We start from the raw sequence: 144,179 nt of genomic DNA, 5'->3' as shown, positions 1-144,179 counted from the left end.
TTAGCCTTTAGAAGTAAGTATTCGAGGAAGAGTATTGAGTAACGTGTCGCTGAGGTGTTTTTTACGCCCGTAATACAACACCATTTTTTTATGTATTCATAATATTTTCTTAGACTGTCATGATGACAGGTTACAAATTCAGAATTTAATACAACTTTTGAATATACAGTAGTATTTTTATATATTTTTCACATGTGATTCAGGCATATATCGTTTCAAAATACAAACACTAGGGTTTATGATTTAAATGTATATTTAAGCAAGGTGACAAAATGTTTTACTTTATTTGCTGCATTCAAGAAATAAAACAAAAAATACAGCCATTCAATTTCACAGAAGGCAAAAACAGAGACTGTTGTGCTTGTCGCTAGTCAATATAGAGAAACATATGGCATATTATTGAGTTTATGCACTCTATCTTACTTGATATCTGTCTATTGGCTTTCTGAAAATATGACCACATTAGTATTTCTTCATTTGTGAAATGTATTGCTGATACTCGAAGTCCGAATGTTGAAAGAAATGTTTATTTGAAAAGATTTCAGTTTATCATTGATCAGAAATAAACATTTCTTTCAACATTCGGACCTCGATCTTCTGATATGGAAATAATAAACCTACTATATAATTAGACTTAAAAATGATGTAACTAATTATTATGTTATGACACTGAATCACCTTTATGATTTACAACAATATTGTCTACAGTGCCTTCAGAAAGTATTCATACCCCTTGACATGTTTTGTTGTGTTACAGCCTGAATTCAAAATGCAATAAATATATATTTTTTCACCCATCTACACACAACACCCCATAATTACAAAGTGAAAACATGTTTTTCAAAATGTGTGCCCATTTATTTAAATTTAAAGACAGAAATATTTTATTTACATAAGTATTCACACCCCTGAGTCAATACTTTGTAGAAGCACCTATGGCATCAATTCTTATTTTGTATTTTTTTGTATGTAATGTTTATTTAACTAGATTACAGCTGTGAGTCTTCCTGGGTAAGTCTCTAAGAGCTTTCCACACCAGGATTGTGAAACATTTCCCATTATTCTCTTTAAATTGTTCAAGCTCTGCCAATTTTTTGGTTGAATAATTGCTCGACAACCATTTTCAGGTTTTGCTATAGATTTTCAAGTAGATTTATCAAAACTGTAACATTCAGGAACATTAACTATCTTCTTGGTTAGCAACTCCAATGTAGATATGGCCATGTGTTTTAGGTTATTGTCCGACTGAACCAAATTTTCCTCTAGGATTTTGCCTGTGCTTAGCTCCATTCGGTTTCTTTTTTATCCTGAAAAACTCCCCAGTCCTTAACGATTACAAGCATACCCATAACATATCTTCTTGGTTAGCAACTCCAATGTAGATATGGCCATGTGTTTTAGGTTATTGTCCGACTGAACCAAATTTTCCTCTAGGATTTTGCCTGTGCTTAGCTCCATTCGGTTTCTTTTTTATGCTGAAAAACTCCCCAGTCCTTAACGATTACAAGCATACCCATAACATGATGTAGCCACTACAATGCTTGAAAATATGGAGAGTAACTTTACCATGCTCAAAGGAATTCAATGTCTGCTTTGTAAAAGTGTACCTATCTACCAATAGGTGCCCTTCTTTGCGAGGCATTGGAAAAACCTCCCTGGTCTTTGTGGTTGAATCTGTATTTGTAATTCCCTGCTCGACTGAGGGACCTTACAGATAATTCTATGAGTGGGGTACAGAGATGGTCATTCAAAGATCATGTTAAACCCTATTATTTATTATTTATTATAGTCCATGCAACTTATTGGGCCGGTTTCACAGACAAGACTTCTTCCTCGTCCCAGACTAAAATGCCTGTTTGAGCTGTCTTAACTCAAAGCGACTTGCACAGACTTATCTTAAAATAGTCGTAGATTTAGCCTGTTCTGGATTAAACAAAGCCAATTGTAAAAGGGAGGATTAGAGCTGCTCTAGGACTAAATTTAAGCTTAAATTAATCCTTCAAAGAGGCAGGTTTAACTTCTGCTTCGTACTGTTTGTGAGGGACCATGGACTATTTGGAATATCTAATGAATACCAACATGCACCACAGAGGCCAGCCAGACCAGTACTTGTGGATACGAGTAATCCATTAAATTACTTTGATGAAATAGCTTTTCAAGACCAATTTCATATGTACAAAGAAAATGCATTAGAGATAATATCTTTGCTTCAGCCTAGACTTTCCTCTCTGTCTCAAAGAGGAAGGCCTTTACCCAATTCTCTCCAAGTTCTGATCACTTTGAGGTTTTTGGCATCTGGAATCTTTCATTGTGAAACTGTTGATTTGTGTGGTGCCAGTGAAGCAACTGTGTGTCTAATAGTTCACAAAGTCTGCAGGGCCATTTGTGAACTGAGGAGTCTTTACATCAAGTTTCTTGGTGCTGCTGGCCAAGCCAACTATGAAGTGCAATTCTATGACTATGGACACTTCCCAGGAGGGATTGGCTGTATAGAGAGGATGTCATGTTCCCATCAAGTGTCCTACAACTCCTGATGCTGAGGAGTACAAGAACTGTAAGAACTGGTTTTCCATCAATGTTCAGGGTGTATGCACTTCTAGTTTAGAGTTTTCAAACATTGTTGCCCGTTGGAAAGGTTCAAGGATTTTTCTCAACTCTTCATAATGTGCTCAGTTTCAGAGAGGACAACATAGTGGACTACTATTTGGTGACAGTGGATATGATCAGAGTAACTTTGTATTCACTCCATACATAAATCCCACAACAGCTGAGCAGCAAAGATACAACCAAGCTCATATCTACACGGGAGAGATGGCCGAGCATATGCTTGGAGTATGGAAAAATCGATTCCACTGTTTAAGCAATACACTTAATTTCAAGCCAAGAAGATGCTGCAAGGTGATCATTGCTACAGCTGTGCTGCACAACTACCTGAAGTAGCATTGCTGTCCCGATCCTCCAATGGAAGATCAGCATCAAGCAGATGTGCCCATAGCTGAGGCAGGCAATGACCAATGAGGACTTGCACACAGAGTTGCTTTCACATTGCAGCACTTCAACTAGGAGGTGCATGTAAATATGGGATGTATTCATTATGAGTTATTTCTGCTTTGATAATGTTTGTTCTTTACAAAATTCAAATAGTTTGCAGCAAAATGAAGTGACTAAACCAAGGCTGGTTTAAAATGTAGTTTGTGGTGATTAAAATAGTCTCACTCATGAATATCCAAATGACAAAACATGTATTTTTTATATATCATATTGTTCACCAAGGCTGGTAATCACAATTGTCTCATTACTATATATTTTCTGGATCATACCTCTCTCTTCCAACTTCATATCCAATTCAACCTGTAGAATTTTCATTTTCATTTCATGTTCTTCCTTCAAACATTTCATTTTATGCTCATGAAATTCTCTGGCTAACTTTTCATGCATGGTCATCTTTTTAGTTCTCTGCTGAAAGGTGGTGGCAGCATCTTCTCTCAGGGATGCTATAGCAGATGTGGAGGGAACACACTCACTGTGTACTGACTCTTCCAACCTGTTCAGGTTTTTTTTTCTTTTGCTCAGTAGCAGTAGTATGGTTTTTACTTTCAACAACTGGATGGTTTGACAAAATTCGTTTTAGTAGCGTTTTCTCATACTCACAGTTTTTTGTTGTTTATGAGCACCATTAGACCAACAGCATGTGCTCATACTTAACCTAATCAGGCTTAACCCAGATGTTCTCATTTAGGCTTACTTACCTTACTCCAGGACTCCATAGTCTCTGACTAACTAAGCCAAATTTAAGCCAGGTTCATGAAAGCTACTTAAATGTCCCAGTTTAACTAGTACACATTAAGGCCTACTCCTAGCTTAATCTAAGCCCTGTCTGTGAAACCGGCCCATTATGTGAATTTTTAATACTGAACGTATTTACTCTTTTGTATAACAAACGATTTGAATATTTATTGACTCAAGACATTTCAGCTTTACGTTTTTTATTTTATTTGAGAAAAACAATTGAAAAACATTTCCACTTTGACATGGTGGGGTATTGTGTGTAGACCAGTGACCAGAAATCTAAATGTAATCCATTTTAAATTCAGGCAGTAATACAACAACATGTGGGGAAAGTAAAGTGGTGTGATTCGTGTGAATACCTTCTGAAGGCACTGCCTTGCACTGTATGTTTATGTATCTGTAAGGATGTTAGGGCGTTATAATATGCTGTATGTGTCCAAATAAAGTGTCTAAATAAAGCTAAAAGCATGGTAGCCCCTATAACTATTTCATCCCCCACTGTCTTCCCATATATGTTTCAGCTCCCACATGAGCAATGAAGTCCTTGCTATGGATGATTCATAGCTCCAGTCCAAGCCAACCCATGCATGCACATTTAGAGTTAGAGTCAATGTCTCCCAAAGCCACAGTGCTGAATTTATGGTTCCAGTTGGTACTCGGGACAAGAGACACACAGGCAATTGAGCAAATCAACTTGGCTGGCACTGCTTGGATACAGGCCAGAGGGATGTCTAAATCAAGGTGTAAATCAAAAGACAACCAGAAGAGGGGCTCATCACAGGAAATTAGCATCAAATTAGTAGTGTATCTATCTCATTAATTGAGCAATTGATTCTGATGTTTTCTTCAGAGATCCTGATCATTGTAGAGATTTCTACAGTATAGTATAGATAGGCTTTTACTCTGCAGTAACTAGCAACACAAAACATTATTAACTGCAAGTAGGCCTACTGTGGGAGGCCACTAATAGTATGGAGATGTGTTACACATGTGCATACTGTGTTGTTGTTTCCTGTTTCTATGCCTGTGGATTTCCCTGTGTGCCTTATTCAGAAGGAGAATGCCTCCTTTCATAGCTAACTGCAATGTTAGCAACAACCCTGTGTGCATGTGGCAGGTTGCCATTTATATATTTACCAGTGTTACTGTTGTATCCAAGTTCATATGGTCATAATTCAGGAGGTATGGCTCCAGTACAATGGACAGCTGTTAAATGTTGGGTGACCTGGTTTGACTCCAGCCTGCAGCTAAATCAAACTGCTGCAACTTCTCATGAGTAGGCCTATAACCACAAGACTGGATACCAGCTAGTAGCCTCGATGAGAACCAGGCTCCAAGGGAGGAGTGACAACAATGTGATTTGGAGGTATGGCTACACGAGACTAACCAGCTAGTTATAGCGTTTGATCACTGTCTTGTCAACACGTGGACTGAACCAGGATCATGGCACTTGAATTTCTGAATTGCCTTAAATCAAAGCAACCCAGAACCTCCACCAGTGACTCATCAGTAGAGAAAACAAAGCCAGTTAGCCTGAACATGTTGATTCTGGGAGAGCTGAGGTGATCTGTTTTTTACATCCCACTATTCCTGTTAATTTCACATGACTTGTTTTTTGAGAGAGTGGCATCAGTCTTTTTTTTAAACAGGTGGTTAAGTGTGAAATATATTAATTCATCACGACCTTATTTGGTCAGCTTTTCCTAGCTCACGGCAGTCTATTAGCCTTGGATGACAAGATTGTGTGTTCACGTATCTAATTAAGAAACGATTGCTATATTGTGGTGTTTTCAAGCTGTTGACTATTCCATAGCTAAAGAAATGAGTGCCACTGTACAGTATAAGTGGGTTTTTCTATTTAAATGTGTATATCTGATAGGCATAAATAAACTATCCCCTACTATCCCCTACGGAGTCAGAACTAAAGAATAACGTATATTTAAAGTCCTCCAGCGGTCTTCAAACTTTTACTGTTGAAAAGCGATATCCCAAGTATAAATACAGTAAAGTACACTAAAGCGTAAAAAAAATATATGTTTTGAGCAAAATTGTGTTTTTTTAGACACTGCTGCCAACTTCAAGGAGTAGGGTATTCAAGGAGTTGGTCTGATGGGAGTCTGTGATGTCATCGGCCTCCCTTCTTGCTTGAGGAGCAATAGAGAACAAAAAATTCAAAATTCTCTAAAATGATGTTGGAAGCGACTTAGGGTGGAGAAATGAAAATGCAATTCTCTGGCAACAGCTCTGGTGAACATTCCTTCAGTCATTATGCCAGTTGCATGCTCCTTCAAAACTTCAGATATCTGTGTCATTGCGTTGTGTGACAAAACTTCACACACATGCTGTTTAATCAGCTTCTTGATATGCCACACCTGTCAGGTGGATGGATTACCTTGGCAAAGGAGAAATGCTCACTCACAGGGATGTAAACAAATGTGTGCACAACATTTGAGAGAAATAATATTTTGTGCATATGAAACATTTCTGTGATCTTTTATTTCAGGTCATGAAACATGGGACCAACACTTTACATGTTGCATACATTTTTTTGTTCAGTATATATAAAACAGAAAAATCTCATTTTTGACTGCACTGGGCCTTTAAGTAAATCAGGTGTTAAATGAGGTGAAAAGGAGACTGGAGTGCCACTTTAACTACCCTCTGTGAAATGAAAAAGGCCAATGTGTTTTGGTTGCAGGAGGGAGGCCAAGGAAAACTGCTGACTTTTGGGAAGTGACAAGCGAGTGCCTGGGAGTGCCAGTGTTATGGGGCGGAATAGCCATCATACCCATCATTACATTATTTCATCCTCATATAGGTCTCAGCTGATCCCCTCTGATGAGGACACCTTAATCCTACAGGAAACCCACTTCTTATGTGACAGTCGTCTCCAGACTTCATTGAGTTTCCTCCGGAGAAGCTCATTATAAGTCTTCCTCCTACAGCGTGCCAAGGACTTTTGCTCGATAAAATGGGGCGCAATTTTTTTTAAAGCCTCTTTAAGCCGTGGAAAATCTCCTGTAAAATGGGAGAGTTAACAGGCTTCTGTAGTTATCCTCCTCCCATCTACTACTGTTACCCGTAGAGCCTTTCTGACAGAGAGCAAAGCATCTGGAACTTAATAACCAGGAGACACTATACAGTCTGGGTGTTCAGGGTTGTCCTGTCCCCCCTGACTAAAGAACACACTGTTCCTCCACTTAGAGAAAGACACTAAGTTTACACCTTTACAGTTAACACTAACTGATCTACAATAATACACACATTAAAGCAGATAACTCTGGAGCATCATCCATTCATTTGTCATTATTAAATTGGTTTCTAAAGGTGTCAAATGCCGCAGAACATTCCTTTTAAGAACAAAGATTTTATAATGATTTATAATGATATTCTGCCTGGCATTTCCTGAACTGCGACACACCCATATATTTTCTATTATTTTTAATAAACCACAAGCAATCAAGTCCTTAAAACATCATCTGAACACAATTACATTTTGTCATATAGACTTGTAAATTAGTTTCAATTCCCTAATATCATTAAAACCAACCAGATTAATTAGTCATTATCCATCTGCTTCAAATAAAGAATTGGCAAATGGGCTAGGCCTATTTCAGGCCTAACCTGAATCTCCATTCTTGTTCCATTGTTGGCCAATGTCTGAGCTAAAACACATTTTCTGATGTCTCTTATTCACAGTGTCAAAGCTCAGGAGAAGACCCAGATGCAGACCGTTACAAAGTAACACACATTTATAACAAAAACAGGGGGGCAGGTAAACGACAGGTCAAGGGCAGGCAGAGGTCAGTAATCCAGAGCAGAGTCTGAAAGGTACAGAACAGCAGGCAGGCTCAGGGTCAGGGCAGGCAGAGGTCAGTAATCCAGGGAGGTGTGACAAGGCACAGAACGGCAGGCAGGGTCAGGGCAGGCAGAATGGTCAAAACCGGGAAAACAGGAACTAGAGAAAAGACAGGCACAAGGGAAAACCGCTGGTAGGCTTGACGAAACGAATAAACGGCAACAGAAAAACAGAGAACACAGGTATAAATACACTGGGGATAATGGGGAAGATGGTTGACACCTGGAGGGGGGTGGAGACAAGTACAAGGATAGGTGAAACAGATCAGGGTGTGACACAGAGGTGTTCTTTAAGAAATATGTACAATATTAAGGTATTGTTCTTTTCACATTACCAACTTTAAAATGTCCATATTCATTCCGTATTTGATATTCACCTATTCATTGCATAGTTGAACACCTCTCAACCAAACAGTGAACCAATCCAAATATGGTGTCCTTTGTCCAGGCTGTGTTTATATAGAAACCACAAGATGGAAAATAGAGAAGCCAGACAGACCTGGTCCGAGCAGGGCTGATTTCCAGAGGGTTCACAAACAGCTACTATGAAATAGGCTCACTGCCTCAGACATGACGTGTTGTATAGAGAACCCGGCCATAGAGAAGACTTCCAATCTCCTTTGACGAGCTGCCTTGGCGGACTAGAGGAATTTGATGGATGATCGTGAAATGACATAACGTTATATGATGTCTGTCAGGTCACAGGTTTATACTGTTTACACAGCACAGCCAGGAACTCACTTTTGTGAGATCAAACAAAATACTGTAGAGGCTGTGGACAACTTCTGGGATTGATAGGGGAGCAGTTGTCACTAAGAGTTTGCTTTCGGTATATACAATGACTTGACTTTTTCCACATTTTGTTAGGTAACATCCTTATTCTAAAATTGATAAAATTGTTCTTTTTTTCTCAACAATCTACACACAATACCCCATAATGACAAGGCAAAAACAGGATTTTAGAAATGTTTGCAAAACTGAAATATCACATTTACATAAATATTCAGACCCTTTACTCAGCACTTTGTTGAAGCAACTTTGGCAGCGAGTACAGCCTCGAGTCTTCTTGGGTATGACGCTACAAGCTTGGCACACCTATATTTGAGGAGTATCTCCCATTCTTCTCTGAAGATCCTCTCAAGCTCTGTCAGATTGGAAGGGGAGCATTGCTCCACACCTATTTACAGGTCTCTCCAGAGATGCTTGATCGGGTTCAAGTCCGGGGTTCGGCTGGGCCACTCAAGGACATTTAGAGACTTGTCCCGAAGCTACTCCTGCGTTGTCTTGGCTGTGTGCTTAGGGTCGTTGTCCTATTGGAAGGTGAACATTCACCCAAGTCCGAAGTCCTGAGCGCTCTGGAGCAGGTTTTCATCAAGGATCTCTCTGTACTTTAACCCGTTCATCTTTCCCTCGATCCTGACTAGTCTCCCAGTTCCTGCCTTTGAACAACATCCCCACAGCATGATGCTGCCACCACCATGCTTCACCGTAGGGATGGTGCCAGGTTTCTTCCAGAAGTGACGCTTTGCATTCAGGCCAAAGACTTCAATCTTGGTTTCATCAGACCAGAGAATCTTGTTTCTCATGGACTGAGAGTTTTTAGGTGCCTTTTGGCAAACTCCAAGCGGGCTGTCATGTGCCTTTTACTGAGGAGTGGCTTCCGTCTTGCCAATCTACCATGAAGGCCTGATTGGCGGAGTACTGCGGAGATGGTTTTCCTTCTGGAAGGATCTCCCATTTCCACAGCGGAACTCTGGAGCTCTGTCAGAGCGACCATCGAGTTCTTGGTCACCTCCCTGACAAAGGCCCTTCTCCCTCGATTGCTCAGTTTGACCGGGCAGCCAGCTCTAGGAAGAGTCTGGGGTTCCAATCTTCTTCCATTTAAAAATTATTGATCCCACTGTTTTCTTGGGCACTTTCAATGCTGCAAAAAAGTTTTGGTACCCTTCCCCAGATCTGTACACAATCCTGTCTTGGAGCTTTATGGACAATTCCTTCGACCTCATGGCTTGGTTTTTGCTCTGACATGCACTGTCAACTGTGAGACCTTATATAGACAGGTGTGTTCCTTTCCAAATCATGTCCAATCAATTGAATTTACCACAGGTGGACTCCAATCAAGTTGTAGAAACATCTCAAGGATGATCAATGGAAACATGATGCACCTGAGCGCAATTTCGAGTCTCATAGCAAATGGTCTGAATACTTGTGTAAATACAGTATTTTTGTTTTATATTTGTAATACATTTCCAAAAATGTCTAAAAACCTTTTTTCGCTTAGTCATTATTGCGTATTGTGTGTAGATTGATGAGGGGGGACAAATATGTCAATCCATTTTAGAATAAGGCTTTAATTAACGTAACAAAATGTGGGAAAATGAAAGGGGTCTGAATACTTTCTGAATGCACTGAATGCCTAAGGAACTTGTCCAAAGTGTTTGAAATACAACTCAGTGATCAGGCCAAGGACAAGTTATGGAGTTTATATGCACAGGACTTGTGGTTTACTTCCCTCTTCATCTTGCCTCTCCAGGGCTAGTTCAACTATCGTTGTACTAAGTGATTTAGCAGAAGGAAGCTGGTTGTCTACAGTGCTAGTCGGAGAGAGATGTATGCCTCTAAAGTTTTCAATCACATGTTCAAATCAAAGTCTCCACAACTGTCCAACCAACTAAGTAGAATGGTTTTCTGCATTGCCATATTTTTTCTACATTTGACACTTTAGTCATTTAGCAGACACTTATAGTCGTGAGTAAATAGATTTTCATATTTTCATTTTTATTTTTCCCCCATGGGAATTGAACCCACAACCCTGGCGTTGCAAGCTCCATGCTCTACCGAGTGATTGCCATTCTGTGGTTTTCTCTGGGGAGCTTAAGTGAAGAAATACTTGCAGTGATTTGTGACAAATGCTTGTACTCGTCTCGAGGGAGGATGTTCAGATTGGCCATGGTAGAAAAGTTGAAGAGTTCACTGGCTCCTATCATAACACGTAAGGCCCAGTACATCACTGGGGCCAAGCTTCCTTCCATCCAAGACCTATATACTAGGCGATGTCAGAGGAAGGCCCAAAAAATTGTCAAAGACTCCAGTCATCTAAGTCATAGACTGTTCTCTCTGCTACTGCACGGTAAGTGGTACTGGAGCGCCAAGTCTAGGACCAAAAAGCTCCTTAACAGCTTCTACCCCTAAGCTATAAGACTGCTGAACAATTAATCAAATGGCCATCCGGATGATTTACATTGACACCCCCCCCCCCTTCGTTTTTTACACTGCTGCTACTCGCTGTTTATTATCTATGCATAGTCACTTTACCCTTACCTACCTCGACTAGCCTGTACCCCTGTACATTGACTCGGTACTGGGCATTCTATGTTCTATTTTCTATGTTTTGTATTTCTTTGTTTTGGCCGGGTATGGTTCTCAATCAGGGACAGCTGTCATTCGTTGTCTCTGATTGGGAATCTTACTTAGGTAGCCTTTTTCCCTTTGTTATTTGTGGGAAGTTAACTTTGTTTGTGGCACTTAGCCCTGTAAGCTTCACGGTTGTTTCTTTCATTTGTTGTTTTGTTGGTGACATTTTAAAATAAAATTAAAATATACTCTCACCACGCTGCGTGGTGGACTACTTCCAACGACACCCGTGACAGGTACCCCCTGTATATAGCCTCGTTATTGTTATTTTATTGTGTTACTCTTCATTTTATTTTAAACTTTAGTTTATTTTGTAAATATTTTCTTAACTCTATTTCTTGAACTGCATTGTTGTTGTATTCGGCGCATGTGACAAATAACATTTCATTTGATTTGACATGATCTAGAAAAACCCATCTTCTTTGAAGAGCACTGTTAAAGTTTGCTAAACAGTGCTCAGATCTAAAGTGCCCACTGTCCACCCGCCTCAGTTGCTTACCCATCCAGCTATGTGTTTGGTGCATCCTAAAGAGGACACATGCTCTTCATATGTGCAGTCCTGTCCACACAGACGGTTAAAGATATGTGGACTGAAGCGAGCCAGGAGTACCGTACACAAGGTTTGTGTGTGAATTTATAGCCACTGCTGTGTTGTGCTTCTGATGGTGAAAAACAGATGACATTACCCCCAATAGAGAAAGAAAGGATGTCACGGAATTGTAAGTTAATGGAGCACATCCCTACCGTTTGTGTAAATCAAGATGAATTGCCTGACACCAGGCAGGATACAACCCCATCCACTTTGCTAAAGCACAGCCCCCATACCAATAGATGGCTAACAACAGTCCGTCAACTTATTACCCTGAGACAAGGCTGAATATATCCCATGTACCCACCGCACAAGCCCGAGGGGCCGCAAGACCGGACAGGAAGATCACGTCAGTGACTCAACCCATTCAAGTTGAGTATAGCGCAAAAAAGCTTAGCATGACGTGCACCCCCCTCCTGGGGGCGGCACGGAAGAGCACTAGTAGGCCAGTGACTCAGCCCCCGTAATAGGGTCTTTGTTTCTTGGGACCTAGAACTAGCATCTCTGTTTTGTCTGAGTTTAAAAGTAAAACATTTGTTGCCAGGCTTCCAGGGTAAGCAATTTTGGGGCTTCACCATGTTTCATCAAAATGTACATCTGTGTGTCGTCTGCATAATAATGAAAGTTGATATTGTGTTTCCGAATGACATCCCCAAAAGGTATACTATATAATGAAAACAAGTGGTCCTAAAACAGAATCTTGAGGAATACTGAAATGTACTAATTATTTGTCAGAGGGCAAACCACCCATAGAGACAAACTGATATCTTTCCGACAGATAAGATCTAAACCAGGCAAGAACATGTCCGTGTAGACCAATTAAGGTTTCCAATTTCTCCAAAAGAATGTGGTGATCGATGGTGTCTAAAGCGGCACTAAGGTCTAGGAGAACGAGAATGAGAACAGATGCATAGCCTTGGTCTGACGCCATTAAACGGTTGTTTACCACCTTCACGAGTACAGTCCCTATCAGTCTAAAGAGACAGTAAATATGAATGAATGACCCTTCAACACTAGTGAACATAGACATGCACTGTGCAAGCATAGACATTTGTCCAAACCAAACACTGAGAATCGCTAAGAGGCAAAATCATTCCAGTTCCATCATAACCTGTTCAGTCAGCCAAATGTACATCACTTACTACTGTACAAAATACAATTACATACTATTCAGCACTCTCAATAATATTTGTCTGCTGACATGATGTTGCCAGCATTGTGTATATTGCTCGGGCATATATAACCTATTATACTCAGTGATTGAAAGAGCCAGGTTGAATTGCATCATGACTGCCTAGTCAACCTAGAACCTAGAAAAGCTAAACTCCACAACATGGTTTCTCTAATGGCTGAACTGACTAACCTGTTGCATCTGTTCCTTAATCTATCTTGTAGTTCCTGACAGAATAATAACCACCTCACATGCAACCAAATATGATTGTAGAGAGCCGTTGTTTATGCCTTGCATTCGAGCGTGACCCTCTTTACGAGTAGAATAGCATCCAGATTTGAAAATTACTTGCACAGGAGGCCCGTCCGTGTGTTTGCAAATGTTGGAGACATTACACCTCACCGCATCAGCCAGTCAGATAGGATGGCTCATGTTATGCCTCAGAGGTCTCGAGTAGAGAAATGTGCGTGTTTAAATCAACACAGAGAAAAGCAATAACCTTGTTTTTACTTTCTCTAGCTATAATCACATGACTTGCATCACATTTTGACAATGTGTTATTCTGTTTATCTCTGGGCTCTGCCACACATGCTTTGTAGCGATGGTACCCGGGCCTTCCTGCGGTGGGGAGATTTGCATTGCATTCGGGGGAAATGCCCAGTGAGATACCCCTTTCCCACTGATTCCCTCATGCATTCAACATCACTAGCTACTGCCTGGATCCTGTCCCAGGTCAAACTTAATCGAGGCCAGGGAACAAAGCGGTGGAATATTGATGTGATATTCTTTTAATCGCTCCTCAAGGTAAACGAATGCCGGGAGTGGAATGGGGCAATCAGGACTTCATTCCCCCATCACTCTGCTATCTCCTTTTGAGCGCACTCATTTCACCACTATCCCCCTTTAAGTGCACTCATTTCACCACCAAGGTCTTGCTCACATCGGCAACAGAGAGTGTGATCACACAGTCATATGGAACAGCTGGTGCTCTCATGCATGCTTTAGTGTTGCTTGCCTCGAAGTGAGCATAAAATGCATTTAGCTCGTCTGGTAGGCTCATGTCACTTGGGAGTTTGCGGCTGGGTTTGTCTTTGTAGTCAGTAATAGTTTGCCATGCCTGTAAGGGGTGCGTAACTGGTGGCAGGGAAGTCAGATGGAGGAGAGCAGAACTAGGTAATAGCCGGAGCAGTTTAATAGTCATATCAACGGCATAAGAAATACAAAATATGGGTACAATAACCCGACGCGCACCAGTCAAACAAATGTGCACAAGCACTTACAACAAACAATACCGCACAAAGACATGGGGGGGAACAAGAGGGTTAAATACACAACACTTAATGAGGGAATGAAAAGCAGGTGTGTGGGAAAACAAGACAAAACAAATGGAAAATCAAATATGGATCGGCGATGGCTAGAAGACCAGCGACGTCGACTGCCGGACACTGCCCCAACAAGGAAAGGCACCGACTTTGGCAACAATCAGGATCGTAGTGTTTCACTGCGATGGGGGAAGATCGGTCAGGAAATCGATCGACGGGTCGACAAAGACCGTAGTGGAATGGGTAAGGGGTGTATCTTACCTCTGGGCAGGTGCCTACGAGCCTAACACTGGGTGCACACCGAGCAGAAGGAAACATAAACCCTCACGTCCTAAGCCAAAGTGGGCCACCAGTACTTCCCATTCAGACAGCGCACCGACCTACCGATGCCTGGATGACCAGAGGAGGGTGACGTGTGGGCCCGATAGATCAGCCGGTCACGGACAACAGACGGAATGTACAGACGCCCAGCGGGACACTGGAGTGGAGCGGGCTCTGCACGCAACGCCTGCTCAATGTCCGCGTCCAGCTCCCACACTACAGGCGCCACCAGGCAGGAGGCCGGGAGTATGGGGGTGGGATCCATGGGCTGCTCCTCTGTGTCATAGCACTTACAACAAACAATACCGTGCAAAGACATGGGGGGAACAGAGGGTTAAATACACAACAAGACCAAACAAATGGAAAATGAATCGGCGATGGCTAGAAGACCGGTGACGTCGAACGCCGAACACCGCCCATTCTTTTAGTATTGTCTCCTAGGAAAACACATAAACACACACACACACTTTCTTTCTCTCTCTCTCTCTCTCTCTCTCTCTCTCTCTCTCTCTCTCTCTCTCTCTCTCTCTTTCACACACACACACACACACACACACACACACACACACACACACACACACACACACACACACACACACACACACACACACACACACACCACACAAACACACACACACACACCACACAAACACATACACATACACACACACACACACACAAACACCACACACACACACAGGCACATGGCACAGGAAAGCAAACCAACAAAATCCCTCTTAACAGTAACTATTCTCTAAGACAACACAGCTGGTGATGAAGCCACCTCTTTTCAGACAAAAACCCTCTTAACAGTAACTATTCTCTAAGACAACACAACTGGTGATGAAGCCACCTCTTTTCAGACAAAAACCCTCTTAACAGTAACTATTCTCTAAGACAACACAACTGGTGATGAAGCCACCTCTTTTCAGACAAAAACCCTCTTAACAGTAACTATTCTCTAAGACAACACAGCTGGTGATGAAGCCACCTCTTTTCAGACAAAAACCCTCTTAACAGTAACTATTCTCTAAGACAACACAACTGGTGATGAAGCCACCTCTTTTCAGACAAAAACCCTCTTAACAGTAACTATTCTCTAAGACAACACAGCTGGTGATGAAGCCACCTCTTTTCAGACAAACACCTTTTAGTTCAGGGTCAAGGATGTGTTTACTGATAGACTATAATGCTCTATGTTTACAGATTCACTCTGCAAGGTTATACTGTACACATAGTTATACTGTACATAAAATACACTGTCAAAATATTTTCTGATTGCTTGACCAGCCATTATAGATACATTCTTAAGGTTATGACTTGACTAGCAATAATGGATAAATTCTTAAACTTTTGATTTGACTAGCCATAATAGATACATTCTTAAAGTTTTGATTTGACTAGCCATGATAGATACATTATTAAGGTTATGATTTGACTAGCCATAATAGATACTGTACATTCCTAAGGTGATAACTTGACTAGCCATAATAGATACATTATTAAGGTTATGACTTGGCTAGCCATTATAGATACGGTACATTCTTAAGGTTATGATTTGACTAGCCATAATAGATACATTCTTAAGGTCCTGTCTCAGCCTCCAGTATTTATGCTGCTGTAGTTTATGTGTTGGGGAGGCTAGGGTCAGTCTGTTATATCTGGAGTATTTCTCCTGTCTTACCCGGTGTCCTGTGTGAATTTAATTACGCTCTCTCTTATTCTCTCTTTCTTTCTCTCTCTCAGAAGACCTGAGCCCTAGGACCATGCCTCAGGACTACCTGGCATGATGACTCCTTGCTGTCCCCAGTCCACCTGGCCGTGCTGCTGCTCCAGTTTCAACTGTTCTGCCTGCGGCTATGGAACCCTGACCTGTTCACCGGACGTGCTACCGGTCCCCAGACCTGCTGTTTTCAACTCTCTAGAGACAGCAGGAGCGGTAGAGATACTCTCAATGATCGGCTATGAAAAGCCAACTGACTCCTGAGGTGCTGACCTGAGGTGCTGACCTGTTGCACCCTCGACAACTACTGTGATTATTATTATTTGACCATGCTAGACATTTATGAACATTTGAACATCTTGGCCATGTTCTGTTATAATTTCCACCTGGCACAGACAGAAGAGGACTGGCCACCCCTCATAGCCTGGTTCCTCTCTAGGTTTCTTCTTAGGTTTTGGCCTTTCTAGGGAGGTTTTCCTAGCCACCGTGCTTCTACACCTGCATTGCTTGCTGTTTGGGGTTTTCGGCTGGGTTTCTGTTCAGCACTTTGAGATATCAGCTGATCTAAGAAGGGCTATATAAATACATTTGATTTGATTTGACTTGGCTAGCCGTAATAGATACATTCTTAAGGTTATGTGCTAACATAAAGTATCCGGCAAAAACAAGCCGGTCTGAAAATGTTTCCCATAAAAGACTGTTCTTCTAACCTCAATTCCAGGTAACGTAAGTGATTTATAAACACATTTAATTTAGCTATTTACTTCCTGCTACAGCTGCTAGGGAAGGAGGCTTTGACATACCACTTGCTGACACAACTTGCCCTATCCATTTGTATTGTAATAAAGAACACATTGACTGTCTACATGTCTACATTCGTCAATAAGTGAAATGCTAGTTTTTTAATAATAGAAATAGACACAGTAAAATGTGCTATACAAAACTAATTTATGCTACATAAACACAGTGCATATTGAACATATACAAACACATTTCTCCTACTAATCGTGGATAAGATTCTTATGTTAATCATGTTCCTATTAAACAACCTGGAATTGAATCTACCCACTTCGCCAGACAGCAGGTCCCTTCAGTATAGAGGGATTTCCTAACGTGCTCCAAGTGGATTGAGAGAAAGGAAGAACAATTAAGTCCCAACTTAAGGCCTTAGCTCTCTCTGTATCGATCTGTATGTAGTAATAAAGCCAGCACTAAATCAATGTCTACTCCATAGCACTATGCCACACGACTGTCTGTCTGTCTGCATAGGTGTAGTCTGTTGTACAGGCAGTTGTCTGTTAGGCTACACACTAAGTATTTATTACCCAGTATTCATATCTCACAGTCTAGGCTGTACACATCTAGACTCCTCATATCCACAAGGAGACTTTTCCATGCTAGATCTGCTTACCTCAGTCAATAGAAAAATACAGTGAGATGAGTATGCCAGAACATAATCACAAATCATTTGTAGACTGCAAATTGACCGCAAGAAGCCCAAATATATATAATATTTGACTAAAACATAATTATTTCAAACCTTGCTTGCATTTGTATACGATCACGTACACTCAGTGTTAAAAACATTAGGAACACATGCTCTTTCCATGACATAGACTTACCAGGTGAATCCAGGTGAAAGCTATGATCCCTTACATGTCACCTGCTAAATCCACTTCAATCAATCTAGATGAAGGGAAGGAGACAGGTTAAATAAGGATTTTGAAGCCTTGAGACAACTGAGACATGGATTGTATATGTGTGACATTCAGAAGGGTGAATGGGTAAGACAAAATATTGAAGTGCCTTTGAACGGGGTATGGTAGTAGGTGCCAGGCACACAGGTTTGAGTGTGCCAAAAATTGCAACGCTGCTGAGTTTTTCCCGCTCAATAGTTTCCCGTGTGTATCAAGAATGATCCACCACCCAAAGGACAACCAGCCAGCCAGACACAACTGTGGGAAGCATTGGAGTCAACATGGGCCAGCATCTCTGTGGAATGCTTTGTGGACACTGTGGAGTCCATGCCCCAACAAATGAATTATGTTCTGAGGGCAAAAGGGGGTGCAACTTAATATTAGGAAAGTGTTCTTAATGTTTTGTGCACAGTGTATATCCCAAATAAATATATATATATAAAGATAAAATCAATGCAAGTTGGGAAAGCCTGGTATACAGCCTATTTACCAAGTCAGTTAGTTAGAGTTACAGGTTAGCATTTACCACATAATCTCAAACTGTACTGAGCATTGCAGTATAGTCTCTGTCAAGGTCATCTGTCAAAAGTATATAAAGCTACAGTATATAAAGCTGGTGTGATAGTATATGAAGCTTGTACTACAGTATATGAAGATGGCACACCAGTATAAGAAGCTGGCAATACAGTATATGCAGCTGGTACTACAGTATATGAAGGTGGCACTACAGTATGTGAAGCTGGTACTACATTATGTGAAGCTGGTACTACAATATATGATTCTGGCACTACAGTATGTCAAGCTGGTTCGACAGTATATGAAGCTGGTACTACAGTATGTGAAGCTGGTACTACAGTATATGATGCATGTACTACACTATATGAATCTGGCATTATAGTATATGAAGCTGGCACTACGGTATGTGAGGCTTGTACTACAGTATATGGCCTCACACTAATGTATATCAAGCTGGACCTACAGTATGTTGTACTACAGTATATCAAATCAAATGTTATTTGTCATACACATGGTTAGCAGATGTTAATGCAAGTGTAGCAAAATTCTTGTGCTTCTAGTTCCGACAATGCAGTAATAACCAACGAGAAATCTAACATAACAATTTCACAACAGCTACCTTATACCCACAAGTGTAAAGGGATGAGGAATATGTACATAAAGATATATGAATGAGTGATGGTACAGAATGGCAAAGGCAAGATGCAGTAGGTGGTATAGAGTACAGTATATACATATGAGATGAGTAATGTAGCGTATGTAAACATTATATTAATTAAGTGGCATTGTTTAAAGTGGCTAGTGATACATTTTTTACATGTATGGCAGCAGCCACTCAAAGTTAGTGGTGGCTGTTTAACAGTCTGATGGCCTTGAGATAGAGGCTGTTTTTCAGTCTCTCGGTCCCTGCTTTGATGCACCTGTACTGACCTCGCCTTCTGGATGATAGCGAGGTGAACAGGCAGTGGCTCGGGTGGTTGTTGTCCTTGATGATCTTTATGGTCTTCCTGTGACGGGTGGTGTAGGTGTCCTGGAGGGCAGGTAGTTTGCCCCCGGTGATGCGTTGTACAGACCTCACTACCCTCTGGAGAGCCTTACGGTTGTGGGCGGAGCAGCTGCCGTACCAGGCCGTGATACAGCCCGACAGGATGCTCTCGATTGTGCATCTGTAAAAGTTTGTGAGTGTTTTTGGTGACAAGTCGAATTTCTTTAGCCTCCTGAGGTTGAAGAGGCGCTGCTGTGCCTTCTTCACCACGCTGTCTGTGTGAGTGGACCAATTCAGTTTGTCTGTGATGTGTATGCCGAGGAACTTAAAACTTACTACCCTCTCCACTACTGTTCCATCGATGTGGATAGGGGGGTGTTCCCTCTGCTGTTTCCTGAAGTCCACAATCATCTCCTTAGTTTTGTTGACGTTGAGTGTGAGGTTATTTTCCTGACACCACACCGCCCTCACCTCCTCCCTGTAGGCCGTCTCGTCGTTGTTGGTGATCAAGCCTACCACTGTAGTGTCGTCTGCAAACTTGATGATTGAGTTGGAGGCGTGCATGGCCACGCAGTCATGGGTGAACAGGGAGTACAGGAGAGGGCTCAGAACGCACCCTTGTGGGGCCTCAGTGTTGAGGATCAGCGGGGTGGAGATGTTGTTACCACCACCTGGGGCCAGCCCATCAGGAAGTCCAGGACCCAGTTGCACAGGGCGGGATCGAGACCCAGGGTCTCGAGCAAGATGACGAGTTTGGTGGGTACTATGGTGTTAAATGCTGAGCTGTAGTCGATGAACAGCATTCTCACATAAGTATTCCTCTTGTCCAAATGGGTTAGGGCCGTATGCAGTGTGGTTGCGATTGCGTCGTCTGTGGACCTATTGGGGCGGTAAGCAAATTGGAGTGAGTCTAGGGTGTCAGGTAGGGTGGAGGTGATATGGTCCTTGACTAGTCTCTCAAAGCACTTCATGATGACGGAAGTGAGTCCTACACGGCGGTAGTCGTTTAGCTCAGTTACCTTAGCTTTCTTGGGAACAGGAACAATGGTGGCCCTCTTGAAGCATGTGGGGACAGCAGACTGGGATAAGGATTGATTGAATATGTCCATAAACACACCAGCCAGCTGGTCTGCGCATGCTCTGAGGATGCGGCTGGGGATGCCGTCTGGACCTGCAGCCTTTCGAGGGTTAACACGTTTAAATGTTTTACTCACATCGGCTGCAGTGAAGGAGAGTCTGCAGGATTTGGTAGCGGGCTGTGTCAATGGCACTGTAGTGTCCTCAAAGCGAGCAAAGAAGTTGTTTAGTCTGTCTGGGAGCAAGACATCCTGGTCCGCGACGGGGCTGGTTTTCTTTTTGTAATCCGTGATTGACTGTAGACCCTGCCACATACCTCTTCTGTCTGAGCCGTTGAATTGCGATTCTACTTTGTCTCTATACTGACGCTTAGCTTGTTTGATTGCCTTGCGGAGGGAATAGCTACACTGTTTGTATTTCGTTCATGTTTCCGGTCACCTTGCCCTGGTTAAAAGCAATGGTTTGGGCTTTCAGTTTCGCGCGAATGCTTCCATCAATCCACGGTTTCTGGTTGGGGAATGTTTTAATAGATGCTGTTGGTACGACATCGCCAATGCACTTGCTAATGAACTCGCTCACCGAATCAGCGTATTCGTCAATGTTGTTGTTTGACGCAATGTGGAGCATATCCCAATCCACGTGATCGAAGCAATCTTGAAGCGTGGAATCAGATTGGTCGGACCAGCGTTGAACAGACCTGAGAGCGGAAGCTTCCTGTTTTAGTTTCTGTCAAAAGGCTGGGAGCAACAAAATGGAGTCGTGGTCAGCTTTTCCGAAAGGAGGGCGGGGGAGGGCCTTATATGCGTCGCGGAAGTTAGAATAACAATGATCCAGGGTTTTACCAGCCCTGGTAGCACAATCGATATGCTGATAGAATTTAGGGCGTCTTGTTTTCAGATTAGCCTTGTTAAAATCCCCAGCTACAATGAATGCAGCCTCAGGTGGCATATGAAGGTGGCACTACAGTATGTGAAGCTGGAACTATGGTATATAAAATCAAATCAAGCTTTATTTATACAGCAAATTTCAGACATGTACTGTCACTGGAAAAATCTAATACTACAGTATGTGAAGCAGGCACTACAGTACTTGAATCTGGTACTCCAGTATATGACGCAATAGAGACACTTTCTCCTTGCCTGAAGAGTATCGTTCCCTCCCTCTCTTGCTAGCGAGGGGAGATTACATTGGTTCTGCCGTGCTCCCCTGGTGATAGCTCCCCTGGTGACAGGGCCATTCACACGCTCTGCCGGAGCGCTCAACACTGGATCTGTGACGGTGCAGCCAGCCTACCATGAAGGACTTTGATCTTCTATTACTGACACAGCCTGGGATAGTTCCTCAAGTTACTGTTTCTGTACTCTCCCAGTCCTCTCTATGGTGCTTTGCTCCCCTAGAGTGCTTTGCTCCCCTAGAATGACAGTACTTTTTAGAATGACAGTACAATGTAGAGTGACAATACTCTGTAGAATGACAATACCCTATAGAATGACAGTACTCAGTAGAATGACAATACACTATAGAATGACAATACACTGTAGAATGACAATACTCTGTAGAATGACAATACACTGTAGAATGACAATACACTGTAAAATGACAATACTCTGTAGAATGACAATACTCTGTAGAATGACAATACTCTGTAGAATGGCAATACCCTATAGAATGACAGTACTCTGTAGAATGACAATACACTGTAGAATGACAATACACTGTAAAATGACAATACTCTGTAGAATGACAATACAATGTAGAGTGACAATACTCTGTGGAATGACAATACCCTGTAGAATGATAATACTCCGCAAGATGACTATTACTATTAAACCTAGTTGAAGAATTGTATCCCTTTTTCCCGTTACTGTTCTGTGACCCTAGGCAAGTGGTAAATAACACTCAACACGATCTCAAGTGAACTTTGTACTATAGCAGCAAACTGTCCCTTTCTCTCTCTCTCCCATTCTCTCTCTCTCCCATTCTCTCTTTCTCTCTCTCTCTCCCTCTCTCTCTCCCTCTCTCTCCCTCTCTCTCTCTCTCTCCCCCCTCTCTCTTCACCTAGGTCAGTTTTAGATCATGCTGTATATCACTGGACACTCGTCCTACAGCGGCCTCACAGATGCCCACAGAACAGACTGGGCCAACCCTGAGTGGAGTCAAGCATAGAGAAATTACATGGAAGCTTAAGCTCACTCATTTCACCACTATCTCCCTTTAAGTTCACTGATTTCACCACATTTCCTTCCTCTTTGGCTAATGCATAACTTTGTAAGATGTGCATTATTACCTTTATCTTTTCAAAGACTGTCACTGAACTATTTTCCCCCTCCAACCCCAAATAGACCTTGGCAGTCAACCTTGAGAGTTCATTTGGAGATAGGATCTGGACTCCACTGACCCTGCTCTCAACTGGACCATGGAACCGTGTCAACCTGTCAAACCTCTGTCCATTTGACAGGGTATTTTTGATCAAATCTCTGACATTTTCTTTTTTTTATCATCTGTGAACAAATGTGACTGTCTGTATCGATGAAATGAGGAAGTGAAACCTGCACTGCTGATTATCAAACATTTCAACCTCACTGTGGAATCCTGGGTGCTTATTCACAGTATCAGTCTCGCTCTGCAGGTATATATCCAACTAGCTTTAAGTCAACAGTGCCTTGATCTGCTTCCACCACTACTTCCAAGGCTAAACTGTTTTACAGATGAGCAAGACAAAACTGCCTATTTTCTCAGTAGATATATTTTGTCCGTTGGAGCAGTGTCAGCATTTTCCACTGACAGCCAATCCTCAGAGGTCAAGTTCTTTTGTGTGTTTAGACATCCCCCTCCAGCGGAAGGGGTCAAGCCCCCTAAAGCCCATCAGGCCAACAGCGTGATGCACCTCTGGCAGATCAGTGTGCAGATGGTTAGTAGTCCAGCCATGGAATTTGCCTCGTCTCACTCAACTGTCTTAATTTACGACATAATGCATGCACATTTAAAACTACTTAGAGCTTGATAATAAAAACTCTACGGATAAAGCAGCACCGGGTAGGTCTGCAAGGCACTACGAGCCAGACTGTCCTCTGTAAACCTGCCATAATACGTTCCCAGCACAATATATAAATTGATAAAATGCCTCATTGTCACCAAGTAAAACAACTGCACTGCCAATACTTGAACACAACACAAGATCTTTTCACATGTATCTAACAATTGTAGAAACAACACGACAATGTATTGGTGGAAGATGAAAATAATATATTCCCTGCCATGCACTTCTCTTACAAAAAAAAACATGTCAAATGTGTGGTTTCACATGTTAAAAACTTTCACACGTAAAAATTTGATTTGCAGTTTGACATGTGAAACTTTCTCATGTGAAAATCTTACATTCACATGTGGAATTCAAAGTTCACATGTGAAAATCTAATTTGTAGTTTCACATGTAAGAAACATTCATATATGAAAATCTAACTTTCACATGTGGGATTGCAAGTTTAACCTGTAGTGGTGAAATAGTGTTATTCTCCTCACATCTGAAAAGGTGGTGTTAACATGTGTACAGTAGTAGCAATGTTTCCACATATAGAATTGCAAATTCTGTAATGCCATTCTGTTACAAGGTCATTTAGCCTACCTGCGTATAATAATTAAAGTGTGTTAAAAATTATAATTTCTTAGTTCCGATCTATCCATTCAGTGTTACTGCCCTTAAAAAATAAAACATAAGTCAAATTTACATTTTCACATGTGAAATAGCGGTTTTCACATGTTGAGTTTAAATTTCACATGTAAAACTATATTTCACATGTATTACATTTTGAGTTCACATGTTAACACCACGTTGTCACATGTGAGGAGAATAATATGTTTTCACCTGATGTGAATTGCAGTTAAAAATCGAATATGCGGTTTCACATGTGAAGAACAAGTGAAAATCTCACTTTTATAAGTAAACATGTGAACATCAATCACATGAATATCAATAACATGTGAAAATCAAATTAGCAGGCTCACGTGTAAGAAAACTCAAAATGTGAAAATCTCACTTTCACATGTGAATGTGAAAAAGTTTCATAAGTGAAAAACTTCCACATGTATTGTTCTTCACTTGTGAATTTGCAATTTGAAATTTGAAAATCTAACTTTCCATGTGAAACTTCTCATGTCTGTTTTTCCCACCTGAGATTTTTCGTGTGAATTGTTCACATGTGAAACGTCACACTTACATGTATTTTTTATGTGAACTTTTCATGTGTTTGGTGTTAACACGTGTCTGAAAAACACGTTTTTTCACGTTGTCACAAAAACTCTCTCTCCAGCGCTCAAGGTTGTCAGGCTGCTCATTATTACGCACACCTGTCACCATCGTTATGAGCCTCATGAGACTAACCTGGACTCAATCACCTGCCGGATTACCTTCCCTATATATATCACTCCCTTTGGTTCTTTCCCAAGGCGTTATTGTTTCTGTTCCGTTGTTTCATGTCTGTACGCTACTCATGTTTCTTGTTTTGTTCTTTGTGTTATTTATTATTAAAGTCACTCCCTGAACTTGCTTCCAGACTCCCAGCATACACATTATTTTATTTTTTTTCACCTTTATTTAACCAGGTAGGCCAGTTGAGAACAAGTTCTCATTTACAATTGCGACCTGGCCAAGATAAAGCAAAGCAGTGCTACAAAAACACAGAGTTACAAATGGGAATAAACAAATGTACAATCAATAACACAATAGAAACATCTATATACAGTGTGTGAAAATGTATTAAGATATGGAGGTAAGGCAATAAATAGGCCATAGTGGCGAAATAATTACAATTTAGCATTAGCACTGGAGTGATAGATGTGCAGATGATGATGTGCAAGTAGAGATACTGGGGTGCAAAAGAGCACAAAATAAATAACAATAGGAGGATGAGGTAGTTGGATGGGCTATTTACAGATGGGCTGTGTACAGGTGCAATGATCGGTAAGCTGCTCTGACAGCTGATGCTTAAAGTTAGTGAGGGAGATATAGGTCTCCAGCTTCAGTGATTTTTGCAATTCGTTCCAGTCATTGGCAGCAGAGAACTGGAAGGAAAGGTGGCCAAAAGGGGAGTTGGCTTTGGGGATCACCAGTGAAATATACCTGCTGGAGCGCGTGCTACGGATGGGTGCTGCTATGGTGACCAGTGAGCTGAGATAAGAGGGGCTTTACCTATCAAAGACTTGGAGCCAGTGGGTTTGGCGACGAATATGAAGTGAGGGCCAGCCAACGAGAGCATACAGGTCGCAGTGGTGGGTAGTATTTGGGGCTTTGGTGACAAAACGGATGGCACTGTGATAGACTACATCCAATTTGCTGAGTAGAGTGTTGGAGTTTATTTTTTTAAAGACATTGCTGAAGTCAAGGATCGGTAGGATAGTCATTTTTACGAGGGTATTTTTAGCAGAATACGTGAAGGAGGCTTTGTTGCGAAATAGGAAGCCTATTCTAGATTTAATTTTGGATTGGAGATGCTTAATGTGAGTCTGGAAAGAGAGTTTGCAGTCTAACCAGACACCTAGGTATTTGTAGTTGTCCACGTATTCCTAGTCAGAGCCGTCCAGAGTAGTGATGCTAGTCGGGCAGGCGGGAGCGGGCAGCGATCGGTTGAAGAGCGTGCATTTATTTTTACTAGCATTTAAGAGCAGTTGGTGGCCACGGAAGGAGTGTTGTATGGTATTGAAGCTTATCTGCGGGTTTGTTAACACAGTGTCCAAAGAAGGCCAGATGTATACAGAATGGTGTTGTCTGCATAGAGGTGGATCAGAGAATCACCAGCAGCAAGCGCGACATCATTGATATTTACAAAGAAAAGAGTCAGCCATAGAATTGAACCCTGTGGCACCCCTATAGAGATTGCCAGAGGTCCGGACAACAGGCCCTCCGATTTGACACACTGAACTCTGTCTGAGAAGTAGTTGGTGAACCAGGCGAGGCAATCATTTGAAAAATCATGGCTGTTGAGTCTGCCGATAAGAATGTGGTGATTGTTGCAGCAGGGGGTGCGGAGCGGTTTGCCGGGGTAGAGGTAGCCAGATGGAAAGCATGGCTAGCCGTAGAAAAATGCTTATTAAAATTTTGATTATCATAGATTTATCGATGGTGACAGTGTTTCCTAGCCTCAGTGCAGTGGGCAGCTGGGAGGAGGTGCTCTTATTCTCCATGGACTTCACAGTGTTCCAAAACCTTTTGGAATTATACATGATTTTTTCTGGTGTTTTTTTGTAAGGGTAATGTTGAGAAAATCCTCTCAGAGAGTGAGTCCATTTTCAATAACTATCCTTTCAACAGTGAGACCGTTGTGTCTGCATAGATTTAAGGGTTTCTTGAATGATTTCTTGAGCCTAGCTGGTCTAAGACTCAACTCCCCACTGCATCTGCACTGCACAGCACAGCCATGAATACCTGAGCCAAATCACTTATATGTAACAAAGCAGGAAATAGATAAGGATGAAAAAGCCATTTATCTTGTGGACAGGGCAATTCATTTCCCTCAGTGTTTTGACATTTCAGCAGACTTCTTCAAACTGCTTGTCTCTAGCCCTATGATGGACCGTGGTTCAGTTTTCTCTCTGTACCCCAATATCATTAATCGTTATGAGGATAAAACAACATTGAGAGAAACACAGGTAGGTAAGTATGTTATTTGGGTCCATAACAGTCAGTATCAGGTTCCTTTATGCATACCTCAGATAAAAGCTTGCAGGTAATGAGAGTTAACTTAACTTTTGACCTGCAGCACTCACAAGTGGGTATACATGATCCTGAGTGATTTTACAGGGCAGATGATGATTTTGTTACAGGTCACTGTTTATTCTTTTGACTCTGTTCCAGTGATTAACATTCAGGCAGGAGATGATTCAGCTGTCTTAGCTGTCATCCCAAAGTCCGGAATGTCCAGGACGCAGGAAATTCCAGCTTGTAAAATTCAGCCCGTAGTATCTAAAAGCCAAAACCACCAGGACAAGGAGACAAAAAAAATGGCTTAAACAAATGTTAAAAAAATATCCTCACATATAATATTCGAAAGTGTAACCTTATCATACAAAATTTTGACCACAAACCTAGAAAGATCTTTAAAAAAATATTATGACATGTCCATATTTTTAGAGTACATTTTACCCAAAAAGTATGTTTCTGATACTTGTGATTTTGCATTCCCTCCGTATATACTGGTTCTGACAACGGTTCTCTTTTATACTGTCTGCTTTTGGCACAGATAGCTCTGTTTATTTATCATGGCTTCTTAAAGGCTTGTCTAGTTTGAACAAAATTCACAATTCAGATACATCCATCAACTACGACAGTGGTCAGTGAGAGGATAGACCAACATGTTAGAGTTAGGTGAAAGCAAGTATTGTGTGAGGGTTCATCCTAGCAGCTGAGCAGATTTTGAAGCAATTCATAACACAGATTAAGGATGTAAAGGACATTCATGAGTCTGCTGTGGCTGGTCTTGATGCTGCTGCACTACTGGCCTTCTGGATGCTGTCTGTCTGAAGTGGGATCAGTGGAGTGCTCTGTTCACCTCTTCATACACAGTTCAGTCTCTCTTAGGATCAATAAACTGTTTCTCATTGGTTACTCACTTGACACCTAGTTTTCTGTACAGCTACTGTAAACTTGTCAAAGGAAGGATCGCCTTCCCAGGATTGCCTTACTGTTCTACTGGAGTACCATCAGAGTGCCACCGTCCAGTTCAGAGGGATCTTCTTGAGAATGCTGTTTATTATGTTAACTACTCCATCATGTCAAAAGAGTTAACAAACCACATGTCCAATGTAAGCCATGTTTTGTTCAAATTGAGTGCAAATTTCACCAAATAACCATACAGACAGACCCCTGTTTCTCAGAGTGTTCAATGTCTCAGACAGACCAGAGCCATGGTGTTAACTCATTATGCTGTGACCAGTGTGAATGTTATTTATAGAAAGTTCCTAATCATACTGTATGATGACCATTTATCAGGGTCTGGTGTGGTGTGGTACGGGTTACTGCTCCGCAATCCTGCCGTCTCAGTTTCACTCTGATATTCTGCTGCACATGGTCCTACTGGTCCTACTGTACACACACACACGCACGAATGTGCAGCTCTGTCTTTCTGTGGTGTTGAAGTGTACAGTAGCAACAAATATGATAGCGCCTGAGGAGAAGGGGGAGGGTTCTCATAAATCCTTCAGCTGGGGAGAGAGTGGGGAGTTAGAAAGGTCTATTAAATCAATCAAATTAATGTCTATAAAAACTCCTTTCCTTTAAAAACACACTGCTGTCATGACTCCCCTTTCTAGTTAGAAAAGTAATTTCAAAGTCAGGTTTTTTAGTATTATTGCACTTTTTAGACAAAAGGTGTATGGGTAATTAAAAGGCCATCTAAAATCACTGCTTTTTATATGTCGAATGAATGCATCGTTTTGGATGAAGGCGATGTCTGTAATTTCTTGATTGAAATAAACCAAGCAACCAAGCCAACCAATTCCTCTGACTGTAACATCAGGAGAAATCTGAGGATCCATGGCTAGACTTTTTTTACACAAGTATGACAATTGGGTACTTTTTCCACCACTGATGAAAACAAGGTAAATGAACTGTGACATGCTATTTATCATGTTGGTTAATTTAGGAACTACAGAAATGGAACCACAAGGATACCATTTAGTTTAGACCCGTATTTACATAATTAAAGTAGCAATGCAAACCAGGCTGATTGAGACTATAGACAAAGCCTTTGGTGTTCCTGCAGACATCTGAAATAAACAGCCCTCTGATCTCTGGTGTAACTAGAACAACCAAAGCAGGATTGAGAGTTTTGGATTCTGTTTTGAGTTTTTCCAATATTTCAGATGTCAGCTCAATCTTTTGAAATGTTGAGCTCAGTTTACGTAGTCAGACCATCTAATCCACAAATGAGAGATATTATCACTAGGTTTGTATGTCAAATCCTTTAGTCTGGCTAGAGGACACCACATAACATTTTGAAATTCATAATGTACAATAATATATGACTTAAGTTATGAACAGTGACTGGTGTAATTAAGTATTTCAGTTAACATCTGGAAATGAGCTCAATATAATTTCTAGCAATCTATTCTAATGAGGGCTTGCTGAGCTATTCGGAACTCGATCTGAAAGATGTAAATGAATGTCACCTGAACTACTATACTATTTTGTTGCAAGTGCTGTTAAAACAGAAGAACACACTGGATCCTGAAACCAACTCATGAACACAACGCATCTACCATTCTGTCTCCTTGTATACAGATGCATTTCACAGACTGGAGCTCATCTGTTGGGATAGCAGATCAGTCAAAACTAAAACGTTACCAATAATTTCTTCACCAGATTCAGCTTGTTTAGTCTCCAGTCCAGATTCCTTCAGGATTAGTAAAACATTAAAATGTTCTAAAATGAACAGAATATAAACTATTTCTTAGATGCTTTTATAGTTTTCATACCACTGTCAAGGAAACAGTGTCTGATATTGTCGTTAATGTTAATAATCCCCATACAAGAGGTCTGTACTTATGTCCAATTTCCTGCAGGCCCGCTTAGCCCCGTTCACAGCTTCTTTTGGCTCTCCATGTCACTGGGCTCTGATGAGATCTGGATAACAGATATCCAAGCGAGGGGTTAGAGTAGATGCTGCTGTTCATTTCTGTGGCTCAGCAGGTTACGCACCCCTGTATTATGCCTCCCAATAGGAAAACCACCGGAAAGTGTCACAAGACTCAGCCATCAACAGAAACCTAGAAAACCAAAAACAGTCAGTCTGTTTCTCCACTTTCACTGACACAGCACATCTCAGAGGGCACATACCTGCTGCATGGGACCTCTAGTGTAGATGCAGTACGCTGTGTGAGTGTGCAGCAAGCAGTAGCTAAACCTGTGGGACATGGAAATGAATAGGCAGGTCATTATGTGACCGGCTCTCTCAATGGAACTGCTGTGGCGTTCACCACTTCTGCTATCAGCAGATTACAAGATGTCCTTCCAGGGCCAAGACTCACAAGCCCAGCACAGAACCAGCTACCTATAAACAAACCAAGTGCAAATATATGGCAAATAGAAATCAAAATTGGATGGGGTTCGGAGATAGATGGGAGAGGTTGAGTGGAGCTGAAAGGTGGGACTAAAAACAACAAAATAACTTATTTAAAATATGCTGTGTCCATAAAATGTTTATAGGTTCAGAACTTTTGTGAAACAGCACAGTTAAAATATATGGCAAATAGAAATCAAACTGGATGGTGTTCAGAGATAGATGGGAGGGGTTGAGGGTAGCTGGTTGGGATTAAAGACAAACAAAAGATAACTATTGTAATCCGTGAAATGTATATAAACTAAGCAAAAAAAAGAAACGTCCTCTCACTGTCAACTGCGTTAACTTTCAGCAAACTTAACATGTGTAAATATTTGTATGAACATGGAGGGTCATGTCAGGATGAGCCTGCAGGAAGGGTACCACATGAGGGAGGAGGATGTCTTCCCTTTAACGCACAGCGTTGAAATTGCCTGCAATAACAACAAGCTCAGTCCGATGATGCTGTAACACACCGCCGCAGACCATGAGGGACCCTCCACCTCCAAATCGATGCCGCTCCACAGAGTACAAACCTCGGTGTAACGCTCATTCCTTCGACGATAAATGCGAATCCAACCATCAGGCTAAACCGCAACTCGTCAGTGAAGAGCACTTTTTGCCAGTCCTATCTGGTCCAGCGAAGGCGGGTTGGTGCCCATAGGCAACGTTATTGCCGGTGATGTCTGGTGAGGACCTGCCTTACTACAACAGGCCTACAAGCCCTCAGTCCAGCCTCTTTCAGCCTATTGCGGACAGTCTGAGCACTGATGGAGGGATTGTGCGTTCCTGGTGTAACTTGTTGTTGCCATCCTGTACCTGTCCCGCACGTGTGATGTTCAGATGTACCGATCCTGTGCAGGTGTTGTTACATGTGGTCTGCCACTGCGAGGACGATCAGCTGTCCATCCTGTCTCACTGTAGCACTGTCTTAGGCTGGCCACATCTGCAGTCCTCATGCCTCCTCGCAGCATGCCTAAGGCACGTTCACGCAGATGAGCTTCCGGCGCCGACAGAGATGGCGTTCCTAGGAAACTATGCACTATTTGGGCTTTTTATGTGTTATTTCTTACATTGTTACCCCAGGTAATCTTAGGTTTTATTACATACAGTAGGGAGGAACTATTGGATATAAGAGCAACGTCAACTCACCAACATTACGACCAGGAATACAACTTTCCCGAAGCGGATCCTCTGTTTGGCCTACCACCCAGGACAATGGATCGGATCCCAGCCGGCGACCCAAAGCAACGATGCCGTAGAAAAAGGGGCAGACGGAGCGGTCTTCTGGTCAGGCTCCGTGACGGGCACATCGCGCACCACTCCCGAGCATACTACTCGCCAATGTCCAGTCTCTTGACAACAAGGTAGACGAAATCCGAGAAAGAGTAGGATTACAGAGAAACATCCGAGACTGTAACGTTCTTTTTCTCACGGAAACATGACACGCTATCTGAGTCGGTACAGCCACCTGGTTTCTTCATGTATTGCGCTGACAGAAACAAGCATCTATCTGGTAAGAAGAAGGGCGGGGGTGTATGCCTTATGATTAACGAGACGTGGTGTGATCATAACAACATACAGGAACTCAAGTCCTTTTGTTCACCTGACTTAGAATTCCTCACAATCAAATCCCGACCGCATTATCTACAACGAGAATTCTCTTCGATCATAATCACAGTCGTGTATATTCCCCCCCAAGCAGACACATCGACGGCCCTGAAATAACTTCATTGGACTCTATGTAAACTGGAAACCACATATCCTGAGGCTGCATTTATTGTAGCCGGGGATTGTAACAAGGCTAATCTGAAAACAAGGCTCCCAAAATTCTATCAGCATATCGATTGTGCTACCAGGGCTGGCAAAACCCTAGACCACTGTTATTCTAACTTCCGTGATGCATATAAGGCCCTCCCCCGCCCTCCCTTCGGAAAAGCTGACCACGACTCCATTTTGTTGCTCCCAGCCTATAGACAGAAACTAAAACAGGAAGCTCCCGCGCTCAGGTTTCTTCAACGCTGGTCCGATCAATCGGATTCCACGCTTCAAGATTGCTTCGATCACCTGGACTGGGATATGCTCCGCATTGCAGCGAACAACAACATTGACGAATACGCTGATTCGGTGTGCGAGTTTATTAACAAGTGCATTGGTGATGACGTACCCACAGCATCTATTAAAACATTCCCCAACCAGAAACCGTGGCTTGATGACAGCATTCACGCAAAACTGAACGTGCGAACCACTGCTTTCAATCAGGGCAAGGTGACCGGAAACATGACCGAATACAAACAGTGTAGCTATTCCCTCCGCAAGGCAATCAAACAAGCTAAGCGTCAGTACAGAGACAAAGTGGAGTCGCAATTCAACGGCTCAGACACGAGAGGTATGTGGCAGGGTCTACAGTCAATCATGGACTACAAAAGAAAAACCAGCCCCGTCGCGGATCACGATGCCTTGCTCCCAGACAGACTAAACAACTTTTTTGCTCGCTTTGAGGACAATACAGTGCCACTGACATAGCCCGCTACCAAAACCTGCTGGCAACATACTGACTCAACTCCAGCCACTTTAATAATGGAAAAATTGATGTAATCAATTTATCACTAGCCACTTTATATTATATAATGTTTACTTACCCTACATGACTCATCTCATATGTATATATTGTACGCTATACCATCTACTGCATCTTGCCATCTTGATGTAATGTATCACTAGCCACTTTAAACAATGCCGCTTTATATGTTTTCACACCCTACATTACTCATCTCATATGTATATACTGTACTCTATACCATCTACTGCATCTTGCCTATGCCGTTCGGCCTTCACTTATTTATATATTTTTATGTACATGTTCGTATTCATTCCTTTACACGTGTGTGTATAAGGTAGTTGTTGTGAAATTGTTAGGTTATATTACTTGTTAGATATTACTGCATGGTCGGAACTAGAAGCACAAGCATTGCATTAACACCTGCTAACCATGTGTATGTGACAAATCAATTTGATTTGATTTGACCCTGGGCATCTTTCTTTTGGTGTTTTTCAGAGTCAGTAGAAAGCGCTCTTTAGTGTCCTATGTTTTCATAACTGTGACCTTAATTGCCTACCGTCTGTAAGCTTTTAGTGTCTTAACAACCGTTCCACAGGTGCATGTTCATTAATTGTTTATGGTTCATTGAAGAAGCATGGGAAACAGTGTTTAAACCTTTTACAATGAAGCTCTGTGAAGTCATTTATATTTTTATGAATTATCTTTGAAAGACACTGTCCTGAAAAAGGGACGTTTCTTTCATGCTGAGTTTAGTATGTATAAGCTGGAAGTAAAACCCTAAGTGATGTTGTCCATTAGTTTACTGAAATTAGGGGAGGGGTGGTAGGGTTAGGGGAAAACAATAAAGAAAAAGGTACAGTACCAGTCAAATGTTTGGACACACCTCATTCAGGGGTTTTTCTTTATTTGGACTATTTTCTTAATTGTTGAATAAAAGTGAAGACATCAATACTATAAAATAACACAATAAAGTGTTAAACAAATCAAAATATATTTAATATTTGACATTTTTCAAAGTAACCACCCTTTGCACACGCTTGGCATTCTCTCAACCATCTTCATGAGGTGCATGGAATGCACTTTAATTAACAGGTGTGCCTTTTTAAAAGTTAATTTGTGGAATTTCTTTCCTTCTTAATGCATTTGAGCCAATTAGTTGTGTTGTGACAAGGTAGGGGGGGGGTAGAAGATAGCCCTATTTGGTAAAAGACCAATTCCATATTATGGCAAGAACAGCTCAAATAAGCAAAGAAAAACGACAGTCGATCATTACTTTAAGACATGAAGGTCAGTCAATCCGGAAAATGTCAAGAACTTTGAAAGTTTCTTCAAGTGCAGTCACAAAAACCATGAAGCGCTGTGATGAAACTGGCTCTCATGAGGACCGGCACAAGAAAGGAAGAGCCAGAGTTTCATCTGCTGCAGAGAAAAAATCAGCCTCAGAAATTGCAGCCCAAATAAGCAGACACATCTCAACATCAACTGTTCAGAGGAGACTGTGTAAATCAGGCCTTCATGGTCAAAATGCTGAAAAGAAACCACTACTAGGACACCAATAAGAAGAAGAGATTTGCCTGGGCCAAGAAACACGAGGAATGGACATTCGACTGGTGGAAAGCTATCCTTTGGGCTGATGAGTCTAAAATTGATATTTTTGGTTCCAACAACTGTGTCTTTGTGAGACGTAGAGTAGGTGAACTGATTATTTCTGCATGTGTGGTTCCCTCCGTGAACCATGGAGGAGGATGTGTGATGGTGTGGGTGTGCTTTTCTGGTGACACTGTCTGTGATTTATTTATAATTCAAGGCACACTTAACCAGCATGGCTACCACAGCATTCTGCAGCAATACCCATCCCATCAGGTTTGAGCTTAGTGGGACTATCATTTGTTTTTCACAGGACAATGACACAACACACCTCCAGGCTGTGTAGGGGCTATTTAAGTGAAGGAAAATCAGCCAATAAGTGCTCAGCATATGTGGGAACTCCTTCAAGACTGTTGGAAAGTCATTGCAGGTGAAGCTGCTTGAGAGAATGCCAAGAGTGTGCAAAGCTGTCATCAAGGCAAAGGGTGGCTACTTTGAAGAATCTAAAATCTTACTACATGATTCCACATGTGTTGTTTCATAGCTTTGACGTCTTCACTTCTTTTTTACAATGTAGAAAATAGTCAAAATAAAGAAAAACACTTGAATGAGTAGGTGTGTCCAAACTTTTGACTGGTACTTATACAGACCATTACATTCATGGAAACTTCAACCTATCTGCAATATTAAAGCTGATCTAGCCCCCTATTTTATTTTATTTTTTTACAAATAAGTACATGGGCACCAGTTACTGAACGACACTGTCAGTTACTTTGCCCCCCTGATCACAGAGTTGGTTCAATCCCCACATTAGAGACTGTGATGGTGAACCTCACGTTACCTCCTGAGCAGTGTAATGGGGAATATCTCATGAATATGTGTCACGCTCTGACCTTGGAGATCCTTTAAATCCTCTATTTGGTTATTTCAGGGTGTGACTAGTATGGGCAATTTTCGATTTCTTTGTTGGCCTGGTATGGTTCCCAATCAGAGGCAGCTGTCTATCGTTGTCTCTGATTGGGGATCATATTTAGGCAGCCTTTTCCCACATGTCGTTTGTGGGATCTTGTTTTTGTGTAGCTGCCTGCGAGCAGCCCAGAACGTCACGTTTCATTTTCTTCTGCATTGTTTTTGTTGAGTTGCATATTTATTAAACATGTGGAGTACACTGCGCCTTGGTCCATTCATTCCAACGATCGTGACTATAAGTGCTATAGCTGTTCAGGTATTCTATGACACATTCTGTGTGCAATCAGTGTAGAGGAAAAAATCTAGAGAAAAAAGAGAAGGATAATGACAGTATTATTGATTGATTTACCAGCTTGTCTTCATCAGGGATGTTTGTGAAACTTGATGAAAGACGTTTTGACCTTTGAAGACAGCTGATTTGGAACATTAGTCATTTGTTGACATTCGATGGACTTCTTGTTTTTCTACTGCCCCGTATCATCTGCTAAAGAAATCCCACAGCAGATATATTGGTCCAAGAGGATGTACCCCTAACCTGATTTCAGGAATAAAGCTTCCTGAACAAATTACTCCCCATCGACAGACAGTTAGGGGCCACATCACTGAGTAGGAAAATGTAATGTTGGCCCATATGATGATTTAATGATCTCATGATCTAGGTCAAGTAACTAAAAGAAACTGGATGGAAGTTAACAGAAATATTCTTTAGGTAGTTCTTTCTTCAACATTGGCTTGAAATACTTCTATGTAAAGGAGCAAGAGCTGTGTACTTTAGTATTATGAGCAAGTTGGGCTATAAGAGCACGTTGAGTTGTAGGAAAACTACTGTTGAGGATTACAACATTATGCCCAACATGAAAAGATAAGGCACATGCAACTGATCTAAAAACTATAGCAGATGTTTGTGTTTCTCTGCACTGTGACATTTTACTTTCTGTTTTGGATTTAAGAAAAGAGACGAGGTACAAATTAATTAATTACCACCACATGGTCCAGGTTGACGTCAAGAAACTTCAAAGCAGATTCGACATAAACAAGACTCAAATCTCTAACGAGTGATAGTGTTTGACTACACGTGATTTATGTCCATATTCTACACATCAGCCCCAGCTACCAACTGGGAAATGTTGCAAGAATGTGTCTGGCGACTGACTGTGTTGTAAATACGCCAGAGAAGTCGCAGACTTTGCTTTGACTGCTAGCATTTTGCTCTTGGCTCATTATAAAGCAACAAAATGAAGCATTGATTCATTTCTTTATTGGATATATTGCTGCTCTACTTTGGCAAACATGTACAACTTTAGTACAATCTCACATGTATCTGTAAGTACCCCCAAACAGCAGTGTGAAGATACAGGAAACCTCCTTTAGAAAAGTACTGTACTGTACTGTGGGTGTTTCTCAAAATGCATACTACCACTCTCCGAGCACGCAAATTGGAGCACAGGAGGGTTGGAGTATGAGTCCAAATCAAAGTATGTGAAGAATGCATCAACACAAGCGTCAATGTAAAGGATGCACAGAAATATGGCACAATCAAGTAAAAAAGGATGCAAAATGTATTGAAATCAATGGTGTCCAATATTTGAGCTGAAGCAAGAAAAAATGTTACCCATTCAATCTCACAAGTCACCTGACTACAATATTATATCTTGATACATTAACAAATACATACTGTGTTAATTTTGGCATGTTTGGGCTGTAATGTGCATGCATACCATAGTAAGTCAATAGGGCTAACTAGCTAGCTACACACAAAGAATTTACATCTACCTTGCATAACATCAATTTAGGTCATTTTTGCCTGTTAAACTATCTCATTATCTTCAGTAGATTATTCCAATTTACATATAGCTAGCTGATTTAGTTATGAAGTAAAACATTTGATTTGTGTATATTTTGTTTAGTCTCTTTTGCCATTGTCCTGGCTGGAAGAAGGTTCAGTGAACGGGTAAGTTCATAGTAAGTCAATAGGTCTAACTGGCTAGCTAGCCACAAATAATTAACATCTACCTTGCATTACATTCGTTTTAGGCATTTTTTTGCCTGTTACCTTAGCAGCTTAGATAGATTATTACGATTGACATATAGCTAGCTGATAATTATGAAGTAACCGTTTGCTTTGTGCATATCTTGTTTTGCCTCCATTGTTGCCTTTGTCCTGGCTGGAAGAAGGTTCAGTGAATGGGGAGGTGCAGATTGAAGTAATACACTAGGGGGAGTGCAAGTGCTTCTCAAATGTAATGTTTTCTGCATACTCCACACTCTCATCCTCACAAGATCGTACTCAAGAGAACATCATCGGAGAATGCACTTGGAGCATGAGAGTGTGGAGCACGGTAGTATCCATATTGAGAAACACCCTGTGTGTGTGTGAGGGCACTGCAATGGCACTATGGAGAGATCCCCCCCAGTTCTCCTCCCCTCATCTGAGAAAGCCTCTTAAGCCTTGGTCACACTGCCTTGGTCACACTCCGCCATTTCCTGGTTACTAAAATTCTAATTGTTAACCTAATTTCCGTTTATGTGACAAAATAAGCAAGTATAGTGTAGAGAATCATTGTACAATCTAAACCGCTGTGAAATATATTTTCCATAACACAAAAATATAGTATTTTCAACTGTTTAAAGCTTGTGTACAAAACCAAAAGTAAAAAATGCAAAAACCAAACTTAAGACTGGGAAGCATAGAAATAGCAAATAGTTTTTAATACTGACTGTCCAAACATCAAATTAGAAGTGACCAAATCTGATTTTTTTGTGTGTTCAGACAGCAGTCCTTTGCTGACATGGCTACACTAGCTGTCATAGTAACGATGGGTGTGCATGCTGTGGTGTACTGTAGGCTGATTGGTGGTAGTGCTCCTGCTTCCTATCGCTCAGAGGTTATATAGCAAATTAAAGTGATAACAATGCCTGCCATGGATGTTTCCCGTTTCCTTTGAATGTTCAGAATCATAGTGTAATAACACTTTTAAACACTTTTAAACCCTCAAAAGATATATTGATCCACAGCAGTCACTTAGCAAGCTGCAAGCTAGGAAGATGTTGAGCGTTCAAGCACTTTCACTAATATGTTTGTAAACAATTAAAGAAGTTGTTCACCTTTTTACTACTTAAAACTAGATGGTTACTCACCCTGAACATAGTGTATGGGAGAGGAGAAAAAAAAAGTATTTTTTTAAAAACAGCCACTGCAAAGTTCAGCTAACTTCATCAATCACAAGCTAACAATCAATGGAAGTGATTTTTATTTAATTTTTTATTGCCAAATCACATTTTAGTAACATTAAACCAAACATGGCGTTGATTTGAATAGATTTCAGATTATTTGGACATTCTTTTTATAAACATGCTCTAATGCCCAAATCACTTCCATTGATTGTTAGCTTGTGGTGGCTAAGGTTAGCTGAAGTTTGTTGTGGATGTTCAAAGAAATCTGAACCATGGATTACAGTTTATCTTGCTCCATGGACTACTTTCAGGGTGAAGAACCATCTAACATCAAGTTGTAAAATAGTGAACTACTCCTTTAACAAGCTAGGTAGCTAACACATGTCCTTGTCAAACTGTCAACAGAGTAGCTAGCAAGCAGCAAAATATGCCAAATAACAGTCTTAAAACCACTTGAGGGCAAATCAGTCAGATTTGACCATTCAGACGCAATGCCAGGAATCAGATTTCTATCTGACTTCAAACCACTTACGAAGGTGGTTTGAAATGTGGCTTAAAATATCTGATTCCATGTGCTTTTTGGCCGTAAAATCTGCAGGAAAAAGAACAGATTCTAATCGGATATGCAAAAAATGGGATTTTAGTCACTTCAAACTGCCAATGTGAAGAAAGCTTTAGTTTGTCTAGCGGAGCCCAGACTGCCAGGGTCTGGGCTCCGGGGTTCCGGTCTAGAAGCACGCTTTCCACTGTACCAAGAGGACAGTTTCGGAATTGCAGTTTAACTGAAGTCCGGCTCAGAAAGACAATTCCCATTCGGCCCCGTAGAGAAGTATAATGAGAAAATTCCTAATAAGACACTTTATTCATCACACTTTTTGCACAAACATCCATTTAATTATTTAAATAATTGTTTTTGAGGCAGATTGTTTTTCATCACTCTCAGCCGAAGATATAAAAATGTTATATTCATACATTGTCTGTCAAGCTTCTGGATGATGTGATGGCGTTCTCGATACTCGCAGAGGGTCCCAGTGCACACTGAGTGCTAGTGTGCAGGTGTAGACGTCCCAGTAAAACCGGATCTAGAAACATGGCTGCAACCACGAAACGGGGTCTGCGAACATGGGTAGATCACGTAGAAAACAACAGTCAGCCATCTTGGACGCAGTCTCCAGTTCTTTTATAGCTCAATGGAATGCCTCACTCAACCGCTTTCCTGCTTGTTCCAATAAATCTAGCGTATGTCCCAGTAAATCATAATGGATAGACATACGTGTTCGACTGCAGGTTTGAGTTTCAAGTGTTATCCTTGGGATCCTCCACGGGATGTGATTCTTACTTCAAATATGGGAAACTATATACAGTATGTGCAGAACACATGGTTTATGTCTTGTTTACTGCCCTTGCAGCTTAGGAGTCTTAAGATTCTAATCGCTGCTAAATATGACCAAATATAGACAGACTATCTATGCAGACCAAATATTTATTTAATTTTCCACACACACACACACATGAATAATAGTCGTTATTCTTTTTGAATGGTGACTAAGAACACATACTGTAATCTAACGTCCAATGTGGGAGAGAACAGGGAGTTATTAATCTAGACATGAGCACATAGCAGGCACGTGTCACTAGATCTTGCAGATAACCTTCCCTGTTTTTGTGGCCAACTGTCTGCATACCTACCTCCCATGTTTTGAAATGGTAAATTAGAGAAAAAAACATCTTACCTCGAATTTCAATGTTGACAAGAAAAGGTAGCAAATCACATTCAAGGGCTTTGCATGAAGGGACTAGACACAGAAATCAAGCCTAGTTTCTACGTTGGTCAACACCCCTAGTCTGTAGCTGAGGAGGGTTTTCTGCCCCTGAATATCATAAAACGATGACATTCGTAGTCCGCTAATGTGTTCAAACATTCAGTATGAATAACCAGCGATAAATAGTCATGCTGCTTGTGCTGAGATCCTAGTTAGGACCCATCCAATGAACATCTGCTTCTACTGGCCAATTCCCTGTAACAAATGATTGTAAATTATGCACAGTTAGTCTTGGAGACTTCCATGTCGACCTCTTTGAGCTTTGGCAGGAATCACTAGGGAGAGCCTGCATGTCCTTCAGTCTAATGCCAGGTCTCACTGAACTCTTAACTGGTGTATAAAGTATGACTATATTTTACACTAGAAATGGAATTATTCTAGTAGAAACTTGAGATTACAATCCATCTACATCAAGCTATGCCTGTCCATCGGGACATTATTGAAGGTGAATCAACAACATGTTGTTGGTTATAGATAACTAGTACGGAGAAAAAAAGAAGCTGAAAAAATCTATTTAGACAGAATCATTGTCGAAATTAAAAAGAGGATATAATACATACATGATCCAACATCAAAAATCAATCAATCGGGATATGATGCAATCCAGCCAAGTCAATTAATTTCTCCCCTTCTTTGATGTGCAGTGTTTCAGTGAAAGCAAATGTGGCTGTGGAGCTAACATCTGTAAAATACCTTAAAGGTATAATTCAGTTGTGTAATTCCTCGTCTTTCTTATGAAAACACAGTGATATTTCAGAATGTGTTCAATTCATGGCTATTCCAGACGTCAGTGCTTAGTATCATGTTATTCTGAATGTGAGTGCTTGAGGACAGGTATTGCTTCATTGATCATGAGGTTAAGGTACATTTACTGTGAGGAGACCAAAAATAAATTATTCAAAACTGAGCCTGTCTTTAGTGTCCTCTTAGGTAATCAAATCAAATCAAAGTATATTTGTTGCGTACGCTGAATACAACAGGTGTAGACCTTGCAGTGAAATGCTTACTTACAAGCCCTAACCAACACTGCAATTATTAAGTAAAAAATAGGTATTAGGTAAACAATAGATAAGTAAAGTAATTTAATAACAGTAAAATGACGGTGAAAATAACAGTAGCATGGCTATATACAGGTGGTACCGGTACAGAGTCTATATGCGGGGGCACCGGTTAGTCGGGCTAATAGAGGTAATATGTACATGAATGTATAGTTAAAGTGACTATGCATAGATGACAAACAGAGAGTAGCAGCAGCGTAAAAGAGAGGGTTGTTGGGTGGGGGGTGGCGGGACACAATGCAAATAGTCCGGGTAGCCAATGTGTGGTGGCACCGGTTAGTCAGGCTAATTGAGGTAATATGTACATGAATGTATAGTTAAAGTGACTATGCATAGATGATAAACAGAGAGCAGCAGCAGTGTAAAAGAGGGGTTGGCAGGGGGGGATGGAGAGGGGGGCGGGAGGCGGGACACAATGCAAATAGTCCGGGTAGCCATTTGATTACCTGTTCAGGAGACTTATGGCTTGGGGATACAAGCTGTTGAGAAGCCTTTTGGTCCTAGACGTGGCGCTCCGTTACCGCTTGCCATGCGGTAGTAGAGAGAACAGTCTATGGCTGGGGTGGCTGGGGTCTTTGACAATTTTTAGGGCCTTCCTCTGACATTGCCTGGTGTAGAGGTCCTGGTTGGCAGGCAGCTTAGCCCCAGCAATGTACTGGGCCGTATGCACTACCCTCGGCCAGAGGCCGAGCAGTTGCCCTACCAGACAGTGATGCAACCAGTACATTGCTCTCAGTGTTGCAGCTATGGAACCTTTTGAGGATCCAAATATTTTCAGTCTCCTGAGGGGGAATATGTTTTGTCGTGCCCTCTTCACGACTGTCTTGGCATGTTTGGACCATTCTAGTTTGTTGGTGATGTGGACACTTGAAGCTCTCAACCTGCTCCACTACAGCCCCGTTGATGAGAATGGGGGCATGCTTGGTCCTCCTTTTCCTGTAGTCCACAATTACCTCTTTTGTCTTGACTACGTTAAGGGATAGGTTGTCACTCTGTCACCAGCCGGCCAGATCTCTGCCCTCCTCCCTACAGGCTGTTTCGTCATTGTCAGTGATCAGGCCTACCACTGTTGTGTCATCTGCTAATTGAATGATGGTGTTGGAGTCGTGCCTGGCCATGCAGTCGTGGGTGAACAGGGAGTACAGGAGGGGACTGAGGTCGCACCCCTGAGGTGCTCCAGTGTTGAGGATCAGCGTGGCAGATGTGTTGCTACCTACCCTCACTAATTTTGGGCGGCCCGTCAGGAAGTCCAGGATCCAGTTGCAGAGGGAGGTGTTTAATCCCAGGATCCTTAGCTTAGTGATGAGCTGTGAAGGCACTATGGTGTTGAACGCTGAGCTGTAGTCAATGAATAGCATTCTCACGTAGGTGTTCCTTTTGGCCAGGTGGGAAAGGGCAGTGTGGAGTGCGATGGAGATTGCATCATCTGTGGATCTCTTTGAGCGGTATGCAGATTTGAGTGGGTCTAGGGTTTCTGGGATAATGGTGTTAACATGAGCCTTTTCCAGACTTTCAAAGCACTTCTGTAGTCATTTAGGCAGGTTACCTTAGTGTTCTTGGGCACAGGGACTATCGATGCTTGAAACATGTTGGTATTATAACCTCAAACAGGGACATGTTGAAAATGTCAGTGAAGACACCTGCCAGTTGGTCGGCAAATGCCCGGAGCACACGTCCTGGTAATCCGTCTGGCCCAGCGGCCTTATGAATGTTGACCTGTTTAAAAGGTCTTACTCACGTCGGCTACGGAGAGAGTTATCACACAGTCGTCCGGAACAGCTGATACTCTCATGCAAGCCTCAGTGTCACTTGCCTCGAAGCCAGCATAGAAGTGATTTAGCTCGTCTGGTAGGCTCGTTTCACTGGGCAGCTCGCGGCTGTGCTTCCCTTTGTAGTCTTTAATCATTTGTAGGCCATGCTACATCCGACGAGCTTCGGAGCCTGTGCAGTACGATTCAATTTTAGTCCTGTACTGGTGCTTTGCCTGTGTGATGGTTCGTCGCAGGGCATTTCTTATACGTTTCCGGGTTAGAGTTCCGCACCTTGAAGCGGCAGCTCTACCCTTTAGCTCAGTGAGAATGTTGCCTGTAATCCATGGCTTCTGGCTGGGGTATGTACGTACGGTTACTGAGGGGATGACGTCCTCGATGCACTTATTGATAAAGCCAGTGACTGATGTGGTGTACTCCTCAATGCCATCGGAAGAATCCCGGAACATATTCCAGTCTGTGCTAGCAAAACAGTCCTGTAGTTTAGCATATGCTTCATCTGACCACTTTTTTTATAGACTGAGTCACTGGTACTTCTGCTTAAATTTTTGCCTGTAAGCAGGAATCAGGAGGATAGAATTATGGTCAGATTTACCAAATGGAGGGCGAGGGAGAGCTTTGTATGCGTCTCTGTGTGAGGAGTAAAGGTGATCTAGAATTTTTTCCCCTCTGGTTGCGCATTTATCATGCTGATAGAAAATAGGTAAAACTGATTTAAGTTTCCCTGCCACTAGGAGTGCTTTGAGTGAGCGGTTTCCTTTTTGCTTATTTCCTTATACAGCTGAGTGCGGTCTGAGTGCCAGCATCCGTCTGTGGTGGTAAAAAAAACAGCTACGAAACAAATAAATTAAATGTCTCTTGGCAAATAGTGTGGTCTACAGCTTATCATGAGATACTCTAATTCAGGCGAGCAAAATCTAGAAACTTCCTTAGATTTCATGCACCAGCTGTTGTTTACAAATATAGATCCTTACGAGGCACCCCGCCCTGTATCCTCTATACCTGTGTCTCTTTCTCTTGCCAATGACGGGGATTTCGGCCTTGTCGGGTGTCTGAAGTACATCCTGTGAGTCCTGCTTGTTGAAGATTTTTTTGGGGTCTAATCCGAGGTGAGTGATCACTGTCCTGATATCCAGAAGCTATTTTTTGCCGTATGATAAGGTGGCAGAAACATAATGTACAAAATAAGTTACAAATAACACAAAGAAACCACAAAGTAGCACAATTGGTTAGGCGCCCGTAAAACTGCTGCCATTTCTTTCGGCGGCATTTGTTCCTTTGGGTTCCATGTAGGATCCTTTCTACAGAGGGTTCTACCTGGAACCAAAAAAGGCTCTCCTATGGGGAACAGCCGAAGAACCCTTTTGGAACCCTTTTTTTTCTAAGAGTGTACTACCTACCTATCTGCATGGAAACCATATAAACAGTAGGAGATGGACCCAAGTGTAAGCCACAGACTGAAACCAAAAATAAGCCCTATTTCGAGGGGCGGTTACTTGCTGTTTATGACACCCAGTCAACATAATCATGAATCAAGATGAAGACAATCAAACCTTCTTCCTACATTTCTGTATTTTTTTGGGCTGGAGCATTATCTAAAGAGGCCTTACAAACCATAGTACCTTGTGGATGCAGGGCTCATCTGCGAAGAGACGGTGGTTAAATTGTTACAAATGCTCTTGTGGCTGAATGGAAGCAAGTCCTCACAGCAATGTTCCAACATCTAGTGGAAAGCCTTCCCAGAAGAGTGGAGACGGCAAAGGGGGGACCAACTCCATATTAATGCCCATGATTTTGGAATGAGATGTTCGACGAGCAGGTGTCCACATACTTTTGGTCATAATAGTGTGTATAGACAGTATGGACAGTATATGAATTGAAAAGGTGTGTACAGCAGTAGTTATATAGGATGACTCTATGTACATTTGGCAGCAGTCTCTAAGGTGCAGGGTAGAGTACCGGGTGGTAGGCGGGTAATAACAGTGACTAAGGTTCAGGTCAGGGTATTGGGCGAAGGCTGGCTAGTGGTGACTGTTTAACAGTCTGATGGCCTGGAGACAGAAGCTGTTTTTCAGTCTCTAGGTCCCTGCTTTGATGCACCTGTATTGTCCCCATCTTCTAGATGGAAGCGGGATGAACATGCTGTGGCTCTGGTGGCTGAGGTCCTTGATGATCTTCTTGGCCTTCCTGTGAACACTGGGCGCTGTAGATGTCCTGGAGGGCAGGCAGTGTGCACCCGGGGATTCGTTGGGCTGACCACACCCCCCTCTGGAGAGTTCTGCGGTTGCAGACGGTGCATTGAGGGAGAGGTGTACTGTGTAGCTCAGTTGGTAGAGCATGGCTGCTTGCAATGCATGGATTGTGGGTTTGATTCCCATGGGGACCAGAATGAAATTGTATGTAATCACTGTTGTAAGTTTCTCTGGATAAGAGCATCCTCTAAATGTTTAAAGTGCTTTTAGAAATGACTAAATGTACATTTTCCTGGTACCATTCCGCCAGGGCTCTCACCTCCTCCATGTAGGCTGTCTCGTCGTTGTTGGTAATCAGGCCAACAACGTTGTTGGTAATCAGGCCAACAATCAGTTGTTGGTAATCTACCACTGTTGTGTCATCAGTAAACTTGATTATTGAGTTGTAGATGTGCATGACCACGCAGTCATGGGTGTACAGCAGGGGTGTGCAACTCCAGTCCTCAGGGGCCTGATTGGTGTCACACTTTTTCTCCATCCCTAGCAAACACAGCTGATTAATCAAATTGCATTCTAACCTGAAGATCATGATTAGGTGATTATTGGAGTCAGGTGTGTTAGCTGGGGCTGGGGCAAAACTCTGACACCAATCAGGCCCCAGAGGGCTGGAATTGCCCACCCCTGGTGTACAGGAAGGGGCTGAGCACACACCCCTGTGGGGACCCCATGTTGAGAATCAGTGTGGTGGAGGTGTTGTTGCCTACCTTCACCACCTGGTGTTGGCCCATCAGGAAGTCCAGGACCCAGTAGCACATGAAAGGGTTCAGACCCTGAGCTTGGATGGCACTATGGAGATACGCGATTAAAACTATTCCAATTAGTTACTTCTCTATACAAATAATAATATCTGACATGACACACTGAGAGCTCCCCACAAATAGGAAGGGAGGACAGTACGGCATGCTTTCACAGGTTTTCGTGGTCGTTTTCATAGTGCAAAATTACAATAAATACTTTCACAGAAGAAGGGGGTAGTTTGTTACTAGCCTTTTAAAAATTGATCAGTCATGTGCCACAAATCACGATAGTAAAACATGGACAGCAGATCTCACTTCCCAGAGTACCTCAGCTATGCAAGAGGGGGAAGCCCACAATGATCCCCTCTGATACTCTGACTTATATTGCAAAGAACATATACTTCCTGTAAATGAGCAATGATCTTGTTCTGTTGTTAATTTGCACATTCTTGAAACCTGGGATAAAAGGGATTCCCGAGCAATCAATGTCCGAGGAATTCCCCTTGGTTTTTTCCAGTTGTTTCTAATCAGAGATAGCTTACCCTACTGAACTATCTGTGACTTGTGTATGGATGATACAGTACATGGCAACAGAGACTGCCTTGGGTACGTGATATGTATGGATGATGCATCGTAATGCAATTGACCGTTGCTTTTATTTTTCAAATGATTAATGTTTCCATCGCGTGGCTTTCATTTTACACTTTTCTCCTATTATGTGCCAGTGCACGGTGTGATATGATCAAGTGATTTGCAACAAGAGCTTTTGATCCAACAATCGAAAGCAGATGTTTTTACAGTGTGAGTAAATCATACACGTGGATGGTGATAACCCTACATTGTTTCATAACCCTACATTGTTAACTACACGTGGATGGTGATAAGCCTACATTGTTTCATAACCCTACATTGTTAACTACACATGGATGGTGATAAGCCTACATTGTTAACTACACGTGGATGGTGATAACCCTACATTGTTAACTACACGTGGATGGTGATAAGCCTACATTGTTAACTACACGTGGATGGTGATAAGCCTACATTGTTAACTACACGTAGATGGTGATAAGCCCACATTGTTAACTACACGTGGATGGTGATAACCCTACATTGTTAACTACACGTGGATGGTGATAAGCCTACATTGTTAACTACACATGGATGGTGATAAGCCTACATTGTTAACTACACGTGGATGGTGATAAGCCTACATTTTTAACTACACGTGGATGGTGATAAGCCTACATTGTTAACTACACGTGGATGGTGATAAGCCTACATTGTTTCATAACCCTACATTGTTAACTACATGTGGATGGTGATAACCCTACATTATTAACTACACGTGGATGGTGATAAATGCCTACATTGTTAACTACACGTGGATGGTGATAACCCTACATTGTTAACTACACATGGAAAGTGATAACCATACATTGTTAACTACACGTGGATGGTGATAACCCTACATTGTTAACTACACGTGGAAGGTGATAACCCTACATTGTTAACTACACGTGGATGGTGATAACCCTACATTGTTAACTACACGTGGATGGTGATAACCCTACATTGTTTCATAACCCTACATTGTTAACTACACGTGTACGGTCATAATAACCTTATATTGTTCAGCTACGTAGATCAGTCATCATATTTTATTTATCCAAAGCCTAGTTCATAAGGTTTTTGTGGGGCGCAAAAAGTGCAGATAAAAGCATGACTGTAGTAAGACTCGGTGTTGTGTGCAGTACCTTTGGTTTCCAAACCCACAGACAGAACTAGCCCAATGCCTAAAGCAGTTAAAAGATCAACCCGTGAGCTGTCTGTGCCCTTTTCTTTCCCATCAGAGCACTCTGGCCCTGTAAAGGGTCCAATAAAAAGCACTGGAAGTGTTTACACACATACTGTAGGAGCATTGAGAGCCAGAGCTCCCTATGGACTCATATCCAGATCTGTTATGTGACTTTGTCAGAACTAGAACCTCTACATCAGCAGATTACTATGATGTCAGGGGGATGATGTATGCTGGCGCACTGTGGAGAGCTGTGGCCGACTGGATGTTAATGGGTGCTCAGTGTCTGGGGGGTGGCACAAGGGAGAGGTTTGACTTCAATTCGTTGCCATTATTCAAAGCAGTTTCGATGCATGGGTCTCAACATCATCCAGCGCCTGAGCAGCTAAAAACGCCCATACTATCAGAATGGACAAAAGCAGAGTAGCCACAGCAAATAAAACTGGAAGTATATGTGGGAGGATGAAATGCCATTGTTGACCTTCGAATCGTTCTGCAAACCCTCACTGAAGAATTCACTTTCATTCAAATCAGTGTTGGCTAGTGGGAAAGGCAGGCTATACTGGTGTTCTGTACAGTGAAAGGGCTGTCTGTTTGTGTGTGCATATTTGTTCACTGTGTGCAACACTCTACTAATGAACTCTTATCAACCACTCAATTATTATTCATGAACAGCTATGACCTGTCCCTCAGATTACATTCATGCCATATTATTAAATTACGATAGTTTGCCAATACTCTAAGGTACGGTACCCTGTCAATAAGATTTTAAATGATATAATATTGGTGGTACAGATGTGTTCACATACTGAAAAAGCAAACAAATACAATAAGATAATCCCTACAGCTGCTTGGTCTTTCTCTAATAGAACTGAATGAACTGACGAAACAGTAGTTTGTACAATATCCACTGGATAGCAATGGAACAGGACAAGTTCCCCCCAAAAACATGATGTATGATTATAGTGAAAATAATTTTGCTTTGTACTAGTAATGATTACATATTTATCTGCTTAGTTTTTTTTTGGAACAACTTAATTCCATATTCTGTAGTAACAACGATCATGGTATGTTCTTGTGTTCTTGCTATTACCCAAAAATGCCATTTTCACTAAGCTTGAAAGGACAATATCAGAACAAAATCATGAAGCATCATATGAGTTACCTTTCCAATCATTTTCCTTCTAAACCTCATCAGTGTCAGTCTGGGATTCTCAGAATCATTCTGTTCCACAGGTGCCAGTCAGTCAACTGCAGCTTTTCAACCACTGGCGAGAGTCTGAAGTAGTGAAATACAGATGGCATGTCCATGGCACTCAGACAATGTCATCGTTATCTACACATGTGGTCGCCAGGAGGACTTCTAATGTAATGATGTGATGATACATCCTGTTGCTCTGCACATCGTAATGCTTTACGGTTAATTTACAAACGGCACACTGTGTTTCAGGGTGGCTTTCAAAATACTTTTTTACATTCCTGAATGTAATGGACTGAGAGTTGAGGGGCTTTATTCCTCCATACATGTAGTACAGCACATGGCAAAACAAAGTGGCCTGAAAGGCAGCTGATCGTCCATTATCACCAACTCTGAGCCAATTAGCTAGAATGTTCTGGGCTTGCATCTTTGGCGCACAGGGAGCACTGCGGATGACTTGACGTCTGTCTATAAACAATGAATGAAGACAAGGCCTTTGAGAGAAGTGCATCCAACATATTCACACTATGACCTCACTTACAGGAATCGGACAGAGTCACTGCAACCAATAAATCATCTTCTTCCAAGCATGGATCCAGGAGGACTCCAAAGTTAACAATGCTAACCATGCTAACACACTGCATTGGAAGTGCTTTCACTAAGTTACCTCCAAACATGTTGCCTATACTTCTATACATACTTTATACAAGTATAGTGCACATGGATACGCAATGATAACCTATATCCAGATCTGAACATGCTGTTTGCCAGGCTCTAAGGTAGTTTTATGGTGAAAAGATTGAATAGGCCATCATGACGTTATTTCATAGTACTTCATTTAGATCAAGACGTGCTAGGCAGTTCCAACGCCATGGTAAAAGCCATACTTCCCTTGTTAGCATTTAGGGATGAAGTGTGGATTACCATCAATGATTTACGATGGCCAGCAGTTCAAGTTCATTTCAGGACATTGGCATGTTCTAGAGAACAAACAGTAGAACAAGAAAAACCTTTCGGCAAAGTCTGGCAACAAACTCCTTCATGTTCACTCGTAAAATATGGTTTGGTTCTTAGACTTCCATAGAAGAATCTGGCTGTTTGATGGAAAGGGGGCTAGAGACTTTTTTGCGTAAAACCTTAATTTAATCTCTCCAGCTGGAGCCATGTCAGGTGTCCCCCTGTAATTCTTCATTGTGGTCATCTGATGATGGTAATGTGCCATTCAAGGTTGCTTGATCCTCCTGTACATGATCTGCTTTGTGCTCTCACAAATGTAAGCACTGGCACTGCTGTCTTTTATTGATTTTTCAGGAGATAGTTTACTGAAGCATTTACTCAGTAGATAACATTTGAGCACTCATGTGATAGGCTACGCCATCAGAGAGACCCCAAATGTGCCTTAAGCTGAAATGTTAGCCAAAACAAATACATGCACTCCTTCACGGCAGACCTCTTTTCGTAAGGACTTGCTGCAGGACTTGCTGTTGCTGCAGTAAAAACGCATGGCTGCAGGGCACGAAGTGGGAAAGTGTCCAGTCTGGTGGTGGTGGTGAGTGCTAATGTACGTTTACTGTCTCATCATGAGGGTTTGTAGATTCCAGACCTCAAGGAACAGGGATGAATCTGCTAGTGTGCTAACGATAGCCTGCTGGATCACGCAAAGTCTAATAGACCAATGACAGTTTATGGGGTCAAAGAGGAGGGAGTCCTGCAGCTGCAATATCTTATCACTCATCTGTATGGGGTCAGTATATGGGTAGTTAAGAGTGAAACATGCAGTACCAGACAAAAGTTTGGACACACCTACTCATTCAAGGATTTTTATTTATTTTCACTATTTTCTACATTGTAGAATAATAGTGAAGACATCAGCACAATGAAATAACACATATAGAATCATGTAGTAAGCAAAATAGTGTTAAACAAATTGAAATATATTTTATATTTGAGTTTCTTCAAAGTAGCCACCCTTTGCCTTGATGACAGCTTTGCTCACTCTTGGCATTCTCCCATCCAGCTTTATGAGGAACGCTTTTCCAACAGATTTGAAGGAGGTCCCACATATGCTGAGCACTTGTTGGCTGCTATTCTTTCACTCTGCGGTCCAACTCATCCCAAACCATCTCAATTGGGTTGAGGTTAGGTGATTTGTGGAGGCCAGGTCATCTGATGCAGCAGTCGCCTGCACTCTCGGCTGCAATGTCGAACAATGAGTCTGTACATTACATTTTGTGACCGAGTATGTGATAACCCAGAACTCCCAAAAACAAATATTTTTTTGCATGTATATCATAGTGTGGCCATCATTAAATGCGTCAACATTATTTTCTCAAACTCTTTAGGGACTATTGTGATGAATCCAAAGACCAAATTTGGAGTGAATCTGACTTTTAGTCCATGAGAAGATTGTATATGATTATTTTAGCGTTACATAGTCAAACAAAAAAATTAATTGTTAATCGTTTCCTTATTTTTTAAGATATCAATGCCATATGAACTGAGCACGGTTCATCATGGTAATGTCTTTGATGACCCTAAAACGTTTCAAGTTGACATGCCATTGTGAAGTGGATTTACAAAGGATTTAAATGGACATGTAGATTTTCTGATTTATCATTAACTCAGCCACCTCTTAAAGGGGAATATAAAATAATTTTCCAATCTCCAGCACCAGCCCAACATCAACATATGTGAAAATGGCATTTCTATGTTTTGTAGTAAAAAATATAGAGGAAGAAAAGTGTTTCCAATGACATCATCAATCAATTAGTAGACAATTAGTAGGCAATGCCTAATCATATTTTGCAAAAATCACACAATGCACACCGATGATGACATTGGAAACACGTATCTTCTATCTTTTTTATTACAAAACCTCCATGATACCTTTCCCTTTAACCAATCCCTTAGTGAAGTTGGTGTTATTTGGATCATGAGATGGTTCATGAGAAGCTTTCAAAGATTTTCTAAAATGTCCAAGATGGAGGAAAATCTATCTTGACGGACCTTATGGGTCATTGAGGTAAATTTGTTCAGCACGAGGAAAGACACATACATACAAAGTTTGAAGTCTAGATCAAATGGGGCGGCGGATTTGAGGGTTTAAGTGAGACTGCTTATAACAGCACCCCCTTTAGGCCAATTAGTGCCATTGTTTTTGACCAATTTACTCTTGGCCGCAAGTTTCTGTGTGCAATATGTTTTATTGTTTTTGTTACCAATCTATGCTTTAGTTATTTGACATGGTAACTGAAGCATAGATTGGTAACGTAAGAAAAAAAAAGAGTTTAAAAAATAATAATAATGACAATAGGTTTCACATTAACCGCTAATTAATGTGGATTAAAATGAATGAACAATTTTGTAGGGGTTGACGTCTTTTTAAACCTAAAAATACACTACAAGTTTGAAATGTCCTGCATTGCAGGAAGGTTATCCTGAAACAGGGTGATCAAATTAAGATCCTACATCAATAAGTCATGATGCATAGGCGGTAAGGTGCTGTGAGTCCCCTGCTGTTTGTCCAGAGTGTTTCTATCACTGTCATTGTCTCCTCCTAATCTGTGCTCCTCATCCACATCTGGAGGGAAGTTACTATTCCAAGAATTAGCTAACATTGATTCGGGCTAAAATCCATAATCTCCTGCCAAAAGTGAAATGTGGAACAAGTCTCAATCAGGAAGGGAGGAAGCTGTCATTACATAGCAGGGGTCTAGCGTCTGAGTTGACACCAAAAGAGAGGAGACAGATGCAGTGAAAGGGGCTTTAGAGATTTTAGGAATGACTCAGAGGCTACTGCATGGCTTTACCTTTCAGGTGATCTGTGTTTTTTTACTGTGTTTTTTTATGCAGATCTTAACTTAACTCTTAACAGGTCTGGATGTTTTGCTTACTCCGGACGAGGCCTTAACCCCGGGACTCGAAAGAGGAAGCGGCGGTGAAAGAGTGCAGGCGAGCCGGCATCCTGATGAAAATACCAAGGCGAGCAAATAGACTCCCATTACACTCTGCTCTATTGGAGAACGTACAATCACTTTAGAACAAACTGGATGAGTTCCGTTCGAGACTATCCTATCAATAGGACCTGAAAAACATATCCTATGTTTCTCAGAGTCATGGGTTAACAAGGACATGGACATACATCTCGCTGTTTTTTTATGCATCGACCAGATGGCAGACTTGGGTAAGATGACGGGAGGAGGGGTGTGTCGCTTCATTAAAAACAGCTGGTGCACAATCTCAAAGTTTAAAGAAGTCGCTAGTATTTTCTCACCTGAGTTAGAATACCTTGATAAAAAAATGCAGACCATAGTATTTACCAAGAGAGTTTTCTTTATATTTTTCGTGGCTGTCTACTTACCACCACACACTAATGCTAGCACTAACACTGCACTCAATGAGCTGTATAGGGGCATAAGCAAACAGGAAAATGCACATTCAGAGGCTGCATTTCTCGAGGCTGGTGATTTTAATGCAGGAAAACTAACATCTGTTTACCACATTTTTTACCAGCTTGTCACCTGTGCATCTAGAGGTGACAAAACTCTAGGTCACCTTTATTCTACACCCATAAACACATACAAGGCCCTCCCTCTCCCTCCCTTTGGCAAATCAGACCATTACTCTATCCTCCTGCTTCCTGCTTACAAGCAAAATCTAAAAAAGGAAGTACCAGTGACACGCTCAATAAGGAAGTGGTTTAATGAAGTGGATGCTAAACCACTACAAAGGGTGGTGAGTACATCCCAGTGCATCACTTTATACCAGGCGGTGTCAGAGGAAGGACTAAAAAATTGGCAAAGACCTCAGCCACCCAAGCCATAGACTGTTCGCTCTGCTACCACACAGAAAGTGGTACCAGTGCACCAAGTCTAGAACTAACATAACCCTGAACAGTTTCTATCCAAAAGCCATAAGACTGCTAAACAAGGCTGCTAAATAGCTAATCAAATGGCTACCCAGACTACCTGCACTGACCCTTTTTTTTTACTAACACTGACACCCCAACACACGCATACACACACACTACATACGGGCGGTGTTCGGTGGTCGACGTCACCGGTCTTCTAGCCATCGTCGATCCATTTTTCATTTTCCTTTTGTTTTGTCTTGTTTTTACACACACCTGCTTTTCATTCCCTCATTACGTGTTGTGTATTTAACCCTCTGTTCCCCCCCATGTCTTTGTGTGGTATTGTTTGTTGTAAGTGCTTGTGCGCATGTTGACTGGTGCGTGTCGGGTTTTGTACCCAAGTTGTTATTTTCTTGATGCCGTTGGTTTTGGTATTAAACTGCTCCGGCTATTTACCATGTTCTGCTTTCCTGCGTCTGACTTCCCTGCCACCAGTTACACACCCCTTACAAGCATGCAATGATTATGTCAAACTTGTGACCCTATACATATTTGTTGGATGCATTTCTGTTGGTTTTGGTTGTTTCAGAATATTTTGTGCCCAATAGAAATTCGTTGTAAATCATGTATTGTGTCATTTTTAAGTCATTTTTATTGTAAGTAAGAATATAATATGTTTCTAAACACTTCTACATGGATGTGGATGCTACCATGATTATGGATAATCGAGAATGAATCGTGAATAAGGATGAGTGAGAAAGTTACAAATGCACAAATATCATACCCACCCCAAAATGGTAAGCTCCCCTGTTATTGTGAGAGGATAGCATGTCTTGGGGGTATGACATTTGTGTGTCTATACTTTCTAACTCATCATTATTCAAGATAGGTTCACAAGCTTGATGTAGTCATTGTGTGCTATGAATATGGAACCAAATACTTTTGCTCCCCTAAAATAGGGGGGACTATTACAAAAAGTCCAGTAATTTCTAAATGGTTCACCCGATGTGGTTGAAAATATCCTCAAATGAAAGCTGACAGTCTGCACTTTAACCTCATAGTCATTGTTTGATTTAAAGTATTTTGGAGTATAGAGCCAAAAGGAGAAATAAGTCTTCACTGTCCCAATAATTACAGAGGGCACTGTATACTGTCATGGAAAGAGCAGGTGTTCTTAATGTTTTGATACTCTGTGTATGTGTTAGTGAAAAGTCTGACCAACACAAAGGTGTAGCCTAAACTCACAACGGCTCTCGGTGGATGAACTGTGAATGGCAAGACGAATAGGCCAGCAATACACATCCTCTCAAAAGCAGACATAGGCCTATTCATATACATTGATATGATGTATTTTCCATGATAACTTATTAAAGTAAATGTTTCTCCATTTCTATATATTTCCCGCCATAACATATGGCCTAACAACTTCACCTACGTTTTTTTAAGGGGATCTACATGGTTTATTTTGATCCAGTTTATTTGAAATGTATTAAAAAGCGACAATGAAAATAAAGAGAGAAGCATATTTCACAAATAAGGTAGGCTCCTTTTTTTAAACAGGAAATGACGGGTTACCCCACTTGGCCCCTGTCCATCTATAAAATATTTATCCGCTGATGGAAATCGGCTCTGAAAGTATGTCTCGGATATTACGCTCAGCTTCTTGAGGTAATAAGCTCGTCCCTTTTTCCTTCTGTGCTCTGATTGGAGGAAGTGTTGTCTCAGGAATGTCACGAAACTATTTAAATAGCACTTATGTCCACAGTGTTAGTAGAACAGTCTGAGCATCGGAATAAAGACCGAACGAACTTAGAGTTTTTAGCGAACATTAAGATTTCTAAGACTATTTAACACATGGAATAAATTGGAGAATTAAAGAAGAAATAACGAGACAACGAAGCTCTGACAATCAAGGAGTTTCTTCAACTTATCCATCTGTGACTTATTTATTTTATTTTATTCAGGTCGGTAAATTCTAATCATAATATTTTCTTCGAATAATATAAGCTTTTTATTACGTTTTTATAATTGGACTGTAATCTTTAGAAGTGTGTAAATGACAATACCTATTTAACTGTGTTTCTACCTTCTGGTTTAAACAGATTTCTGAGGTTTCAAGATGAAGCTGACAGGAGTCTTTCTCCTTTTGGTGCTTTGGAATTGTGAGGGCAGCAGGGTGGCAGGTGAGATTTTGTAAATGTTTAATTAAATATAGAAATATTAAAATCAACAATGGAGTTATTCTGTTAAAAGGTCTGGCAATAGTTTATCTGTGAACTTAAAGTTGCCCATAGAGACTCACTACAGTTTCTCCCTTCACAGAGAGTAGAGATGATAACAGTGTATACGACCTATTTGAGCTTGTGAAAGTGAACAAAAGGCACCAAGGTGTTACCTTGGTAAAAGGCGCAGATCCTTACAGCCCAGCCTATAAGATCCTGAACGCAGACCTGATCCCCCCGGTTCCCGAGATCTCCTTCAGGGACCTCATTGATTCGATACAAGCTGAGAGGGGATTCCTTCTCCTGGTCAACTTCAAGCAGTTCAAAAAAACCAGGGGCAGTCTTTTGACTGTGGAGAGGGATGACGGATCAGGACCGTTATTCGAAATCATTTCTAATGGCAAGGCGCAAACTCTGGATGTGGTATACTCCACCGGGAACAAGCAACAGGTAGTGTCCATAGAAGATGCGGATCTAGCGACTGGACACTGGAAGAATATCACGCTGTTCATTCAGGAGGATCGTGCCCAGCTGTTCGTCGGGTGTGAAGAGATCAATATATCAGAAATGGACGTACCCATCCAAAAGGTCCTGACGCATGAGGTTGCCGACATTGCCCGTTTGAGGATCGGAAAAGGAGCTGTGAAAGATAGATTTATGGTAAATATGAATTAATGTATGAGTTCATAAATACATTGCAAATAATGTTGTAATTGTATACAAATAAATGTTACAGTTATAGCCTAGTCTGAGTAAGTCTAACCTTGTCCTGAAGCGATTGCGAGCAGCGCAGCGTTTGGTGCTCGAGGATAGTCACACTCACAGACATGTAGCCTATTGTTCGACATCAAACTTAAAATACGCTATTATGATCCTTTAGGAAATGTATTGAAAATATGTACATGTGTGGATATTGAATAACTACAAATGCAATGTGTACGTCTGCAGGGAGTGCTTCAGAACGTGCGCTTCGTTTTTGGAACCACTTTGGAGGCGATTTTACGCAATAAGGGATGCCAAAGCTGTAAGTGTGAATTACAAAATATAAACGTTCTTTTTGCATTTAAATGTTGGAATTACTGTGTATGGTATATGTTATCCAATGCTTGTTAATTGTACAAATCTAAATGCATTCCATTAACAAATATAATTAATAGTAACTCTATTGCTATGGTCATTAAAGCCAATTCACAGTGGGTGTTATTATGCTGTTTGTGGAAATTAATATGTCTGTTCTTCTCCAGCTGCAACTTTGACTGATGTCATGACACTGGACAACCCAGTAAATGGGTCCAGCCCAGCAATAAGGACTGATTACACTGGCCACAAAACCAAAGGTGAGACCAGACTTCACACTCCCATGGACAAAGTAATTTGCTTAATACTGGTCTGTGTACAACTGTTAATGTGAAGGAGGTAGGTAACTAACGGATTGCTTTTCTCCTCTCCAGATATTCAGCAGGTCTGTGGTTTTTCCTGTGAGGATATCACCAGCATGTTCAAGGAGCTCAAGGGGCTTGGTGTGATTGTGAAGCAGCTGTCAAACGAGCTCAACAGAGTGGTAAGCATAGGAAGCAGCTTGGTCTGCACACTGTCATCCTTTCTCCCTCCCTCTCTAGTCTATCTGTTCCCAGTTAAAACCTCTCCACTGCACAGCCACTTGTCCCTGGAATGGCATTCCCTGCCAGATCCCTAATGACTCCCATATGAGGACACAAATATGTTTGACTGTCATTTAATTTGTATTTACTTCAGTTAAATCAAGCTACGTCTTAATCACAATGTTGGTAGGTGATTCATTTCTACTGGAACCTTGGCTATGTAAAAGTTTCCATCCTCGTGTCTGAAACCATGCTCCTCTCTCTACCTCCCCTCTGTGTGCAGAATAAGGAGAGCACTCTGCTCATGAACCAGATGAACATCCACAGTGGGGTCTGTCTTCACAACGGCATTGTGCACAAGGACAAAGATGAGTGGACTGTGGACGACTGCACAGAGTGTACCTGCCAGGTAGGTGTCATCACACTTGTTGGAATGCAGTTATCCAGTAATCCGGCCAGTAGTAAGCTGTGTGAAAACCAGGCAGTAGCTCCTAAACCCCTTCTGTAATAAGGTGCTATTGGGCTCTTATGTTTATAGACTTAAGCAAAGCCCCTGTGTCCGTCTGCTATCCATCACCTCACCTCTAATAAGGTGTTAGAGAGAATGGCAATACAGCAGTGTGTGTGTGTGTTGGGGGGGGGGGGTCTGCCCTGTCAAACCCCTCTCTTTCTCACCTACTCTGTCACTAAGGGTTATCTATTTGGATAGGTATCAAGTATGTGCCTTTAATAAGGACATTTGCTCAGACCCTCTGTTCTGCCTTTCCACTGTCACTATCATTCCCCCCCAGCACCTTGCTTGCCTGAACCCAGTGCAGGTGCACAGAACTGGGGAGGGAGCATAGCAGTGAACCCCCTGCCCTAGCCAGAGACCATCCCAATGTTCCCAAACATAGCAATTAATCCTGGCAAAGCAGCAAGCGCTTTTGCGTAATGCAAAGTTAATGATCCAGATTATTTTCCTTTGCTGTTGCCGAACAGTCTGCTCTGGAGACAAACCCATTACTAATCCCAGCAATCCTCTCTACAGAACTCTGCCACTGTGTGTCGCAAAATCTCTTGCCCCCTGATGCCCTGTGCCAATGCCACCGTGCCTGATGGAGAGTGCTGCCCACGTTGTGGAAACCGTGAGTATTATTCTTTGTAGTACTTTTTTGTGAGCTGGATTTTGAACTAGAAGTTTAACTTTTTTAAATATATATATATATATCTACAGTACCAGTCAAAAGTTTGGACACACCTACTCATTCAAGGGTGTTTCGTTATGTTTACTATTTTCTACATTGTAGAATAATAGTGAAGACATCAAAACTATGAAATAACAAATATGGAATCATGTAGTAACCAAAAAAGTGTTAAACAAATCAAAATATATTTTAGATTCTTCAAAGTAGCCACCCTTTGTCTTGATGACAGCTTTGCACACTCTTGGCATTCTCTCAAGCAGCTTCATGAGGAATGTTTTTCCAACAGTCTTGAAGGTGTTCCCACATATGCTGAGCCCTTGACGGCTGCTTTTCCTTCACTCTGCAGTCCACCTCATACCAAACCATCTCAAATGTGTTGAGGTCGGGTGATTGTAGAGGCCAGATCTGATGCAGCACAATACAACTCTCCTTGGCCAAATAGCCCTTACACAGCCTGGAGGTGTGTTTTAGGTCATTGTCCTGTTGAAAAGCAAATGATAGTGGGACTAAGTGCACACCAGATGGGATGGCGTATTGCTGCAGTATGTTGTGGTAGCCATGCTGGTTAAGTGTGCCTTGAATTATAAATAAATCATGACAGTGTCACCAGCAAATCACCCCCAGACCATCACACCTCCTCCTCCATGCTTCACGGTGGGAACCACACATGCCGAGATCATCCATTCACCTACTCTACGTCTCACAAAGACACGGCGATTGGAACCAAAAATCTCAAATTTGGACTCATCAGACCAAAGGACAAATTTCTACTGGTCTAATGTCCATTGCTCGTGTTTCTTGGCCCAAGCAAGTCTCTTCTTCTTATTGTTATCCTTAAGTTGTGGTTTCTTTGCAGCTATTCGACCATTAAGGCCTGATTTACACAGTCTCCTCTGAACAGTTGATGTTGAGATGTGTCTGTTACTTGAACTCTGTGAAGCATTTATTTGGGATGCAATTTCTGAGGCTGGTAACTCAAACGAACGTATCCTCTGCAGCAGAGATAACTCTGGGTCTTCCTTTCCTGTGGCGGTCCTCATGAGAGCCAGTTTCATCATAGCTCTTGATGGTTTTTGCGACTGCACTTGAAGAAACTATCAAAGTTCTTGAAATTTTTCGGATTGACTGACCTTCATTTCTTATTAAAGTAATGATGAACTGTCTTTTCTCTTTGCTTATTTGAGTTGTTCTTGACAGAATATGGACTTAATCTTTTACCAAATAGGGCTATCTTCTGCATTCCAGGTTACTACCTCATGAAGCTGGTTGAGAGAATGCCAAGAGTATGAAAAGCTGTTATCAGTGCAACGGGTGGCTACTTTAAAGAATCTCAAATATTATTTATATATACAGCTGAGGTCAGAAGTTTACATACATTTAGGCTGGAATCATTAAAACTCATTTTTCAACCACTCCACAAATTTCTTGTTAACAAACTATAGTTTTGGCAAGTCGTTTAGTAAGTAAGTAATCTTTCCAACAATTGTTTACGGACGTATTATTTCACGTATTATTCACTGTATCACAATTCCAGTGGGTCAGAAGTTTACATACACTAAGTTGACTGTGTCTTTAAACAGCTTGGAAAATTCCAGAAAATTATGTCATGGCTTTAGAAGCTTCTGATAGGCTAATTGACATCATTTGAGTGAATTGGAGGGGTACCTGTGGATGTATTTCAAGGCCTACCTTCAAACTCAGTGCCTCTTTGCCTGACATCATGGGAAAATCAAAAGAAATCAGCCAAGACCTCAGAAAAAAATGTGTAGACCTCCACAAATCTGGTTCATCCTTGGGAGCAATTTCCAAACGACTGAAGGTACCATCTTCATCTGTACAAACAATAGTACGCAAGTACAAACACCATGGGACCATGCAGCTGTCATACCGCTCAGGAAGGAGACGCGTTCTGTCTCCTGGAGATTAACGCACTTTGGTGTGAAAAGTGCAAATCAATCCCAGAACAACAGCAAAGGACCTTGTGAAGATGCTGGAGGAAACAGGTACGAAAGTATCTATATCCACAGTAAAACAAGTCCTATATCGACATAACCTGAAAGGCGGCTCAGGAAGGAAGAAGCCTCTGCTCAAAAACCGCCATAAAAAAGCCAGACTACGGTTTGCAACTGCACATGGGGACAAAGATCGTACTTTTTGGAGAAATGTCCTCTGGTCTGATGAGACAAAAATAGAACGGTTTGGCCATAATGACCATCGTTATGTTTGGAGGAAAAAGGGGGAGGCTTGCAAGCCGAAGAACACCATCCCAACCGTGAAGCACGCGGGTTGCAGCATCATGTTGAGGGGGTGCTTTGCTGCAGTAGGGACTGGCGCACTTCACAAAATAGATGGCATCATGAGTCAGTAAAATTATATGGATATATTGAAGCAACATCTCAAGACATCAGTCAGGAAGTTAAAGCTTGGTCGCAAATGGGTCTTCTAAATGGACAATGACTCCAAGCATACTTCCAAAGTTGTGGACAACAAAGTCAAGGTATTGGAGTGGCCATCACAAAGCCCTGACTTCAAACCTATAGAAAATGTGTGGGCAGAACTGAAAAAGCATGTGCAAGCAAGGAGGTCTACAAACCTGACTCAGTTACACCAGCTCTGTCAGCAGGAATGGGCCAAAATTCACCCAATTTATTGCGGGAAGCTTGTGGAAGGCTAACCGAAACGTTTAACCCAAGTCAAACAATTTAAAGGCAATGCTACCAAATACTAATTCAGTGTATGTAAACTTCTGACCCACTGGGAATGTGATGAAAGAAATAAAAGCTCTCTACTATTTTTCTGACATTTCACATTCGTAAAATAAAGTGTTGATCCTAACTGACCTAAGACAGGGAATCTTTACTAGGATTAAATGTCAGGAATTGTGAAAAACTGAGTTTAAATGTATTTGGCTAAGGTGTATGTAATCTTCAGACTTCAACTGCATATCCCCCCCAATTTCGTGATATTTAATTGCGATGCAATTACGATCTTGTCTCATCGCTGCAAATCCCCAACGGGCTCGGGACAGGCGAAGTTCGAGTCATGCACACCCGAAACATGACCCGCCTAACTGCACTTCTTAACACCAGCCCCCTTAAATCGGAAGCCAGCTGCACCAATGTGTAGGAGGAAAACAGACGACTGGAGTCAGCCTGCAGGCACTACAAGGAGTCACTAGAGTGTGATGAGCCAAGTAAAGCCCCCCGGCCAAACCCTCCCCTAACCCGGACGACGCTTTGCCAATTGTGTGCCACCCTATGGGACTCCCGGTCACGACACAGCCTGGGATAAAACTTGGGTCTGTAGTGACCCCATGCAGTGCCTTAGACCGCTCCACCACTTAGGAGGCCCTAGAAGTTTCACTTTTTTGACAACCTGCCTATGAGGTGTATTTTAACTTGCCAAATTTCTTCAATTTTACTTTTCATTCACTTTTCTCAGTCCTTCACATTCCCTGACCTTGGAATGCCAAGTCTCAAATCTCCTGGGTTAAACTGATTCTAAAAAGGCACTGTTCTTCACAAGTCCTTTGCCCCCCTGGCTGAGCTCTGCTGTGGTAATAGTTCTCCCATTATCTCTCTGCCCCCAGCGAGTGACTATGCTGAGGATGGCTGGTCCCCCTGGTCTGAATGGACCCATTGTTCTGTGTCTTGTGGACGGGGTATCCAGCAGCGAGGTCGCTCCTGCGACCGCATCAACAGCAACTGCGAAGGCACTTCTGTGCAGACCCGCGACTGCTACCCTCAGGAATGTGACAAGCGCTGTGAGTAAACCTACTATTTGTACTCTACAGTCTCTCTCAGTAACATCCTTCTCATATGTACTGTAATAGCACATTAATTAATCATGACATGTCTGTCCTCTACAGTTAAGCAGGATGGTGGCTGGAGCCACTGGTCTCCCTGGTCTTCCTGCTCTGTGACCTGTGGTGAGGGAGTCATCACCCGCATCCGCCTCTGCAACTCCCCCACTCCCCAGATGGGAGGCAGAGACTGTCAAGGACAGGGCCGAGAGACAGAGGTCTGCCAGGAATCACCTTGTCCAAGTAAGCAGAAGAGCAGCTTCTAAACACATGCACATATATATCCATCTGTCTGGAGATACAGGTATAACTCATCTCTCTCTCTGTCCTTTAGTTAACGGAGGCTGGGGACCCTGGTCTCTGTGGGACACCTGTTCTGTCACCTGTGGAGGTGGACTCCAGACTCGCCAGCGTCTCTGTAACAACCCTGCCCCCAAGTATAATGGGAAGGAATGTCAGGGTGACACCAAAACATCCCAATTGTGTGGCAAAGAGGACTGCCCTATTAGTAAGCATTTTTATCAATAGATTATGGTATTTGTTATTTTTTACCTAACAGTGTACAAATCCAATATTGTTCAGTATTAAAAATCAATATGCTTCTGTCTACAGATGGCTGTCTGTCCAACCCGTGCTTTGCTGGAGCTAAGTGTACCAGCTTTGATGATGGTTCCTGGAAGTGTGGCTCATGCCCAGTGGGCTACACCGGAAACGGCATCAACTGCAAGGACATCGACGAGTGCAAGGAGGTTCCTGATGCATGCTTCACACTCAACGCAGTCCACCGCTGTGAGAACACTGAGCCTGGCTACAACTGCCTTGCCTGCCCCCCTCGCTACTCAGGACCACAGCCCTTCGGGAGGGGAGTGGAGCAAGCCACAGCCAAGAAACAGGTGAGACAGCCTTTGACTACTGCGGCAAAATATAGGAATGAGAGGGATTCATTTTTATTCTGATGCTAGGAGCTCAGAAGCACATCTTAACCCTACATATCTCTCCCTTCCCCCTAGGTGTGCACACCCCGTAACCCCTGCCAAGACGGCACCCATGATTGCAACAAGAATGCTAACTGTATCTACCTGGGTCAGTTCAGCGACACCATGTTCCGCTGTGAGTGCAAACCTGGTTACGCTGGCAATGGCCACATCTGTGGAGATGACACCGACCTGGATGGATGGCCCAACAAAGACCTCCTGTGTGTGGAGAACGCCACCTACCACTGCAAGAAAGTAGGAAGGACCCCACTACACACAGTCTATTCCTAGCTTCTCCACTGTGTTATTGTGGTTATGGCTCTCTAACCAACCCTTTTGTTTTGCAGGACAACTGTCCAAACCTTCCCAACTCTGGGCAGGAGGACCATGACAAAGATGGGCTTGGTGACGCTTGCGATCACGATGATGACAATGATGGGATCCCTGATGATAGGGTGAGACATCAAAACATCCTCTCTCTCAGGACTTTGGTATCCACAGAGAAACTAAACATAGCAATCAGTAGGCATTTCTCTTCTAGGCTAGAGAAAGTAGAGGAGTCAGGGAGAAATATGATAAATAATATAATTTTGGGATGGTGGCCAAAAGTGCAAAACAGCATGGCCTTATGCCCATAATTCATAGTGTGCATACTGTAAATAGGCCAGGGAGAAATTATGCGGTAAGAAAACACTAGCTTTCTCAGAGTGAAATATCAGATTCCAGCACAACCACTCACACACTAGCTAGCTGTAAAGTCAGAGTTTTACCATTTCCAATACAATAGCCTCTCTAATACTGTATTTCCAATGTACTAATGGTATTCTTTGCCAAACATTTTAATAATAGGACAACTGCCCAATGGTCTACAACCCCGCTCAGTATGATGTGGACACAGATGACGTTGGTGATCGCTGTGATAACTGTGTGCATGAGAGCAACCCTGACCAAGTCGACACAGACAACAACGGAGAGGGAGATGCCTGTGCTATTGACATTGACGGTGATGGTAAGACATCATCATTACTCCAGCACCAGAAAATTACATTTCTCAGTGCTGTCAGTCATTGTCAAAGTCCTTATTAAAAGGTATCATAGACCGATGTAAGTGTGTGTTCACTTCACAGGTATTCTAAATGAGAGGGACAACTGCCCCTATGTCTACAATGTGGACCAGAGAGACACTGACGGGGACGGAGTGGGAGACCACTGCGACAACTGCCCTCTTGAGCACAACCCAGACCAGGTAACTGCAGCTTTCATCTTCTAATACATAAGAACCCAATCCTATCAAATATCTTCCCTAGAGGGATGTAGAACTTTCATAGGCCCCTCTGCCTTTTAGGACAGTAGCCACATATTGCATCAGTGGTGAGTTTTAATGAAAGACAGGAATGAGAAAGCTATGAGAAGAATTTGTACAATGCTCCTCCTCCCCTTATTCATTCCCCCTTTTTGAAGCGATATGAATGTGTGTGTGTGTGTGTGTAGTCTTGCCAAGGTGAAAGGACACAGGATTCTTGTTTGAAGAGGCCTTGCTAGAATACCTGAAGACAATGGGGTACATTTAAGATGAGGGAAATAATAGCGTTTCTCATGTTAAGGGAGATGAGTGGTGAAATAGTTTCATCATGTCTGAGTGCATTGAAGTAGAGAGAAGTTTCTCTTATACAAGTGTGTAAGAATGTGCTTTTGTGAAGACTAAATGAATTGTGTTGTCCTCCAGATTGACTCTGACTCAGATCGTGTGGGAGACAAGTGCGACAACAACCAGGACATTGATGAGGACGGTCATCAGAACAACATGGACAACTGTCCCTATATCCCCAACGCCAACCAGGCCGACCACGACAAAGATGGCAAGGGTGACGCCTGCGACCACGATGACGACAACGACGGTATCCCTGACGACAAGGACAACTGCAGGCTGGCCTTTAACCCTGACCAGCTGGACTCTGATGGTGAGTCACTCTCCAGTTGCTCTATTCAACTGACCTATAGAACGATTCATCTAGAAATATACAGTACTCGCTACAGAAGTGCAGTGTCACAGAGATTAACATAGGGTCAGCCTGTTGTCTCCATGCCGGAGTGTCTAAGTGTTTTTCTCTGCCTCCTCCTGTCAGGTGATGGTCGTGGAGATGTTTGCAAAGATGACTTTGACCAAGATAACATACTTGATATCTACGATGTGTGCCCTGAGAACTTTGGCATCAGCGAGACGGACTTCCGCAGGTTCCAGATGGTACCACTGGACCCCAAGGGCACCTCCCAGATAGACCCCAACTGGGTGGTCCGACACCAGGGCAAAGAGCTGGTGCAGACTGTCAACTGTGACCCTGGCATCGCTGTTGGTATGTACTGCACCAATAATATAACACCTTTGGAACTAAGGAAAACAACTACAAAAATAACTACCATTTGTAGATCATGGGTCCATTGAGAAAAGTCCTAACCATCGCTCTTTGTTGTCTATAGGGTTCGATGAGTTTAACGCAGTGGACTTCAGTGGAACGTTCTTCATCAACACAGACAGGGATGATGACTACGCTGGCTTTGTGTTTGGCTACCAGTCCAGCTCCAGGTTCTATGTGGTGATGTGGAAGCAGATCACACAGACCTACTGGTCCCACACCCCGACCAGAGCTCAGGGCTACTCTGGAGTGTCCATCAAAGTAGTCAACTCCACCACAGGACCTGGGGAGCATCTGAGGAATGCCCTTTGGCACACCGGTGACACTGCTGGACAGGTACACTTAGCATGCCCTCCACATTGAGAGCACTGGCCATATCTAAAAGCAGTGAGAGAGAAAACCACTGGATAAGAAACATTTCTCATGTATTTTTGTTATTCATCCTCTTAGGTACGTACTCTGTGGCACGACCCCAAGAACATTGGCTGGAAAGACTACACTGCCTACAGATGGCACCTGGTCCACAGGCCCAAGTCTGGACTCATCAGGTGAGCTCAGATTACCTTTAGCTCTGAATGTCCTCCGCCTTTACCAAGGCCACACAAACTCCTGCTTTCATGAGCTACTGATCTCATGTCATCTTCCCTTCTTTTAGAGTTGTGATGTATGAAGGCAAGAGAATCATGGCGGATTCTGGAAATATCTACGACAAGACTTATGCTGGTGGAAGACTAGGCATGTATGTCTTCTCTCAGGAGATGACATACTTCTCAGACCTCAAATACGAATGCAGAGGTAAGATGCTTTTTTATTCATGTTTTGGCAAACAAAAAACATACTTTGAGTCTGAATTTTTACAGGGATTTAACAGATTTTTTTTCCTTCTCCTTTTCCTCCAGATTCTTAAATTAGACCAGAGAGAGGCTCTTAGAAGAATGTATCTACCTGCTCAAATATACATGTAACGTATGACCTGGGACCATATCTTTATTACTCTTTCCTTTGTGACGCGCACATTAGTGCAATGGAGAGCGAGTGTGCAGCATTGAGGCAGACTGACCTCAGGACATAGGCCAGCTGACTGCCCTGTGATGACTAGACCCCTGCACTAACAGCAGGTTGAGCATAACTTTGCTCAGTGAAGAAATCGGTCTCTCTCCGTCTCTGAGGTTTCTGTTTCTCTAGCTGTACTCAGACAGATATCTCTGCACTTCTCAACTAGTTGGTATCCCCTCTCTGGATGGAGGTCCAAAGGGAAGAGTATTTTCTTTATTTTTGAGCATTACTTCAGATCTGCTGTGGACCCAAAAGGACTTGAGTTGTTTCCAAATGAAGAAAGCAGTAGATGTTCTACAGGTGGACCAGAGGTACCCGTTGAAGGAACTGTGGAGGCACCATGGACAGTATGGATTGACTGTTACCATCAAAGAGAGTGAATGCTACCCATGAAGAGCTTTGTGATAAAGGCACCTAAGCAAATTGTAGTCAATGCATTAACAATTTCAAATTCTAGTTAACTTTAAATTCCCCCTGAGTCTAGAAATAGTTATATTTGGTAACTAATTGGCTTTTAGTAGACCCTTGAAGTTCAGCTCAGTATGAAGTATGTCCTCAGGGTTTGGCCAGTCTTGCCAAGTGGTTTTTCAGGAAAGAATTCTAGATGATATATGGAAGGAGCATAGAACCAGGACTTGCACCAAAAGCCAATATAGACTACTAGCGAACAACAACAACACAATTGCTATTTCGTCAGAATTCCAGGAAGATATTTTTTGTTTTCTCTCATCTTAGTATAGACATAAGTGGAGGGACAAAAACCACATGGGTCAGTCTAACCTGCCTTAAAAGGACTATGGTTACTAAGGTTGTATATAACTTATTACATATTTTGTTTGTTACCATTTGAGAGTATTGACACATGATCCTAGAGTTAGGATATCTCTTGTATTTTTTCATCTCTGTGTCTTATTTTCATAGAAACCTGTTCTAAATAATTGAAATCTTGAAACCGGGATAAATCCCTCTAAAAAGTCCTCTTATAACAGTGTTCAGTACTATCAGTATTATCCCTCATTCCAACCTTCCAAAATAGACTAATTAGGTGTCATTTAAATCTCATTGTTCTTTTGCACAGTATGTCTGACTTGTGTGCTTGAGAATGTGTGTACATTTCTGATGGTAAAAACAAAGGAAAACCTTTATGTACAAATATTACCTCATTATTTTTTTTATTGAAACCAACAAAACATGATAGTACCTTTTTAGCAGCAGAATTTGGTTGGCTTTTTTTGTGTATGCTGTCCTGTGCATTTGTAATGGATAAATTATTGTTAGGATTGTCTGTTCTATGTTAAGAGGTTATTTCACATGTGTAGATAAATGCTATTTAAATAATTTATCAAGAAACGTGACCTGTGTTTCTGTTTGTATAAACTTGTTTGCACACTGACATGAGGATGTCTTTGAATATTGTTTTGTTTTGTATATTTTCTTTCTTTTTTTACTGTTAGTGATGCTTGTCTATAAACATTTTTACCATAGTTTTACTCCCCAAATGTTGTTTCTACTTCTGTCAGTTATTTTGTAATCTCAACCAAACAATAAATACACAAGGGGAAAAAAAACATTTGTTTGAGTGTCCTTTGCTTGCTTGTGGATACAGTATATTCTCAGTTTGAATAACTACAGTATTACAAAACATTACAGGGATAGATGCCATATTCTGTCAACTGCTGGCATCTATTACTTGATTCCTGGGAGCCCTCTGAGAAAGGGAGTATCCTTGAGAGTCAACAGCACGATCATTTAAGATGAACTATGGCCCAGTTTTAGAACATTAACCACATTCAACGATCACAGGAGCAATGTTCCCTTTAAGATGCACATGGGCACACAGCTCCCCTAGGACTACCACACAGAAGAAATATGAGCCCCTGCAGAGAAGCACGGGATCAAACTTCACTCAACTTGACAGTTTTCCCCTTTAGTTAACACTTTCAACGTTTCGCTCTACTGTGGGAATTGTGATCGAATCAACACAATATTAGCCACTTTCAATGTAATGTACTGAAACAAAACGAACTATGCAAGATTTAGTATGCAAAACTAACTGTGCAAGAGCTTTTCTTGTAGGCACAGCGCATTGGACTAAGATTTTATTGCATGGACAAGCAGTACTCTACACAGACCAGTGCACAATTACCAATCAGAGCTGAAGTAGGCCTATATGCAAATATAGGCCTACTTACACGAATGGTCCCCATTATGAGAGAGATTGCAGAGAGGAAGAAAGAGAGACACAGCTGCATGCGAGCTCTCACATTTTTCAACATGTTTTTGACATGTACAGATACTCTGAATGATCAGATATGAAAAGCCAACTGACATTTACTCCTGAAGTGCTGACCTGTTGCACCCTCGACAGCCACTGTCATTATTATTATTTGACCCTGCTGGTAATCTATGAACATTTGAACATCTGTGCATGTTCTGTTATAATCTCCACCCAGCACAGCCAGAAGAGGACTGGCCACCCCTCATAGCCTGGTTCCTCTCTAGGTTTCTTCCTAGGTTCTGGCCTTTCTAGGGAGTTTTTCCTAGCCACCATGCTTCTACACCTGCATTGCTTGCTGTTTGGGGTTTTAGGATGGGTTTCTGTACAACACTTTGTGACATCAGCTGATGTAAGAAGGGCTTTATAAATACATTTGATTGATTGAAATTTGATTTTTTACAAAAGGATAGATTTGGAGGCAGCAAGGACATATGCAGGATGCTACCCTCCACAGCATGGCCTTCGCTCCAGATAAAAACTACAACCTAATTTTGGCCAAAATTAACCAGATAGATTACTGTAACCAAGGTTACCTGCTTCCGAGCAATATGGAGGGTGCTCAAGCAAACAAACAGCAGAGACCTGAGGACACCATCCAACCTGGAACTGAGTGATTAGTGTTTGGTCTGATGCTATTTTGAAAGAAAAGAAGAAGAAATACAAATAAATAAATAAAGTACATTACAATGATAGATTTTATTTTATGGGGACTGAATGCTGAGTTAAGGCTGCCAGGCTTGCTAGGACAGACCAGATACAACTTCAATTAGCGCTGAGGTTTGAAGTGAAAGGTGACGAGGCCTTTGGGCCCAACAAGTGGCAGGAGTCTTTGAAGCCTCCTCCTGTTGTTCAGAGACCATCCACTGGAATTTTCCACAAGAAATCTGCCTCAAGAAATAAAAGCTTCTCCCAAGTGGGTGTGGGTGTAACACCTAGTCCCGTTGCCTGCTGCACTGCTGCTTGGATTCCACCTGGCGATCTGTTCACCATCTGCCCTGTCTCCCCAGGTCTGGTACAGGTACCCCCACCACACTCCCCCCCTCAATCCTGAGCTTTCGCTCACTTCCAGCACACACACACTTTTTTGGCGAGTGACACTGAACTTACAATGGCTAGCCTCAAGTCGTTATATATATATATATATATATTATTTTCTTGCGCATTTTGCTATTTGCCTCATGACTCTTGCATAGTTTGTTGACTACAAACTTTTTTTGCCCAACCGTGGGACAGACTGTTAGTTCCCACACTTGGGACTCTATCTATTTGATCTATTGGTTACACAGACTTTTGGCCTCCCATCCTATTCTAACCACCTCTCACCGGCTTTGTATTCATGTTACCTGATGAAATTTCTGTACAATATGATATTGTTGCCATCTGATGCACATTCAGATGTCATAAATCAGCACTGCAGAGTTCTCCCTGTACCTTGATTGTATTACTGTTGATGATATCTTGAAATGTGCATGTACACCCTGGAACATCTACAGTTGCTAGCCCCAATTCTGACTTGTGCTCTGGTATCTGCTTCACTGATTTCTGCTCTCGTAAAAGCCTAGGTTTTCTGCACATTAACACTAGAAGCTTATTACCTAAAAAGGATCAATTGAAAGAGTTCACAGCTCCAATCCAGATGTGTTGGTCATTACTGAGACATGGTTAAGGAAGAGTGTTTTGAATGCTGATGTTAACCTTTCTTGTTATAACCCTTTTTGGCAAGACAGATCTTCCAAAGGTGAAGGAGTGGCAATCTTTACCAAGGATCACCTTCAGTGCTCAGTTCCCCCCCCAAAATTGATTTGCTGGTTTTAAGCATTAAACTTTCAAATAGCTCTTTGTTGACTGTTGCTGGGTGCTATCGTCCTCCATCAGCACCGGCCTGTATCCTACCTACCTTAAGCTCTCTCCTGGCCCCTTACACTTAGTCTAAATTTGTCCTGCTAGGTGACCTAAATTGGGACATGCTTAAACCACCTGACCAAGTCCTAAAGCAAGATTATTACCAATCCCACAAGGTATGACTCCACGCACCCAGAAAAGGTTACTCTCCTTGATGTCATCCTTACAAATAATCCTGATAGTTATCAGTCTGTTTTTTCTGTAATGAATTTAGTGATCACTGTTTTACAGCTTGTGTTCGTAATGGCTGCTCAGTGAAATTACCTGTCCTGATTTGTCATAGACGCTTGCTAAAAAACTTTAATGGTATAGATTGGTATAGAATCAGCTTGATCCTCTCTTTCGAAGACGCTTGGACCTTCTTTTTTAATATTTTCAGTGGTATTGTTAAATACGACCCATAAAGAAAATTATCATTAAAAACAGGTTCAGCCCCTGGTTCAACCAGAGTTTCTCCACCTCAAGAATTGCATTTGGCGAAAGGCTCGGCACATGCATACTCAAGCTGACTGGCTCTCGTTCAGGCAAATGAGAAATACGTGCACTCAGGGTATCCGGAAGGCCCAAGTTAGTTACTTTAAGGGGCAGTTCTCTCACAGGAAGTTCTGGAAATGGTTAAAGACCTGGATAATAAACCCTCCTCATCACAGCTAACCATGTCCCTTCATGTTGATGATGTGGTTGCTACTGACAAGAAGCACATAGCTGAGCTCTTAAGTCATGATTCCTATTTGACTCAGTCATGCCTCCTTGCCTGTCCCACATTTCCTCATCTCCCACTCCTTCTGATGCGACTATCCCGATGCTTCTCCCTCTTTTTCCCCTACCCCGCGACAAAGCTTTAGCTTTTGCACCTCTCATGAAGTGCAAAAGGAGCTAATGAAACTTGACCCCCGGAAAAAACATCTGGGTCAGATATTTTACACCCTTTCTTCTTTAAGGTTGCTGGCCCTATCATCGCCAAGCCTCTCTCTCCTTTCTGGGGAGGTTCCTATCGCTTGGAAGGCAGCCACGGTCCATCCTTTATTTAAAGGTGAAGATCAAGCTGATCCTAACTGTTATAGACCTAGTTCTATTTTGCCCTGTTCATCAAAAGTGCTGTTAATAATCAACTGACTGGTTTTCTTGATGTCTATAGTATTTTCTCTGGTATGCAATCTGGTTTCCGCTCAGGTTATGGATGTGTCACTGCAACCTTAAAGGTCCTTAATGATGTCACCATTGCCATTGATTCTTAGCAATATTGTGCTGCTATTTTTATTGACTTGGCCAAAGATTTTGATACAATAGACCATGTATTCCCAAACTAAGGTATGCAAGCCCCCAGGGGTACGCGCAATGCCATCAGCAATGCCAAAAAAAAACAGAACATTCATATTTTCCAACGGGGCTATACATTTGGGTGAGGTTTTTTTCTGCCTGCGTAGCCTCGTTTCACTGCCAAAAATAAAATTCAACCATCTAGTGTTCAGCGAAATAAAACAAATGTCAAATACAGGTAGCCTAGTCAAATAATTAACATCCAATTAAATTAACCGTTACTTTCTCGCAGGAAACCTTCACTCTTGCGCAAACATTTAGAAACGAAACATGACAATTTGAAAAATAAGCCACAGGAGTTTTAGCGAGAATAAAGATGACTTCAGAGTAGTAAGAAGTTATAGCTCATTTCGGGTCAACAATGGGGGAGTGGTTGCTTCCAACAAGAGCACAACACGTGTGCATTTCTGTCCATCTTTGAAAGGCAAATCAGGTAAAGAGCTATTTTATGTCTTAGAGGGAAGTGTTGTATTTAGAGACGGTCTTGAATAAGGTAAGTAGCCAATAGGCAGTGCGTAGCATAATTGGTCTGATTCTCTGTAATAATGGTATGGGAATAATAATGCATTTATTTTGTAAAGTGGTTTATTGCATCAAACATAACATTTTAAGTCAACTCCTAAACAGGTTTATGTCAAGCCCTGGATGTATTTTCTTTTTTTAAAGTATCATGGAATGTAGTCATTGAACACCACACATAGGCTGCTACTGTAGGCTGAATGATTTAACAGCTATTTCCATGTTAAAATGTTATGGGGTGTGTTTTGCTCCATTGTTTTTGATGGTAGGCCACTCTGGCAGGCCTACATTATGATCAAATAGCCACAGTAGCCTACTTGACCACTGCTAAAACTTAAAGCGGGTACAGCCTCAGTGTTCTCAGTAAATTCAGGGCGGAAGTTGCACAGAATGTTCACAACGTTCAAGTTTGCAAAAAAAATAATTGAGTGAACATTGCTCAGGAGCCATAGGACTTCAGCACCAAAGCCTTCTAAAGGATTGTGTTATGGGAATGTGTGCCACCATTAGAATACCATGACTAATGTAGAGCTATTACACAATATAACCCACATAGCACTATGTCTATTTTTCTTGGAATTGCCCAGTGAATGAAACCTCAAATAGATTAGAGTCACACCTATCTGAGGAATTCCACAGACCTACAGCCTTTGCTGTTGAGGCTTCTGTAGAAGAGACAAATAGAATGTTGATTAAGTCATTTTACAGGGCACATCTCTGACAGTCAATGGCAACACTGCAAATTCATGCCAAATCCAAATCCAGACAGCCCCAGCTTGCTACTGCTCCCTACCTCAGAGTTGACCTCATTGTTATGGAATGAAGGTAAGCAGACCATACCTAGAGGACATCATTGGCTCCTCAAATCACTCTGATTGAAGTGTATTATTCTGCCAATAACTGCAATAATGATTTGATAGATTGCAACATCTGTGTCCCGTCAGATACAGTTGAAGTCGGAAATTTACATAGCCCTTAGCCAAATACATTTAAACTCAGTTTTTCACAATTCCTGACATTTAATCCTAGTAAAAATTCCCTGTCTTAGGTCAGTTAGGATCACCACTTTATTTTAAGAATGTGAAATGTCAGAATAATTGTGGAGAGAATGATTTATTTGAGCTTTTATTTATTTCATCACATTCCCAGTGGGTCAGAGGTTTACATACACTCAATTAGTATTTGGTAGCATGGCCTTTCAATTGTTTAACTTGGGTCAAACATTTTGGGTAGCCTTCCACAAGCTTCCCACAATAAGTCTGGTGAATTTTGGCTCATTCCTCCTGACAGAGCTGGTGTAACTGAGTCAGGTTTAAAGGCCTCCTTGCTCGCACATGCTTTTTCAGTTCTGCCCACATATTTTCTATGAGTTTGAAGTCAGGGCTTTGTGATTTGTGCCACTCCAAAACCTTGACTTTATTGTCCTTAAGCCATTTTGCCACAACTTTGGAAGTATGCTTGGGGTCATCGTCCATTTGGAAGACCCATTTGCGACCAAGCTTTAACTTCCTGACTGATGTCTTGAGATGTTGCTTCAATATATCCACGTAATTTTCCTGCCTCATGATGACCTGTATTTTGTGAAGTGCACCAGTCCCTCCTGCAGCAAAGCACACCCACAACCTGATGCTGCCACCCATGTGCTTCACGGTTGGGATGGTGTTCTTCGGCTTGCAAACATCCACCTTTTTCCTCCAAACATAATGTTCATTATGGCCAAACAGTTCTATTTTTGTTTCATCAGACCAGAGGTCATTTTTCAAAAAAGTACGATCTTTGTCCCATTGTGCAGTTGCAAACCGTAGTCTGGCGGTTTTGGAGCAGTGGATTCTTCCTTGCTGAGCTCGTTTCACTGTGGATATAGATACTTTTGTACCGGTTTCCTCCAGCATCTTCACAAGGTCCTTTGTTGTTGTTCTGGGATTGATTTGCACATTTCGCACCAAAATACGTTAATCTCTAGGAGACAGAATGACGGCTGCGTGGTCCCATGGTGTTTATACTTGCGTACTATTGTTTGTACAGATGAACGTGGTACCTTCAGGTGTTTGGAAATTGCTCCCAAGGATGAATCAGACATGGAGGTCTACAATTGTTTTTCTGAGGTCTTAGCTGATTTCTTTAGATTTTCCCATGATGTCAATCAAAGAGGCACTGAGTTTGAAGGTAGGTCTTGAAATACATCTACAAGTACACCTCCAATTGACTCAAATTATGTTAATTAGCCTATCAGAAGCTTCTAAAGCCATGACATCATTTTCTGGAATTTTCCAAGCGGTTTAAAGGCACAGTCAATTTAGTGTATGCAATCTTCTGACCCACTGGAATCGTGATTAAGTTAAATAATCTGTTTGTAAACAATTGTTGGTAAAATTACTTGTGTCATGCACAAAGTAGCTGTCCTAACCGACTTGCCAAAACTATAGTTTGTTAACAAGAAATCTGTAGAGTGGTTGAAAAACGAGTTTTCATGACTCCAACCTAAGTGAATGTAAACTTCCGACTTCAACTGCACATATAGATTGACTAAGTGAATTGGAGTGAAACTGTTGTAGTGAAATCATTGGGCAGTTTGGTACATGGGGGTCTGTCTGTCCAAGGGACCCACACTCCCACTGCTCACAGCTAAATGGTTATGCATGTAGTACATTGTGCGGTCAAATAAATCCGTTGTTAAGTTTAAAGAGACCAGAAACGGTCTGTTCTCATCTACATTAGCAGGGTTAATACAATGGGCTCTCCTACTGTTCTGACTCCTCATTTGGACCTACAGGAAAGTGTAAATGAATGGAAATACTCAAGTAGAATATACAGACCTAGGGGAGCAATCATTGTAAAAGGCACAATAGAGCGATTAAAAAATTAGTTACAGGTTTAAATGTTTCATAATGTATCACGCCATTTTGGAAATCTTAAGACATTGTATAAAGCCTTGACAAACATCAAAATACTTGTTTAATATGGTTCTCTACATTCTTATGATTATACACTACACAGTTTAACAAGACTCGGTGATTCATACAGTCATTGTGTGTTAGTTGGTGTGGGAGAGTCTGTCTGGAAGAAACCCATTTTGCTGCCCTTGTGGTGACATGACCACAGGCCTGGTTGTTAGCACCATATAACCATATACAGCGTATTAGGAAAGTATTCAGACCCCTTCCCCTTTTCCACATTTTGTTACGTTACAGCCTTATTCTTAAATTAATTAAAATGTTGTTGTTTTTCCCCTCGTTAATCTACACACAATAGCCCATAATCACAAAGCGAAAACATGTTTTAGAAATTTTGGCAAATGTACAATAAAAAAACCAGAAATATCTTATTTACGTAGATTTTCAGACCCTTTGCTATGAGACTCGAAATTGAGCACAGGTGCATCCTGTTTACATTGATCATCCTTGAGAAGTTTCTACAACTTGGAGTCCACCTGTGGTAAATTCAATTGATTGGATATGTCTATATGTCCCACAGTTGACAGTGCAGGTGAGAGCAAAAAACAAGCCATGTGGTCGAAGGAATTGTCCGTAGAGCTCCGAGACAGGATTGTGTCGAGGCACAGGTCTAGGGAATGGTACCAAAATAGTTCTGCTGCATTGAAGGTCCAAGAACACAGTGGCCTCCATCATTCTTAAATGGAAGATGTTTGGAACCACCAAGACTCTTCCTAGAGCTGTCCGCCTGGTCAAACTGAGCAATCGGGGAGAAGGACCTTGGTCAGGGAGGTGACCAAGAACCCGATGGTCACTCTGACAGAGCTCCAGAGTTCCTCTGTGGAGATGGAAGAACTTTCCATGAGGACAACCATCTCTTCAGCACTCTACCAATCAGGCCTTTATTGTAGAGCGGCTAGATGGAAGCCACGCCTCAGTAAAAGGCACATGCCATGATTGGAGTTTGCCAAGAGGCACCTAAACGACTCTCAGACCATGAGAAACAAGACACTCTGGTCTGATGATTGAACTCTTTGGCCTGAATTCCAAGCGTCACGTCTGGAGGAAACCTACGGTGAAGCATGGTGGTGGCAGCATCATGCTGTGGGGATGTTTTTCAGCGGCAGGGACTGGGAGACTAGTCAGGATCGAGGGAAAGATGAAAGGAACAAAGTACAGAGAGTACCCCGATGAAAACCTGCTCCACAGCACTCAGGACCTCAGACTGGGGCAAGGGTTCACCTTCCAACAGGACAACGACACTAAGCACACAGCCAAGACAACGCAGGAGAGGCTTCGGGACACGTCTCTGAATGTCCTTAGGTGGCCCAGCCAGAGCGAACATCTCTGGAGAGACCTGAAAATAGCTGTGAAGCAATGCTCCCCATCCAACCTGAGAGAGCTTGAGAGGATCTGCAGAGAAGAATAGGATAAAATCCACAAATACAGGTGTGCCAAGCTTGTAGCGTCATACCCGAGAAGACTCAAGGCTGTAATTGCTGCCAAAGGTGCTTCAACAAAGTACTGAGTAAAGGGTCTGCATACTTATGTAAATGTGTTTATAAATTTTTTTATATACAGTGGGCTCCAAAATTACTGGCACCTCTGACTGGCAATGCACAAACAATGCTTAAAAAATATATAAACAATATAATTATAGAGATAAACTCAAAATACCAACATGTGAGAAAAACTGTACATTAATGTTTCAATGGAACCAACCAAAATAATTTATTGATTTAATTAAAAATCAATGTCCTCCAAATCAAGGTTTCACAATTAATGGCACCCCGAAAGATTATTGTAAATACCATCTACCAAAATTAAACCACAAATTAAATTCCACTTATTAAGTCTTAAGGAACTATATTGAGCCATTATGTCACTTCCTGTTTTACTAGGGTATAAAAATGAGGTAACACACATGCAATATCCCACTGTCATCCAACACCATGAAGAAAACAAAAGAACTAGCAGTTCAAAAGAGATAGATGGTCATAGACCTTCATAAATCTGGTAATGGCTACAAGAAGATCCACAGACAATTGAATATACCACTGAGCCCTGTCAGGGCAATTATTAGAACATTCAAAAGATATGGAACAGTTGAAAACCTCACGGGTAGAGGACGCAAATGCATTTTGCCCCACAGGATAGGGAGGAAGATGGTGAGAGAAGCAACAAAATCCCCAAGAATCACTGTGAAAGAATTGCAGGTCTTGGTGGCGTCTTGGGGTCACCAGGTTTCAAAAACCACCATCAGACACCACCTCCACAACCACAGGCTCTTTGGAAGGGTTTCCAGAAGAAAGCCCTTTCTGACTCCAAGACACAAGTGCTTGGAGTTTACCAAACGTCAGTTAAATTAGGCCTGGAAGAAGGTGCTGTGGTCAGATGACACCAACGTTTTGGTCGGCATGTTTGGTGTCGAAACAGAGATGCATACAAGGAGAGGCACCTCATACCCACGGTGAAATATGAAATATGGAGGGGGGTCAGTGATGTTTTGGGGCTGTTTTAATTCCAGAGGTCCAGAGGCACTGGTTAAGATTGATGGCATAATGAATTCTACCAAGTATCAGGCAATTTTGGCTGACAATCTGGTTGCCTCTGCCAGAAGGCTGGGACTTGGCCGTAGGTGGACTTTCCAACAAGATAATGACCCAATGTGCCCCTTAACCTTGTCAAAGATTACAGGAAAAGACTCCATGCCGTTATACTTGCCAGAGGTGGTTGCACTAAGTACTAAATGAGGAGTGCCAATAATTATGAAACCTTGATTTTGGTTAAATTTATTTTGTATTAAAAAATGTAATGATTTTGGTTGATTCCATGTTGGTATTTAGAGATTATCTCTATATTTATATTGTTTATATTTTTGTAAGTATTGTTTGTGCATTGCCAGTCATTTTGGAGTCCACTGTACATACATTTACAAAAAAATAAAAAATAAACCTGTTTATGCTTTGTCATTATGGGGTATTGTATGTAGATTGATGAGGCAAAACATGTATTTCATCCATTTTAGTATAAGGCTGTAATGTAATAAAATGTGGAAAAAGTCAAGGGGTCTGAATACTTTCTGAATGCACAGTAAATATACACATTTCTACATTTGTCACACCCAACATATGTGTTAATACCCTATGGTGAACACATAGTGGTGGCTTTGTCCAACTGGCTAAAGCTGGTGGTGTATGCATCTCGAAGCAACTCTGACAGGATATAGTCAGAGAGACGGGGGGTGCTGTCCGGCAGGCTCTCCGTATCAGAGTTGTCCCTGGGTGATGTGTCCCTTTTCCCCAGACCATGTCCCCAGCTCTGTGATATCTCATACTCATCCAACAGAGTCATCAGCTGCTCCTCCAGTAGTATTGGTTTGTCAAACTAGAAAAAGAGAGGGCAAGAGAGAGAGAGATAGAGACAGTGACAAAGACAGAGAGACAAAATACTATACTGAACAAGAAACACTGAAGATGTCTAAGATCACTTCCCAGCAGTATTCCTACTGAAGTCATTGTTCAGTAGGCCGATGACTTGGTTCCGATAAGCTCAGATGAAAATGCTCTACCATTGATAGCAGTGGTATTTCATGATGATAAATGAACCTGCCACAGACGTCCCTGTGCTTGGTGGGACTGTGTCCCACAAAATAGTTGGACAATCCAACTTAACAGATTTCCAGTTGCCTAAAACACTTCTAGTTGGACAAGAGGTTGTTTTTCTACAGATAAGTAAGGGTCTTCGCAGAGCCTTTTGGAAATGCTGGGAGTTCAAGGAGATAGCCAATGCACAGAAATGGATTACACAAATGACAGAAATCAAATGTCAACTGTTTGGTAACTTCTGTATTATCAAGGCTCTTTTTCTTAACTTAACAATGAGGATTCATTTTCAAAGTGGGGTAAGTTGAGCAAAAGGGGTAAGTTGAGGGCCTTGTTTCTAGGAAACCATCTTTAAAAATACATAATTTGACCAAATATTTAGGAAGAGGTCATACTTTTCTGTGAAGGAAGAAAGCTCATGGAAAAAGTGGTAAGCAAGTAAGGTCCCAAAAACTGATTTTCACCAGGTAGAATGTATGTATTGTGTTAGACGTATCATATGCATGTACAGTTGAAGTCGGAAGTTTACACTTAGGTTGGAGTCATTAAAACTCGCTTTTCAACCAATCACATTACTTGTTAACAAACTATAGTTTTGGGCATTTACTTTGTGCATGACACAAGTAATTTTTCCAACAATTGTTTACAGACAGATTATTTCACTTTTAATTCACTGTATCACAATTCCAGTAGGTCAGAAGTTTACATACACTAAGTTGACTGTGCCTTTAAACAGCTTGGAAAATTCCAGAAAATTATGTCATGGCATTAGAAGTTTCTGATAGGCTAATTGGTACACCTCAATTGGAGGTGTACCTGTGGATGTATTTCAAGGCCTACCTTCAAACTCAGTGCCTCTTTGCTTGAGATCATGGGAAAATCCAAATAAATCAGCCAAAACCTCAGAAAAAAAATTGTAGACCTCCACATGTTTGGTTCATCCTTGGGAGCAATTTCCAAACACCTGAAGGTACCACGTTCATCTGTACAAACAATAGCACGCAAGTATAAACACCGTCATACCACTCAGGAAAGAGACGCATTCTGTCTCCTAGAGATGAACGTATTTTGGTGCGATAAGTGCAAATCAATCCCAGAACAACAGAAAGGACCTTGTGAAGATGCTGGAGGAAACAGGTACAAAAGTATCTATATCCACAGTAAAACGAGTTCTATATCGACATAACCTGAAAGGCCGCTCAGCAAGGAAGAAGCCACTGCTCCAAAACCGTCATAAAAAAGCCAGACTACAGTTTGCAACTGCACATGGGGACAAAGATCATACCTTTTGGAGAAATGTCCTATGCTCTGATGAAACAAAAAAATAACTGTTTGGCCATAATGACCATCGTTATGTTTGGAGGAAAAAGGTGGATGTTTGCAAGCCGGAGAACACCATCCCAACCGCGAAGAACAGGGGTGGCAGCATCAGGTTGTGGGTGTGCTTTGCTGCAGGAGGGACTGGTGCACTTCACAAAATAGATGGCATCATGAGGCAGGAAAATTATGTGGATATATTGAAGCAACATCTCAAGACACTAGTCAGGAATTTAAAGCTTGGTCACAAATGGATCTTCCAAATGGACAATGACCCCAAGCATACTTTCAAAGTCGTGGCAAAATGGCTTAAGGACAACAAAGTCATGGTATTGGAGTGGCCATCACAAAGTCCTGACCTCAATCCCATAGAAAATGTGTGGGAAGAACTGAAAAAGCTTGTACGAGCAAGGAGTCCTACAAACCTGACTCAGTTACAACAGCTCTGTCAGGAGGGATGGGCCAAAATTCACCCAACTTATTGTGGGAAGCTTGTAGAAGGCTACTCGAAACGTTTGACCCAAGTCAAACAATTGAAAGGCAATGCTACCAAATACTTATTGAGTGTATGTAAACTTCTGACCCACTGGGAATGTGATGAAAGAAATAAAAGCTGAAATAAATCATTCTCTCTACTAATATTTTGACATTTCACATTTTAAAATAAAGTGGTGATCCTAACTGACCTACAACAGGGAATTTTTACTAGGATTAAATGTCAGGAATTGTGAAAAACTGAGTTTAAATGTATTTGGCTAAGGTGTATGTAAACTTCCGACTGCAACTGTATAGCTTGTGAATTGTTCGCATTATTCAAGAGTGTGATATGGTTTAGCTGCATTATTCAATATGTAATATGTTTTGGAAGAAAAGTTTTTGTCATTGTTGAAATGTTTGTTCTTATTAGCAATTCACTACTGGGATATTTACGTTCAATTTGAGGTGCGGACCAAAAATTACACATTTCCAGCCACAACGATAGGTAAGGCATGCGAATTGAAAAGTAGAATTCTCTTTCACTACCCCGTTCCTTAAACTCTCCTTGATATCTCATAATGGGAACACGGCCTAATCGCTCATCCACGTCCCTTCTCTTTCCAGCCTTTGAAACTCACCAGCCCCTCATGACCCAGTTGCTTGCTAGATGTCTCTCCCTCAGCTTACTTGTGTATGTTGAAAGTCCTCTAAAATGTATTATAAACCAGGTGGTTAGAGCCCTGAATGCTCATTGGCTAAAAGCTGTGGTATATCAGACTTTATAAACTGGGTGTTTAGAGTCCTGAATGCTGATTGGCTGACAGCCGTGGTATATCGTATACCACAGGTATGACAAAACATGTATTTTTAATTACGTTGGTAACCAGTTTATTATAGCAATAAGGCACCTCAGGGGTTTGTGGTAAATAGCTAACTCCGCGTTGCGTCGTGCATAAGAACAGCCCTTAGCTGTGGTATATCGGCCATGTACCACACCTCCTCAGGCCTTATTGCTTAAATGACACCCTTTAGGCCAGTGGTATTCAAACTTCTTCAGCCGAGACCCCATTTGTTTTTTCACTAGAAATTCTGTCCACCCCACATCTAATGACACAACCTTACAAATCGCCAAATTAATATTTTCACACCAACAAATAACCTTAAATTCCTTACATGTGAATCTCTCAAATAAAAATTAAGAGAACCAATAAAGACATTTACTCAACAAAATATGATTCAAATTATCTTTCTCAAAACGTTTGTATTTTGTCCCATAAAATAATCTGTACTCTTCATTTTTTATTTTGCAACACCACTGCAATTCCCCCACGACCCCAACTTTGAATACTACTGCTTTAGGCCATTACAGGGTGGGCGGTGTTACTCATTTATGACCCCTGCAATTACCCGCACAGCATATCATCCTTTCCCTGCTGACAACGGCCAGAGGTGTACACTCCACGGACACATTCCTGCTCTACCCCATGCATTAAGCACCCCATGCTGCTCTGCCGCTGGCCTGTGGACTTGACCTTCAACCCTAGCATGGCCAAGGGGCCCTAATGAAACCCCTGCACTGAGGGTAGAGGACGCATGGGGCATGTCCTTGGCTCTGGCTTAGGGCCTCTTGATGGTGTGTACAGAATGGTGATAACACTAACCACTAAGTAAAATATTACACACTTAACCTTTCTCTCAACCTGTATACACTATAATTTCTTGACTGGTGTGTTTGACTCATAAAAGATAAGGGCCATGAGGGAACAACAGTGACTAGAAATACATGTGCTGTCCTGTAAATGAGCCATTACTTCAACTTGAAACCACTGTCATTAAAACACATCGCCATCGGTCAATTACAGGTATGTCAGCATTTGAGTGCTCATGGATGAGGCAATAAAACACACTCTATGGTCAGCCTGCAGTAATGAGTACCTCTGGCTCTAGGCCTACCAATACCATGTGCGTTGGACATGGGAAGCACATGTGAGCTTCCCCTATGGAGAGAGAGAATCCTTAATGGCTATAACAAAGTGCTCTGATCCGACGGAGTGGCTGACCCTAGATGCCCCTCTGCCATGCGGGCCGGGGGTGTTGCTGGGTGACTGATGTATGTTCCCCTGTCCGTCACTGCCCAGTCTCTTTGCCAAGTCTGTACCCAGCCTGTCTCTGCCCAGTGTGTCTCTACCCAGTCTGTCTCTGCCCAGTCTGCTCTCCACAGCACCCACTCGTTAAGGCCTGTGCTGCAGCCGGGGCTTCTGGAATGCCAGAGACCACATTCCAGCAAACAGAGAAAGTGCTGCGTTGACAGGAAAGTGAGGAACCCTATCCAAAAGAAATGAAAAGTGACTTGTTTCAATGAGGTGCTGTGTTTTGGGACTGCACTCTCTCACAGGGTTATCATTGAGTGGGGAATGAGGCCGCCAGGCCTGTAATGCAAAGCGATCAAACGCTGGTTCCATTGGGAAAAGGACAGCCTGGAGAATGCATGTCTTTGTGAGACAATCCGTTTGAACGCTCTGGGGAGTGAGCTGGGAAACATTTATGGCACAATATTATGTATGTTGATCAGGCTGTTACAGCTGCAATGTGACTTTGTTGCCTTACAGAAAGCCCTGGTCGGTTTAAAACTTGTACTTAAGGCGGGCAAGACTAAATATATGTTGTTTTCTAATTTCTCACAAACATGTTTCAGATGAACTACATCTTTATTCATTAGATGGTTCTCCCACCAATCGGGTTCCCGCCTAGAAATATCTGGGCAGTTGGATTGATAAAGACAATGTTTGAAAAACATATGGATAAGCTAGTTAAAAATCCAAAATTTGAAGGTGGCTTCTTTTTAAAAAAATGATCTTGTCCCCTCTCCCTAAATAGCAGGAAGCATATTTTACAGTCAACTTTCCTGCCAGTTCTTGACTATGGTGACACCATGTACCAGATTACAAGAGCCACTACTCTTAAACCTTTCGATGGCGTCTACCATAGCACCTTTTGCTTTATTACAGGTGACAGTTATAATAATTGCCACTACATCTTGTATCAAAAGGTTTGTATAACTCTTGAGTTCCTTCTGGTCTCGACCAATTTACGTAAATCCCCCTTTAGTTTTAGTGCCCCCCATTGTTGGAATAACCTACAAAATTCCTTACATCATGATTCCCTGGTGCTGCTAGTGCAGTTTAGGACTCTGGTGTTGAATGAACTCAGTGAGGATTGTAGTTGTTTTGATTGATTGTAATGGTTTCTTTGCTGACATTTTGTTGAGGTTGCCTTGTGGTTATTTGTACTCTTCTTGTTTTTTTTGTAATGCAGATGTTTCTTCCTGTTTGTAAAAAAAAATAAAAAATGAACTCAGGGCACCACTGGGAATAAGACCTTGGTCTCAATTGGGCTACCCTGAATAAATAAAAGTTAATAATACATGTTTGCTTTTGACCAACTCTGAGCCAGTCAGGAAGTTGGCAGTTGCGGACCCGTTGTGGTCAGCTTCCTCACAGCGATACAACCTCCACACGGACATGTGAAATATAAGGCAGAGGTGCCAGATTCCTTGATCTCATTTCTGACTGAAGCTGCCTATGGCACAATGAACACAAAGCATGAATTACAACTTTCTGATCAATTTGTAAGTAACACTATGGAAAGGAAATGGCCAAATTCTGATAGTGTACGGGCTATAAAGACATCAACTACAAAGAACAAAAATACTTCTACATAAATGTGATGCTGCCGAGGATCAACTATATTCTAGAGAAGGGAAGACTTGGAGGTCTGAAGGATTAGAACGAGACATGGTGTACAGATCTAGGCCATATGCCTGGCGGTTGTTACAGAATCCTAATGAGGCTGGGCCAGACAGAGAGACGGACATCTCTCCATGTTCCCCACTCTGGTTGCACCACATGCACACCAGACAGACCCATATGGTTCATTTCAGACAGTCAAATATTCTAAACCTTTCAGAATTCATATAACAAAATCCATATAACACCAGCTGAACCATGGCCATGCATATATTACACTTGCAGGGTAAATTAGGGAAGTGGTAAGTTTGTTTATTGTCGAATTTGAATTGCGGGTAAGAGGAGACCCTGGATTCAGATGATTAGTGACTGCCTCTCCTAATGATATAGGCATTATAATATCTATTTCTATCTCATTAAACATTGTCACAGTGAAATACCACCCGCAACTCTTTTTCTCACACTATAAAAGAAAGTGAAAGACATATCAAAGCTCTACCTTTCAAGGCCAGTTGATACACTGTAAAATCAGTCATCCCCATGTACTTGTATTGTATAGAATTGTAGAACTCTAAGATCATTGGACAAACAGGACAAATATAAGCACCCACCAATGTGTCATCCGCCATCCAGGTAAGTCAAATTCTTCCTTGCGTTCAAGTTTTTCAAACAAACAACAACGTCATCTGTCAACAGATCATAGCTTCCCCTTCACACATGTGGCCCACTAGAGTTGCCTCTATCAACACCCTCAAATTCTCCAGCCAACCCCTACCTCCAACCTCACCTAGCCCAGCCCAGGCCAGCCCACCCAATCCCAGCCTGGACTACATCACCTCGGAGGGCTCACTGTTGAGATCCTGTACACGCAGGGTTCGGTGCTAGCTTCCCACATTGTGGACTGCTCAAGTTACAAGCACAGGCTTCAGTCACAAACCTCCACTTTTTACTTCAGCCAAAGTAACCTGTGGCCAATTCTACTCTAATAAAGGGATGTGTGACTCGCTAAAATTAAATTAGGACAAATACTTTACTTAATAAGTTCCCTCCCATATAATTATATGGTCACTCCCACTAAGGCCAACTTAGCCTGGGGATAAGGTTAGGTCTGGGATATCCTAGCGGATAGCGTTGGGCCAGTAAACGAAAGGTCAACTGGTTTGAATCAAATCAACAAAAAAATTGTCACATGCGCCGAATACAACAGTGAAATACTTACTTACAAGCCCTTAACCAACAATGCAGAAAATACCAAAAAATGTAGAAAAATACAAATAATAAAGTAAGAGATAAAGAGCAGCAGTAAATAACAATAGCGGGGCTATACACAGAGGGTATCGGTACAGAGTCAATGTGTCAAAGTGCGGGGCACCGGTGTCGAGGTAATTGAGGTAACTATGTACATGAGGATAGGGTTATTAAAGTGGCTATGCATAGACAATAACAGAGAGTAGCAGCAGTGTGTGTGTGGTTGGGGGTCTGTGGAAGGCATTTGAATCACCAAACGAACTAGGTGAAAAATCTGTTGATGTGCCCTTGAGCAAGGCACTTAACCCTACTTGCTCCTGTAAGTCCAACAGATAAGATACAACAGGGAGCCCCCTTCTGGTCTTCATCAGTAGAGGGCTGCTGAGGGATGGCTCGTTTAGTGAGATTATGACAGATGCACTTTGACCTGACTCGGGTAAATATCAAATCAAATTTGATTGGTCACATACACATGGTTAGCAGATGTTATTGCGAGTGTAGTGAAATGCTTCAAGTGGGTTTACACCTACATAATGACCAGAAGGACTGTAGAACTATAGAACTGTAGTATTTTGGGTGTGAATACAAGGGTGAGTAAGCCTTATTCACACTCCGGCAGGAGAGTCTTTATGGAAATATGTTTAATTTCTGCTAAATGGTAAAGTGCTCCATAAAATTTTTCATTAGATGTCTCGCCCAGTGGTAGGCAGTGGCCACTTGGCCAGAGCCCAAAACAAACCCACTCTGAGTAAGTCAGAATTAGATTCAGGGAGAATCCTCCCCTCCTACATTTTAGTAATTTAGCAGACACTCCTATCCAGAGCAACTTACAGGAGCAATTAGGGTTAAGTGCCTTGCTCAAGAGCACATCAACAGAGTTATATATATATTCTGGAACCTGTCTTTCAAAGATAATTCGTAAAAATCCCAATAAATTCACAGATCTTCATTGTAAAGGATTTAAAACACTGTTTCCCATGCTTGTTCAATGAACCATAAACAATTAATGAACATGCACCTGTGGAACGGTCGTTAAGACACAAACAACTTAGGCAATTAGGCATTTAAGGTCACAGTTATGAAGACTTAGGACACTAAAGAGGCCTTTCTACTGACTCTGAAAAACACCAAAAGAAAGATGTCCAGGGTCCCTGCTCATCTGCGTGAATGTGCCTTAGGCATGCTGCAAGGAGGCATGAGGACTGCAGATGTGGCCAGGGCAATAAATTGCAATGTCCGTACTGTGAGACGTCTAAGACAGCGCTGCAGGGAGACAGGATGGACAGGTGATCGTCCTCACAGTGGCAGACCACGTGTAACAACACCTGCACAGGATCGGTACATCTGAACATCACACCTGCGGGACAGGTACAGGATGGCAACAACAACTGCCCGAGTTACACCAGGAAAGCACAATCCCTCCATCAGTGCTCAGACTGTCCGCAATAGGCTGATAGAGGCTGGACTGAGGGCTTGTTGGCCTGTTGTAAGGCAGATCCTCACCAGACATCACCGGCAACAACGTCGCCTATGGGCACAAACCCACCGTCGCTGGACCAGACAGGACTGGCAAAAAGTGCTCTTCACTGACAAGTCGCGGTTTAGCCTGATGGTTGGATTCGCATTTATCGTCGAAGGAATGAGCATTACACCGAGTCCTGTACTCTGGAGAGGGAACGATTTGGAGGTGGAGGGTCCGTCATGGTCTGGGGCGGGGTGTCACAGCATCATCGGACTGAGCTTGTTGTCATTTCAGGCAATCTCAACACTGTGCGTTAAAGGGAAGACATCCTCCTCCCTCATGTGGTACCCTTCCTGCAGGCTCAACCTGGCATGACCCTCCATCATGACAATACCACCAGCCATACTGCTCGTTCTGTGCGTGATTTCCTGCAAGACAGGAAAGTCAGTGTTCTGCCATGGCCTGGCTCTCAATCCCATTGAGCACGTCTGGGACCTGTTGGATCGGAGGGTGAGGGCTAGGGCCATTCCCCCCAGAAATGTCAGGGAACTTGCAGGTACCTTGGTGGAAGACTGGGGTAACATCTCACAGCAAGAACTGGCAAATCTGGTGCAGTCCATGAGGAGGAGATGCACTGCATTACTTAATGCAGCTGGTGGCCACACCAGATATTGACTGTTACTTTTGATTTTGACCCCCCCCCTTTCTTCAGGGACACATTATTCCATTTCTGTTAGTCACCTGTCTGTGGAGCTTGTTCAGTTTGTGTCTCAGTTGTTGAATCTTTTTATGTTCATACAAATATTTACACATGTTAAGTTTGCTGAAAATAAATGCAGTTGACGTTTCTTTTGTTGCTGAGTTTATATATATACACATATAATCATTTTTTATACTCATCCAGGGTGTGTAGCAGTGCAGTGTGCAGCAGCACCCGTCATTCACATTCCTGTGCTTTCCTCCCCACAGACACAGAAAAACAGGCCTTTCTGGAAAGCTTGACCGCTCTTATGTGGAAAACTGTTATGAAACTACCAGATTGTCAGAACAAAGAGCCCATATACTACACCACCTGAATACTGAGCATAACAGGTCTCTGACAGCAGAGCCAGCCTTCCACCCACGATGTGTCAGAGCCATAGCCTCTAGCTACTCCCTTCCCTCATACCTCCACCTGCCCAGAGCAAACACATTCCACATACGACAGGCTTATTTTCTAATCAGCACAGTCTGAGCCTGTACTAGTCTGTCAACAACTACTGTGTGAAAAATATATCAACTACAACAATACTTCACAGAGATCTAACATCTAATATTTTTTGTCAAAAGTGTAAGTGTGTGTATAAACATGGCCTTTGGATTGTCATTTATAAAATCTGAGACAATGGCTAATGACAGTATTAATGATGTATTAGTGATAAAATGAGGAGTGCCCCATTGGATGTATCCTGTCTTACTGTAAATTCTGTGATTGTGCTTCCTCATACTGTTGATATTGGGACAGAGCCAGAAGAGGGTGTGGGAATAACATTTTAGCTTGCCCTGTTGCAGACAGCTGAAGAGCAGGGTTATCACGTCTCAACAAGTGTACTTTTTATATTTTTGTTACTGAGAAACTCAGAAGGGGGGGGGGGGGGGGGTCATCACACAATGGACCAATAGATGGTCATAATAAATGAATGAGACGATGTATATCAACATGATACAGAGGCATTCCAGCAAGATTGGGAACAGAAGGTGGGAGAAATTAAAGACTTCGATGAGAGAGGAGTTGGGGGGTCAGGAGAATTTGGAACAGGGAAGCTTCACTGACGCCAATAAAGCAATCCTCAGATCTGATTCCAGAGAAATGTAGGAAGCAAGAATATGACATATACAAGTAAATGCCAAAATAATGGAAACACTTAAGTAACTGAGCAATACAAAGTATATTGAAAGCAGGTGCATCCACACAGGTGTGGTTCCTGAGTTAAATCAGCAATTAACATCCTATCATGCTTAGGGTTATCTATATAAATGCTGGGCAGAGCATTAGTTTGGCCATTATTTTGGCTAATATGGCTATGCCCCGAAAGGATGGCAATGCCCCATCCACAGGGCATGAGTAGTCATTAAATGGTTTTATGAGCATAAAAATGATGTAAACCATATGCCTGTCTCAGTCATCAGATCTCAACCCAATTTAACACTTATGGGAGTAAGAATGGTATTGCTTGCATCCCTCCAATAAAGTTCTAGACACTATCTAGAATCTATGCCAATGTGCATGCTGTTCTGGCCCAACACCCCATTAAGACACTTTTTGTTGGCGTTTCCTTTATTTTGGCAGTTACCTATACATAGATAGCACTGTATTGGAGTAAAATGGGTGAATGTGTTTTTCCATGATCCATACAGATAAGACTGAATCACTTAAAATTCTGTCAACCACAATGAAATCCATCAAATGTGATGGGACACAGGTCGTCTCTGGTCATTAATCTGTGAGTTACATCAACAATTTAGTTCACCAAAGCTTTTAAGATTTTCCTCCTCTCCAAAAAGTGCGGAATTCCAGAGACTCAAGACTAAACAATATGAGAGAGCATACCTCTTTTCCTCCCTCTACAAAGTCTTGGGGGAGAAGCCACTGCTACTGCTCCAGGTAGTTATAAGCTATTTATTTAGGATCTATTGATCTGGAAGGGAGATATTTTCCAGTTCATTGCAGCATACGCAGAATTATGTTTTTGATTTATCCCAGTTTTTACAGGGTCCCTAGTACCCTAGATTAAGCTTGTGTTGCCTCTCTTTACAGGCTTGTTCCTGGCACATTAACCAGGGCAATAACTTTGCAGAATGGATGGCAAAATAAAGACACAATTGGCTGGTACCAAAAGAACTGTAACCAGGCTGCAGGAACATCAACATGAAGCACTCAGCTGAGTTTGGACCAAGCAAACTCACCATGTCAATGCTGTGAACCTAGACTCCCTATACGCTTGTTTCCATTTCTGACCAATACAATCAAACTCTAGAACCATACTCTTACAACACCTAAATGAGTGGGTTCTGATTAGTTTAGGGGTAAATCGAGATGTAGAACACATAAATCTAGTCTGAGAACAGAATCATGTTGTTGTTTAGGTGGTGGTTTTCATAATGATAGTATCCTCCAGATGATTTGGCTTTAATTAGCTAACATAAAATCCAATTTGTTCTGCACAAATGAGGCTAAAACAGACTTTTTATCTTATAATATAATTTAGAGTGTGGTTAACTTAGAGGCCCACTGTAGTCAAAAAGTGATTTTCCTGTGTTATATATACAGTACCAGTCATTCCAGGGTTTTCTGTATTTTTACGTTGTAGAATAATAGTGAAGACATTACAACTATGAAACAACACATATAGAATCATGTAGTAACCCAGAAAGTGCTAAATCAAAATATATTTTAGATTTTAGATTCTTCAAAGTAGTCACCCTTTGCCTTGATGACAGCTTTGCACTCTTGGCATTCTCTCAACCAGCTTAATGAGGTAGTCACCTGGAATGCTTTTCCAACAGTCTTGAAGGAGTTTCCACATATGCTGAGCACTTCTTTGGTGCTTTCCCTTCACTCTGCAGTCCAACTCATCCCAAACCATCTCAATTGGGTTGAGATTGGGTGATTGTGGAGGCCGGGTCATCTGATGCAGCAGTGCATCACTCTCCTTCTTGGTCAAATAGTCCTTACACAACCTGGGGTGTGTTTTGGGTCATTGTCCTGTTGAAAAACAAATAACAGTCCCACTAAACGCAAACCAGATGGGATGCTGTGGTAGCCATGCTGGTTAAGTGTGTCTTGAATTATAAATAAATCACAGACAGTGTCACCAGCAAAGCACCCCCACACCATCACAGCTCCTCCTTCATGCTTTATGGTGGGAACCACACATGTGGAGGTCATCCATTCACCTACTCTGCGTCTCACAAAGACACAACTTGTTGGAAGCAAAAATCAAAGGACAGATTTCCAAAGGTCTAATGTCCATTGCTCGTGTTTTTTGGCCCAAACAAGTCTCTTCTTCTAATTGGTGTCCTTTAGTAGTGGTTTCTTTGTAGCAATTCGACCATGAAGGCCTGATTCACGTAGTCTCCTCTGAACAGTTGATGTTGAGATGTGTCTGTTACTTGAACTTTGAAGTATTTATTTGGGCTGCAATCTGAGGTGCAGTTAACTCTAATGAACTTATCCTCTGCAGCAGAGGTAACTCTGGGTCTTCCTTTCCTGTGGCGGTCCTCATGAGAGACAGTTTCATCATAGCACTTGATGGTTTTTGCGACTGCACTTGAAATTTTCCGTATTGAAATATTCCGCATTGCACAATTTTCCGTATTGACCTTCAGGGCTTAAAGAAATGATGGATTGTCATTTCTCTTTGTTTATTTGAGCTGTTCTTGCCAAAGACTTTGCCTTTTACCAAATAGGGCTACCTTCTGTATACCAACCCTACCTTGTCACAACACAACCGATTGGCTCAACTGAATTGTGGAATTACTTTCCTTAATACATTTACACCTGTTAGCTGAATTGCATTCCAGGTGACTACCTCATGAAGCTGGTTGAGAGAATACCAAGAGTGTGCAAAGCTGTCATCAAGGCAAAGGATGACTACTTTGAAGAATCTCAGATATAAAATATATTTGATTTGATTCTACACTTTGTTGGTTACTACATAATTCTATATGTGTTATTTCCTAGTTGCCCTTTGGTATGAAGCTATTTTTTGCTATTTTAATTTAAAACAATCACAGCAAGGTACTTAATTGTTACCCAGAAATGATTTGATATTGAGATAAAAATGGCTGCATTGGAACTTTAATTTTTTAGCATAATAATGTCTACTGATGCTTTAATTAAGCATGGATAAGTTGAGTTGTGGTTCACCATGGCAAAGTGTACAACCAGTTGGTAAAGTGGTAGCCCTAAATGAGATCAAGGCATATTTCATAGACTCCGAAAGTAACACCTACAAAAAAAACATCCATACTACCAAATGGGGATGAGGCAGGTACCCCAGAAGGCCATATTGTGTGGGGTTGTAAAGAGCTGCCACATCGACGGCTGATGCCCTCTTTTGCTACACAATAAATTAAAGTCACAAATGTCAGTGGATGGAGGAAACAAATCCATCACCCTTTGTTGCAGGTACATTCCTGTGTTCATGTGTTTTTGTCCCTAGAAACCAGAATTTTTGCCAGTTGTGATTGTAACTCTACAGAGTCCCAGAATGAGGCCATGCTCAATTGTTTCCAGGGGACATTGGGGGAATAGAATTTGAGGGAAGAATTGCAGTGAGCCATTAAACACTAAAAAGGAACCTTGGGCACAGACAATCAATGGAATTAACGAGTTCCCAAATGAAGAGTAAAATGTGTTCAGAATTCATAAATAAGGCCATTAAAGAAATAAAAAGTGATACAGCATTAAAAACAAAGTCATTGGATTTACAGGTAACTGACAAAATAAAGGAAACACCAACATAAAGGGTCTTAATAGGGTGTTGGGCACCACGATGCCTCCAGGACAGCTTCAATGCACCTTGGAATAGATTCTACAAGTGTCTGGAACTCTATTGGTGGGGTGCGACACCATTATTCAACAAACAATTCCATAATTTAGTGTGTTGTTGATGGTGGTGGAAACCGCTTTCTCAGGCGGCGCTCCAGAATCTCACATAAGTGTTCAATTGGTTTGAAATCTGGTGACTGACACACCCTTTAAACCTCATATGCTCCTTTGAGACCCCTCTTTCATAGTCACTGAGATCTCTTCTAGCCATGGTAGCCAACATATTGGGAAACTGGGCATTTTTATACATGACCCTAAGCATGATGGGATGTTTTAATTGCTCACGAGCCACACCTGTGTGGTATCCCTCATTGGCTCAAGTGTTTCCTTTATTTTGGCAGCTACCTATAATTCTAGGCACAGTGCAATAAAATAATGACTTGCTTAATGTAATGCATAATCTGAGGTTAATTGCCCAATGCCCTGTGACATTTTTGTCAGCAGTGATAAGGCTCTTTTCAATTCCCCTACAAACTATATGAATTGTGTCAGTGCGTGTGCATGCATATCTGTGCATGTGGAATTCCCACTGTGGAGTCAATGGTCCACTTTGATCATATGTGTGTATTAGTGATTGTATATAAATGTGCGTGTGTGTGTGTGCGCGCTGTGGTGTGCGTGTGTGGCTGCTTTGAACTCACAGTCATTTCTTGGCCCTGGCCCAGCAGCTCTAGCTGCAGCTGGATCTCTTGGAGACGCCTCTCCTGCCCTCTCTTCTCCCTTATATCCTGCAGGACCTTCTCTCCTGGCAACCTGTCCCAGCCAGCCTCCAGATCCTGACAGACACACAACAGACAGTAATGTTCTCATGGGGAACACACCACTAATCATCACACATGTAGAAGGAGACATTCACTTGACCATAAAAGCAGAGGGGACTTCCATAAGGCAGAGTTGAAACTGTCACAGAAGAAACAGCCATCAAAAGACTTCTACTTAAACCAATAACTAACTACATTGTATAAAAATGCCATCATCCTAAAGTCTAATTAGTCTGTCTGTAGAACTTCACTGTAATGATGCTCTGTCATCAATACAATACAATGCTATGAATCCCAATGTCAGATTTCTGTACTATGTTTTAGATTTATGGGAAAAAATCTGAGACAAAGGAGAGTTGAAACCAAACCGTCGTAAGAGCTGAGGAAACTGAATAACCCCATTCCACTTCTCATGGGGTCCAACATAAATCTCATATTTATGGCATGGACTTGTAAGCTGGGGACACAGACTGCAGTATGCTACATCCAAAGCAAATGTTGAAAATGGGTCAGGAGGAAATGGATGAATCATGCCTGGAGGACTATCCAGAGCTGATGAATGAGAAGGCCTCGAGAACTTGTCATGACCATGGGATATGTTTCATGGGTAGACCATAGGTCTAGGTAGGTCTTGGCTACAGAGGAGAGAAACTCTGAGCAGGCATCATCATGAGGTCTAGACTCCATAGAGACACAGATATCTACCCCAGAAATCCATAGATCACATATGTTTATAATGTTCACATTACGGTGCTTTCTTGTAAATTAAAATTAAGGTGATTCACAGCAATGGGTTGTACCAAATATTTCAGAAAATACACTTGTACTTAGGTTCCAAAGGGCGTCCTGGAGAGCCCTTTCTTTCCTGCTTTGAGTGACCAATAGATGACCTGTAGTAAGGTCACAATCCAACCCCTAAAATAAGTGAGTGCACATTTAAGACCTAACTAAGTAAAATAATGGTTGGTTCTAAGAGGATGTAGCCAACCACAGGGTTCTTTTTGTGTGTATAAACAGTGATATGTGGTTAAAGTCTCCATATCCTCTGGTCAGCTTTACATGCAGCACTATTTATGATCTAATAATGTCAGATTGATGGAAATATGATGAAAAATAGACATTTTGAGTGAGATTCGCTCATTGTGACATTGTAGGTTATGGGAGAGGCCTGTTCTTTGCAACAACAACAAAAAATGTTAATAATTGTTATGACACATTTATGATTTCATATACAAGTTGAGTTCAGAGTTGAGAGCTCAGTAACAACGCATTACACTCATTTTGTAAATGTATGTCTGATATAAGACCTCATAACAACTTCCATAAGTAGTAAACTTAACAGAATAAGTGTCAATCACAATTTTATTGATATCCACGTTTCTGTCCACGAAATCATCAAGCACTATGAGATTATTCGATCAATTTTAGATTTTAACAAAGAAAGGCCCTCTTTTAACACATGGCATGTAGAGTGTGTGTGGTTTCACCTATAAATGCCCTGTAGTTTCCCTGTGCCTGAGGGAAACGATGACAACCTCCATGTGATGTCTCTTTTAAGTGGTTGTTATTAGAGCCCTTCAGACTCACTCACAATGGACTACCACTGTGGGATCAGGTTGCTCTCGTGCACTTGAGTGAGAAACACGCCGACCCAACAAGGCAAAATACAAATTAAAGTCTAGTTTTACTACCTTATTCACACCACTAACAACATGTTTCTAAAAAATGTTTTCTCAAAAATCGTTGGGAAAGACAGACCATTAATTTGGAAAAGACAGCTTATTCTGCCCTACTTTCAAGAAATCACAACCATCGTCAGAAGACGAGACATACATTTAGGCTTGAAATACCATTGACTTTTTAACACTTATAATAGCCACATAGGCTACATGGGTATCCTGTGGGATTTCTATTGAATGTACTGTAATTAAGGTTAGAGCTATCAATATATACACTATGGAGTCCACAGCAGTGCACATATTTTATCCATTCAACAGCATTTCTACACAGTGGAAAGACAACTTAGCGTGTGTCTGATTAAGATATGTCTAACCTAAGCAAGAGATTCCATCTCTCATTTATTAAGTGTTTATATGATTAAGTCAAATTAAATCATTTGAATGATCAGTTTGACTATTTTCAGTTGCAACATAACTCACTGTAGCCCTGTACACTTGTACCCTCATAAGGGTTGAATGGCAGATTTGGGCACTGATAAGCGCCTAAATTGGAATACAGTGGCTGTACAGTAACATGCTATACATGACGTCAGAGCTCAGGCACTAAGCTCCACATCGCTGTATGGGTTTTGACTGAGCAAAGCAAGCAACAATAAGTTGCCCCCATCCCTCCCACTAATTGGACAACTTTTGCAAATGTTTTGTTGTCTGAGTGAGGGAAATGCTGTAAATAAGAGGACTCAATGTATTTTGAAAGATGCGATGTTGAGTATTATAATAAATACCGCTTTGATGTCCTGCAAGCAAGCCAAACAACCGTGAGTCCAAATGTGCATATCATAAAACTCATGCCATATACAGTGTCAATGTTTCTGACCACTATGTTTGATGTACAGTTAATAGATGACATGGCATCATACCCTGGGTTGTTCTGAACAGAATGAGCCTGTTTGTCTATTGTGAATGCACGCACCTGAATCATGACTCCTTTCTATGCGCAACAAAATAACGATATGTTTCTCTGAATTTACTTTTGAAAGCCTAACACTGTATGATCATATTTTATAACTTAGCTAGTTATGTTGGCAATAGAACAAGCTTTCAAATGATGCCCAACGGACCCAGATTTCGATTTTAAAATTAGCAATTTTTGAATTGCTTAAACTACAATAAGTGTCTGATGGCGGGGAGGCAGGGTTGTGCTCCAAACCAAACAAATGTGCTTGCTCTAGTTCCTAAATGGCACAGCTAGGAGATAAAAAAACAAACACCTTATAGTTCAGAGCCATTCAACTATATTCTTACGGGGGCCAGATATGAAAAAGGTTATTTATAGGAGGGCAGACATTTTCTACATGGGATTACTATTCCCAAAACCGGTATAAAAAAAACATTCAACACCATTATAATCTTATGAAGCACTTTTATTAAAATTAAATGTTGCTAAAAGTTCATATTAAGTGCGTTCAGATTAGCTTAATTCAGTGCATCAAATTGTTTAAATAATGGAACACATTTGTAACAGTTTATCTACATCACATTCATTTGAAACTTTCCTGTCCTTTTAAGATACAATTGAAGTCGGAAGTTTACATACACCTTAGCCAAATACATTTGAACTCAGTTTTACACAATTCCTTATTCACATTTAATCCTAGTAAAAATTCCCTGTTTTAGGTCAGTTAGGATCACCACTTTATTTTAAGAATGTGAAATGTCAGAATAATAGTGGAGAGTGTCACGTTTCTGACCTTTATTTCCTTTGTTTTGTCGTTATTTAGTATGGTCAGGGCGTGAGTTGGGGTGGGCAGTCTATGTTTGTTTTTCTATGATTTTGGGATTTCTATGTTTCTGCCTAGTATGGTTCTCAATCAGAGGCAGGTGTCATTAGTTGTCTCTGATTGAGAATCATACTTAGGTAGCCTGGGTTTGTTTGTGGGTGTTTGTTTCCGTGTCTGTGTTTTTCACCACACGGTACTATTTTTGGTTATTCACGTTACGTTTATTGTTTTTGTATTTTAGTGTTCAGTTTGTCTTTAAAATTAAACATCATCATTTATTTCAGCTTTTATTTCTTTCATCACATTCCCAGTGGGTCAGAAGTTTACATACACTCAATTAGCATTTGGTAGCATTGCCTTTAAATTGTTTCACTTGGGTCAAACGTTTTGGGTAGCCTTCCACAAGCTTCCCACAATAAGTTGGGTGAATTTTGGCCCATTCCTCCTGACAGAGCTGGTGTAACTGAGTCAAGTTTAAAGGCCTCCTTTTTCAGTTCTAACCACACATTTTCTATAGGATTGAGGTCAGGGCTTTGTGATGGCCACTCCAATACCTTGACTTTGTTGTCTTTAAGCCATTTTGCCACAACTTTGGAAGTATGCTTGGGGTCAATGTCCATTTGGAAGACCCATTTGTGACCAAGCTTTAACTTCCTGACTGACGTCTTGATATGTTGTTTCAATATATCCACAATTTTCCTGCCTCATGATGCCATCTATTTTGTGAAGTGCACAAGTCCCTCCAGCAGCAAAGCATCCCCACAACATGATGCTGCCACCCGCGTGTGTCACGGTTGGAAGGGTGTTCTTCGGCTTGCAAGCCTCCCCCTTTTTCCTCCAAACATAACGATGGTCATTATGGCCAAACAATTATATGTTTGCTTCATCAAACCAGAGGACATTTCTCCAAAAAGTACGATCTTTGTCCCCATGTGCTGTTGCAAACTGTAGTCTGGCTTTTTTATGACGGTTTTGGAGCAGAGGCTTCTTCCTTGCTGAGCGGCCTTTCAGGTTATGTCGATATAGGACTCGTTTTACTGAGGATATAGATACTTTTGTACCTGTTTCCTCCAGCATCTTCACAAGGTCCTTTTCTGTTGTTCTGGTATTGATTTGCACTTTTCATACCAAAGTACGTTAATCTCTAAGAGACAGAACGCGTCTCCTTTCTGAGTGGTATGACGGCTGCGTGGTCCCATGTGTTTATATTTGCGTACTACTGTTTGTACAGATGAACGTGGTACCTTCAGGCGTTTGGAAATTGCTCCCAAGGATGAACCAGTTTTGTGGAGGTCTACAATTTTTTTTCTTCTGATTTCTTTGGATTTTCCCATGGCGTCAAGCAAAGAGACACTGAGTTTGAAGGTAGGCCTTGAAATACATCCACAGGTTCACCTCCAATTGACTCAAATGATGTCAATCAGAAGCTTCTAAAGTCATGACATCATTAACTGGAATATTCCAAGCTGTTTAAAGGCACAGTCAACATAGTGTATGTAAACTTCTGACCCACTGGAATTGTGATACAGTACATTTAAAGTGAAATAATCTGTCTGTAAACAATTGTTGGACAAATGACTTGTGTCATGCACAAAGTAGATGTCCTATCCGACTTTCCAAAACTATAGTTTGTTAACAAGAAATTTGTAGAGTGGTTGAAAAACGAGTTTTAATGGCTCCAACCTAAGTGTATGTAAAGTTCCGACTTCAACTGTACATATCTTCATCTTTTGTTTTTATTTACAAATATGACACCTATTTTGCATGGAATGTCTCAGTTAACCAAGCAGCATCACATTATTTTCTACAGTGCCTTCAGAAAGTATTCACACCCCCTTGACCTTTTCCACATTTTGTTATGTTAAAGCCTGAATTTAAAATGGATTAAATTGACATTTTTGGTCACTGGCCTACACACAATACCCCATAATGTCAAAGTGGAATTATGTATATAATTTTAAAAAGTTAACTGTTCAACCGCTTTGTTATGGCAAGCTTAAATACATTCAAGAACTTCTTCAGGCTAGGGTCCTTTTAACTAAATTTCCGCCTGACTGATGTGCCCAAAGTAAACTGCCTGTTACTCAGGCCCAGAAGCCAGGATATGCATATAATTGGTACCATTGGATAGAAAACACTTTAAAGATTGTAGAAATGTTAAAAAAGAATGTATGAGACTATAAACACAATGGATATGGTAGGAGAAAATCCAAAAGAAAAACCAACCGGAACTGTTTTTTTTGTGTTTCCATGCTCTTACAATGGAAAGTATAGGGGCATATCAAAATCCAGATTCCAATTCCTATGGTTTCCATTAGATGTCAACAGTCTGTTCAAGGTTTCAGGCTTGTTTCTTTGAAAACGAGGAAGAATTATGAGTTTTAGTACTGGGACTCAGAGTTGGAAATCAGTCTGTGCAAGCACGATGAAGATGACGCACAACTGCTAATATCTCTTTCCAATTGAAAATACTTATTTCCGTATGAAATATTATAGTTTAATTACATTTTAGGGTACCTGAGGATTGAATAGAAATGTATTTTGACTTGTCTTAATAAAGTTTAGCGGTAGATTGTTGGATTCCTTTCTCTGCATGCTGAACGAGTGGATTACTCAAACAGATGGCGCCAACTAAACAGACTTTTTGGGATATAAAGGATTTTATAAAGGATTTCATCTAACAAAGCGACACTACATGCTGTAGCTGGAACCATTTGGAATGCAAATCAGAGGAAGATTTTCTAAAAGTAAGTGAATATTTAATCGCTATTTGTGAATTTATGAAACCTGTGCTGGTTGAAAAATATTTTGATGTCCTCAAACAATCGCATTTCATGCTTTCGCTGTAAAGCCTATTGTAAATCGGACAATGCAGTTAGATTAACAAGATTTTAAGCTTTTAACCGATATAAGACACTTGTATGTACCTAAATGTTTAATATCCATAATTTGTTTGATTATTTATTTGAATTGCACGTCCTCCAATTTCACCGGAAGTTGTCAACAGGTGTCCCTCTGGCGGGACGCCTAGCCCTAAGTTAACAAATCACATAATACGATGCATGGACTCACTCTGTGTGCAATAATAGTGTTTGTGATTTTTGAATGACTACCTCATCTCTCTACCCCAATTATCTGTAAGGTCCCTCAGTTGAGCAGTTAATTTCAAACACAGATTCAACAACAAAGACCAGGGAGGTTTTCCAATGCCTCCATAAGAAGGGCACCTATTGGTAGATGGGATCAAATAAAAAAGACATTGAATATCCCTTTGAGCATGGTGAAGTTATTAATTACACTTTGTATGGTGTATCAATACACCCAGTCCCTACAAAGAGACAGGTTGTCACGTCCTGACCTTAGTTCCTTTTTTATGTCTCTGTTTTAGTTTGGTCAGGGTGTGAGTTGGGGTGGGCACACTATGTTTTTGTTCTAGGTCTTTCTGTGTTTGACCTGGTATGGTTCCCAATCAGAGGCAGCTGTCGATCGTTGTCTCTGATTGAGAACCATACTTAGGTAGCCTGTTTTCCCACTATGATTTGTGGGTAGTTATTTTCTGTTTAGTGTTTTCTGCACCTTACAGGACTGTTTCGTTTTTGTTATTTTGTATTTCAGTGTTCAGTAAATAAAACATCATGAACACGTACCACGCTGCGCTTTGGTCCACACCTTCTTCATACGACGACCGTTACACAGGTGTCCTTCCTAACTCAGGTGCCGGTGAGAAAGGAAACCGCTCAGGGATTTCACCATAAGGCCAATGATGGCTTTAAAACAGTTAGAGTTTAATGGCTGTGGATAGGATACAACTGAGGATGGATCAACAACATTGGTGTTACTCCACAATACTAACCTAATTGAGTGAAAAGGAAGCCTGTACAGAATAAAATATATATTTAAAATCCATCCTGCTTGCAACAAGTCACTGGAGTAATGGCACCGGAGGGGATGGCTGTAGTTTTACGGGCTCCTAACCGACTGCAATTTTTTTTCTCCTATTGTTTGTAACTTATTTGTACATAATGTTGCTGCTACCATATCTTATAACCGAAAATATCTTCTGGATATCAGAACAGTGATTACTCACCTCAAACTGGACAAAGATTTTTTACTTAATGAGTCTGATGCAAATTATAGACTGCTTCTCGAGACCAGGCTCAAATACCTATCATTCGTGTGAAGAAAATACAGAAATACGGGGTGCCTTGTGAGAATTCTTTGGCGAGTGAGTAACCCGCCTCTACCATCCGTTCTATTGGCGAACGTGCAATCATTGGAAAATAAACTTGATGATCTCTGTTCGAGACTATCCTGCCAACTGGAGATTAAAAACTGTAATATCTTATGTTTAAACGAGTCATGGCTGAATGACACGGATAATATACAGTTTGGGTTTTCCGTGAATCGGCAGAATAGAACAGCTACGTCTGGTAAGACGAGAGGTAGGTGGGTGTGTGCTTCTATTTGTCAATAACAGCTGGTGCGAAATGTTGAATATTAAAGAAGTCTTGAGGTATCACTCGCCTGAGGTAGAGTACCTCATGATAAGCTGTAGAATAAATCAAATCAAATTTTTTATTTGTATAGCCCTTCGTACATCAGCTGATATCTCAAAGTGCTGTACAGAAACCCAGCCTAAAACCCCAAACAGCAAGCAATGCAGGTGTAGAAGCACGGTGGCTAGGAAAAACTCCCTAGAAAGCCCAATACCTAGGAAGAAACCTAGAGAGGAACCAGGCTATGTGGGGTGGCCAGTCCTCTTCTGGCTGTGCCGGGTGGAGATTATAACAGAACATGGCCAAGATGTTCAAATGTTCATAAATGACCAGCATGGTCGAATAATAATAAGGCAGAACAGTTGAAACTGGAGCAGCAGAATACACTATCTACCAAGAGAGTTTTAATCTACATTATTCAAAGCCATCCATTTACCACCACAAACCGATGCTGGCACTAAGACTGCACTCAATGAGCTGTACAAGGACACAAGCAAACAAGAAAATGCTCATCTAGAAGCGGCGCTCCTAGTGGCCGGGGACTTTAATGCAGGCAAACTTAAATCCGTTTTATCCATTTCTACCAGCATTTCACATGTGCAACCAGAGAAAAAAACCTCTAGACCACCTTTGCTCCACACACAGAGATGCATATAAAGCTCTCCCTCGCCCTCCATTTGGCAAATCTGACCATAATTCTTTCCTCCTGATTCCTGCTTTCAAGCAAAAACTAAACCAGGAAGTACCCGTAACTCGCTCAATACGAAAGTGGTCAGATGACGCGGATGGTATGCCACAAGACTGTTTTGCTAGCACAGACTGAATATGTTCCGGGATTCAACCAATGGCATTGAGGAGCATACCCCCTCAGTCGCCGGCTTCATCAATAAGTGCATTGATGACATCGATGACATCGTCCCCACAGTTACTGTGTGTACATATCCCAACCAGAAGCCATGGATTGCAGGCAACATCCGCACCGAGCTAAAGGCTAGAGCTGCTGCTTTCAAGGAGCGGGACACTAATCCGGACGCTTACAAGAAATGTTGCTATACCTCAGACGAACCATCAAACAGGCAAAGCGTCAATACAGGACTAAGATTGAATCCTACTAAACCGGCTCTGACGCTCATCAGATGTGGCAAGGCTTGCAAACTATTATGGTCTACAAAGGGAAACCCAGCCTAGAGCTACCCAGTGAAGCAAGCCTACCAGATGAGCTAAATGCCTTTTTTGCTCGCTTCGAGACAAGCATGCACGAGAGCACCAGCTGTTCCGGATGACTGTGTGATCACACTCTCTGTAGCCGATGTGAGCAAGACCTTTAAACAGGTCAACATTCACAAGGCTGTGGGGCCAGAAGAATTACCAGGCCGTGTACTCAGATCATGCGCGGACCAACTGGCAAGTGTCTTCACTGACATTTTCAACCTCTCCCTGACCGAGTCTGCAATACCTACATGTTTCAAGCAGACCACCGTAGTCACTGTGCCCAAGGAAGCGAAGGTAACCTGCCTAAATGACTACCGCCCCGTAGCACTCATGTCAGTAGCCTTGAAGTGCTTTGAAAGGCTGGTCATGACTCATATCAACACCATCATCCCGGAAACCTTAGACCAACTCCAACAGATCCACAGATGACACAATCTCAATCGCACTCCACACTGCCCTTTCCCACCTGGACCAAAGGAACACCTATGTGAAAATGCTGTTCATTCACTACAGCTCAGTGTTCAATACCATAGTGCCCACAAAGCTCATCACTAAGCTAAGGACCCTGGGACTAAAGAACTCCTTCTGCAACTGGATCCTGGTCTTCCTGACAGGCCGCCCCCAGGTGGTAAGGGTAGGCAACAACACATCTGCCACGCTGATCCTCAACACTGGGACCCCATAGGGGTGTGTGCTTAGTCCCCTCCTGTACTCCCTGTTCACCCACGACCGTGTGGCGAAGCATGACTCCAACACCATAATTAACTTTGCTGACGACTCAACAGTGGTAGGCCTAGTCACTGACAACGATGAGACAGCCTATAAGGATGTCAGAGACCTGGCAGTGTATTGCCAAGTCTCCTTGGTGTCCACATCACCAACAAACTATCATGGTCCAAACCCACCAAGACAGTCGTGAAGAGGGCATGACAACACCTTTTCCCCCTCAGGAGACTGAAAAGATTTGGCATGGGTCACCAGATCCTCAAAGTTCTACAGCTGCACCATCGAGAGCATGTTGCATCAACGCCTGGTATAGCAACTGCTCGGCCTCCGACCTCATGGCACTACAGAGGGTAGTGCGTACGGCCCAGTACATCACTGTATTTCATTTTCAATAAATATGCCAAAATGGGGAAAAAAATTGAAAGAAATCACCTGAGAAAAATATATTCAATCAATTTTGAATTTAACAATAACTAACTTTTCTTTTTTTTTTTTAAACATAGAAACCTTTTATGCATGGCATATTGTTAAAAGTTCATTTAAAATTCTTTAAGATTAGCTTAATTCAGTGCATCAAATTGTTTAAATAATGGAACACATTTGTACTTATAACACAGTTGATCTGCATTACATTAATACATTTTTATTAAATGTTTGTTTTACATACGTAACTTCATCTTTTTTCAAAAATGTATCTCAGTTGACCAGCATGATATTCTGTTCTATATCATGTAGTTCTTTTCTCTGACAATATTATTATTTTTTACATTGAAAACGTTTTAGGCATGGCATATCTCAGTTGACTAGCTTTTGCGGAGAAGTCTCTCTCCCCCACATCAGTAAAGAACAGGTCCCTATAACAAATGACCCCCGCCCCACTCAGTGGGGACACAAACTCATAAAATCTCATTGGAAAGTTAGCTTTCAGTTACCTAAAAACTCTGACATCATGGGAGTGATCTGTACTGATGATGACTGAATACAGTTGCGAAGTGTATAGAAATTGAGCGTTTTGTTTGGTCTCAAGGACAAAAGAGCACATTTATTTTAAAATAAGTCAATTTTTCAACCATGTCAACAACTGTTTTATCCCTCCCCTGTTGTCCCAAATTAAGTCCACTGAATTGATTGAAGATGTCACTAAAAAACACACATCTGATACGAACTCCTTATCATGAATTTTTGCTAGATATGGGTTTTCTTTCTTATGGTGGCAATCAAGGAGAAAAGCAACTATCTCTTCCATAAACTCATATAGACTGCCCTCGAGAGAGTTATTACCCTTGCTTTGCCACTGAACATCATTATGTTAAATTATGTTCTGCGATGAAAGAGCCAATAGGCAGGCAGACCGACCCTGTTCCCCTCTTAACAGATTTGATTGGCTGTAAAGGAGATGTTGGGTGATATTGACTGACAGCACTTACTGGGCGGGACTACAAGAAAATATATTCTCCCATTGGAGAATATTGAAAGAGGGCTCCTTTTCGGCACTAAACATCAGAATTTTTGTAGGGATTGTTAGGCTGATTTAAAAAAAATGATGTTCTGAATTGATCAAAGGCCATTCTAAATTATAAGTTGAATAGCCCTGTTATAGTTGAAGTCATAAAAGCGCATTGACATTACTTAGGAAGTGTGCACCAGTGGAGAAAATAAAAATAAAAGGTGAAATGTTAAAGTTATCCTTTTAAATATATTCATGTCACCAAATACTCAATTAAAACACACTGTTTTTCAATAAAGGTATACAGTAGCCTCAGCAGCACTCTGTAGGGTAGCACCATGGTATAGCCAGAGGGCAGCTATCCTCTAAGAACATTGACTTCAATACAAAACCGAGGAGACTCGTCAGTCCAGACCACCTGCTGACATTTTTCTGCACCCCAGTTCCTGTGTTTTCGTGCATAGTTGAGTCGCTTGGCCTAGTTTCCACGTCGGAGGTATGGCTTTTTGGCCGCAAGTCTTCCATGAAGGCCACTTCTGACCAGACTTCTCCGGACAGTAGATGGGTGCACCAGGGTCCCACTATTTTCTGCCAATTCTGAGCTGATGGCACTGCTGGATATCTTCCGAATGCAAAGGGAAGTAAGCATGTGTCTTTCATCTGCTGCAGTAAGTTTCTTTGGCCGACCATTGCGTCTACGGTCCTCAACGTTACCCGTTTCTTTGTGCTTCTTCAAAAGCTTGGACAGCACATCTGGAAACCCCTGTCTGCCTTGAAATTTCTGCCTGGGAGAGACCTTGCTGATGCAGTATACCTTGTGTCTTGTTGCTGTACTCAGTCTTGTCATGGTGTATTACTTTTTTAAAAAGTAAACTGTCTTCAGTAACCTCACCTTGTTAGCTGAGTTTGGCTGTTCCTCACCAAATTTTATTCCTCCTGCACAGCTGTTTCTGTTTCAGTTAATGATTGTGTTCCAACCTACATATTGAATTGATGATCATTAGCACTGGTTTGGCATAATTGTTTAATCATACACCTGACTATACGCCTACAAAATCCTTGACTTTGTGCAAATGTATCTACAAGAAATTATTCTGTTAGCTAACTGGCTATGGCTATCCAACACTGGAAGGCTATCCAACACTCTTCCAATTCAGGGGTAAGCTTTCGGTTTTATCAATTTATTGCCACCGGGGCCTGCCGGTGTAAGTGGGAAACTGATTACTGAACTGCATGATTGTAGCGGGTTTACTAACGTGTTAGTTATAGTAGTTATGTTGACTATGACATCAGTATGGTGACAACAATGTAGGCTGTGTGTAGCAGTTAGCGGTTTTGGTATGAAAGTTTTCCTTTGAAAGTTTTTTTTTTGCCTGGTCACAGACAGTTGTTATATTGTGCACTGATGTCCACATATTAAGAGAATAGATGAGAGGAGGAGAGAGCGTCAATGCGAGAAAGAGTTATATACACAACGAGCAAAGTGATCATGCTGTTTATACAGTTAATTCGGGAAAGAATTCAGACCCCTTCCCTTTATCCACATGTTGTTATGTTACAGCCTTATTCTAAAACGAATTAAATAAAACAAATCCTCATCAATTTCATACAATACTCCATAATGACAAAGCGAAAACAGGTTAAGAAATGTTTGCAAAGCGAAAAACAGAAATATCTTACTTACATCAGTATTCAGACTCTTTGCTATGAGACTCGAAATTGAGTTAAGGTGCATCCTGTTTCCATTGATCATCCTTGAGATGTTTTTACACCTGTGATAAATTCAATTGATTGGACAGGATTTAGAAAGGCACACACCTGTATATATATATATATATAAGGTCCCACAGTTGACAGTGCATGGCAGAGCAAAAACCAAGCCGTGAGGTTGAAGGAATTGCCAGTAGAGCTCCGAGATAGGATTGTGTTGAGGCACAGATCTGGGGAAGAATACCAAAACATTTCTGCAGCATTGAAGATCCCCAAGAACACTGTGGCCTCCATCATTCTTAAATGGAAGAAGTTTGGAACCACCAAGACTCTTCCTAGAGTTGTCCGCCCAGCCAACCTGAGCAATTGGTGGAGAAGGGCCTTGATGAGGGAGGTGACCAAGAATCCAATGGTCCCTCTGACAGAGCTCCAGAGTTCCTCTGTGAAGATGAGAGAACCTTCCAGAATGACAACTATCTCTGCAGCACTCTACCAATCAGGCCTTGATGGAAGAGTGGCCAGATGGAAGCCACTCTCAGATCGTAAGAAACAAGATTCACCTAGTCTGATGAAACCAAGATAGAACTCTTTGGCCTGAATGTCAAGCGTCATGTCTGGAGGAAACCTGGCACCATCCCTACGGTGAAGCATGGTGGTGGTAGCATCATGCTGTGGGGATGTTTTTCAGTGGCAGGGACTGGGAGACTAGTCAGTATTGAGGGAAAGATGAATGGAGCAAAGTACAGAGAGATCCTTGATGAAAATCTGCTCCAGAGCACTCAGGACCTCAGACTGGGGTGACGGTTCACCTTCCAACAAGACAACGACCCTAAGCACACAACAAAGACAATGCAGAAGTGGCTTCGGGACAAGTCTCTGAATGTCCTTGAGTGGCCCAGCCACAGCCAAGACTTGTGCAGCAAAGCTCCCCATCCAACCTGACAGAGCTTGAGAGAATCTGCAGAGAAAAATGGGAGAAACTCTCCAAATACCCAAGAAGACGTCAGAAGACGTCAGGCTGTAATCGCTGCCAAAAGGTGCTTCAACAAAGTACTGAGTAAAGTGTCTGAATACTTATGTAAATGTGATATTTTCGTATCTAGTTTTTTGGAGAAAAAATTATAACAACCTGTTTTTGCTTTGTCATTATGGGATATTCTGTGTAGATAGATGAAAGAATAAAAAATAAAAAATAATTCCATTTTAGAATAAGGGGTGTATTCATTCCACCGATTTAGTTGAAAAACGTTTCTTAAACGGAAGCAAACGGGACGGGGAAAAACATACCTGAATTTGTCCAATAGAAACTTGTTTGCAACTGTTGGACTAATGATTACCACCTAGATCAGCTAGATGCAGGCAAAAGTGTGCAAGGCAGTATTGAATATGTCACTGTCAGTCACCTTGATTACTCAAATTTCTTTCGAACTGTGCACCTACATTGGAAACTTTAATTTGGAGGCTAGGTTGTAACAACCTCACGATGGGTATAGGGAAAATTCTAGTATCATGTAGTAGCCTAAATCTATTGATGTTACATTAAGCTGGGTAAATGGAATATGAATAACAGTCATCCAATATGCTGTAACAGAAATAAGGCTCGTAAAAAAAAACAAATCGTCCTCCCTCATCTTAAACGGCACTGGTGCGCACAGTTTGATTTTATTTTATTATGATCTCTTATAGTCCTCATTTGGACTAATCTTCCAAGAGTCCTTAAACATTAAAATACAATTTATAATATGATCACATTTTCACATAACACACTGTTTCAAACAGACATAACTCACTAACATATTGACCAGATAAATACTCTAACAGTCTGAAAAGATAGATTGATTACTTCATCTAGCATAGTCCCGCACAACCTTCAAATGCATTATATTTAAATGGTTCTAAAGTATTGTTTGAATTTATATATCGAAAGATTTCTGCTTTTTCAGATAAATTATGCAATTTCTTTATTGCTCTAATCTAAATGTTATTTAGCATATTTATATTTTCTGTCTGGATAACACAGATGGTGGACAATATATTCCTAGTATTTACTGAATGTCTGTCTCTTACCAACTGAATACTGTTGTGAATAGAGTTTGGCCGTCTTAAATGGTGTACATTGTTTATTTTTTTATTTTACCTTTATTTAACCAGGTAGCCTAGTTGAGAACAAGTTCTCATTTGCAACTGCGACCTGGCCAAGATAAAGCAAAGCAGTTCGACACATACAACAACACAGAGTTACACATGGAATAAACAAAGATACAGTCAATAATACAGTAGAAAAAGTCTATATACAGCATGTGCAAATGAGGTAGGATAAGAGAGGTAAGGTAATAAATAGGCTATGGTGGAAAATTATTACAATACAGCAAATAAACACTGGAATGGTAGGATGTGCAGAAGATGAATGTGCAAGTTGAGATACTGGGCTGCAAAGGAACAAGATAAACAAATAAATACAGTATGGGGATGAGGTATATTGGATAGGCTATTTACAGATGAGCTATGTACAGGTGCAGTGATCTGTGAGCTGCTCCGACAGCTGGTGCTTAAAGCTAGTGAGGGAGGTAATAGTGTCCAGCTTCAGATATTTTTGGAGTTCGTTCCAGTCATTGGCAGCAGAGAACTGGAAGGAGAGGCGGCCAAAGGAAGAATTGGCTTTGGGGGTGACCAGTGAGATATACCTGCTGGAGCGCTTGCTATGGGTGGATGCTGCTATGGTGACCAGTGAGCTGAGATAAGGCGGGGATTTACCTAGCAGAGACTTGTAGATGACCTGGAGCCAGTATGTTTGGCGACGAGAATGAAGCGAGGGCTTTGGTGACAAATCGGATGGCACTGTGATAGACTGCATTCAATTTGTTGAGTAAAGTGTTGGAGGATATTTTGTAAATTACATTGCCGAAGTCGAGGATCGGCAGGATGGTCAGTTTTATGAAGGTATGTTTGGCAGCATGAGTGAAGGATGCTTTGTTGCGAAATAGGAAGCCGATTCTGGACTTAATTTTGGATTGGAGATATTTAATGTGAGTCTGGAAGGACAGTTTACAGTCTAACCAGACACCTAGGTATTTGTATTTGTCCACATATTCTAAGTCAGAACCGTCCAGATTAGTGATATTGGACGGGAGGGCAGGTGCGGGCAGCGATCGGTTGAAGAGCATGCATTTAGGTTTACTTGCATTTAAGAGCGGTTGGAGGCCACGGAAGGAGAGTTGTATGGCATTGAAGCTCATCTGGAGGTTAGTTAACACAGTGTCCAACGAAGGGCCAGAGGTATACAGAATGGTGTCGTCTGCGTAAAGGTGGATCAAAGATTCACCAGCAGCGAGAGCGACATCATTGATGTATACAGAGAAGAGAGTCGGCCCGAGAATTGAACCCTGTGGCCTTCCCATAGAGACTGCCAGACAACAGGCCCTCCGATTTGACATACTGAACTCTATCGGAGAAGTAGTTGGTGAACCAAGCAATCATTTGAGAAACCAAGACTGTTGAGTCTGCCAATAAGAATGTTGTGATTGACAGAGTTGAAAGCCTTAGCCAAGTCGATGAATACGGCTGCACAGATTTGTCTCTTATCGATGGCGGTTATGATATCGTTTAGGACCTTGAGTGTGGCTGAGCTGCACCCATGACCAGCTCTGAATCCAGATTGCATAGCGGAGAAGGTACGGTGAGATTCGAAATGGTCGGTAATCTGTTTGTTAACTTGGCTTTCAAAGACCTTAGAAAGGCAGGGTAGAATAGATATAGGTCTGTAGCAGTTTGGGTCTAGAGTGTCTCCCCTTTTGAAGAGGGGGATGACCGCGGCAGCTTTCCAATCTATGGGAATCTCAGACGATACAAAAGAGAGGTTGAACAGGCTAGTAATAGGGGATGAAATAATTTCGGTGGATAATTTTAGAAAGAGAGGGTCCAGATTGTCTAGTCCGGCTGATTTGTAGGGGTCCAGATTTTGCAGCTCTTTCAGAACATCAGCTATCTGGATTTGGGTGAAGGAGAAGTGGGGGAGTTTTGGGCGAGTTGCTGTGGGGAGCGCAGGGCTGTTGATCGGGGTAGGGGTAGCCAGGTGGAAAGCATGGTCAGCCGTAATTCTCATAATTCTCAATTATTGTGGATTTATCAGTGGTGACAGTGTTTCCTAGCCTCAGTGCAGTGGGCAGCTGGGAGGAGGTGCTCTTACTCTCCATGAACTTTACAGTGTCCCAGAACTTTTTTGAGATTGTACTACAGGATGCAAATTTCTGTTTGAAAAAGCTAGCCTTAGGAAAGCTAGCTGCCTGTGTATATTGGTTCCTAACGTCCCTGAAAAGTTGCATATCACGGGGGATATTTGATGCTAATGCAGAACGCCACAGGATGTTTTTGTGCTGGTCAAGAGCAGACAGGTCTGGAGTGAACCAATGGCTATATCTATTCCTAGTTCAATTTTTTTTTAATGGAACATGCTTATTTAAGATGGTAAGGAAGGCACTTTTAACGAATAACCAGGCATCCTCTACTGACGGGATGAGGTCAATGTCATTCCAGGATACCCCGGCCAGGTCGATTAGAAAGGCCTGTTTGCTGAAGTGTTTTAGGGAGCGTTTGACAGTGATGAGGGGTGGTTGTTTGACCGCAGACCCATTACAGATGCACGCAATGAGGCAGTGATCGCTGAGATCTTGGTTGAAAACAGCAGAGGTGTATTTGGAGGGTGAGTTAGATGATATCTCTGAGGGTGCCCGTGTTTACGGATTTGGGGTTGTACTTGGTAGGTTCATAGATCATTTGTGTGAGATCGAGGGCATCAAGCTTAGATTGTAGGATGGCCGGGGTGTTAAGCATGTCTCAGTTTAGCTCACCTAGCAGCACGAGCTCTGAAGATAGATGGGGGGCAATCAATTCACATATGGTGTCCAGGGCACCGCTGGGGGCAGAGGGTGGTCAATAGCAAGCGGAAATGGTGAGAGACTTGTTTCTGGAAAGGTGCATTTTTAGAAGTAGAAGCTCGAATCGTTTTGGTACAGACCTGGATAGTAAGACAGAACTCTGCAGGCCATCTCTGCAGTAGATTGGAACACCGCCCCCTTTCGCAATTCTATCTTGGCAGAAAATGTTATAGTTAGGAATGGAAATTTCAGGGGTTTTGGTGGTCTTCCTAAGCCAGGATTCAGACACGGCTAAGACATCCGGGATGGCAGAATGTGGTCAAGCAGTGAATAAAGCAAACTTATGGAGTAGGCTTCTAATGTTAACATGCACGAACCCAAGGCTTTTACGGTTACAGAAGTCAACAAATGATAGCCCCTGGGGAGTAGGAGTGTAGCTAGGCACTGCAGGTCCTGGATTAACCTCTACATCACCAGAGGAACAGAGGAGAAGTAGGATAAGGGTACGGCTAAAGGCTATAAGAACTGGCCGTCTAGCACGTTTGGAACAGACAGTAAAGGGAACAGGTTTCTGGGCACGATAGCATAGATTCAAGGCATAATGTACAGACAAAGGTATGGTAGGAAGAGAGTACATTGGAGGTAAACCTAGGCATTGAGAGAGATATAGTCTCTAGAGACGTTTAAACCAGGTGATGTCATCGCATATGCGGGAGGTGGAACAACATGGTTGGTTAAGGTATATTGAGCAGGGCTAGAGGCTCTACAGTGAAATAAGACAGTAATTACTAACCAGGACAGTAATGGACAAGGCATGTTGATATTAGGGAGAGGCATGCGTAGCCAAATGATCATATGGGTCCAGTGAGTGGTTGGGCTGGCTGGGGACATGGCGATTCAGACAGTTAGCCAGGGATAGCAAGCTAGCAGTTAGCAGGCCGGGGCTAGCAAGCCAGCATAAGGGCCTTAGATGTACGTCGCGATGGGGGAAAGTCTGTTTTTGCCTCCTCATGCGGTGATGACGATAGACCAGTCGTGGAATTAGTAGGGTTCCAAGTAGCAGAGGGGTCCAAGTCCAATTGGCAAAATGGGTATAGTGGTCCAAGAAACTGGCCGATGGATCAGCTAACAGTCCAATATGCTCTAGCTAGCTAGCAGGCCGCGGTTAGCAGAATAGGCCTTCAGGGGACGTTGGGATCCTCGGGCAGGTTATGTCGGTATTCCAGTCGTGACGGATCGGCGGGGTTCCGTGCCCCGTACCGGCAGTAGAAGGGTCCCGGATATTGTAGCCGAGGAGTGGGCTTCAGGAGTAGCCCAAGAGCCCTAGACGGGAGATGGGTCTAGCATGGGCTAACTCCAGGCTAGTTGGTGCGTGCTCTGGGACGGAAACGTTATACAGGAGTTGTCAACCCGGGTTGCGGTTAGCTAGCTGCCACGATCCATATGAAAAGGTTCAGAGTTTGCGGTAGGATTCCGGGGATATGGAGAGAAAAATAGGTCCGGTATGCTCTGGTTTGAAACACGTTGTACGAACTGGCGAGAGTTTTCCAAGCTAAAGGTTAGCTGATGGCTGCTAGCAGTGGTTAGCTGACTGATAGCTGATAGCTGGTAGCTAGTTAGCTATCTAGCTTCAGTTGAGGTATTCCAGTTCGGAGGTAAATAGAAATATGTTCGGAAAAACCCCCAGATCCACACCACATTGGGTGAGGCGGGTTGCAGGAGAGTATTTTGAAGTTGAGGTTTAGGAAAAATATTAAAAAGAATGCGAAGAAAATATATAATAAAATATATACATGGGACGAGACAAGACAAAGACGTCTGACTGCTACACCATCTTGGAATAGAATGTTGTGAAAATAAGCATGTTTTTGTCAATTATGTTGTTGATTGATGACCAACTAAGATCATTGAGCATGACTACACAGAAGAACCATATCTCCACCTTAAAACAATCCTTGCTGCTTTGTTCTGTTCAATCTGCAGCCTCCTAATTTCCCTTGCTGATGCATTTACCCAGACCACAGAACAGTAGTTTACCTGACTCCCAATTAATGCTTGGGATGTTTGCTTAAGAATCTTTCCTGGTAAATATTTAGCTATCCTTCTGAACATGCATGCAGTTTAAATTATTTGACATAGATGAGTTATTTGAGACGACCATGATAAGCAGTTGTCTAGCTGCACCCCTAGTAGTTTGGTTTCTGCCACTTCCTCAATTTGTACTCATACTTAATTGTATCCCCATGCTGTGTTGGCATTTCCCTGGTGGAACAGACCAACATAACCATGGTTTTCTTGGTGTTCAAAACAAGTTTGTTCCGGCAAATCCCTGATATTTCCCAGATCTACTTGTAGAGCTTGCTGTACATGTTGAACCAATTGTCTTGCTGTATAAATTGTAGTATCATCTGCAAATATAGCAGCTTGAGTTTCAGATAAGGCATAAGGAAGGTTGTTGGTATATACAGTGCCTTGCGAAAGTATTCGGCCCCCTTGAACTTTGCGACCTTTTGCCACATTTCAGGCATCAAACATAAAGATATAAAACTGTATTTTTTTGTGAAGAATCAACAACAAGTGGGACACAATCATGAAGTGGAACGACATTTATTGGATATTTCAAACTTTTTTAACAAATCAAAAACTGAAAAATTGGGCGTGCAAAATGATTCAGCCCCCTTAAGTTAATACTTTGTAGCGCCACCTTTTGCTGCGATTACAGCTGTAAGTCGCTTGGGGTATGTCTCTATCAGTTTTGCACATCGAGAGACTGAAATTTTTTCCCATTCCTCCTTGCAAAACAGCTCGAGCTCAGTGAGGTTGGATGGAGAGCATTTGTGAACAGCAGTTTTCAGTTCTTTCCACAGATTCTCGATTGGATTCAGGTCTGGACTTTGACTTGGCCATTCTAACACCTGGATATGTTTATTTTTGAACCATTCCATTGTAGATTTTACTTTATGTTTTGGATCATTGTCTTGTTGGAAGACAAATCTCCGTCCCAGTCTCAGGTCTTTTGCAGACCCCATCAGGTTTTCTTCCAGAATGGTCCTGTATTTGGCTCCATCCATCTTCCCATCAATTTTAACCATCTTCCCTGTCCCGGCTGAAGAAAAGCAGGCCCAAACCATGATGCTGCCACCACCATGTTTGACAGTGGGGATGGTGTGTTCAGGGTGATGAGCTGTGTTGCTTTTATGCCAAACATAACGTTTTGCATTGTTGCCAAAAAGTTCAATTTTGGTTTCATCTGACCAGAGCACCTTCTTCCACATGTTTGGTGTGTCTCCCAGGTGGCTTGTGGCAAACTTTAAACTACACTTTTTATGGATATCTTTAAGAAATGGCTTTCTTCTTGCCACTCTTCCATAAAGGCCAGATTTGTGCAATATACGACTGATTGTTGTCCTATGGACAGAGTCTCCCACCTCAGCTGTAGATCTCTGCAGTTCATCCAGAGTGATCATGGGCCTCTTGGCTGCATCTCTGATCAGTCTTCTCCTTGTATGAGCTGAAAGTTTAGAGGGACGGCCAGGTCTTGGTAGATTTGCAGTGGTCTGATACTCCTTCCATTTCAATATTATCGCTTGCACAGTGCTCCTTGGGATGTTTAAAGCTTGGCTTTAAACTTCTTCACAACAGTATCTCGGACCTGCCTGGTGTGTTCCTTGTTCTTCATGATGCTCTCTGCGCTTTTAACGGACCTCTGAGACTATCACAGTGCAGGTGCATTTATACGGAGACTTGATTACACACAGGTGGATTGTATTTATCATCATTAGTCATTTAGGTCAACATTGGATCATTCAGAGATCCTCACTGAACTTCTGGAGAGAGTTTGCTGCACTGAAAGTAAAGGGGCTGAATAATTTTGCACGCCCAATTTTTCAGTTTTTGATTTGTTAAAAAAGTTTGAAATATCCAATAAATGTCATTCCACTTCATGATTGTGTCCCACTTGTTGTTGATTCTTCACAAAAAAATACAGTTTTATATCTTTATGTTTGAAGCCTGAAATGTGGCAAAAGGTCGCAAAGTTCAAGGGGGCCGAATACTTTCGCAAGGCACTGTATTAAGTAAATAAGTGGCCCTTGGGTGCTGCCCTGTGGTATTCCACAGTTTAAAGCACGAGGGGAAGAAAACAACCCATTGATATAGTTGGACTGTTTCCTGTCAGTTAGATATGACTGTACCCAATTCAATGCTGCCACTTTAAACCCATAATGTTATAATTTTGTCAAAATGATTTCATGATCCACAAAATCAAATGCTGCACTAAAATTAAAAAATAGTACTCCCCAAACCTGCCATTATCCATAGCATTGAGCATCTGGTCAGTCATGTCAACCAATGCAGTGGTGGTGGAATGTTTTTTTGCGATAAGCATGCTGATTAGCTGTAATCAGATCATTCTTTTCCATTACTCCCATATGTGTCTACTCACAATACCTTCCAATATCTTACTGAGGGAAGGGAGTAGACTAATTGGTTGACTATTGGCAGGAGTCTTTCGGGATTGGACACAGTTTAGCATGCTTCCATACATTTGCCAATGTCCCCTTTTCCAGTGACCAATTAAATATGTATTTCAGTGGAGCTACAATCTGGGAAGCAGCAAAGCAAAGTTTTAAAAAAGTCATAAGATCATAACCTTTAGATTTACCATCGGGTAATAACTTCAATAGATTTAACACCTCCTCTACTGACACCATTTGTAGAGTAAAATAGCATGCTTTTTTGCTCATAATATGATCAATCCATTGGACAATAGCTTGTTTGGAAGAATGAGTGTTTATGCATATAAGCCCCCAAAAAACACATTAAAATTATGCTTACACCATTATACATTATATATCCTACTGCATATTAGACATTGGCAGAAAAATGTAAAACAAAACTGATTTAAGATACGGCAAATTAAAATGTGATTCACATATATCTTTTTTAATAAAAAATAAATATATATGAAAAATAAAAAATGTTCTTCACATTTTTTTCAAACAGTACATTTATATTTTGCAACGGGGCTATACATTTGGGCGAGGTTTTTTCTCGCCTGAGTAGCCTCGTTTCACTACCAAACATAAAATTGAACCATCTAGTGTTCAGCGAAATAACAAAACAATGTCAAATACAGGTAGTCTAGTCAAACAATGAACATCCAATTAAATTAACCGTTACTTTCTCGCAGGAAACCTTCACTCTTGCGCAGACATTTAGAAACGAAACATGACAATTTGAAAAATAAGCCACGGGAGGTGTTTGAGCGAGAATAAAGACGACTTTCGAGTAGTAAGACATACAGTATATAAAATATACAGATACCATTAATAAGAAGGGTCTAGAAGTGTCTTATATGGTGAGTGGCAAATACAGGCAAGCCTATTGTGGAGGTCTTAATTCTTCCAGGCCAAAAAAGGCAAAAATAACGAGACAGACAATGCCTTCATCAAACAACACTGTTTCCCGATGCATCAATGACATGGCAGGAGATGTTTTGAAACAATTACTGCTTTGCATACAAGCCAATGAATTATATGCGTTACAGCTGGATGAGTCAACAGACGTGGAGTGCCTGGCACAGCTCCTGGTACAGTTGAAGTCGGAAGTTTATATACACCTTAGCCAACTACATTTGAACTCAGTTTTTCACAATTCCTGACATTTAATCCTAGTAAGAATTCCCTGTCTTAGGTCAGATAGGATCACCACTTTATTTTAAGAATGTGAAATGTCAGAATAATAGTAGAGAGAATTATTTCTTTCAGCTTTTATTTCTTTCATCACATTCCCAGTTTACATACACTCAATTAGTATTTGGTAGCATTCCCTTTAAATTGTTTAACTTGGGTCAAACGTTTCGGGTAGCTTTCCACAAGCTTCCCACAATAAGTTGGGTGAATTTTGGTCCATTCCTCCTGACAGCTGGTGTAACTGAGTCAGGATTGTAGGACTCCTTGCTCGCAAACTCTCTTTCAGTTCTGCCCACAAATTTTCTATGGGATTAAGGTCAGGGCTTTGTGATGGCCACTCCAATACCTTGACTTTGTTGTCCTTAACTTCTTGGACTCTGGGCGCTAATTTTAATTTTTGGATGAAAAACTTTCCCGTTTTAAACAAGATATTTTGTCACGAAAAGATGCTCGACTATGCATATAATTGACAGCTTTGGAAAGAAAACACTCTGACGTTTCCAAAACTGCAAAGATATTGTCTGTGAATGCCACAGAACTGATGTTACAGGCGAAACCCAGATAAAAATCCAATTAGGAAGTGCTGCATTTTTTAAAACCGCCTCATGCCAATGACTCCTTATATGGCTGCGAATGGGCCACGAATGAGCTTAGGCATTCTGTCGCTTCCCCAAGGTGTCGACAGCATTGTGACGTATTTGTAGGCATATCATTGGAAGATTGACCATAAAGAGACTACATCTACCAGGTGGTTGCTTGGTGTCCTCCGTTGCAATTATTGCGTAATCTCCAGCTGCAGTATTTTTCCGTTTGCTTCTGATGAGAAACCAACTGTCACGACTGATATATTATCGAATTGATATGTGAAAAACACCTTGAGGATTGATTCTAAACAACGTTTGCCATGTTTCTGACAATATTATGGAGCTAATTTGGAAAAAAGTTCGGCATTGTAGTGACTGCATTTTTCGGTCTTTTTCTTAGCCAAACGTGATGAACAAAACGTAGCTATTTCGCCAACACAAATAATCTTTTTGGAAAATGTTTACATTTGCTATCTAACTGAGAGTCTCGTCATTGAAATCATCCGAAGTTCTTCAAAGGTAAATTATTTTATTTGAATGCTTTTCTTGTTTTTGTGAAAATGTTGCCTGCTGAATGCTAGGCTTAATGCTATGCTAGGCTATCAATACTCTTACACAAATGCTTGTGTAGCTTTGGTTGAAAAGCATATTTTGAAAATCTGAGATGACAGTGTTGTTAACAAAAGGCGTTGTGTTAACAAAAGGTGTGTTTCAATATATTTATTTCATTTCATTTGCGATTTTCATGAATAGGAAACGTTGCGTTATGGTAATGCGCTTGAGGCTAATGCGGATATGGGATTGCTCGTCGCCAGAGGTTAAGCCATTTTGCCACAACTTTGGAAGTATTCTTGGGGTCATTGTCCATTTGGAAGACCCATTTGTGACCAAGCTTTAACTTCCTGACTGATGTATTGAGATGTTGCTTCAATATATCCACTTCATTTTCCTTTCTCATGATGCCATCTATTTTGTGAAGTGCACCAGTCACTCCTGCAGAAAAAAAAGCACCCCCACAACATGATGCTGCCACCCCCGTCCTTCACGGTTGGGTTGGTGTTCTTCGGCTTGCAAGCCTCCCCCATTTTCCTCCAAACATAACGATGGTCATTATGGCCAAACAATGATATTTTTGTTTCATCAGACCAGAGGACATTTCTCCAAAAAGTACGATCGTTGTCCCCATGTGCAGTTGCAAACTGTAGTCTGGCTTCTTCCTTACTGAGCGGCCTTTCAGGTAATGACGATATAGGACTCGTTTTACTGTGGATATCGATACTTCTGTACCTGTTTCCTCCAGCATCTTCACAAGGTCCTTTGCTGTTGTTATGGGATTGATTTGCTATTTTCGCACGAAAGTACGCTTATCTCTAGGAGACAGAACGCGTCTCCTTCCTGAGCGGTACGACAGATGTGTGGTCCCATGGTGTTTATACTTGCGTACAGATGAACGTGGTACCTTCAGGCATTTGGAAATTGCTCCCAAGGACGAACCAGACTTACATCCACAGGTACACCCCCAATTGACTCAAATTGTGTCAATTAGCCTATCAGAAGCTTCTAAAGCCATGACTTCATTTTCTGGAATTTTCCAAGCTGTTTATAGGGACAGTCAACTTAGTGCATGTAAACAGTAAATTCAGTAAATTATAAGTGAAATAATCTGTCTGTAAACAATTGTTGGACAAATGACTTGTGTCATGCACAAAGTAGATGTGCTAACCGACTTGCCAAAACTATAGTTTGTTAACAAGAAATGTGTGGAGTGGTTGAAAACATAAGTGTATGTAAACTTCCAACTTCAACTGTATATGTCCGTTATGTTTATGGGGGGTCAATTAAGGAAGACATCCTTTTCTGCAAACCACTGGAAACCAGGACAACATGTGAGGATATTTTTTAAGTACTGGACAGCTTTGTGACATCAAATGGACTTTGGTGGTCAAGATGTGTTGGTGTCTGTACTGATGGCGCAAAAGCCATGACAGGGATACATAGTGGAGTGGTAACGCGCGTGCAAGCAGTTGCTCCCGACGCCACATGGGTACACTGCAGCATCCACCGAGAGGCCCTTGCTGCCAAGGGAATGCTTGACAGCTTGAAAGACGTTTTGGCACTACAGTGAAAATGGTTAACTTTGTGAAAGCAAGGCCCCTGAACTCTCGTGTATTTTCTACATTATGCAATGATATGTTCAACGACCTTGTAACGCTTTTACAACATACGCACGAAAGTACGCTTAACCACTGGTTATCAAGTGGCAAAGTATTGACATGTTTTTTAAATTGAGAGACTAGCTTAAAGTTTTCTTTACGGACAATTTTCACTTGTCTGACTGCTTGCATCATGACGAGTTTCTCACACGACTGGCCTATGTGGGTGATGTTTTTTCACACCTGAATGATCTGAATCTAGATTTACAGAGACTCTCTGCAACTATATTCAATGTGCGGGACAAAATTGAGGCTATGATTAAGAAGTTGGAGCTCTTCTCTGTCTGCATTAACAAGGACAACACACAGGTTATTCCATCATTGTATGATTTTTTAAATTCAAGCTCACTAACAATGTCAAATGTGATATAGCGAAGCACCTGGGTGATCTGGGTGCGCAATTACGCAGGTACTTTCCCGAAACGGATGACACAAACAACTGGATTCGTTATCCCTTTCATGCCCTACCTCCAGTCCACTTACCGATATCTGAACGAAAGAGCCTCATCGAAATTGCAACAAGCGGTTCTGTGAAAATTGAATTTAATCAGAAGCCATTGCCAGATTTCTGGATTGGGCTGTATTCAGAGTTTCGCGCTGTTAAGACACTGATGCTCTTTGCAACCACGTACCTATGTGAGAGTGGATTCTCGGTCCTCACTAGCATGAAAACTAAATACAGGCACAGACTGTGTGTGGAAAATGATTTAAGACTGAGACTCTCCCCAATACAACCCAACATTGCAGAGTTGTGTGCATCCTTTCGAGTACATCCTTCTCATTAACCTGTGGTTAACAATTTTTGATGAACAAATGTTTCATATGTAAGATTGCTAAATAAAGAGCAACATTATTGATTATTATTATATTATTATTTGTGCCCTGGTCCTATAAGAGCTCTTTGTCACTTCCCATGAGCCGGGTTGTGACAAACACTCATTCTTATGTTTAATAAATGTGAGTTTATCGTATAGTGTGTGTGTGGCAGGCTTACAATGGTGGCAAAAAACAACATTTGAGAGTGCGCTGACCCTGGTGCTAGAGGGGGTACGAAGCTGGAGGTTGAATGTTTGAAGGGGTGTGGGACTATAAAACGTTTGGGAACCACTGGTCTAGCCTATACTCTCAAATTAAACAACCTTTGAGTGTGGACTGTATTATTATGCATACTGCTTCACGCCAAAATGTATATCCAAGAGTCTGGGAGAGAACGTAGAGCCCTAGGCAATGCTGTTGGTTCATTGACTGTGCAGGGCGGCTTCCAGTTAGCCCACAAGTATAGTGAATTTGTATTTGATTTTCAATAGTCTAGTAATAGGGATTTTTTTCAATTTTCATAACTAAATTGGGTGACACATTACCTTTAGCTATACAGAATATCTCACCACCATGCGTTTCCATTTCTTCCTCACTCTTCTTTATTACTTTCTCAATTGCGCAGAGGGGCTGTCAACAGTTTAGTGACATATGTTCAGCTGCGAAAATATGTTCCTATCCATGTTCCCGAATAGATCCCCAAATTAAGCACTGGGTAGCTGTAGGAAAAGGGTTGGAGAACCCATAGCATACAGAGTTTGTGTAGCGAGCGCATTTTCGTCAGTGGTTGATGCATGGAGTGAAATAAGTTGTTATATTTATTTCTCAGCAGCTCATATGAAGCACAGCTCCACTATAAAACCGAAGAAGCCTACCTGGCATCATCCAAAAACATATCGGCGGCAAAGCTCTCGGCCTATTTGAGTGCATACAGATGCCATGTCTTTTTCCCCCCACCCCTGTTCCTTTGTTTGTATCGTTCACAACTAAAGTTGCCAAATAGGTCCTATATGCTAGATTTAGAGTTATTTCAAATTATAACTTTTACACTCAACAGAGCCACTTCATATGTGCACTCACTCCAGAACGGGAAAAATATCCTTAAATTATATTATTCTTTTTTTAAAATCATATAATATAAAATAATGGCTTATAAGTATATCTTGTCAGATAAATGAAAAAGCCTACAGCCTACAGCCTACAGCCTATGGCATGGAGCATAGCCAGATAACATAGGTTAGGTTAGGCCAACTTATTTTCTGTTCTTCTGAAAGACATTTTCGTCATATCATAATGTTTCTTTAGCCCTGACTTAAATAAATCATGGATATTAAATTACGCATGGAGGCCTGGAGATGCTAAAGGTGTTTCAGTTCATTAACGGTCAATTACAATGAGACCGGCAGACCTTTTCATGGCAATAACCTGCTGACAAAATTTCATGACTGCCACAGCCCTACTCAAGACAAAATTAAAATACACTCAATCAATCAGAGTGGTACGAGTTAAGATAACTCCTGGAATCATATCAGAGGTGTGGACATTTATCATATGTTTTAGGTCCTGTACCTGAACAAGTGACATGTCGTTGCGCTAATGTTTTATCTGTGAAGAACAGCCACTGAGACTGATACTGAGCAGTGCCTGCAAGAGTCCAATGTGGGTCCCATCTGTCCTGCTGCTTGCCAAGATAGATCAACAGCTGGATCCCTATTGATACAGACACCACTTCATAGCCCTCCCACTGCAACAAGACAACTAATTAGGTCACATTTGCACTTACTATCTATCAGCATGTGTATTCTCATAGGAGCCATATATTTATTCTGACAGTCGATACATGGCAGCAGCTTGAAAGCATATTGATGCTAGATTTATTCTTGACTACAGTAGTCCAGATTCAGGTAAGAATAACAAGAGCCACCGAAACTGCACCATTCCCTTGTCAACAGACTGAAGAGGAGCCAAACAGGGCCTGTGTTTTCTGAACATAGTAGAAAATAAGATAAACAAAGACATGGCCTGCTGCCCAATAACCAATAATGCAGCAATAATGCAGCAAGGACCACAGTGCATTCTGATCACTGATAATGCTAAAAACAATACACATGATGCACATTGACATAGGGCTAATGCTCTTGCAGGGGCTTAAACTCTCATCCTAGTGCTAACCATGCTCCACCCTGTCGAGCTTGAAAAAGGTTATTCACTGTTTTGCATATCTAATAAATTAACAACATTTTGTTGTCTTGCAGGTGACCTTCTGGCAGGGCTCTTCATTGTAAGCAGTGAAAGATGAATGTGTACTAATGAAAACAGGAACTAGTCTGTGACTCATTCAGAGCGGTGGTTTCTTAGAAAAGCATGCTCCCCTCTCAGGCTGGGCTACAGCAGAGCTTCATATTTGGGCTGTGCCACGTGGACTCTGGCTATCTGCCAAGGCCTTTCCACATGCCTCGCCAAGAGCTCTGCGCTGCGAGAGCTCTGGGGTCTGCCGTGCCGTGCGGAAGCACTGGCTAAGATCCTCTCAGTCAGACTGACGCTTTGCCCAGCCATGACCCTTAATCCTTCTCCCCGCCTCGCAGACAGAGGTGTGAAATGCAGATGTAGCCTCTCAGCACCACCTGCACAGTGATGCCTGGACATAGAGGTCAATCCAACAGCAACAACCCCTTAACCCCACACTACTCAACCGACAAAGACATACACTGCAGCCCACACGGATCTCTCTCAGTATCCCTCTACTTACTAGAGACCTGATTGACAAAGAAAAACATATACACTTAATCTTTCTTTTTTTTAAAGAGGACAATGTTGGATCATATACTGAGTGAACAAGAATATAAACGCAACATGCAACAATTTCAAAGATCTGACCTAGTTACAGTTCATATAAGGAAATCAGTCAATTGATATACATTCATTACGCCCTAATCTATGGATTTCACATGACTGGGCAAGGGCCCACCCACTTGGGAGCCAGGACAAGCCAATCAGAATGAGTTTTTCCCCACAAAAGGGCTTTATTATAAACATAAATACTCCTCAGCACCCCCTCAAATGATCCCGCAAGTGAAGAAGCCGGATGTGGAGGTCCTGGGCTGGCGTGGTTACACGTGGTCTGCGGTTGTGAGACCGGTTGGACATACTGCCAAATTCTCTAAAACGACGTTGGAGGCAGCTTATGGTAGAGAAATGAACATTATATTCTCTGGCAAAAGCTCTGGTGGACATTACTGCAGTGAGCATGACAATTGCATGCTCCATAAAAATTTGAGACACCTGTGGTATTGTGTTGTGTGACAAAACTTCACATTTTAGAGTGGCCTTTTATTGTGCCCAGCACAAGGTGCACCTGTGTAATGATCATGCTGTTTAATCAGCTTCTTGATATGCTATACCTATCAGGTGGATGGATTATAATTGCAAATGATCTTTTTGTGCATATGGAACATTTCTGGGATCTTCTATTTCAACTCATGAAACCAACACTTTACATGTTGCGTTTATATTTTTTTTCAGTATATATTTACATCTTTCAAATGTCCTAGTTACAATATTAGCTTGTGTCGAAGTTGACCTTTTACACAAGAGTTCAGCTTTTACAACAGCATGCTGGATCATCAGCAGATGACATTCTGATTGCGGGACATTCCTGAGGTATTAGAAGATGTACTCGTGGGTCATCTGGACTTTATAGTTCCTTCCTGGGGAACTGAGGGTGGTCTGGAGCAATCATTGTTCCGTAGATCAAAACCTCATGGCTTATCTAGTACCCAAAAAGAACATGGAATACAATATTGCACAAATATTATGTCTTATGTCTCACAACAGGCATGCAATACAATTGAACCATATGTAAAGCATGGAGGAAATTATAGTGTGTAATCTTTTTGAAGTCTTGCATGGGTAAAATTTCTCGGCAAAGGAGGACCTATACTAACATCAGTTGTAATCTATTGCCTCTGTGTTTATGCTATTCAACACATCACAACCCAACACTTCAGCTAAAGCATAGGGAGACATTGTAGACTACTAACCAATAGCATCCCCCCTTTAGACCCTTCAACAATATGAAGTAGAGATAACTTTAGCCAAAGAATGACGCACATGAATAAGTTGAGAAACTTATAAGGCACCTCGGGGGTTTGTGGTATATTTGCCAATAGGGCTGTTCTTACTTCTTACACAGGACGCAACGAGTGTATGGATACAGCCCTTAGCCGTGGTATATTGGCCATATACCACCAATCCCTGAGGTGCCTTATTGCTATTATAAACTGGATACCAACGTAATTATAGCAGTAAAAATAAATGTTTTGTCAGCCAATCAGCATTCAGGTATTAAGAACAGCCCTTAGCAGTGGTATATTGGCCATATACCGCACCCCGTTGGGCCTCATTGCTTAATTATACAATGACGTTTATTAAAGGACACAGATTGCTGAACAGGGAGCAGTGCCAGTAGTTAATATATAGCTGGCCAGGGCCATACATTCAGACAAGTAGTGACTGCAGGAAAATGTGTTCATTTCCTGTCCTACTGCTGAACGACTGGCTATATCTATAATATCATTACAACTGTATCAGGCAAGGCAAGTTACTAGGGAATTGATTCCCATAAAGGATTGCCTGCTTTAGGCTATTAGAAGGCATATTTTAAATAGCTTACAGTGGCTTTGTTTCTTAAATCCATGTATCATTGTATCACTAGTATAGGCCCAGGCCTATATCAATCTCATGAGTCTAACATCGGAATAAAAAAGAAAACAAAGCAAGTTAACCAAATAAATAAACACCAGTGTTCCTGTGGATAACACCAATGGGAAACCTGTTTATAAAGAGTCTATAAACCTGTTTCATGGGAATTACAGGCTAGGGAAGGGAAGGGTGTGGAGTACAGTCTCTTTACCCAGGCAAGAAACATTAAAGTGCCACCAGATGACATCTCACTGCTCCCAAGGCCAAGCTCTCTTTACCATCCTGTTTTATACTTTATCCTCAAATGAAGGTTGATACCAGACCGTAGGTTGGCCACCTTGTCATCTCTTGCCTTGGTCGTGCTAGTCTAAATGGCTTGGTGCTCAACTGTGTCAGATTGCACATTGTTAAACCAATGTACTACAAGTTGGACTTTAAAACTAAAGCAGATGCCCAGAAACAGAACATACCTTTTGTATTGTTGCCTTCGGCAGTGTTTTTAATATATCAAGGAGGACATTTTCTTCTAATATTAAGGCAAAGAAATCTACTCCCATCTTCCTATTGGCAAAGGATTAGAGGAACTGATATTGTTCTGATGAAATCTACACCGGCCCCATTTTGTCATATCAATATCACAGTGGGTCTTGGGAAAGAAAAACAAACACAAGTGCTCAAAACGTGGAACAAAACACCTCCTCATACAACGTTCTAGGTCATTCTAGGACTATTTGGAATATTTGTGATTGCTTGAGAGATGACACCATCTGTAAAGTCTCGGCGCAATTTGTTAGTCCTGTAGCGATGGCATGGCAAGATGGGCTAGTCCACATTGCCAAAGCTGCTAAGGAGTTTTAAGATATCAAATAAGCTGAGTTTGCAAAGTATAGGCCTAGTCAACACTCTGCTCATGTGGTGGTCAGCAGGGCGTTTTCTGTGTTGGTCTCTGACTCACCATTCAGTGCAGTGAAACCATAGGTTTCTTCAAAACCCACAAAGTGACCTCATAGCCTTATAGCAGAAATAACCTGCCAGCACACAACAATAGCAATGCTGGAGTTACGAGGCAAACGTTAACAAGGCCTTGATATTCTTGGGAGAAAGATCAGGTGATATCGCAACAGTCACTAAGGAAATTGTTCCATAGTCAAATCCCACCGCATCTGCTGCCATGGTGACCACCCCTTTTGACCACTACATTCTCTACCAGCCCCCTCTTGCAGGAATAGCATGTGTTATACAGATATGTAAAAGCTGCACCACTCATCAGCTGATGCTCATAACTGAGTCCCCACCTCTAGATTTAACATGTGGGTGGTACACACATTCCCACACAAACACACTGTAAGGGCCTGGTGCATATACAGTGATGATAGGCAGCCATGTCCACAACTTCTTAGTACCACATTCTATTTGCAACAAGGTAAGGTTAACTATATGTTTATAACACAGGTATGAGATTGACATGAAACATCGCCACTTCCTAGAATAAAAAGCAAAACATGGAAGAGTCCAGGGCCTCTCTTATGTAAGCCTTCCACCTGAGACAGGAGACACCCCTGCCGTGAAAGGGCCATTTGACGGATGCTTCTTAGAATCTGGTTCATGAGCCATTTAACTAAATGGATTTTCAGGAAACCATGCATCTTTCATTTAAATCAGTACAATATCCACCAAGGCCTGCATGCCAGTGTTTTACATTAGAGTGGAGGTATGTATAAAAGAGAACTTCAAAATCAAACGTCAGCGTCAAGTAACTCAACTTGGGCTAGGTCCACCACTAAACCAAAGGCTACATGTCTGACTACAAACCAGGATGTAGACAAGACCACACCCTAACTAAGATATGCGTGAGTGGTAGAAGGTCTCAGTAACTAAAAAAGGCATTTAAAATGTATTTTCTGCCTTGGTCTGAGACACCGGACTCCAAAATAGTAAAAAATATCACTGCGGTATCATGAGATTAAGAATACGATTAAGGAGACACTATTCCATCTGCATGTAGTATGCTGCAACTGTATGCCCTGATGCCTCTAAATGAAAGGGATAAGGTTGTGCCATGTGTGGGGCTGGCACTTCTCTAAGTTGAGCAGCCCTGTCATTAAGCTCTGGGCATGATGGGGTGTTAACTCTTAAACAGTTGCCTCTTCCATGTCAAATGTAGAAGATCATTGATCTGAAATGAGATTGTTCCAACAGCAATCTGTTAGTTGAAGGTTAACATGTGTTTTTCAAAAAGACACACTCTGTTTCATTTTGTATAGTGTGAGCAAGGAAGACCTTTCCAATAAATCACTTTTTCCGATAACTTGGCAGTGTGTGTACGGCACGTAAGCAGGTTACTACAGTGCATCCAAACGGTTTCAATTAGGAGTCAGACTCGTGCAAGCTACTGCCGAGAAGAAAAGCAACCACAAAACAAAAGCATATAATTTTACGACCACCCTTGGATTTACCGCCACTGAGGCAGAATGAAGGACTGGTGTATATAGTGATTTAGAGAGCTTGGGACTATAACATTCTATCTGCCAAAAGATGATTCTCAGATAATTGGCTTTAAAGTTCCAAATACTCATTAGTTTGAATGGTGTCAACAATTTTTATATTGTATTCTTTTGAACTTAACAACATTAATTGGGGTATTCAGAGTACTATATACGTAGAGAACATTGAACAGAACATGTCAATAGCAAAAATTGGACAAAAATGCAGATAGAACAAGGTCTTGATTTATTGACACTTGTTACGGTTTTCTTCTGGTGAAAGAGAGGAGGACCAAAATGCAGCGTGGTTATCTTTATACATCTTTAATGAAAGATGAAAAAATGAACAATATACAAAACAAGAAATGTGAAAAACCGAAACAGTCCTAACTGGTGCAACAAACACAAAGACAGGAAACAATCACCCACAAGAGACCTAAAGAATATGGCTGCCTAAATATGGTTCCCAATCAGAGACAATGATAAACACCTGCCTCTGATTGAGAACCACTCTAGGCAACCATAGACTTTCCTAGACAACTCACAACCCCATAAATCTAATAAACCACTAGACAAGACAAGACACATAAATCACCCATGTCACACCCTGGCCTGACCAAAATAATAAAGAAAACACAAAATACTAAGACCAGGGCGTGACAACACTGTAGTCCAGCTTTAATGCACATGTCATAACTGTGACCATAGCTTCAAGTCCCTGCCCCCTCAGACATGGCAATCAAACTGCTAAAAACTATTTTATGGGCACAGCCGCTTGCAACATCGCACTGGATATATTATTTTTACCTTTCGAAATCAAACTTTGTATGGTCCCTTCAGTGTCACATTCTGTAACTAATATTCTTTGAATGTTTGAAAAGATCTAGGCCTCTGGTGGGAGCATGAGAAAAAGTCAAATCGGACAGGCAGAGATTCATCTACTCCTCTCCAGCACAATAAATACTCAGGACATTACGAAATACATTGTGAACTTGACATTGAAAAGCTGGGATTCCATGGCCATTCTTTTTCCAAGCTGTGATCCAATCAGTGACAGAATTAAATGATACCCTAGATGCTCAAAATTCTTATCCTAAAACATTTTATGACTTCAAAAACATCTTCCCCAGGAACACGGCCTCAACAGAAGACACTGATGAGGATGCCATCTGGCCTAGTGAATTTAGCAATAAGGTTCTGAGATAATTCTGAGTGAGCTAATGTCTGGGAGAAGTCACTAAAGTGAGGACAAAAGATAATCTGGTGCCAATACAATGAACTTAAATGTCCTCAAAAATGGTCTTTACCGAAGAGGTATCAATACTGATTATGACTATTGTTGTCTTTTATTGTATTGATTCCTCTTCTGCAAAGACCCAGTAAATGAGGAGAGCCACAGGAGTCATGCCTTACCAACTCTTATCTAGGCTCCTCAACAAGCTCAGTCTCATCTACCTAACCTGAAGAAAAAGTACATCTTCTGCTTTCCTAATGTAGAAGCTGAATGAATTCCCCTTATTATTCTGCCATTGAAATTCAAATCTAAGATAAATTATATATTCAGTGATGAAATGGTAAACAGTTGAGAGTTGACTTTAAAGTAGCACATAGGTTTTTTTAATGAGCAGATAAATGACCATGCCACTCCAGAACAGTACGTTCAAACAGCACACAAGGAGATGTTGGAATCCTCATGTGAATCAATGGACACAATGTTCCTCTTCCATTGTGGTAGTTCTATGAAGGGGAATCGTTCCCATCATCCTTTGCCTCAAACCCAGATTTTTTTAGATTTGCATATACTTTGCTTTACTGCATTAGCATGGGTAAGAGCCAGATAGATTTGCGCATGCAACATATGAAAAGTGAATGAATATTTATTGGGCAATTCTCAAGCTCAGTCTAGCAGTAACTTAAAAGTAGCCTACAATTTGCTGATGTAGTTGTTGTTGTTGTTTTTTACAATTTACAAGGGGTAAACTATGTTACATTTAGCATGGATGTTGTTGTTGTTTTTTATTTTTTACAATTTACAAGGGGTAAACTATGTTACATTTAGCATGGGTGTTGGGGAAATATGACTCAACATGAGAGTACTAAAGTTAGGGTGCAAACTAACAAAACAAAATCACAAATTTTCCCATTTTATGAAAGTGGGTCTGCCTGAGGTTCAATGAACAAAGCTTTTACAAGAGTCTGTAGTTGATGTCCCACTGTGTTGACCATGTTATGAGTCTTAATGACCTTGGCTCTTTGCAAGTAGAGATGGTGTTTTGAGTAGTTAATGGCACCTTTGTGAACCCAGACCTATTAGGCAGTAGACATTTGGGCTGTACAGTACATACCTGGGCCTGGGGCAGACTGTGGTCAGGGTAGGGGCTTCGCACAGACAGGAAGTCTTCAACAGGAAGGAGAAGCTGCAGTCTGGAGTCAATGTGAATTAGCTGGTCTCGTTCTGTTGGTTCGGGGGTGTAACCCTCACCCGCTTGCACTGGAGCGGCCCACATGTCTCCCTAGGAAGAAGACAACATATAGGCTGTAGTATATGACAAGCGGTCCCTCCCTCCAAGTAGCAAGAGCACAAAAATGTCCCCCAAATAACATCAAAAGAAAAAAGGTTGAGCCCAAAAAACAGACTCCCAACTGAGAATTCTGTCAGAAATACTTGGCAAACCCTATATCTTCAAAACTGAACCGAAGCCATGTCCAAGGTAAATCTACCCTCCGGTTATTATTCAAATATAAAATTGGACTATTTGACCTCCCATCCAAACTACTGTCACAAATTACACACTCTTTACAAAAGGTACTCTAAATACAACTCTTTCTTGCACCCGGAATTCGCTTTTGGAGAGAAGACAGACTACTGGTCACTGCTCCATGGGTCTTGCCAAGAACTCTCCAAAATGCCAAATATTTAACAATTGCCTCTGCCTCACAATGAGTGACTGTCTCGTAAGGCTTACATTATATCATATGAAACAGCAGGTGGATGGTGAGCTCATTTTGGACCCAGTAATGAGCTAAGACTTGTCCAGCAGCCCTACTGCTAAGCTCAGAGATCTCAGTAGCGGCTCCACAGAGAGAGCCAAACCCTTTTACGCTATGATCTCAGTGCATGAAGATGAGTGAACAGGATAATATTTTATCAACAAACAGAGCCATAAAGCTTCCACTACCAACTAGCACAAACCAAAGACTTCAAAATGACCCATCTGAATAACATTATAACCCATTAGTTATATGCCCAGTTACAGTTGTTTTTTGTGGGAGATTACTTTGTGATAAAAAGATGCAGTAATATAGTCGACCAATCGAATGTGAATACAGTAGAATGATAGAATGTGAATGTAAAAAGAGGACCGTCTAATTTCTAGGAGCACAAATTGACACATTAACAGACAAATCAGTCAGCTACTGGATGTGCAGCACAACAGGATTGATCTAGGAGGAGACATGATAAAACAGAGCTATCCAGGGTCCTGGACACATTATTCATTTATTTATATTGTTGAGGCATAGAGAATGACGCACAGAGTTGTTCTTCAACGCCCTGTATCAAAATATCTATATACTGTATTACTGTACCTATGATCTGTAAGATTAATTTAAGGAAAAACTACAGCCAAATCTGAGGAACATTGTGTCCTGTCCTACACTGAAAACACAGTGGGACCTGAGGTACACCTAAGCGATTCACTTTCGAAAGAGAGAAGTCTTCCTGTGTTTATGGAAAGGCAGCCTTTCAAAGAGCACTCAGTGTGATGCCATGTTTATCACCCCAGGTTTCTAGTACAATATGCAGTTGAGGATCGTACTAGTAATGGAGGCAAGGCCATCATGAAAGTGTTTCAGGAGGAGAGACACAGGCGCAGCGCTATGGCCTGTAACTGATTATGAGTCCTACTTGGCCCTGCCAAGTTCCCTGTCTGGGTGCACTTGCCCGCATGGTCACTGTGGATTCCTGACTATCAACATGAAATACGTGCTCCTTATTCAACAGCCATTCATAACAGCACGCCACGCAATAACAGGAAGTCCAATTCTAACCAATAAAAGACCCCAGCATCTATATGTATGCTCCTCTCGGTTTGATATCCGCCACGTAATTACAGCAGTATTGTTCTAAAAGTAAAGGAAACCATCATAAATACAGCAGCCAGACTTCAAAACGTTGGCAAGATGTTCCAGAGATGCATGGCAGTCCGGGTCAGACTAAATGGTACCGTATGTGAGAGAAGTGCTAGTCTAGGTCCTCTCATCAGACGGGCAAGGTTCATCATAACTGACCTCAAAATTCAGGCTTCGCAGCCACAGCTGCCAGCTAAGCCATTAGGGGAAAATTGCACCTAAAAATCAACCATTTGAAGTTTACAGGGTGTGGGTCAGTGGGTGGCTGCAGAACAGAAAACTGTCTGCTCCAGGTGGCAAACACTCTCACAAATTATATTAAACATAGGAATACAGGCGGCTATTCAAATGCACCTGGCACTGCATACGTACAGATTTTCTGCATATACCAATAAACCATAATCCTAAATAAGATTGCTGTCTAATATTCAGACGATGTGGCAATCCCTGTGACCTTTGCATGGCACATGACATCTGGTAAATAACGACTATGGGGAGTCAAAATCAGCTACCGTTGCTGCCAAGTAGTCATTGTTTCAAAACGTGCATATGGGCAATTCAACAGTAACAGAGTCATGCAGAGACTCAGATATTTCACCTTTGGCTTGTTTAACTTTGCAACCATTGTGCTTAGTTTTTTGACCATTAAAATAACATCAAATTGATCAGAAATACAGTGTAGACATTGTTACATGTTGTAAATGACTATTGTAGCTGGAAACGGCAGATTTTTTATGGAATATCTACATAGGCGTACAGAGGCCCATTGTCAGCAACCATCACTCCTGTGTTACAATGGCACGTTGTGTTAGCTAATCCCAGTTTATCACTTTAAAAGTAATTGATCATTAGTAAACGATTTTGCAATTATGTTAGCACAGCTGAAAACTGTTGTTCTGATTAAAGAAGCAATAAAACTGGCCTTCTTTAGACTAGTTGAGTATCTGGAGCATCAGCATTTGTGGGTTCGATTACAGGCTCAAAATGGCCAGAAACAAAGGACTTTCTTCCGAAACTCGTCAGTCTATTCCATGAAGGCTAATCCATGCGAGAAATTGCCAAGAAACTGAAGATCTCGTACAATGCTGTGTACTACTCCAAGCACAGAACAGCGCAAACTGGCCCTAACCAGAATAGAAAAAGGAGTGGTAGGCCCCGGTGCACAACTGAGCAAGATGACAAGTACATTTGAGTGTCTAGTTTGAGAAACAGAAGCATCACAAGTCCTCAACTGGCAGCTACCCAGCTAAACATAGTACCCGCAAAACAACAGTCTTAACGTCAACAGTGAAGAGGCGACTCCGGGATGCTGGCCTTCTAGGCAGAGTTCCTCTGTCCAGTGTCTGTGTTCTTTTGCCCATCTTAATCTTTTCTTTTTATTGGCCAGTCTGAGATATTGCTTTTTCTTTGCAACTCTGCCTAGAAGGCCAGAATCCAGGAGACGCCTCTTCACTGTTGATGTTGAGAGATGTTTTGCGGGTACTATTTCATGAAGCTGCCAGTGATCAACTTGGATTAGCGAACACAACATGCCATTGGAACACAGGAGTGATGGTTGCTGATAATGGGCCTCTGTACACCTATGTAGATATTCCATCAAATATTCCAGCTGCAATAGTCATTTACAACATTAACAATGTCTACACTGTATTTCTGATAAATATTTCGTTATTTTAATGGACATTTTTTTTGTGCTTTTCTTTCAAAAACAAGGACATTTCTAAGTGACCCCAAACATTTGAACGGTAGTGTATATTAAAACATATGCTGTAATTGTAAAGTAGGTCAGCGTTTAGGGCAGTTTAGTTAGGCCACTTCGATTTGATTAGCAAATTACTTCAAAACGGTAGATCATTTAAACAGTTTCTCTGAGTTCTCATGAGTAATGGCCATATCAACAACCATAACAGCTGTGTGAGTAACACAGTGCTTGAAAGACGTTGCTCAATACATGACAAACTATTCACACCATGATAACGAGTGATTACTGGCTACTACTACCCTAAACATAATAAGTGAAATGTTTGTGTGTAGACCAAGTGCTGTGCGAGAGAGACAAATGGTGCAGTCTAGATGAACTCTGTTTGCCACATTTAGACACTTGAAAACATGAGTCCTCCTACACCACATGCTCACCATCAGGGCTGTATTTTGGCCTACCTCACAGCCTGCCTTCCCAGCATTGTCCCCTTCCTCCATGTCTCTGAGGAGCTCCTCGAGACGATACTTCTCCTCCTGTGTCATCTGCACTGGGCCTCCAGCACCACTTGCCAACTGTCATGTTTGACAAAGTAGTGACAACAATCATTCATCAGATCAGATTGTAGTTACTTTCAAATCAGTCCCCTGAGTCTTTGAGTTGAAGAACTATATTAATTTCCCATTGAAAAAACATAACATGAGTAATGTGAGACTCCAAAGTCATGCACTTTGCCCAACATGAACTTTGACATACCTCAATATTTTTCTTCACAAAGTCTTGTTTATTTTTGCCCCTGGGAACCCCACTCTGACTGCCTTCTGACTCGTCTGCCCTCTCTTCGTGACACACTTCAGCCAAGTCTGCTGCTGTGGTGTTGAGGTCCTTTTCACCTGTGAGGGAGTCAGTGGCGGTTAGTACATGTGGCGGTTGGTACAGGAGTGGCGGTTGGTACAGGAGTGGCGGTTGGTACAGGAGGATGTTTTTTTTTTTTCATGAGCATGGCCTTATTTCTATTACAGCATATTGGATGACTGTCATTCATATTCCATTTACCCAGTTCAATGTAACATTGATAGGCTACTACATGAATGATACTCAAATGTTCCATATACCCATCATGAGTTTGCTACAACCTAGCCTATGAATGAATGTTTACAATGTAGATGCACACAGGTCGAGAGAACATTTTGCCTGCATCTAGCTGATCTAGGGTGGACAAATTCAAGTATGTTTATCCCCGTTTCGTTCCATTTGCTTCCGTTTTAGAAACGTTTTTTTAACAGAATCGGCGGAATGAATAGACCCCTGACCACACGTAAACACAGTTCACTTTCATAGCAGCCAGGTTGTATTCCTTCTCGCATCTATGAGCTCTCCTCCTCTCACCTTTTCCCTTCGCTGGCAGACTTCAATACACATCAGCTGTATATGGCCAGGCGAAAAAAACAATCCAAGCCAAGACTCGAAAATTGAGCTCAGATGCATCCTGTTTCAATTGATCATCCTTGAGATGTTTCTACAACTTGATTGGAGTCCACCTGGGGAAAATTCAATTGATTGGACAGGATTTGGAAAGGGACACACCTGTGTATATATATATATACGGTCCCACAGTTGACAGTGCATGTTAGAGCAAAAACCAAGCCATGAGGTCGAAGGAATTGTTCATAGAGCTCCGAGACCTGATTGTGTCGAGGCACAGATCTGGGTAAGGGTACCAAAACATTTCTGCAGCATTGAAGGTCCCCAAGAACACAGTGGCCTCGACTTGGAGTTTGCCAAAAGGCCCCTAAAGGACTCTGACCATGAGAAACAAGATTCTCTGGTCTGATGAAACCAAGATTGAACTCTTTGGCCTGGATGCCAAGCGTCACATCTGGAGGAAATCTGGCACCATACCTACGGTGAAGCATGGTGGTGGCAGCATCATGCTGTGGGGATGTTTTTCAGCGGCAGGGACTGGGAGACTAGTCAGGATTGAGGGAAAGATGAACGGAATAAAGTACAGAGATCCTTGTTGAAAACCTGCTCCAGAGTGCTCAGGACCTCAGACTGGGACAAAGGTTCACCTTCCAACAGGACAACGACACTAAGCGCACAGCCAAGACAACGCAGGAGTGGCTTCGGGACAAGTCTCTGAATGTCCTTGAGTGGCCCTGCCAGAGCCCTTGAACCCAATCGAGCATCTCTGGAGAGACCTGAAAATAGCTGTGCAGTGACGCTCCCCATCCAACCTGACAAAGCTTGAGAGGATCTGCAGAGAAGAATGGGAGAAAATCCCCAAATACAGGTGTGCCAAGCTTATAGCTTCATACCCAAGAAGACTTGAGGCTGTAATCACTGCCAAAGGTGCTTCAACAAAGTAGTGAGTAAAGGGTCTGAATACTTATGTAAATGTGATATTTGTTTATTATTAATACATTTGAAAACATTTCTAAAAACCTGTTTTTGCTTTGTCATTATGGGGTATTTTGTGTAGGTTTACGAGGAGAAATAAACAATTTATCAATTTTAGAATAAGGCTGTAACGTAACAAAATGTGGAAAAAGTCAAGGAGTCTGAATACTTTGCGAATGCACTGAATTTAGTATAGTTTTATCTAAAATTGATTACTTTTTTAAATGTTTCACTATTTCTATTTTTATTAAATTTACTGAGGATGGTCCTGCCCTTCCTCCTCTGAGGATCCTCCACTGCTGGGAGCTGTTCATGCATTTTTGGATTCCAGCAGGTAAACGTGTAAACTTAGTTTAAGAGTTTAAGTTTAAGAACCATTAGAAGGCTCTGTCTAATATCATCCTGAGATGCTTTGGAGAGACATTGTCAACAATCTAAGGAAGTATTCCAAATGACCATGTATCAATTAAAGTTTCTGGACCACTGAAACATCAATTAATGTTTCTGGACTACTGAAATACATGCAATTGAAAAGGGCCCACTCCACAATGTTCATGGCTCTCAAACTATGACTGAGTGACATGTCATCCAGCAAACAGCAAATTCAAAAGATGGGAAAAGTTGTTCATGGATAGTTTGGAGGGAAAGATGTAGCCTATGCGGTGTTTTCAGGAATGAAAGCACCAAGAAAATTGAATACACAGTGAAACCACAAAATAGTTGCATTGTTTCCTAGGGTTATACTGCCATCTAGCGTAGAATAATAAAACTACATTGCAATATAGTCCTAACATTGTTACTTTTTAATTTTTTAATTTTTAATTTCACCTTTATTTAACCAGATAGGCTAATTGAGAACAAGTTCTAATTTGCAACTGCGACCTAGCCAAGATAAAGCATAGCATTTCAACACATACAACAACAGAGTTATACATGGAATAAACAAAACATAGTCAATAATTCAGTAGAACAAAAGAAAAACAAAAGTCTATATACAGTGAGTGGAAATGAGGTAAGATAAGGGAGTTAAGGCAATAAATAGGCCATGGTGGCGAAGTAATTACAATATAGCAATTAAACACTGGAATTTTAGATGTGCAGAAGATGAATGTGCAAGTTGAGATACTGGGGTGCAAAAAGGAGCAAGATAAATAAATAAATACTGTATGGGGATGAGGTAGGTAGATAGATGGGCTATGTACAGGTGCAGTGATCTGTGAGCAGCTCTGACAGCTGGTGCTTAAAGCTAGTGAGGGAGATATGAGTCTCCAGCTTCAAAGATTTTTGCAGTTTGTTCCAGTCATTGGCAGCAGAGAACTGGAAGGAAAGACGACCAAAGGAGGAATTGGCTTTGGGGGTGACCAGTGAGATATACCTGCTGGAGCGCGTGCTACGAGTGGGTGCTGCTATGGTGACCAGTGAGCTGAGATAAGGCGGGGCTTTACCTAGCAGAGTAGAGTAGCTATATTCAACCAGTAGTAGAGTGTTGGAGGCTATTTTATAGATGACATCACCAAAGTCGAGGATCGGTAGGATGGTCAGTTTTACGAGGGTATGTTTGGCAGCATGAGTTACAGGACTAGTTACAGTGTACATTGGCCTACATACAGATATATGAGCAACTTTATGATGTAAAATGTATAATTGTGTTCTAGCATATTTAAACAAACTCACTTTCCTCCACTTGTCTGTTGTGTCTTTCATACTCTTTGTCAGGCACTTGAGTCCCAAACACAGGAGCAAAGTCCAATTCTTCACTGGATCCGTGAGCTATGGAAAATTAAAATGGATTATTACACTTAGCCTGTATATTAATAGTAAATTACCATATTCAAATTCTGAGACTGAATCTAAATAACGTTATCAATTTGCTGTGACATATCCCATACAAAAAAAGGCTGATCAAAAATGGTGATAAACAAAACAAAACGTGATTTATACTGTATATCTTGGAATAGTAATTTGGCATGAGTACATTGTCCTCAAAGCTCCAGTTAATGTGCATTGTAAACAGTATCCACACTGATCTGCGTTCTGGAATTACTGTTTAATATTTCACTTACTACTGGAAGGAGCCAGGGACAAAAACATCCTTGTATTTTCTGCTTCATCTGCCCATTCTGAAGATCTGTTGGGCTTTATCTGCTGCACATAAATAGGTAGGAAACATCCTTTAACATATAGACATTCTTAAAATGTCATTTAATGTGTGTATTCTGCGTATCCCTGTGCTTACCAATAGTTCCTGCCATAGTTTCTGATGGAGCTCCTTTCCTTTTCTCTTGACCTCTTTTTCATTTGAGATCCTTGAAGCCAAGATTTTGTCAAGTATTTTCATTTTCTTGATGGCCTTCTGGAGTTCTGGATCTTCGTTCTCCTCATCAGATACATCTCCAATGGAGTGATCTGGAAAACCATTCAAAGAAATGCATGCATACAAATATGTTCATCCATTTTCTTTTCACTATTCTACTTCCTAAAATGTCATAGTGATATGTACTTATGCCTACCTTTCTCAGGAAGACTTTCATCTGGAGACCTGAGGTTTTCATGTGAGTTGCTGTGATCCTAGGAAAGTAATTGTAACATCTATTCAAACCACAGGTTCTAGGCCCATTGATGGGGAAAGTCAAGAGGAAGTCATGTTTACAGTTAAAAACAGTATAGTTATTTTAACATTAACATTCTGTCTTAAGGGCTTTCCAGACAAGAAGCGGAGTGTCACGTCTTAGTATTTTGTGTTTTCTTTCATTATTTGTTCAGGCCAGGGTGTGACATGGGTTTATGTTATTGTATTTTCGTATTGGGGTTTGTAGTATTTGGGATCGCGGCTGATTAGGGGTGTTGTATAGGCTTGGCTGCCTGAGGCGGTTCTCAATCAGGAGTCAGGTGCTTCTCGTTGCCTCTGATTGGGAACCGTATTTAGGTAGCCTGAGTTCGCTTTGTATTTCGTGGGTGATTGTTCCTGTCTCTGTGTAGTGTTCACCAGATAGGCTGTAATTAGGTTTCACGTTCCGTTTGTTGTTTTTGTATTTATTTATTTATTTCATGTATCGCCGTTTTCTTTATTAAAGATCATGATTAACCACCACGCTGCATTTCGGTCCGACTCTCTCTCAACAAACGAAGAACGCCGTTACAGGAGGCATAGTTTCCCATGAATTTCGCTTTTGCACTTTCAACATTGCAGCCGGCTTTAAAGACGAGTCGAAACTGACTAATCTACAAATCACCTTGCATCATAAATAACTACTCAATATTATTTAAATCTTTCTTGGGCACACCTTGGTGACGCAAATGACGACTTTTCAAATCAGAAAAGTCTACCAATTATGGATATACTGTACCTTCGGAGGTGGGAAAAGTGTTGCCAAACAGGCACGGATCAAGAAATAACCAGCAATATGTTACAATAAGAAACCTTACTAGAGGCAGATATATATACAGTACCAGTCAAAAGTTTGGACACACCTACTCATTCAAGGGTTTTTCTTTATTTTTACTATATTTCTACATTGTAGAATAATGGTGAAGGCATCAAAACTATGAAATAACACATATGGAACCATGTAGTAAGCAAAAAGTGTTAAACAAATCAAAATATGTAATATTTGAGTTTCTTCAAAGTAGCCACCCTTTGCCTTGATGACAGCTTTGCTCACTCTTGGCATTCTCTCAACTTTTGAATGGTAGTATATTTAAAGCAACGTGTAGGATAAAGGTTAGGGTTGACTTGCCTTGTAAGGACTGGTTAACAGTAAAAGACAAAAAGACAAAATTAAGAGAACACACCAAGATGCTCTTACTATTTCTGTATAGTTCAGAAAGTTATCAAAGTTTACATAGAGTTAGTTAACTGCCTTCTGCCACCATTCATTTTCTACTGGTTGAATATAGGCTACACTGCTAAACCCTTGCCTAATAATAAGAGCAGCAGGTAGCCTAGCGATTAAGAGCATTGGGCCAGTAACTGAAAGGTCGCTGATACGAATCCCTGAGCAGGGATTGTGCCCTTGAGCAAGGCACTTATAACCCTAATTGCTCCTGTAAGATGCTCTGGATAAGAGCATCGACTAAAATGTAATAAATCAGACTGTGATACCAATTACTGGTATACAGTCTGAAACAGAGCACTGCAAAAACTTGGAAAGTGTCACGTTCGATGTATGGAGGAGAGCAAGGCGTGAGATGAACAAATCTTCTTTAATAAGACGAAGAACAAAGGGTTAGGTTAGGGTTAGAGGGTTAGGGTTAAACAAACGTGAAGCTATATATGATAAGTGCAGACACAGGCAACTAACACATAGACAAAAACTCACAAAATAACCCAAGGAATATGGCTGCCTAAATATGTTTCCCAATCAGAGACAACGATAAACAGCTGCCTCTAATTGGGAACCAATCTAGGCAACCATAGACATATAAATACCTAGACTAGTGAAAACCCATAGACTTACAAAAACCCATAGACAATACAAAAACACATATATCACCCTTGTCACACCCTGACCTAACCAAAATAATAAAGAAAACAAAGAAAACTCAGGTCAGGGCGTGACAGTACCCCCCTCCCAAAGGTGCGGACTCGCCTATATGGGAGGGTATGGGTGGGCATAACTCCGCGGTGGCGGTTTTGGTGAAGGCGTGACAGAAAGTTTCCTTACAAGCCAGAATGTTGAATCAAATTACATTTGAACTAATGTCGTTCCCAGACACTTCCACCCAAATGTCTGGTGGACCAACGCATCAAGCTTGGCCTTTGTTTGCCAAAACAGAAAGACCTGGACAAATTGGCTTTGGCTTAATCATCTCCCACAACACACCTCGCAGCTAGCTGTGTGATTCACAAAAATGTTCTGATTCAAATAATTTACTCAGTAGGTCACTTCCATAGACTTCTATGGTCACAGGCTTATATGCGCAATAGCCTGGGGATGAGGTTACATTTGAACTTACTCTATCGGTTGTCTGTGTGCAGTTGGTCCTTCATTGGGTCAACATTTTTGCCAAAATATCCATAGGAAAGTATTATTTAAAGTACTGCTGTTTAAATTTCTGTGACATGCGCAAAACCATGTAAAACAGCTGCAAGACTTCAGTTAATATGCATGAATTACATGCATGTGTCTTAGGTCTCGAGCAAACAAATATTCACCACACAGCGAGACTTGTGTGTTGAAGTCGGTTTAATAATTCTTTCCTGTGGATATTTTGTCTACCCAGACCCAAAAGCCATCATCAAAGCCTCCAAACACAGTACAAAAGTGTAAGAAACTCCACCACACCAAATTATTCTAAGGTCCTCAAATGGTTCTTGAACAAACATGCACAGCAACCACACAACACAGCCTCTACATGGGACCTTCAGGTACAAAGCTCCAACCTGGACAGTTAGCTAACATAACCAAATAAGGTGGTGCTTTTATACAATGAGTATACAAAACATTAAAAATGCCTGCTATTTCCATGACATAGGCTGACCAGGTGAATCCAGGTGAAAGCTACAGTGTGATGCCTTATTGATGTCACTTGTTACATCGACTTAAAATCAGTGTAGCTGAAGGGGAGGAGATGGCTTGAAAATCATTTTTTTACCTTTGAGACATGAATTATGTATGTGTGTCATTCAGAGGGTGAATGGGCAAGACAAAAACTTGAAGTGCCTTTGAACCGGGTATGGTTTGTGTCAAGAACTGCAATGATGCTGGGTTTTTCACCACAACAGTTTCCTGTGTGTATCAAGAATGGCCCACCACCCAAAGGAAATTGTGAAACATTAACCAGATACTATCAGGTTCAAACTGTGTCCCGTTCTTGACACATTATTCCAAATGTGTTTTCTTGACTTGACCCTTTACTTCTTGAGGAGCATATGTCAGGTCATCTTGTTCTACACGCACAAAGTGTGCATGCAAGCACATTACCTGCTTATTGTTGGGGGCATCATCGCTAAGGACCACCAGGGACGTCGGGCTAGGATGAAAAACTCTCCCGACGTCAGGCAGTGACACAGTTGATACACGGCTACCCGGGCGAGAACGCTCGTTGGATGCCGGGCGGGAGATATCATCTAAACTGCCTCTCGTAATATCCATAGGTGCTCTGGTAACGTTAACGTAACCCAATATTAGAATAGAGCATTTTGCAATAAGTATATAGGTAAATAAATCAAATGTTCTATTGTATTTTTCGTTAAATTATAAATATAGCCTAGATACCTGATAGCTGTGTAGGCAGGGGTGGTGATGTTTTTCTTTCCGAATGGTAACTAAGGACACAAAAGACCCGGATGTGGTAACTACAAACTTTGAATACAAGGCATATATATGTATTATTAGCATCACGGTTGGTGCAATCTGGAGTCCTTGGGAAGTTGACATTTAAAATGGTAGGGTTAGGTTATGGTTATAGTTAGGGTATATGGGTTTAGAGTAGGGACGTCCCAAGGAACATAGATTGCACTAACATTAGCTTCACAGAAGAAACCCGTAGAAGCATCTATCCACATGACTTCCTGTTTTCAGATTTTGCCTTCAAAATACAAGTCCGAGGTAAAACGCTATGTGTATGATACGATACAATCTTTTTGGCAGCTTCGCATAGTGCGTCATATAAAAATGTGGTTAAAAAAGTATAACCAAATCAGGGAAATGTTTACGAGCATTTCTACTTCATATAAGATAAAGAATATAAGAAGTGCTCCCTGAGTGGCGCAGCGGTCTAAGGTGTCGCTACAGTGCCAGAGGTGTCTCTACAGTCCCTGGTTCAAATCCAGACTGTATCA

At 41.5% G+C, this 144,179-nt stretch overlaps 2 protein-coding genes across 2 annotated transcripts; one reads left to right on the top strand and one right to left on the bottom strand.

Annotated features, from left to right (window-relative positions):
- The first annotated feature begins 56,101 nt into the window (after nt 1-56,101).
- Nucleotides 56,102-69,159, top strand: LOC109904020 (thrombospondin-1). The gene is made up of 22 exons (XM_020501081.2): nt 56,102-56,297; nt 56,436-56,516; nt 56,656-57,215; nt 57,504-57,579; nt 57,800-57,892; nt 58,007-58,116; nt 58,440-58,565; nt 59,187-59,283; nt 62,933-63,106; nt 63,212-63,388; nt 63,480-63,653; nt 63,758-64,038; nt 64,156-64,374; nt 64,467-64,574; nt 64,969-65,128; nt 65,247-65,365; nt 65,846-66,080; nt 66,246-66,473; nt 66,598-66,869; nt 66,984-67,081; nt 67,189-67,328; nt 67,433-69,159. Exons 2-22 carry the CDS (start codon nt 56,453-56,455, stop codon nt 67,438-67,440), a joined length of 3,519 nt encoding a protein of 1,172 aa, XP_020356670.1. The 5' UTR covers nt 56,102-56,297; nt 56,436-56,452; the 3' UTR covers nt 67,441-69,159.
- A 10,382-nt stretch (nt 69,160-79,541) lies between these two features.
- fsip1 (fibrous sheath interacting protein 1) lies at nt 79,542-143,824 on the bottom strand. The gene is made up of 11 exons (XM_020501084.2): nt 143,614-143,824; nt 143,320-143,497; nt 139,906-139,963; nt 139,632-139,801; nt 139,459-139,540; nt 139,070-139,165; nt 135,752-135,888; nt 135,457-135,570; nt 131,511-131,678; nt 94,631-94,765; nt 79,542-79,928 (listed from the first exon to the last, which is right to left on the bottom strand). Exons 2-11 carry the CDS (start codon nt 143,488-143,490, stop codon nt 79,686-79,688), a joined length of 1,374 nt encoding a protein of 457 aa, XP_020356673.1. The 5' UTR covers nt 143,491-143,497; nt 143,614-143,824; the 3' UTR covers nt 79,542-79,685.
- Between the last annotated feature and the right edge of the window lie 355 nt (nt 143,825-144,179).

The sequence above is a fragment of the Oncorhynchus kisutch genome, linkage group LG14, assembly GCF_002021735.2.
Source record: "Oncorhynchus kisutch isolate 150728-3 linkage group LG14, Okis_V2, whole genome shotgun sequence".
NCBI lineage: Eukaryota > Metazoa > Chordata > Actinopteri > Salmoniformes > Salmonidae > Oncorhynchus > Oncorhynchus kisutch.
The sequence above is the reverse complement of the archived record's forward strand: the minus strand, read 5'-3'. Positions and strand labels throughout refer to the sequence as shown.

Excerpts from the sequence above, each read along its gene's own strand:
- LOC109904020 (XM_020501081.2), top strand. The coding sequence starts at position 56,453 with ATGAAGCTGACAGGAGTCTTTCTCCTTTTGGTGCTTTGGAATTGTGAG. Across the intron at positions 57,216-57,503 it reads CTGTGAAAGATAGATTTATG|GGAGTGCTTCAGAACGTGCG; the intron begins GTAAATATGAAT and ends GTACGTCTGCAG. Across the intron at positions 59,284-62,932 it reads CTGCCCACGTTGTGGAAACC|CGAGTGACTATGCTGAGGAT; the intron begins GTGAGTATTATT and ends CTCTGCCCCCAG.
- fsip1 (XM_020501084.2), bottom strand. The coding sequence starts at position 143,490 with ATGGATATTACGAGAGGCAGTTTAGATGATATCTCCCGCCCGGCATCC. Across the intron at positions 139,541-139,631 it reads AACTATGGCAGGAACTATTG|CAGATAAAGCCCAACAGATC; the intron begins GTAAGCACAGGG and ends ATTTATGTGCAG. Across the intron at positions 94,766-131,510 it reads ACAGTCTGCCCCAGGCCCAG|GATCTGGAGGCTGGCTGGGA; the intron begins GTATGTACTGTA and ends TGTGTCTGTCAG.